This window comes from Oncorhynchus tshawytscha, linkage group LG02 (assembly GCF_018296145.1).
Source record: "Oncorhynchus tshawytscha isolate Ot180627B linkage group LG02, Otsh_v2.0, whole genome shotgun sequence".
Taxonomy (NCBI): domain Eukaryota; kingdom Metazoa; phylum Chordata; class Actinopteri; order Salmoniformes; family Salmonidae; genus Oncorhynchus; species Oncorhynchus tshawytscha.
The window spans coordinates 57,755,938-57,861,590 of NC_056430.1; the positions used below are offsets into that span (position 1 = coordinate 57,755,938).

Sequence of the window (105,653 nt, forward strand, 5' to 3'; positions counted from 1 at the left end):
CAGTGCGACACAAACAACAACACAGAGTTACAAAGGAATAAACAAACGGACAGTCAATAACACAATAGAAAAAGTCGATATACAGTGTGTGCAAATGGCGTAAGGATGTGTAAGGCAATAAATAGGCCATAGTAGCGAAGTAATTACAAGTTAGCAAATTAACACTGGCTTGATAGATGTGCCAATGATGATGTGCAAGTAGAAATACTGGTGTGCAAAAGAGCAAAACAAGTAAATAAAAACAATATGGGAATGAGGTAGGTAGTTGGATGGGCTATTTACAGATGGGATGAGTACAGCTGCAGCGATCGGTAAGCTGCTCAGATAGCTGATGCTTAAAGTTTGTGAGGGAGATATAAGTCTCCAACTTCAGCGATTTTTGCAATTCGTTCCAGTCATTGGCAGCAGAGAACTGGAAGGAAAGGTGCCCAAAGAGGTGTTGGCTTTGGGGATGACCAGTGAGATATACCTGCTGGAGCATGTGCTACGGGTGGGTGTTGTTATGGTGACCAGTGAGCTGAGATAAGGCGGAGCTTTACCTAGCAAAGACTTGTAGATGACCTGGAGCCAGTGGGTCTGGTGACGAATATGTAGCGAGGGCCAGCTGATGACAGCATACAGGTCGTAGTGGTGGGTGGTATATGGGGCTTTGATGACAAAACGGATGGCACTGTGATTAGCAATGCTGTAGACTGATGCTGAAACTGATTCTGAAGTCAAACTTTACTCTACAAAAGTAGGCTCAACTACCATGGTTTTCCATGCAATAAATACAAAATATGGGAAGTAGCCCAAAAACTGATCATAGCGCAAATGTTATAACATTTGTGTGTGTTGCTCAAAATTATTATGGGGTTGGTTATTATTGTGACGTGTGCTCCCTCTCCGGCCTCTAGGTCACCAGGTTGCTTATTATTGCGCAAAGCGTCACGCGCATCAGCGCCCAATGACACTCACCTGGACTCCATCACCTCCTTGATTATTTATAATATTTATGTCACTCCCTTTGGTTCCTTCCCCAGTCATTATTGTTTCTGTTTCAGTTTCATGTCTATGCGTTGTTTGTGTTTCTTGTTTCGTATTATGTTTAGTTTATTTATTACATTTTTTACTCCCTGAACTTGCTTCCCGAATCCCAGCAGAATAACGCCTCACCAAAGGGAAACATCAGGGTGGGTTTTTATGTTGAAGGTAATGTCGGGTCTGGGTGTCAGTACCACAGCTACCGGAAAGGCCTCAGACGGTTTTGTCAGACTCTCATGCCTCAGCTGGCTTGACAGGTTCCCATGCCTCGACGGGTTCGACGGGTTCCCATGCCTCGGCGGGTTTGACGGGATCCCCTGCCTCAGCTGGTTCGACAGGTTTCCATACCTTAGCGGGATCGACAGGCTCCCATGCCTTAGCTGACTCGACAGGCTCCCTTGCCTCAGCGGGTTCGATAGGCTCACATGACTCAGCTGGGTGAACAGGTTCCCGTGCCTCAACCAAAGCAACCGGGGAGGTCTCAGCCGGCTCATCAGGCTTTCACACCTCAGCCGGTTTGTCAGGTTTCTGCGCCTCAGCGGAGATGACCAGTTCGCTCCTGATCCCCGGGATTGTCCCTTTGGTTGGCGTTCTGCTGCTGGACCAGTGTGCCAGCGAGGGGGGTACTGTCACGTATGTTCTCTCTCCGGCGCTCTGGGTTGCCATGCTCCCACGCCTCAGCCGGATTGACAGGTTCCCACACCTCACCAAAGGTGACCGGTCCGCTCCTGATCCCCGGGATCGTCATTTTGGTCGGCGTCGTGAGGGGGAACTGTCACGTGTGCTCCCTCTCTGGCCTCTAGGTCACTAGGCTGCTGATTATTGCACACAGTGTTATGCACATCAGCACTTATTGACACTCACCTGGACTCCATCACCTCCTTGATCATCTGCCCTATATATGTCACTCCCTTTGATTCCTTCCCCAAGCATTATTGTTTCTGTTTCAGTTTCATGTCTGTGCGTTGTTTGTGTTTCTTGTTTCGTATTATGTTTCGTTCATTTATTAAATTATTCACTCCCTGAACTTGCTTCCCGACTCCCAGCACACACGTTACAATTATGGTGCATTCAGTGTGTAGTGTCGTGGTTTCGATGTATATTCTCTTTTTTGACTGAGTTTGCCCCACCAATATTTCCATTAAAAAAAATATGGTATAGATATATTAATTAGTTCACATCATAGAAAAACCTATAAATGTTTTGCAACAAAAGAAAGTAGGTTTTTCTTATTGGACAAGTTGATATAGTACCTCCCCCCCAATTTTCGCCCGTGTGCCTCTGTGTCTAGTGAATACAACCCTGTCCCTGAGATTACACGTGGTAACCCACACACTCGCTGCAGTAGATTCACTTGTCAGTCACAGTCAATTGTCAGTCACTAGCTACAGACTGCTACAGAGCCTAATTGTAACGATATAGACAATTTTGACTTTGGGTCTTTGGTAACTACTGACAACACCCCTCTCCTACCTGCCTGGTTGCCTGCCTCATGAGAGAGTGAACACAAATTTTCCTGGGAAACAAGGTGTGTGTTAATAAAATCAGTTTGGATAATTCTAGATAGCTATATGTTGGTCTTCCTCTAAAACCAACAAAACTACTAATGTTATCTTCAGTTAACATTAGCTAGCTAGATTGATGAGCCGGCAGCTATCAATAATAATTTAGACTCACTGAATATGTGTTTGGCACAGAAAGATTAAACGATCTGCTGCTGCTACCCAAGGCCAAGAGACACAGAAGTTCCTGAAAAGGTTAGTCAACCAGTTTGTTGGTCCAGTAATGTTGTAATTTATTTTATTTCCACTGCTGGTGATTATTCACAAATGTTTCTGGTAACAACAAAAAACCTACAAATTCAACAATAGAAGCGCAATAGAGAACAAAAGAGGAAAGGCTCACCTCCCACTTGTGCCAGATCATGAGGATACCTGGACCTATTGAGATGTGCCTTTTGTTAAGTAAATCAGGTGTTAAATGAGGTGAAAAGAACACTGGAGTAAGACTTAAAATAATGAATAATTACAGAAGAACACTAGGTCAGATTATGAAAGAATAGGTTTTATGAAACATTTAAAAAAAAAACATTGTTACAAAGTCTACTGTGTACAGTGTAAAATACTTTTCTACATTGAAACATGTCTGTCTTTAAAAAAAAGTCAAAGTCACATGCTTAACATTGTTTGTTTATAGAGTGAAATTCATATTTAAAGACATTGTAACCATTCTTTGCATAACGCTCAGCCCTGCTATTGTAGTTCGCTACGCTACAGAGTATGTTGTCCATTGACGTTGAAATGAAAAAGAACAAAGTTTGTGGTAGTTTAAAAGAGTTTGATCCACCTTAGGCCAGGAGTGTTTCCAATTCACATGACCTGAAAATAACCCCCCAGCCTTATAGTCATAGCACTGATGAAAAAGGAAGCTATCTATTATAATAATAATAATAATAATCATATTTTGTCACAGCCTATGAATAGGACCGCAAGTTTGACCTGACCAGGTCATGAGATCAGGAAAAACTCCAGGCCCCAGAAAAGACGCATCAAAATTTGGACACACCACTTTTGAACTTGTGATGCCACCTTTGGCAACCACTCTAATCCTAATCAGTCAACACAAATCTGCTAAACTTTCTTTGAGCATTTTCCACAAACAAATCGCTTGCAATATTTACAAAACAGAATAATAATCCAATCTTTATTGATTTGTCCCTGTAGGGGAACTTGTTTTGGTGCTAAGTAGAACCCTTTTGAAGACCCATAAGAGGAGTATTTGATTTGCGCAGCAAACCCAGAGCTTCAATCACAAGAAAGATGCAAATGTGGCCAATCTTTGCGAATTAAAAAAAATGTTTTTAACAGAAAATAAAAGTTGCACACCCTCAAAACCCCTGCCTGCCCTATTTGTTATTATGGACGATGCGATGGATGCAGATTGGGTCGTAAGTGGCAGTCCCTCACAGTCCAGACCCGACATGGTGGTAGAGTGTTGGTCTGTGATCCATTTCAAACTTTCAATGCATAAATCATGAATCAAAATTGTGTCTATTGCAAGAAAATATTGTAATTTCACATAACTATACCACAAGGTCGTGAAAACTCTACCTGCTTAATTCACGAGGAGAAAACTAACTGGAACTAGCAACCTAGCCAAGTTACTAGTTAGTTAGCTATTTCTTAGCTAGGCTACCAGTTAGCTTTTTCCCCTTATCAAGCCTAGCTAGCTAGCCCTACTGGCTACTGAACAAATTAGCTAACATTTCTGATTGTAGGTACTGAGATTAGGGATGTTAATTTGCATAATTTAGTGAAATGAAATTGCCCTGTGTGTATTTTCTTTAGCATACACAGCCTATATTGAGGAGCGGAAAAGCCTATCAACTGTCAGAGAGCACAAGAGCAGCTTCTCAAAAAGCTGGTACTGGAGTGAAAGCATGTGTTTTTGTAAGCCCAGTTAGGGCTGGCCCTGGACGTTCTCATGCCTTAGGTGAGACAAAAACAACTGCTGTCCCCGGGGTTGGCAATAGGTTTGGCCTTGGCCAATTTTTTTCTCAGCTAAAAGTTGGAGGAACAGAACGGAATAGCAGCCCAATTCATTGGCCTACACTACAAATTAAACACAATGATTAACACACCTGGTTAGTAGGCTATATAATATGTTCAATACCATAGCCAATCTGATTTCATTGATAAAATCACCAATGTCTCTTAAAATTGTTTTTTAAATAATTCTTTGTGCATTGATTGGGGGAAAACACCTTGCGAGCAAGAGAAAATGTTGCACTTTGTACTGCACTTTCCTTAAATGCTCCTTCATGATTCAATCAAAGATACCCAGCATTTCCCCAAGCTTCAGAAAGTTCTCATTATTTTGCTCATTCAGCCTGTCGGTGGTCCCACGTAGCGCAATGTTCTGGGTGGCCATTACGCGAATCAGGGCTATGAGCCCTCCGCAGCACCTGCTGCCTGTGGAGAGCCTCTCGGCCAATAGCCCGATGGACTTGGGCATCGATAGTTTCCTTGGACACCAGCCTGATCTCCAGCTCCTTCCACCTCTAGAAACTATCTAGGTGGTCATGCGACTTATCATGTCAGCTGAGGAGATGGCTCAGATTTCTTCCAGTCACTGGTTCCATCCGTGACCAGTGCAGATTTGCACTCATGTGAAAAAAGTTTGCAGCAAAAACAGAAGGCTGCATCATTTTGCTTGGAATAGATTTGGTCATGGTCTCTCCTCTCTCTCCCCGTTCGACAACCTCCTATTGTATTGGTCCACTGAAAATGTTTGTTGCCCCTAATTGTTTGAATGTTAAATGACGAGACAGAGGCATTGATGCGAGTAACCAGTCTTGTTCAGTACATCACAATTACATCCGGGTATCTCTAGCACACCGGTAAGACACATGAGTTGCAGTAATGAACATTTACCAACAGATGGCATCACTGTGCCATCTTACACCCATAACATCTTCCCTTTAATAAAATAGGATAGGTTGAGTCAATTCAGTAACAAAACACACCTAGTAATAATTTCCAACATGAACAGTTTAGTTGTTTTTTTTTCTCAGGAAAGGTTTCACATTTTGATATTCTCTTCACTCTTATCTCTGACAATCCCTGATGGGAAACCTACAGATTAAGTCTTTTTGGTGGCTGGGACAGATGCCCGCAGCGTGAAAAGACAGGGGGTTTGTCTGTGAGGACTGCGGGTTTCAGCACAGGCGTGTCACCTGACTGTCTAAGGGGAGTATTGATGGGTGAGGGAGCGACCAACCTGTGATCCCATGGCTCTTCGCCCAGTGCCTCAGGCCCCATGTGACTTTCTGGTGTTCCGTCTTTTGTCATGCGACCCCTTTGACCATCAGGGTTCTGAGTAGGTGCTGGCTCAGCAATCCGAAGGTCAACCCTGTTACAACGGTACAGTGATCCATTCACTTCGACCAAGTAGGAGCGTGGTGCCACTTTCTGTACACAGGATCTGAGTCTCCAGAGGCCTGTCCGGTCCCCTGGTAGTGGCTTCATTTGCACCGTTTCACCCACCCTGAGCTCAGGTAAGTCTTTTGCTGATTTGTCGTAGATGAACTTGGAGACCTGTCTTCTGTGACGTAGCTTCACCAGCACGTCTGTCACCACACATGGCTCCAGGAGAGTGCTGGCTACTGTCAGAGCTGCTTTAAAGCGCCGTGCCATGAGGCGCTGGGCCGGGCTGCTATCCATGCCTTCTGTCGGGGTATTGCGCCACTGCAGGATTGCTTTCCAGGCATCTTTGCCCTCTCGCAGAGCTATTTTGCAGAGGTTCTTTGCGATTTTTACTGCGGACTCCGCCTTCCCATTAGCTTATGGGTGTCATGGTGATGAAGTGACTTGCTCGAATTCCCATCCTGCAGCACATTTTCGGAACTCAACTCCGGAGAATTGGGGTCCATTGTATGAAATTACCCTACCTGGCTGGCCATAGCGGGCAAACTGAGCCTTGCAGCGTTTGATTGTTGTTTCTGCTGAGAGGTCGGGGAGGAGGTCGATCTACCAAAAGTCTGAGTAATGATCGACTACCAGCAGAAAGTCTTTGCCATTGTGCTGGAAGAGATCTAGACTTACTATCTGCCAGGGGCGCATCGGTAGCTCGTGGGACATCATTGTCTCTCTCTGTTGCTCAATGGCATATTCATTGCAGATTGTGCATTTACTGACATAGTCTTTGAATTCACTCTGCATTCCTGGCCAATACAGTGTGTCACGTGCTTGTCTGTAACATGCCTCACCTCCTATGTGACTTGAGTGCACGAGTGCCAACATCTCAGGGCGCAGAGACCGGGGAATAACGACTCCCTGACATTTGAATATTACTCAGTTTTGAACACTGGCCAATATTCTCTGACGGCTAAAGCAGTTTCTTCCTTGCAGTCGGGCCAGCCCATCAGAATCACAGACCTCAATGCCTGGAGTTGCTCATCCCTGTCTGTGTGCTGTCTGATTTGTATAAGGCGTTGGTCCGTAATTGAGGTAGTCAGTCTGGTTGATGTGTTCAACATCCACTTGCTCTGTTTGTAAGCTGCACACTGCGCGTTGTTCATGCATGGAGCGTGTGAGTGCCTGATGCAGTAGCCCTGTTGAGTGTGTCACTCACATACATCTCTGGCCCTGGCTTATACACCACCTTGAGGTTGTAGTTTTGTAGGGCCAGTAGCATGCTCTGCAGTCGTTTTGGGGAATTCAGAAGAGGCTTACTGAATATAGCAATAAGGGGCTTTTGATGTACAGGTAGTGGTGGAAGCGTTGGCATGCAAACACAATGCTGAGGCACTCCTTCTCTATCTGGGAATAGTTCTGCTCTGTTGGGGTGAGTGCCCTAGAGGTGAATGCCACAGGCTGGCCCTCCTGCATGAGGCAACAGCCAAGTCCATACTGGCTTGAGTCACTCTGAATCGTGACAGGTTTTGACACATTGTAGTATGGCAGTACAGGTGTCTGGATGAGCAGTTGTTTTATTTCCCTCACCGCTGAGTCATGTTTTGGGAGCCAATGCCAGATAGTGTCATTGAGCCTCCTTAGTGGCTCACACACTTCAGAGAGCCGCGGTAGGAATTTGGCCAGGTAGGTGACGAATCCGATGAAGCGCTGCACTCCTTTCACGTCAGATGGGTGGGGCATTTCCAAGACAGCCTTCACTTTTTCAGGATCCACCTTCAATCCGGTGGAGGACAAGATGTGCCCATGAAAGCGGACCTCTGGCACTTTAAACTGAAGCTTTTTTATGCTTAGCCTTAGCTTGACCTGTCTGCATCTGACCATCAGGGCCAACAGCTTGGTGTCATGGTCACATTCTGCCTCCTCATCACTGTCCCCACAGCCCACTACGAGAATGTCATCTGCTATGGGTTCCACACCACTGGGTCCCATCAACAGCTCATGCTTTTTCCGCTGATACACCTCTGGAGCCACGGAGATACCAAACGGAAGCTTCAACCACCTCTTCCTGCCCCAGGGTGTCCAAAAGGTGGTCATGCTGGGCTCATCGAGCTTGCACTGCAGGAAGGCATCTCTGGCATCCACAAGAGTGAAGCCTCTGGCCTTTGGGAGCTTGTAAAGAACATCCTCCAACGTGGGCATAATGTAATGTGAACGTCGCAGAGCCCCCGGTTGAGGTGTTTAGGATCATTGCATATCCGTAGCTTGTCTGGTTTCTTGACGATAACCATATTACTTATCCAGTCTGTAGGCTCGGTGACGGATATGATGTGGCCATCTGCTTCGTATTTGTCAAGCTGAGCCTTCGTAGCTGCTTTCATGGCCACTGGTACATTGCGGGGTGCACACTGGACAGGCTGGATTGCTGCGTCCAACTCAAAGTGGACTTCCCCGGGAACTGACTCGACCGGTGCGTTGAAGACATCATGGTACTTGCTTAGGAGTGTCTCCTTGCTCAGGGGCCCAGCCTGGACTTTGTCTATAATTTTAAGATCAGCTGGGATGGTGAAGTTAATAAGCCCAAGGCGCTCGCATGTAGAACCTGACAGTAATAGCTGTTGACTAGCTTCAACTATTTCAAACTCAAGGGTGTGTTTTTGGCCACGTAAAACACACTCTGTCACAAACAGGCCTAAAGAGGTCATGAACTGGCCTGAATACAGTTTCAGATTGGTGTTAGTCTGTGTGAGTTTGTCTCTGGGCGCGAGCCTTCTTTTGTCTTTAAGGCTCATAACGTTGCATGTGCCCCCTGAATCTAGCTGGCATTGCTGTGGTTTATTATTAAGTAGCAGAGTGACAAACCACTCTTTGTCCTTTTGCCCTCACTGCCCATATGCACTCGCTAGCATATACATCCTCTGTGCTGTCGTTTCCTTCATCTGTGTTTGTTTCCATTGAGTGCACTTTATCCTCCTTTCTCTTGCTTTTCATGCAGACCCTTGCGAAGTGATTAGCTGTACCACAGGATTTACATATTTTTCCATAGGCTGGGCAGTGTTCTTTTCCTCGTCCATAAGAAATACCACAATATCGGCATGTATTGGTGTTGTCTAATGCAGAGTTGGCTGTAGTATTAGCATTAGCTGTGGCAAAGGGGAATTTCTTTACTGGCTGCCTGACTGTAGCATTGACATTGTCCATATGTTGCCTTTCTAGCTCCATGGACCTTATCCGTATATCAGTAAGCTCTGCTGCACGGCATGTCTCCACTGCCAAGACCAGCGTCAGGTCACGTTCTCTCTGCAAACGTCTGCGGGTGCCCTGATCAGTTATACCAAGCACAATCTGATCTCTGATCAGTTCATCTCTTAAAGCACCCTAGTCACATGTAGCTGCCTTTTCCCTTAACCTAGTGACAAAGCTGTCAATGGACTCCCCGTCCTCCTGTTTGCAACGACTGAAAACATAACGCTCGTAGATGACATTCTTTGCTGGCTTAAAGTAATGTTCAAGAGCATCAAGAATAGCTATAGCGTTACCTTGCTGAGCTGCTGTTAGGTTCAGGTTGTGTTTGTATACGTGTTGGCATGCAGTTCCCATTATAGTCCTCAAGGTGGCAGCCACTACCTCATCTTCCTTTTCCAGAAGTCCCGTTGCTAGCGCATAGTCCTCCCATTCACCTCTAAACGTATCCCAGTTCGTGCTCCAATCCCCGCTGAGATTCATAATGGCGGGAGGGGGAATTTTCGCTGCCTTGTCTAACCGGTGCTAACAACACTGAAGCTAACTAGCAAACTCACTCTAGCTAATGCCAATTCCAGCAAAATTTTACTCAAATAAGCATTTGTTTGGTAGACCAGAACAGGTGACTCTAATTTGCGGAAAGCATGGTTAGTTATCCGACTCTGACACCATGTTTGAATGTTAAATGACGAGACAGAGGCATTGATGCGAGTAACCAGTCTTGTTCAGTACATCACAATACATCCGGGTATCTCAAGCACACCGCTGCTAGTACCAGCTAACAGGGACTCGTCCATCTTGGCAAATGAACGGCCTGTCCTCTGGGGGTTGTCGTTCTCCACACTGGCTGATGGACATTGCTGCACGCTGATAAATTTCAGCAGTGATTTTCTTTGGCTTAGAGATTGTGCCTCTTTTCTAATTTCTTAAATTTGTCATATTAGCTTCATTTTTTGTCTCTTAGACATGGTAGCACATTTTGTTGCAAATCTCTATAGTTTACTTTTAGCTGAAATAATTTTCACTTGTAACTTGCTAACATAAACAGGCTAGGTTAAGCTACTGCATTAATCACTGACCGTCGTCGTCACAGACAAACAGAAAAAACAATACAATAATTGAATTGTCAGAATCATTTTTATTAATGCCAATCCCATAGAAACACACACATCACCATAGCTACCAATGATAGTGGGAGTGAACTTCTAGAGAAAGTCAGCAATGGCTATGAGCTGGTGGCTGGGGCGCCTTCGGCTGGTATAGTAGACGGGTCAAGGGGCGCCGAAATGCACACCCCCACCCCAAAAAATTGAGAAAAAAATATGAAAAAAATATATATACATTTACAAAATAACATGGGTAACTATTTACACAATTTCAATATTTGGAAGACCATCAGTCCTCTATCAAATCAAATGTATTTATATAGCCCTTCGTACATCAGCTAATATCTCAAAGTGCTGTACAGAAACCCATCCTAAAACCCCAAAACAGCAAGCAATGCAGGTGTAGAAGCACGGTGGCTAGGAAAAACTCCCTAGAAAGGCCAAAACCTAGGAAGAAACCTAGAGAGGAACCAGGCTATGAGGGGTGGCCAGTCCTCTTCTGGCTGTGCCGGGTGGAGATTATAACAGAACATATCCGAGATTTTCAAACGTTCATAGATGACCAGCAGGGTCAAATAATAATAATCACAGTAGTTGTAGAGGATGCAACAGGACAGCACCTCAAGAGTAAATATGAACAGGTTAGGGTTCCATAGCCGCAGGCAGAACAGTTGAAACTGGAACAGCAGCAAGGCCAGGTGGACTGGGGACAGCAAGGAGTCATATTTATATATATATATATATATAACAAATATTATTTTAAATTACCCTTATATCTACTATTCTTATTGTTGTTTTCGCTGTTCATATTTGATCTCTTGGCAACATTGACCTTGTCATTCATGCCATTAAAGCATATAAAATGAGAGGGAGAGACAGATGGAGAGACAGGATTAGAGGAGGAGGAATTTTAAAAAGCACACAGCAGGAAAAAAGGAGAAGTTAATGAGACGCAGAGCAGGGAGTCACTCACCACTACGCAGGTGCCTTACTGGAGAAGGCATCCTTAATGGAACCATGGAAAACCACAGGTGTCAATTCAGCAAATCATAAATCAAGTGGCCACCTCTACTGCGCTGTGTAGATTATAAATCTGAAGTGAGTTGGCAATGTAAGTAAAAGTTATGTGAAATTAAATCACTGAATGATCCATCCACCTTGCGTCTCATGACAAAGCTTAACACTTTGGAGAAGTCAATGGGTTCTCAAACCAAAAATTCTCAAGCGAGAGACCACAATTGAGATCCACTAGTTGCACATTTCATTCATCTACACATTTTTAAATAATAATGCAAATATAAAAAATACTGAATGATGCTGTGACGCCAAAATGCTTAAAATAAATTGAACTAATCAATAAACAAGTAGGCTACTTTCAAACATCAAAGATTGTTGTTCTCTATAATATATAAGGGGGTTAGGGTATAGGCCTGCATGAGGGGATTTGATGGAGGAAGACATTTCTTCAATAATAGGGAGATCTGGACTAGGATTAATATACTGTAGCAATTTTACGAAATAGGCTTGAATTACAAACTGACCCAGCATAGCATGCATGCAGCCACCACTTCAAATGAATGAATTAAATCATACAAATAATTGAGGGTTGTTATCTACAAGTAAATAGAAGACTATCAGAAAAAGAGCAGTACGGCAATGATCAAACATTAATTCACGAGACTAGTGTTATACGGATTATTGTAAGCAAGTGAAACCTTAATCGAACCTAGCATGCGCTCACTGTCAAGGCTCAGAACGATTTGAATCTTAAGCATTGTTAAATATCCAAGCTGTGTCCCAAAACTATCATTACTGAAGTTGCACTTGAAAACTCGTTATTTACCGACTGCCTCAGACCACTCGTAGAATATCTTAATTGCATTGTTAGATGCGTTTTTTTCTGACAACTTCACAACCATTAAACTATGTAATTGTTTTCAAGTCACTATTGGCCTCATGGTGAAATCCCTGAGTGGTTTCCTTCCTTTCCGGCAACTGAGTTAGGAAGAACGCCTATATCTTTGTAGTGACTGGGTTTATTGATACACCATCTGAAATCTAATTAATAACTTCACTTCAATATGCTCAAAGGGATATTCAATGCCTGCTTTTTTTTTGCCTGTCTACCAATAGGTGCCCTTCTTTGTGAGGCATTGGAAAACCTCCCTGATCTTAGTGGTTGAATCTGTTTGAAATTCACTGCTCGACTGAGGGACCTTACAGATAATTCATTGTCTGTGTGGGGTACATAGAGATGAGGTAGTCATTAAAAAATCATGTTAAATACTATTATTCCACACAGAGTGAGTCTATGCAATTTATTATGTGACTTCCTAAGCACAGATTGTTGAAATAAAGCCTTTGAATACAAAAGCATTTGAACTGCCATGAATCGGAACGATAGTGCCACCGACGAAGAAGAACAGCCTTAGCGTAATATTATTTTCCTCACAATGACGGGCTCCATGAACTTGTGAGTTCTCGGGTAAAACAGATGCCTGTCATTAAGAAGTTAGATTTTTTTTAAATGACAAACCCTATCTACACATTTGGCAATGGGCTCGTCCACCAGCTGATTTCCTAGTATACCACAATGGATCAGTTTTTCCTGTTACGACTAATCTAATGAGCTAACTCTCTTGGCTACTTGTGCTCGTGGGACAAAAATGAATGGCAGGAAAGTGGCCATGTGATTCATTTTCCCAGCAAATTGGGCTGAAATAAAGACATCCAGATTGTGACTTTAAATGAGAGCCTAAAACCTAACTTGATATATTTATGCACAACTTTGACTTTAATTTAAATCATGTTTTGTTGACATCAATAAGGATTTGGTAAAACAAAGTGAGAAAGAGTGACAGTTGTTGAATGGAATGTTTTAGTGATTGCATGACATGCAGTAGAAGAGTCCCTAGCCGACCTGGTTAAATATTTAAAACAACTTCCAATGTTTGTGTTCAAGGTGCATTTGATTTAACTTGATGCTTGCAATTTTGGGGCTATTCTATTTATTCCATACTAGGTTGATTAAATATAATGTAATGCAAATATTTCAGTCATTAGTCATTATTGAGGTTGTTGTCTTTTTTACCACTCCCATTGAACACAGATCACTTCAGATAAGTCCCTATTGGTCTTTGAACTTCAGCTGTTGAGACATCGCTCGCTGGTGAACATAGTTCTGACAGACGATTGCAAGTAAGTGTTTACACCTTTCCTTTAGTTTATTTACTTTTAGTCAAATGATTTGTCTCACTTAGAGACATAATCTTTCCTCAGTTTGTCATATTTAGAAAGACCACACACTCACCAACACCTATCTTAGAATAACAGTACAAAGTAAAGCACAACTAGACCGTGTAGCTTTTCTCACACCATGTGAACACATTTGTCAGTCCAGCAATGATCAATAATATGGACAATTAGCTCCATTCTGCATGTTTCAGCAACTTTTCCTCTACTGTAGTGTCTTATTGTTTGGTTATGTGTAATTATTGTCACCTGTTATTGTGAGTGACAGTTCACAAGTAAATATACACAGCATACATTGTTGAATATGTTTAACTGCAGCTGACATCTACATGGATTTTTTGTATTAATGATTGCACATTAGTAGACTTTGGCAGAGAGCTAAAGCAAGTATAAAAAATATTGCAACATGTTGTATACAACAAGATAAAGCTCTATCCTTCCTCCATGAATTACATTTTGACAACAATACTTAATAAAACATTTTTTTTAAATTACTTTTGTTTGACCAGGTAGGCCAGTTGAGAACATGTTCTCATTTACAACTACAACTGCAACAAGATTAAGCAAAGCAGTGCGACAAAAATAACATAGAGTTACACATGGGATAAACAATCGTACAGTCAATAACACTTAACACTTAAGACTTGTCTGATCACTCTATAATGACACATATTGTTTTATGACACAATATTGATATAGCGGATGTTTGGGAAGTAAGAGCTTTTAATTAGCTTTTTTACATTTCATTCAAGGGAAGTAAAATAAAGGTTTTCCTGTTTGCACGTTGAAGTCCTTCAGCTATTTCATCCAGGGCAAAAACTCATGGTCAATATCTTTATCAATCCAGTTAATGATTTCCACTCGGAATGCTCATGTGTACTAAATCAAATCAAATCAAATTTTACTTGTCACATACACATGGTTAGCAGATGTTAATGCGAGTGTAGCGAAAGGCTTGTGCTTCTAGTTCCGACAATGCAGAAATAACCAACGAGTAATCTAACCTAACAATTCCACAACTACTACCTTATACAAACAAGTGTAAAGGGATAAAGAATATGTACATAAAGATATATGAATGAGTGATGGTACAGAACGGCATAGGCAAGATGCAGTAGATGGTATCGAGTACAGTATATACATATGAGATGAGTAATGTAGGGTATGTAAACATTATATTATGTGGCATTGTTTAAAGTGGCTAGTGATACATTTTTTACATCAATTTCCATCAATTTCAATTCTTAAAGTGGCTGGAGTTGAGTCACTATGTTGGCAGCAGCCACTCAATGTTAGTGGTGGCTGTTTAACAGTCTGATGGCCTTGAGATAGAAGCTGTTTTTCAGTCTCTCGGTCCCTGCTTTGACGCACCTGAACTGACCTCGCCTTCTGGATGATAGCGAGGTGAACAGGCAGTGGCTCGGGGGTTGTTGTCCATGATGATCTTTATGGCCTTCCTGTGACATCAGGCGGAGTAGGTGTCCTGGAGGGCAGGTAGTTTGCCCCCGGTGATGCATTGTGCTGGCATGCATAGAGCCTTACATAATATTTTGTTACATGTTGAAATACCATCAAATATTCCTTAAAATCAAGTCACACATTTCATTTTAATAGTGATAATTAAAATCTGACTCTCGCTTCTTGTGCACTTCAACAGCAAGAGTATCAGAAAATATTTCACAGCCTGATTATGTAAAAGAAAACTCATAGTAGTTGTAAACTAGGCATGCTAAAAGAAAGTCTCTAGTGTATGCAAACAACACCTTTTTAGCCAGCAATAATATGCATTACATTCTCTCCTATAACTAGTCATTGCAAAATACACTTGTCTCTTTAAGGGGGAAGAAGAAATGTGACATGATCGTGTAAAAACCAACTAGCACAGGAATAATCAATTGCATAATAGAGAAACTGCAGCGCAAGCAACAAGGACTTCTCTAAGAGCTCTTCAGCTCTTGGAGAAGTCCTTGTTGCTTGCTTGCTTGCGCTGTAGTTTCTCTAGGGTATCATTGGTTCGACTAAGGTTGTTCAAAGAGGTATTTCAGAGAAGGGGATACGACTACATGTGTAGTTGTTGAATTGGAAGAGAGAAACAATACAATAACTACATGACTTCAGTGTTTGACCAACAACAGGTGAGATGAGGACAGCACAACTACGGAGTAGCTAAGCTTTGTAAGTAGATACAATCTATGTTTAACAAACCTGCTCATGGATGCAAGGAATAATCCATCTTAATAAAACAGCTCACGTCACATACAGTAAGTCATATTGATTCTGCATCTGAAGATGGCTATGTGCTGTATTTACCACAGTATGGGACTATAATCTTAAACCAGGGCTGTTCTTCCATTATGGAGGGCAAATTTACCATGTCTGATTAACTACACAAATATTTTTTCAGAGTGACAACCATGAATATTGGATTATATGATTCAGTGCAGGAATCTAACAAAAGCCTACACAGGCTGCTGTCTCACAGGCATAAACTAAGTAAAAACTAAAGCTGTCATGAACTAAACCAGGTCTGTTATGATGTTTTTTGATTGTATAAATTCCCATACCCAATGTTGGTTTTTCTGGATGCCTTTTCTATACTGAATGAAAATATAAACAATTTCAAAGATTTTGCTGAGTTACAGTTCATATAAGGAAATCGGTCAATTTAAAACAATTCATTATGCCCTCATTGATGGATTTCACTGGGAATACATATATGCATATGTTGGTCACAGATACCTTAACAAAAGAGGTAGGGGTGTGGATCATTAAACCAGTCAGTATCTGGTGTGATCATCATTTGCCTCGTGCAGCGTGACACATCTCCTTCACATAGAATTGATCAGGCTGTTGATTGTGGCCTGTGGAATGTTGTCCCACTCCTCTTCAATGGCTGTGCGTAGTAAAAACATTTTTTTTTAAAGATTTTAACTTATTTAACTATGAAAGTCAGTTAAAGAACAAATTCTTATTTCCAATGACAGCCTACTCTTGCCAAACCTTCCCATAACCCGGACAGCGCTGGGCCAATTGTATGACGCCCTATGAGACTCCAGATCACGACCGGTTGTGATACAGCCCAGGACCGAACCAGGGTCTGTAGTGATGTCTCTAGCACTGCGATGCAGTGCCTTTAGACCGCTGAGCCACTCGGGAGCTAGTAGTTCCTGAATATTGGCGGGAACTGGAACGCGCCGTTGTACATGTCGCTCCAGGTCATCCCAAACATGCTAAATTGGTGATATGTCTGGTGAGTATGCAGGCCATGGAAGAACTGGGACATTTTCAACTTCCAGGAATTGTGTACAGATCCTTGTGACATGGGGTCGTGCATTATCATGCTGAAACATGAGGTTATGGATGAATGGCATGCCAATGGGATTTAGGACCTCGTCACGGTATCTCTGTGTATTCAAATTGCCATCGATAAAATTGTATTTGTTGTCCATAGCTTATGCCTGCCCATACCATAACCCCACCGCCACCCCGAGGCACTCTTTTCACAACATTGACATCTCAAATCATTCGCCCATACAACGCCATACACGTGGTCTGCGGTTGTGAGGCCGGTTCAACGTACTGTCAAATTCTAGAAAACAACATTGGAGGCGGCTTATGGAACTTAACATACAACTTAACATACAATTCTCTGACAATAGCTCTGATGGACATTCCTGCTGTCAACATGTCAATTGCACACTCCCTCAAAACAAGACATCTGTGGCATTGTGTTGTGTGACAAAACTGCACATTTTAGAGTGGCCTGTTATTGTCCCCAGCACAAGGTGCCCAAATTATAGAGAAATAAGCTTTTCTGGGATTTTTTACATAAGCTCATGAAACATGGGACCAACAACACTTTGCATGTTACATTGAATTTTTTGTTCAGTATAGACTACATTGTGGTGTGATATATTTACAAGGAACTTGGAAACAGTGTGCAAGCCCTCCACACATTACATAGGATAGGTGCTATTTGCAGGTGCTATTTGGCCTTACTGGTTGTTGTTCCTTATCCACTATCCAGGCCTATTTTTTATCATCTTGTTTTAACATGACTGCCACATTATTATTATTATTATTATTATAGTTCTGGATGGCGGTATGAGAGGTTTTATAATAAACACCGTTACAGCGGTTAAATTCATTAATAATTGATTTAAAGGGAAATGGCTCTTAAGAATAAAAAAGTGTTTCAGGCAGTGATAAAACATGATACAGCATATTGTAGAATACTTCCCATAAATGTCATGTGAGCAACCTGGTCTCAGAGCAAAACATATTATTTATTTATTACATACACCAGTTTGATTTGACCGGTTTCTATGATATATTGCATTTGACTCCTTTAATTTGATATATTACGTTTGACCACTTTAGTATGATATATTATGTTTGACTGCTTTAGTATGATATATTACGTTCAACTGTTTTAGTATCATGTGCCATGTTCGATTAGGGGTTAAGGTTAGGAGAAAGGTTAAAGTGTTAAGGTTATAGAGTTAAGGTTATAGAGAAGGGTTAGCTAACATGCTAAGTGGTTGCAAGGTAGCTAAAAAGTAGTCCAAAGTTGCTAATTTGCCAAAATGAGATTCAAACACTGAACTTTTGGGTTGCTAGGCATTTGTGTATGTTTGGTATGACCTACTGTCATACCAAATGTAACATATCATACTAATTTGAGTGTTCCAGATTTACGTATACAAATGTAATGGGCTCAATTTTGCTCACACAAAACAGCACTGAGCTGTGCAACAAATACTGTAAAATGTACTTTACTCTGCAGGGTGATTGATGTTACTATTTTTATAATAGTAAACACTATAATGTCTTAACTATCATAAGAGTACGAGTAGATTTTAAATGGTTTCCATGTTAGCTAGTTTATTAATATAACTTAAATGTTTCCCTCCACTCTGCAATGCAGGTGAAGGGAAAAGCAATACCAATTGTACTTTGGCTGAACATGACTAATTCCCTCTAACAGTAGCGAATTCAAAAGCTCACAGTTGGCAATGTCTGTTACTCACACACATTATATTATGTTTGAAACTACTTTTGTTTCTTGTCAATTGGCCACATTTCATTTCCCCTTTTTGGTGCCCTCTTAGCATGTGATTAAAAGCTCAGCATTTAGCCACTGAAGTTAAAAAAGAGTAGGATGGATATTGTCTGATATGAGTACTTTAGTACATTTTAACTCTGTTTCCTACTTATCTCCTCATAAGTCAAATGATAACATCCAACTTGACAAAAGAAATGTGTCCAGATATGCAGAAGTCAGTGACACATTTCTACAAAAAGGAATGTGCATGTTAAGTGAGGATAAATCAAATCAAATCACATTTATTTATAAAGCCCTTCTTACATCAGCTGATATCTCAAAGTGCTGTACAGAAACCCAGCCTAAAGCCCCAAAACAGCAAGCAATGCAGGTGTAGAAGCATGGAGGCTAGGAAAAACTCCATAGAAAGGCCAGAACCTAGGAAGAAACCTAGAGAGGAACCAGGCTATGAGAGGTGGCCAGTCCTCTTCTGGTTGTGCCAGGTGGAGATTATAACAGAACATGGACAAGATGTTCAAATGTTCATAGATGACCAGCAGGGTCAAATAATAATAATCACAGTGGTTGTCGAGGGTGCAATAGGTCAGCACCTCACAAGTAAATGTCAGTTGGCTTTTCATAGCCAATCATTCAGAGTATCTCTACCGCTCCTGCTGTCTCTAGAGAGTTGAAAACAGCAGGTCTGAGACAGGTAGCACGTCCGGTGAACAGGTCAGGGTTCCATAGCCGCAGGCAGAACAGTTGAAACTGGAGCAGCAGCACGGCCAGGTGGACTTGGGACAGCAAGGAGTCATCAGGCCAGGTAGTCCTGAGGCATGGTCCTAAGGCTCAGGTCCTCAGAGAGAGAGAAAGGAAGAGAGAGAGGGAGAGTTAGAGAGAGCATACTTAAATTCACACAGGACACCGGATAAGACAGGAGAAATACTCCAGATATAACAGACTAACATAAAAATGAAGCTCTATGGGAGAAATCCCTGCCTCCAGCTGTTTGCTTAGAAATTCTAGGGTCTTGTGACCGTAGCGTACGTGTAGGCATGTACGGCAGGACCAAATCGGAAAGATAGGTAGGAGTAACCCCATGTAATGTTTTGTAGGTTAGCAGTAAAACCTTGAAATCAGCCCTTGCCTTAACAGGAGGCCAGTGTAGAGAGGCTAGCACTGGAGTAATATGATCATTTCTTTGGCTAGTCAAGATTCTAGCAGCCGTGTTTAGCACTAACTGAAGTTTATTTAGTGCCTTATCTGGGAGCATTGCAGTAGTCTAACCTAGAAGTGACAAAAGCATGGATACATTTTTCTGCATAATTATTGGACAGAAAGTTTCAGATTTTTGCAACAGTCTTGATATGTTCATCAAAAGAGAGATCAGGGTCCAGAGTAACACTAAAACACCTATACAGAGGAACTGGAGGAACCCTGGACTGGAGGCATGGCTTAGTAGAACCTTGGCTTTCAAATAGATATGTTTAGGTCACCCATGGGAGTAAATGTCCTTCCTGTTCATCTTTTCTGTTGTATTGTCATCACATGTTAAGGTTGAAATCTGGCAGTTTTGTAGATTCAATGAGACTTACTGAGGTGTATAAGTTCCTCAAGATCCTATTCAAAGTTGGAATAGTACCACTTTATTACACTATGCAATCAGCAATGTTAATTATGACTATGATATTAGAATGTGTAATATGCACAAATATTCAAGGAAAATTTACATTTGCAGTGTACCGGTCAAAAGTTTCAGAACACCTACTCATTCAAGGGTTTTTCTTTATTTTTTTTTACAATTTTCTACATTGTAAAATAATAGTGAGGACATCAAAACTATGAAATGTAGTAACCAAAAAAGTGTTAAACAAATCAAAATATATTTTATATTTGAGATTCTTCAAATGGCCACCCTTTGCGTGATGACAGCTTTGCACACTCTTGGCATTGCAGCCCAAATAAATGCTTCACAAGTTCAAGTAACAGACACATCTCAACATCAACTGTTCAGAGAAGACTGTGTGAATCAGGCCTTCATGGTCAACTTGTCCTTCTGTGTGAGAAATAAATATTCTAAACATACTCTGGGACAGTTGTGGGATGTGATAGATCCCAAGTGAATACAGTGTCGTGGAAATTTCCTGTATTACCAAATAATGAGAGAGCAAACCACACACAAGTCAGAGTCATATTATAAAGTCCATCTTTAATTACATGAGCTTCACCATAGTCCTGTGACTCTCAGATCAATTCAGTGTCTATAAATGAATTGATCTGAGAGTGCTTACAAAACAGTTCTTTAGTATCATTTATTGCCAAGACACACCCATCTCAACTCACATGACAAATAACAGATCTTAGGAACATTACACAAAGAACCTTTTACTTGAAAGAGGAGTATCCCATAGCTAGATAGCATTAGATATAAATTATTGTTCAGTTTGGTCTCCTAAACAAAGTTCCTTATCTCGTTCTTGGTACCACTTCGGACCAAAACATTACCTCATCCAATGGCATATATCCATTTTCAATTCTAGATACACCCATCTCAAATACACTCCCTCCTGGACAAGCTCAACGAGACAGTGAGCCTCTTAGGTCATATACTGGATCAAGATAAGGGCAACCTCAGAGGGGATATGTAATAGTTACAGACACATTCCCATAAGAAGACAAGCCTGACCTCTCCCCTCTCTGGGCCCCTAGTGACTAAACCCTAGCAGAGAAGAGATTACTGCAAACTGCCAACAGTATTATCCAAAAGAAGACATTCTAATGACATATCTCACATCTCACATAAGCATTATTTAGTAGTTTTTTTTGGGGGGGAATTGTTAGTTAGATTACTTGCTCGTTATTACTGCATTGTCGGAACTAGAAGCACAAGCATTTCGCTACACTCGCATTAACATCTGCTAACCATGTGTATGTGACAAATAAAATTTGATTTGATTTGAGATATTATGTAAATAAAACATCTTATTTATCAATGTTACCTAAGTAATTCTGATTGAGCCACGACAACAGCCACGACAACAGCCACTTGCATCAAAAAAACATTTTAAAAGCAATGAGGCTGATACAACAGATCAAAATGTTGCTAAACTGTGAGGCTATTTCTTCACATTAGGAAACGCAGTAATGTGCACATGGCAGTAAGCATAAGCGTGAATGTTCCAAAATGCAATCAATTAGTGGGAAAACACCATTCTCAAAGTGACCACAAATGCGATTATGCATGTAATGCTTTATTATAAAAGTGCCTTTTTATGGTAAAAATGATCTTCCCGAAACTCACGCGCCGCCTATGTACAGTATGCCAGTTAGGCTCTACACTGGTTGTAAAGAGGATTAATGTGCTTAATTTTAAGAAGTTATCAAGCCACTTTAGTTGTGATACATGGGCTAGGCTACATGAGGTGGGTGACTATGATTAGAAAAAGTCGACAAAAAAGGTATGTGCTGTTTCTTGCCTTACTACACATGCTGGGCATCATTCACACGTGATAATATTGTCAGACATTAGTCTATTCTTCATTTAGTCTTGTCTTTACATATGCTAAACAATATATGTGTGAAATTGGTTTGGATTTAGAATGGACCATTATCATGCACCTGTCTTGGAACAGGGGCCAAGGGAAAAAATACATGTCATCTATGCACATAAATAGTGAATGGAGGACACTTTCCCCGTGTTTCATTTTCATGCCGGCCAGATAGGCTATACTCCTGTTGTAAAGCAAAGCAATGTGCTTAATATTAGGAAAGTTGAGAAATAAATATAGAAAGCTGATGGGGCCTCCTCTTTTTAATAGAGGCCATCAAAACCCTGTTTTGTCACACAATTTCATAGCCTATAGAGATGTTGCGCAATGAGCTCATGGACTCTCAGGAGTGTTTGATTAGATTTCAATTACATTTGCATTGATGTCATAGTGATTATAGGAATAATAGAGTACTGATTGTCATGCAATTAGCAAGTTTGGTAGGCTACTAATGACTACCAGCAGCATCAGAGCTTGGAGAAGCCTAGTTACCATGACTAAATGGTCATGTGGAATTTGACTGCGGTCATGACTTGTGACCGCTGGTGTGGCGTTAACAGCCCTAGTCACACCAGATAGTGACTGGTTTTCTGATCAACCTTTTCTTCCTTTTTTTAAAGGTATCTGTGACCAACAGCTGAATATCTGTATTCCCAGTCATGTGAAATCCATAGGTTAGGCCCTAATGAATTCATTTCAATTGACTAAATTCCTTATCTCAACTGTAACTAAGTAAAATCTTTGAAATTATTGCATGTTGCATTTATATTTTTGTGCAGTGTACATTTGTGATTTTATTTTCGAATTATCTGTTGCTCGGTGAACATGCGAGAATAAATAATAATAGCAATATGGATGGTGTAAAGAGATAGATGGTAGGGGTTGAATGGAGCTGAAGGGTGGGACTATATAGGTTCAGAACTTTTGTGAAAGAGCACAGTTAGAAATATATTGCAAATAGACATCAGAACATCAGAAATAGAGGATAGATTGGGCCCGTAGAATGTATATAGAATGAATAAGCTGTGGAAGCCTAAGTGTTGTTGTTCATTAGTTTACCCAAATAAGAGGAGGAGTGGCAGGGTTTACAGGAAATAATATAGGAAAATATATTTTAAAAAGATATTGTGTGTATATATATATATATATATATATATATATATATATATATATATATATATATATGTGTGTGTGTGTGTGTGTGTGTGTGTGTGTGTGTGTGTGTGTGTGTGTGTGTGTGTGTGTATATATATATATATTCTATAAATATACTACCGCTCAAATGTTTGGGGTCATTTAGAAATGTCTTTGTTTTTGTAAGAAAAGCTAATTTTTGTCCATTAAAATAACATCAAATTGATCAGAAGTACAGTGTAGACATTGTTAATGTTGTAAATGACTATTGTAGCTGGAAATGACAATTTCTGAAATTTTATATGGAAAATCTACATAGGCGTACAGAGGCCCATTATCAGCAACCTGTGTTCCAATGGCACATTGTGTTAGCTAATCCAAGTTGATCATTTTAAAAGGCTAATTGATCATTAGAAAACCCTTTTGCAATTATGTTAGCACAGCAGAAAACTATTGTCCTGATTTAAGAAGCAGTAAAACGGGCCTTCTTTAGACAAGTTGAGTATCTAGAGCATCAGCATTTGTGGGTTCGATTACAGGCTCAAAGTGGCCAGAAACAAAGACTTTCCTCTGAAACTCGTCAGCCTATTCTTGTTCTGAGAAATTTAGGCTATTCCATGTGAGAAATTGCCAAGAAACTGAAGATCTCATACAACGCTGTGTAAGACTCCCTTCACGGAACATTGCAAACTGTCTCTAACCAGAATAGAAAGAGGAGTGGGAGGCCACGCTGCACAACTGTGCAAGAGGACAAGTACATTAGAGTGTCTTGTTTGATAAACAGACGCCTCATAAGCCCTCAACTGGCAGCTTCAGTGAAGAGGCGACTCAGGGAAGCTGGCCTTCTAGGCAGAGTTCCTCTGTCCAGTGTCTGTGTTCTTTTGCCCATTTTAATATTTTTTTTTATTGGCCAGTCTGAGATATTGCTTTTTCTTTGCAACTCTGCCTAGAAGGCCAGCATCTCAGAGTCGCATCTTCACTGTTGACATTGAGACTGGTGTTTTGCGGATACAATTTAAAATGATAAACTTGGATTAGCTAACTTGATAGCCACTTCCAGACACAAATTAGAGAACAGCTCACTCTAACCATTTTACTTGCCCTAGCAGAGCTTGTTAGGCTCTTTTCATGTTATCCAAAGCATTGGTGACTAATTGTGCTGCTGGCAACAATTGAATTACTTTTTTTGCCAACGCTTACTGACACCGGCCATACTCAACGGGTGTTGAGCGTTTTTAAATTTGTCAGTTATTCTGTGAATTTACCAGCTACGTCTATCAACAGCCGTTGCAGTGACATCATGAACATTGTATTGAAATGGTAACTTGCATAGTGGAGTCTTTTGTTTAGACATGTAGCTAGATAGCTAAACAATCGACCATAATCCCAACTCATAAAGTTACTACCCTGCAAGAATCTGCATGTAACTAACACACCAGGTTCAGTGTTTGCTAGCTAACATTAGGCTATAACTAGCAATGCAAATAGCTCTGAAATATGAATAATATTACTACACAGATCATACACGTAATGTTAGCTAGTGAGACAGCCAGCTAAAGTGAGCTAGCTAGCTAAAAGTACACTTTAAATTGAAATGATATTGACTTTCTGACAAAATTAGAAACATGTAATATCTGAAAATGTAGCTAGCTAGACTATCTTATACATGGATGGACACTTCTCTGTCACAGATGCCATGGTTGCCCTTAGTTTGAAGATGTAATCTGGAGACGTGTTTTATTCAACAGCCTTCTGTGTTTTCTCTTTTCGACTCCCTCTGCATATTTTCCGTCAAACGCAACCATTTTCTCCATCTCCTTAGCTATCATACTCTAATTCCACCGGACATTCCACTGATTTCAAAACTCTGTCCTCCAGAAAGTGGAGAGAAACACTTTTGCAGTTCTACTGACCAGCTCATGTTATAGACAGAAGCGTGCTACGTGGCAGACCAATCCAAACTCATCTCTGGAAATGTCCAGCCCACCCATTATCTCAGTCAATCATGGCTAACGGAAAGGTTCCTGTCTTTTTCCATGGCTAAACCAACTAGGCTCGTAACTTAACAATTGTATTCATATTTATTGAATGGCATACAAGTTTGTAATTAAGGCACATGAAAGTTCACATGTTCCAGAAGGCATTTCTGAAAAAAAAAAACATTTTTACATTCAAATGGCTCTCCTGTGAAATAGTGACTCGCGACATATGCATAGTTTCCTGAAACAAGTCACAAATATACTATGTAGGCCTACTGTCAGTATTATTATTTTTTAAATAAGATGTCCACATAAGCTTATGTCTAATGAGTCAATATCCGGCCATACCATGTATGATATCCGGAGGGAATCCACAAATGATTTGTGCATGTAAGAAAAATATGGATTTCACATTGTCAAATTATTGAGCATGTGCTGGAAACTCAGAAATGCACCAGAAAATGTGCTTTCAAAATGTGCTTTCAATATCCGGATATGGACCTCAGCCAAGAGAAGTTTCATATCTTGAATGTGCTGAGAGGACTGTGGGTGAGAGGGAAACGATTCTGAGAAACCGTTGTCGCCACACAATTGACTGTGACTTCATTGTGCCATTGCTAGATATGTTTAAGATATTTTTATTTATTTACCTTGTTTTAACTGTTAATTTGTTTTGCCAATATCTCATTTGTTGTCAGGTTAAGGTTTCTGTTATTTTCAAATATCAGTTCTGTAACGGTTTTCTAGTGGTGATGAAGGAGAGTCGGACCAAACTGCAGCGTGTCGATTGAGATTCATGTTTAATCAAACAAAGAAACACGAACACTACACAAAACAATAAACGTAATCGAAACAGCCTATCTAGTGCAAACTAACCGAGAGTACACATAGGACACTAAGGACAATCACCCACGACAAACTCAAAGAATATGGCTGCCTAAATATGGTTCCCAATCAGAGACAACGATAAGCACCTGCCTCTGATTGAGAACCACTCCAGACAGCCATAGACTTTGCTAGATAACCCACTAAGCTACAATCCCAATACCACCACCAAAACCCTTAGACAAACACACCACAATTACAAAAACCCCATGCCACACCCTGGCCTGACCAAATACATAAAGATAAACACAAAATACTTTGACCAGGGCGTGACAGAACCCCCCCCCCCCCTAAGGTGCGGACTCCCGAACGCACCTCAAAACAATAGGGAGGGTCCGGGTGGGCGTCTGTCCATGGTGGCGGCTCCGGCGCGGGACGTGGACCCCACTCAGTTAATGTCTTAGTCCCCTCTCCCTTCGTCCCTGGATAGTCCACCCTTGCCGCCGACCATGGCCTAGTAGTCCTCACCCAGAACCCCACTGGACTGAGGAGCAGATCGGGACTGAAGGACAGCTCGGGACTGAGGCAGCTCGGGACTGAGAGGAAGCTCGGGAGTGAGAGGAAGCTCAGGAGTGAGAGGAAGCTCAGGAGTGAGAGGAAGCTCAGGCAGGTAGATAGATCTACCAGATCCTGGCTGGCTGGTGGTTTCAGCAGATCCTGGCTGACTGGCAGATCTGGAAGAGTCTGGTTGACTGGCAGATCTGGAAGAGTCTGGTTGACTGGCAGATCTGGAAGAGTCTGGTTGACTGGCAGATCTGGAAGAGTCTGGTTGACTGGCAGATCTGGAAGAGTCTGGTTGACTGGCAGATCTGGAAGAGTCTGGTTGACTGGCAGATCTGGAAGAGTCTGGTTGACTGGCAGATCTGGAAGAGTCTGGTTGACTGGCAGATCTGGAAGAGTCTGGTTGACTGGCAGATCTGGAAGAGTCTGGTTGACTGGCAGATCTGGAAGAGTCTGGCTGACTGGCAGATCTGGCGGCGCTGGGCAGACCGGCGACGCCGAGCAGACCGGTGGCGCCGGGCAGACCGGCGGCGCTGGGCAGACCGGCGACGCTGGGCAGACTGGCGGCGCTGGGCCGACTGGCGGCGCTGGGCCGACTGGCGGCGCTGGGCCGACTGGCGGCGCTGGGCCGACTGGCGACGCTGGGCAGACTGGCGACGCTGGGCAGACTGGGGGCACTGGCGGCGCTGGGCAGACTGGCGGCACTAGCTGCTCCATATAGGCTGACAGCTCTGGCGGCTTCTTACAGACTGACCGCTCTGGCGGCTCCGTGCTGACTGGCAGCTCCTTACAGACTGACAGCTCCGTGCAGACTGACAGCTCCGTGCAGACTGACAGCTCCGTGCAGACTGACAGCTCCTTGCAGACTGACAGCTCCTTGCAGACTGACAGCTCCGTGCAGACTGGCAGCTCCTTGCAGACTGGCAGCTCCTTGCAGACTGGCAGCTCCTTGCAGACTGGCAGCTCCATGCAGACTGGCTGCTCTATGTAGACTGGCTGCTTCATGCAGACTGGCAGCTCTGGCTGCTCCATGCAGACTGACAGCTCTGGCTGCTCCATGCAGACTGGCTGCTTCATGCAGACTGACAGCTCTGGCTGCTTCATGCAGACTGGCAGCTCTGGCTGCGCTGAACAGGCAGGAGACTCCGGCAGCGCTGTAGAGGAGGAAGGCTCTGGCTGCGCTGAACAGGCGGGAGACTCCTGCAGCGCTGTGTCGGAGGAAGGCTCTGGCTGCGCTGAACAGGCGGGAGACTCCGGCAGCGCTGGAGATGAGGAAAGCTCTAACAGCGCTAGATAGGCGGGAGACTCCGGCAGCGCAGGAGAGGAGAAAGGCTCCGACAGCGCTGGAGAGGCGAGGCGCACTGTAGGCCTGATGCGTGGTGCTGGTACTGGTGGTACTGGACCGACAGGAAGCCTGGTGCGGGGAGCTGCTACCGGAGGGCTGGGTTGTGGAGGTGGTACTGGATAGACCGGACCGTGCAGGCGCACTGGAGCTCTTGAGCACCGAGCCTGCCCAACCTTACCTGGTTGAATGCTCTCGGTTGCCCTGCCAGTGCGGCGAGGTGGAATAGCCCGCACTGGGCTATGCAGGCGAACCGGAGACACCGAGCGCAAGGCTGGTGCCATGTAAGCCGGCCCAAGGAGACGCACTGGGGACCAGATGCGTAGAGCTGGCTTCATGGCATTTGGCTCGACGCTCAATCTAGCCCGGCCGATACGCGGAGCTGGAATATACCGAACCGGGCTGTGCACCCGCACTGGAGACACCGTGCGCTCCACAGCATAACACGGTGCCTGCCCGGTCTCTCCAGCCCCCCGGTAAGCACAGGGAGTTTGCGCAGGTCTCCTACCTGGCATAGCCATACTCCCTGTAAGCCCCCCCCCAATAAATTTTTGGGGCTGACTCTCGGGCTTCCATCCGCTCTGCCGTGCTAGCTCCTCATAATGCCGCCTCTCTGCTTTTGCTGCCTCCAGCTCGGCTTTGGGGCGACAATAATCTCCAGGCTGATTCCAGGGTCCTTTACCGTCCAATTCCTCCTCCCATGTCCATTTCTCCAGGTGGTGCAACCTCTCCCACTGTAGCTGCTGCTGCTCCTGCTGCTGCTGCCTCTGTTGCCTCTTCTCCTGTTGCACCTTTGGGCGGCTACACTCCCCTGGTTTAGCCCAGGGTCCTCTCCCGTCGAGGATTTCCTCCCATGTCCAGAAATCCTTATTTAGCATCTCCTTTTTCGGCTTCTTCTGCCTGTTGACACGCCGCTTGGTCCGTTGGTGGTGGGTGATTCTGTAACGGTTTTCTAGTGGTGATGAAGGAGAGTCGGACCAAACTGCAGCGTGTCGATTGAGATTCATGTTTAATCAAACAAAGAAACACGAACACTACACAAAACAATAGACGTAATCGAAACAGCCTATCTAGTGCAAACTAACCGAGAGTACACATAGGACACTAAGGACAATCACCCACGACAAACTCAAAGAATATGGCTGCCTAAATATGGTTCCCAATCAGAGACAACGATAAGCACCTGCCTCTGATTGAGAACCACTCCAGACAGCCATAGACTTTGCTAGATAACCCACTAAGCTACAATCCCAATACCACCACCAAAACCCCAAGACAAACACACCACAATTACAAAAACCCCATGCCACACCCTGGCCTGACCAAATACATAAAGATAAACACAAAATACTTTGACCAGGGCGTGACAAGTTCTGAGTCCATATCAAGAAATGTCCATGTGTGATATTCTGAGTAATATTATATATATCTAAAAGACGCATCTGGATTCAGAATTTGTCATCATATGGTGCATGTCCACAAAACTCAAAATATGCATTGGAAATGGTCTGTATTCTCTAGAACAGTGGTTCCCAAACTGTGGAGCGAGAGTGGTCGGCAGGGGGGCGCAGTGGTCCCCCCCTAAACTTAGTCCGGCTTAAAAGTTCTAATAGTAGAATGCACAAGGTGCAATTTCAAAATTGGGTAGTGCATCATCAGTTTTCCTCTTGTCACGTCAGTCATTGCATACCTTTAGAAAGCTATTCATAGAAATGTCCAGAACAACTAGCCCATGTCAGCTAACATTTTTTTGCACTCGCACATCTGAGCATTCTCTTTGCAGGTGCAAGGCAACAGTTGAACAAGATGAAGGAAAAAGGAAACCGCACACTGCTCTTGGTAGTATCACTGATATTTAATAAGCTTACGTATCGGCCTCACGGCCTGCCTTCGTCAGAGCTTTTGTGAATTTTTTACATTTAGCATCCTTATGTAGACCTAGCCTCTCCCACATCCGTTCCACGCATGGAAAAGGGTTGGAGGCAAAGGTAAAACAAATAAGTGCTACCAAAAGAAATAAGCTTTTTGTCCTGAATACAAATCATTTTGTTTGGGGAAAATCCAACGATACACATCCCTGAGTACCACTCTTCATATTTTCAATCATGGTGGTAACTGCATGGTGTTATGGGTATGCTTGTCATCAGCAATAATAATTAGCCTAACATGACAGTAGCCTAAATTATTCTTCAAAATAACCCCACCTTCTTCAGCTAGAGCTCAGGCTTTGTGGTTCTCATTTGAACCCTCAATCCTATTTTGTAAAGAAGAGTGACAGTGTGTTTCTGCACAATATCTTAATTCAACTGGGTCTAAAAATTGTATGACATATCTGCTGACATATCTGGTAGCCTAAGTTTAAACTGATACAATTACCTCGATGACGAAGAACAGGCCTATACACACAAATGTACATTTACATTTTGGTAATTTAGCAGACGATCTTATTCTGACTTGTTGTTTATTGACTACAGCTCAGCATTCAACACCATAGTGCTAACCCTGGGACTAAACACCTCCATCTGCAACTGGATCCTGGACTTCCTGACGGGCCGCACCCAGGTGGTAAGGGTATGTAACAACAAAACTGCCACGCCGAAACTGAAAACACCTGGGCCCATCAGGGGTGTGTGCTTAGTCCCCTCCTGTACTCCCTGTTTCCCCATGACTGCGTAGCCAAGCACGACTCCAACACCATCATTAAGTTTTCTGATGATATAACGATGTAACAGTCTATAGCGAGGAGGTGAGAGACCAAAACTGGCCAATGCTAAGAACGCAATAACACCTTTGTTGTTAAAGATTAGGCTACTTAATTTATGTACAAAATGAGGCTCTTTATTAAATATTAGGCCTACTTTTTTGTATTAGTCTTTGGATAGGCAAGATCAACCACAATTGCTCATCACTTAAGATTCTCTTAGAGTTATCCTAGCCATGATTAGGCTACTATTCATCTCAGTTTGGATTAAAAAAGAATAGGGGAGCCTCCCTCATGATTTGAGGTTTTCTTTCAAAAAATCTCTACTTACTTTCACAAAAAATTGTACCGCATGTACCTTGTATTCAATAGGGTAAATGTTATTTTGCTTGGTTGTGGCATTCGTCCATCATTGAGCTAACACATTTTGATATTTCACAAGGCCTGCCACGTCTTTGCAAAGCAACCCCTCATACCTATTTATTTCTGATATCACATGGGATCTTATCCAGAGCTAAAATCCTTTAACAAATCAAATGTATTTATATAGCCCTTCTTACATCAGCTGATATATCAAAGTGCTGTACAGAAACCCAGCCTAAAACCCCAAAACAGCAAGCAATGCAGGTGTAGAAGCACGGTGGCTAGGAAAAACTCCCTAGAAAGGCCAAAACCTAGGAAGAAACCTAGAGAGGAACCAGGCTATGAGGGGTGGCCAGTACTCTTCTGGCTGTGTCAGGTGGAGATTATAACAGAACATGGCCAAGATGTTCAAATTTTCATAAATGACCAGCATGTTCAAATAATGGTAATCACAGTGGTTGTTGAGGGTGCAACAGGTCAGCACCTCAGGAGTCAATGTCAGCTGGCTTTTCATAGCCGATTATTCAGAGTATCTCTACCGCTCCTGCTGTCTCTAGAGAGTTGAAAACAGCAGGTCTGGGACAGGTAGCACGTCCGGTGAACAGGTCAGGGTTCCATAGCCGCAGGCAGAACAGTTGAAACTGGAGCAGCAGCACGGCCAGGTGGACTGGGGACAGCAAGGAGTCATCAGACCAGGTAGTCCTGAAGCATGGTCCTAGGACTCAGGTCCTCAGAAAGAGAGAAAGGAAGAGAGAGCGAATTAGAGAGAGGATACTTTAATTCACACAGGACACCGGATAAGACAGGAGAAATAGTCCAGATATAACAGACTGACTCTAGCCCCCGGACACATGAACTACTGCAGCATATATACTGGAGGCTGAGACAGGAGGGGTCAGGAGACACTGTAGGCCTAACTCCTAGGTCCTGCTTAACATCACACAGCTTTCTCTCAACTCAATATAAGTCACTATAGGCTGCTGAAACGCACACATAGTTGTGCTGGGAGGAGTGAGGGCTTCCCTGATTTTGGGAGGAGTCAACATCTGAGTTCTTAGAATGTCCATTAGCCTACCTCTCAACTTTAAAAAATAAGAAGATCTTGACAACTGTCTGGAAATGGGTAGTTGATGATACTGAGTCTGTTGCTGTAAGTTGTTGATCTCTTATTATCACATTGCATGATGCTCTCTCTGTCTAATGCCTCGATGTTTGGTAATATTACGAATATCAATCTTACATTGTACAGGAGCAAAAACAACTGTAGCCTAGGCTATTAGTCAGTATGCTACTGAATTAATGCAGAGTCAGCAGATCTTCATTTCAGTCATTCAGTTGAAGTTTCAGCACAGTGGAAATGTAGTCTAACCCTAGTTTTCAGATCTCATAGCCCCATATTCATTCAAATATGATTTTTTTATTCCACTAACCCAGTTTAAGTTCCTAAAACCCTCTTTGCATTTTTTCTCTAATGTAGTTGATAAAATAACATGCAATAATATGAGTTTGTTTTCTTGTATTCCTCAACATGACTAAAGAAAAAAAAAATGTTTTTCAATCCAACCCATTTCTTTCAGGTTTGGTGCTGAAGTGTAAAGGGTGATAGTAATCACTGAAGATAAATAATGACCGTCCACGAGCCAAAAGACAAGTGAGTAGCAGCCTCCTTTATGTGTTCAATGTGTATGGTGATCTTCACATTTTGACAATGCACCCTCAGATACAGTATCAAGTTTCTGTGACACACTTGGTTACTTCTCTGCACCAAATGGTAATGTAATCGCTATGTTAGCCTTTGGATTGGAAGTGTGTTACGAGTTCCCCTAAGGGAGTTAACTCTTCGGGGACTGTGGTTAGCGGGCCCACCTTGAGGTCAGTCAGACGTCCAGGGTTCCCCCAGTGGTTGCACATAGTCCTGCAGAAATTACTAGAATTTGCTTAATTGAATCCCCCACATTTTGTATCATAACAGTCAAGTAATTACCGTTCTACCTTAATAATTTCTGTGGGCCTACATAATATGGTATTTTTTGTCAAATTACAAATAACGTCTGTAACCCTAGTTTCCTCTACTCTGTCATCCAACAGAAACAATGGCGTGTGGCTGATCTTTTTCATGCTGGGCTTAGGAACGCTCCTGCCATGGAACTTCTTCATGACAGCCACCATGGTAGAGCACACAATATTTTTTTATCATCTACCTTAAGATTGTGAATAATTAAAGAATATATTTCAACGATACAATGCCAGAGCTTTTAGTGAAATGTCTGTATCAATTTCTAAATATGTCTCAAGTCTTACTTTTCAGATCTTCTTGATAGCCAATGATTATTAACAGAAGTACTGATAACCCCTAATCTACTCATTATTATAATTAATGATGGTTTTAAATTAAATAGCATTTTATAGCATGCTCAATGTGCTTCACATAATTGTATATTTTATACATTATTGTATTTCTTCCACTAAAGATGTATAGCACCCACAAGGGTGATGCATGGCAGACATGTTGTGCCAGAACTATCACCACACATCAGCAATTAACAAAAATTAAGTGGCTGTCCTTGGTCTCTACAGTATTTTAGCAGCCGTCTCAGAGACCCCTCCCAAATGGGCACCAACCTGTCAGGCAATGGGACCGGGGCAGAAGGGAACAACCGTAGCCTTTTGGAGGCCAAGTTCAATAACGTAATGACACTTTGTGCCATGGTGCCTTTACTGGCCTTCACCTGTCTCAACTCAGTCCTGCATCAAAGGTTTGTTCACCACCCCAACCACATCTTTCCTAATGCATTAAAGCACTACTCCAAAAGTTACATCTTGAAGATGCACTACAGCTATCTTTTAACTTTTCCTGTTGAAAAACAATATACCAAGTATAAATGCAGTCATGTACACACACAAGGGCGAGATGGGTCCCGTTATGTCTGGCGAAAACCAAACACTGCATTCCACAGTAAGAACCTCATACCAACAGTCAAGCATGGTGGTGGAAGTGTGATGGTGTGGGGATGCTTTGCTGCCTTAGTACCTGGACGACTTGCCTTAATAGAAGGAACCATGAATTCTGCTCTGTACCAGAGAATTCTTCAGGAGAATGTCAGGCCAGCCGACTGTGAGCTGAAGCTGAAGCGTAGTTTCGGTCGTGCAGCAAGACAATTATCCAAAACACACAATCAAGTCTACGTGAAAATTACTAAAAAGCAACAAATGTGAGGTTTTGGCCCACTCATTGGCTAGAATGGTCCCACCTGATCTCTCCTCCTCCCACCTGCCTTCCATCTTTGAGGACATGTATTTCCATTGTTAGAGCAGTCACTAGAAGTATCTTGCAAATATAATAGACAATCTTTGACTGGAGTAGGACTTTAATCTTTTGCTGGACATCAAATATGATAATGTGTGCATGTATTGAGCAGGCATGTTTAGATTTCCTTTGGGGTTCAACTTAGACAATTGTACCCTTTTTACACTATCTTGCCGACCCAAGCGGCTCTGTACTAGAGCAGATATATTATTTTCACATTGTCCTTTCTAGCACGGTTCCAGCAACTACAGTGGATGCGTAGCCAGGCCATTGCATTTCAGCTTGGCCCTGCCTAGTACACTGTGAAAAGTGTACTAGGCAGGAGAAACACTTGTAATAAGCATAAGATTGACCTCAGATATTTCACTCAAACTCTCTAACTCACAGGATTCCTCAGAAGTTTCGGATCATGGGCAGCCTGGCAGTGATTTTGGTGGTGTTTCTTCTGACAGCCATTTTGGTTAAAATAGAGATGGCACCCCTCCCCTTTTTCACGTTGACCATGATCAAGATTGTCATCATAAACTGTGAGTTTTTCTGACCTTTCTACTGTCCCTTTTTTGCCTCCTTCCTCCCTCTTTTTAACGTGTCAAATCTTTTCCCCTTCAATCCTCTGAATTGTCCTGAAAGTAGAACTAGTCCTCAGCACCCTCAATGTAGTATGTCTTTATTTAAGATTTTACATTTTGTTCATTAGCAGACGATCTTATCAAGGGTGACTTACAGTCAGTGCATTCAACTAAGGTAGATAGAACAACCCCATATCACAGTCATTGCAAAGATTAACATTCCTCACTAAAGCATCTATCAGTAAAATCAGTGCTAGTAAGATAAGACAAGTGTTAGTGCAAGAATGACAAGTAAGGTATTGGTTTTAGGGGGGAATTCACAACGCAGGAGGTTGGTGGCACCCTAATTGGGGAAGTTGGGCTCGTGGTAATGGCTGGAGTGGAATAGGTGGGATTTGTCTTGGAATATTCTAATCAAGTGAGAGAGACTTTGTCACTTCTTCAAACAATCATCTTTATTCAATATCGATTAATTATTGCAATAGTGAGCCTAGTCGACCCCACACCCTTGAGTGTTGTACCGAGTAACCTAACCTTTACACAAATGCAGAATACTATTTTTAGCTGACACTAGAAATGCTTAGTCATGATTGGATCCACACATCCCATGCAGATTGGGGCATCATAAGCCACTCTGGGTTCATCCTGTCGTTATCTGCACGTGGGTTGTTGTCTTAACCCCACCCTGATTTAGTTTCCCAGATGCAAGGATGATTTTGAGACAATGAGGGATTGTTCTACTCCTTAGCTATCTCTAGTAAAACACATTCTTGTCTATGTAATGCAGTCTTTAACTAATTTGTCAGCTCAAGCCATCTCTGGTGACCATATGCCCAGATTAGCGGAGTGGAGACCATAAAAACACAGACACTAGTAGAACACATTTGTTTGATGCCATTCAATTTACTCTGTTCCAGCCATTATTATAAGCCATCCTCCCCTCAGCAGCCTCCACTGATTCACAACTAGTAGGATAACTATAACTGAGTTTAGCTTTATTTCAGTACACAGTATATGGCAGCTAAAAGCTGAATTGCATGTACAGTAAATTCAAGAAAAATAAATCAGGCTAATCATGAAAATAAAGAGGTCTGAAGCGATCATGGACCAGAGAGTTGTTTGGATGTATGAGCGAAGGAAGCATCGATGGTCTGAGTGGAGGGAGCATCTCGATCACAGCTGGTCGGAGTCAGAGACAGACAGGTCAGTAGCTTCAGCTGCGCACCTTGTCATGCTTCTTTGTAGACATTAAGCAGGCTATTTTCAATCGATTAAAGTTTGGCCATGTCACTTGATTACTACCTTTTGTATCTACCTTTCTAATTACTTTTAGAGTTTGGGACTTACAAATGTGTGCTTTTTATGGCAAATCTGCTCTGTGAGAATATCTAAGGGGCTTTTATATAATTATAATGCAGGGTTGTTAATAATATTAATAATCATTGGATAACAGATCGCCTCTCGGAACTCATTAAGAGCCGGCTTCTGTCTTCAATATGCATTTAAATGCTTTATTATCCAAATGTTTAGAGTTCGTGTTGGCGACGGAGAGAAACAAAATGGTGCAGTTTGAGGTCATGAGACAGACAGTCAAAAAAATGTTATTAAAGACTATCAGAAAGAATGTTGGTACTTATTTATTTTGATCAACAGCCATGAATGAGTGAGTAACTCATGTGTATGTACAGTAGGTGCAGAGGCTACAGTATATGACTGTCCCATTATTTAGCAGACATCACTTGCTGCTTATATTCAGTCAACACATATATCTGAAGAATCTTCTTAGGGATAGGAGTCCCGCTAGCTAGCAATTCGAATAAATAATCATAAATATTATGGATGTAAAAAATGTATGTACAGTACATGTAAGTGTCTTATATCAGCTGAAAGCTTAAATTATTGTTAATCCAGCTGCACTGTCCGATTTACAGTACCATTACAGCGAAAACATGCCATGCGATTGTTTGAGGACTGCGCCCCACATATATTTTTCCATCGGCACAGGTGTGATACAATCACAAATAACGATTAAATATTCACCTACTATTTGAAAATCTTCCTCTGATTTATCTTCCAAAGGGTCACAGCTATAACATGTAGTGTTGTTCTTGTTAGATAAAATGCTTTTTTATATCCCAAAAAGTCTGTTTAGTTGGCGCCATCGATTTGAGTAATCCACTCGTTCAACTTGCAGAGAAAGGAATCCGAAAATCTACCCCTAAACTTTGTTTCAACAAGTCAAAATATGTCTCTATTTACTCCTCAGATACCTTCAAATGTAATCAAACTATAATATGTATTTCGGAAAGAAGTATGTTCAATAGGAAAATGATTTTAGCAGGTGCGTAATGTCTTCATGGCACACACAAACACAAATTTCCAAGACAGTGTCCCTCTACTAAAACTGATATTTCCTTTTAGTTTTTTGAAGTTACAATCCTGAAACCTTGAACGTAGACTACTGACACCCTGCGGAAGCCATAGGAATTGCATCCAGGGAGCTAATTTTCAATATGACCTTCCTCTTGCAATTCGAAGAGGATGGTCTCTCTTTAAAAAATAATTCCGTTTGGTTTTCCTTTGGATTTTCTCCTACCATATCTGAGAAAAATATCAAGAATATATTAGGGAATCCAAGATGGTGTAGCAGTGGGATGTTTTGATTGTCTTGTCCCGTCCCTTGTATATATCGTTTCTTTCTTCGTATATATTTTTCCATCTACGGACTGAACATACTCTCCTGCAACCCACCTCACCCAATGCGGTATGAATCTGCTATTTTTTATACTTTAGAACCGTAACCCCCTTCAAGCTAGCCAGCTACTAGCTAGTTGTCAGTTAGCCATCATCGTTAACTGTGACATCTGCCAGCTTCCGCCTGGTCAACTCTTGCCAGCCTGCACAGAGCAATATCAACCCAGAGCATATCGGACTGCTTTTCTCCACCATATCTCCGGATTCCTACCACAAGCCTGAACCTTTACTCCGGATCGTGACAGTTAGCTAGCTGCTATCCGAGTGGCTACTCCTGGTTAATGTCTCTGTCCCGAAGCAAGCACCAGTTAGCCTGGAGGTAGCCTCGAATCCAGGCCCATCTCCCGGCTAGCCAAATAGATCTATCAAGCAATTCCCAAGCGCTCTCATTTGTTGACTTCTGTAACCGTAAAAGCATTGGTTTCATGCATGTTAACATCATAAGCCTCCTGCCTAAAATTGTTTTATTCACTGCTTTATAGCACACTCCACCAATCCAGATGTCCTAGCTATGTCTGAATCCTGGCTTAGAAAGGCCACCAAAAATCCTGACATTTCCATCCCTAACTATAACATTTTCCAACAAGATAGAACTGCCAAAGGGGGCAGAGTTGCAATCTACTGCAGAGATAGCCTGCAGAGCTCTGTTTTTACTATCCAGGTCTGTGCCCAAACAATTCAAGCTTCTTCTGTTAAAAATCTACCTTTACAGAAACAAGTCTCTCACCATTGCCGCTTGTTATAGACCCCCTTCAGCCCCCAGCTGTGCCCTGGACACCGTATGTGAATTGATTGCCTCCAATCTATCTTCAGAGTTCATACTGTTAGGTGACCTAAATTGGGATATGCTTAACACCCCAGCCATTTTACAATCTAAGCTAGAATTCCTCAATCTCACACAAATTATCAAGGAACCTACCAGGTACAACGCAAACTCCGTAACCATATGGGCACCCTCTTAGATACATTTTTAATTCGGAAGTTTACATACACTAGGTTGAAGTCATTCAAACAAATTTTTCAACCACTCCACACATTTCTTGTTAACAAACTATGCTTTTGGAAAGTCAGTTAGGACATCTACTTCGTGCATGACACAAGTAATATTTCCAACAATTGTTTACAGACAGATTATTTCACTTATAGTTCACTGTATCACAATTCCAGTGGTTCAGAAGTTTACATACACTAACTTGACTGTGCCTTTAAACAGCTTGGAAAATTCCAGAAAATTATGTCATGACTTTATAAGCTTTTGATAGGCTAATTGACATAATGTGAGTCAATTGGAGGTGTAGCTGTGGATGTATTCCGAGGCATACCTGCAAACTCAGTGCCTCTTTGCTTGATATCATTGGAATATCAAAAGAAATCTGCCAAGACCACAGAAAAAAATTGTAGACCTCCAGAATTCTGATTCATCCTTGGGAGCAATTTCGAAATGCCTGAAGGTACCACGTTTATCTGTACAAACAGTAGTGCGCAAGTATAAACACCATGGGACCACGCAGACGTCATACCGCTCAGGAAGGAGACACGTTCTGTCTCCTAGAGATGACTTTGGTGTGAAAAGTGCAAATCAATCCCAGAACAACAGCAAAGGACCTTGTGAAGATGCTGGAGGAAACAGGTACAAAAGTAGCTATATCCACAGTAAAATGAGTCCTATATCGACATAACCGGAAAGGCCGGTCAGCAAGGAAGAAGCCATTGCTCCAAAATGACCATAAAAAAAGCCAGACTACGATTTGCAACTGCACAGGGGAAAAAAATAATACTTTTTGAAGAAATGTCCTGTGGTCTGATGAAACAAAAGCAGAACTGTTTGGCCATAATGACCATCATTGTGTTTGGAGGAAAAAAGGGGAGACTTGCAAGCTGAAGAACACCATCCCAACCATGAAGCACGGTGGTGGCAGCATTATGTTGTAGGGGTGCTTTGCTGCAGGAGGACTGGTGGACAAAATAGATGGCATCATGAGGAAGGAAAATTATGTGGATATATTGAAGCAACATCTCAAGACATCAGTCAGTAAGTTATAGCTTGGTCGCAATTGGGTCTTCCAAATGAACAATGACCCCAAACATACTTCCAAAGTTGTAGCAAAATGGCTAAAGGACAACAAAGTCAAGGTATTGGAGTGGCCATCACAAATCCTTGACCTCAATCCCATAGAAAATTTGTGGGCAGAACTGAAAAAGCGTGTGAGAGCAAGGAGGTCAACAAATCTGACTCAGTTACACCAGCTCTGTTAGGAGAAATGGGCCAAAATTCACCCAATTTATTCTGGGAAGCTTGTGGAAGGCTACCAGAAATGCTTGACCCAAGTTAAACAATTAAACAAGTTAAACAATTTAAAGGTAATGCTACCAAATACTAATTGAGTGTATATAAACTTCTGACCCACTGGGAATGTGATGAAAGAAATAATAATAATTCTCTCTAGTATTTTTCTGACATTTCACATTCTTAAAATAAAGTGGTGATCCTAACTGACCTAAGATAGGGCATTTTTACTCGGATTAAATGTCAGGAATTCTGAAATACTGAGATTTAATGTATTTGACGAAGGTGTATGTAAACTTCCGTCTTCAACTGTATACACTACGGTTCAAAAGTTTTAGAACACCTACTCATTCAAGGGTGTTTCTTTATTTTTACTATTTTCTACATTGTAGAACAATAGTGAAGACATCAAAACTATGAAATAACACATACAGAATTATGTAGTAAACAAAAAAGTGCCTTGATGATTGCTTTGCACACTTTTGGCATTCTCTCAACCAGCTTCATGAAATGCATTTCAATTAACAGGTGTGCTTTCTTAAACATTTATTTGTGGAATTTCTTTCCTCCTTAATGCATTAGAGCCAATCAGTTGTGTTGTGGCAAGGTAAGCGGGTATACAGAAGATAGCCCTATTTGGTAAAAGACCATATTATGGCAAGAACAGTTAAAATAAGCAAAGAGAAACTACAGTCCATCATTACTTTATGACATGAAGATCAGTCAATACGGAAAATTTCAAGAACTTTGAAAGTTACTTCATGTGCAGTCGCAAATTAAATCTAATGTTATTGGTCACTTATACATGGTTAGCAGATGTTAATGCGACTGTTGTGACATGCTTGTGCTTCTAGTTCTGACAGTGCAGTAATATCTAACAAGTAATATAACAAATTCACAACGACTACCTTATACTCACAATGTAAGTGGATGTAATAAGAATATGTAGATATAAATATATGGATGCGCAACGGCCGTGTGGCATTGGCAAGATGCAATAGATGGTCTAAAATGCAGTATATACATATGAGATGAGTAATGTAGGATATGTAAACAATATTAAAGTGGCATTATTTAAAGTGATACCTTTATTAAATCCATGTATTAATGTGGCCAGTGATTTGTATGTTGATAGCAGCCTCTCTTTGTTAGTGATGGCTGTTTAACAGTCTGATGGCCTTGAGAATCTGTTTTTCAGTCTACTGACCTCCCCTTCTGGATGATAGCGGGGTGAACAGGCTGTGGCTCGGGTGGTTGTTGTCCTTGATGATCTTTTTGGCCTACCTGTGACAGGCCTACCTGTGACATCAGGTGCTGTAGGTGTCCTGGAGGGCAGGTAGTTTGCCCCCGGTGATGTGTTGTGCAGACTGCCATACCAGGCAGTTTCCGTACCAGGCTGTGATACCGTCTGAAAGGATGGTCTCGAATGTGAGGGTTTTAGGTGACAAGCCAAATTTCTTCAGCCTCCTGAGGCAAGTCAGTTAAGAACAAATTCTTATTTACAATGACGGCCTACCAGGGAACAGTGGGTTAACTGCCTTGTTCATGGGCAGAACAACAGATTTTTACCTTGTCAGCTCGGGGATTCGATCCAGCAACCTTTCAGTTACTGACCCAATGCTCTAACCACTAGGCTACCTGTCTGCCCCAATACATAGGTATTCCTCTTGTCCAGATGGGATAGGGCAATGCGATGGCGATTGCATCGTCTGTGGATCTATTGGGGCGGTAAGCAAATTGGAGTGGGTCTAGGGTATCAGGTAGGGTGGAGGTGATATGATCCTTGACTAGTCTCTCAAAGCACTTCATGATGACAGAAGTGAGTGCTACGGGGCGATAGTCATTTCGTTCAGTTACCTTAGCTTTCTTGCGAACAGGAACAATGGAGACCACAGGCTGGGTTAGGGATTGATTGAATATGTCAGGAAACACACCAGCCAGCTGGTCTGTACATGCTCTGAGGATGCGGCTATGAATGCAAGGGTTAACACGTTTAAATGTTTTACTCATGTTGGTCCACAGTCTTTGGTAGCAGGCTGTGTCGGTGGCACTGGTTTGTCCTATAGGCCACATATGTCTCATGATTGAGCCATTGAATTGCGACTCTACTTTGTCTCTATACTGTCGCTTTGCTTGTTTGATTGCCTTGCGGAGTGAATAACACTGTTTGTATTCGGTCATGTTTCCAGTTGCCTTGCCATGATTAAATGCGGTGGTTCGCGCTTTCAGTTTTTTACCATCATTTCTATAAGGCACAACATAATCTGAAACACAACCAAGAAAAACTGCAAATGCATCCAACAAGTTTGTAGAGTCACAAGTTTGATGTAGTCATTGTGTGCCAAGAATATGGAAACGAAATACAAAAATGTTGACTACTTTAATACACTATAAGTGAATTTTTTCAAATACTTATGACAAATACTTCCATTTCTAAATGGCAAAACAGATGTGTATGATAATACCCTCAAATTATAGGTGACAGACATTCTTTACTGTTGCCTCATGAAACATTTGATCTCAAATCCAAAATACTAGAGAACAGAACCAAATTAAAAGATTTTGCTTTACTGTCCAAATAAATATGTTGAGTAGTGTACGAGCAGTAAATGGGGCAGATTGGGATCACTTAATGAGTAGTCATTAATTCATCAAGCGATAATTCCTTGCTGTATGACTGGACTCTGGTCAGAATTATGACTGTTTTTTTTTACAACCTCTTCAGCCTTTGGAGCTATCCTGCAGGGCAGTCTGTTTGGCATGGCAGGCCAGCTGCCTACCAAATACACCACACCCATCATGAGTGGGCAAGGCCTGGCGGGAACTTTCGCTGCCTTCTCCATGATCTGTGCTATCTCAAGTAAGTCTGAGAGATGATACAGGGGTTGGGGGCAACAGTGGCATTCCAAAGTCAACTCTCTCTCTCACTCTCTCTCTCTCCTTCCCCAGGTGGCTCGGAGATAAATGACGCTGCTTTTGGATACTTCATCACAGCCTGTGTAGTGATCTTATTGGCCATAATATCCTATGTGGTCCTCCCTAAACTGGTAATAACTCAACTCTGGATTTTATGTTATTACATCAATTTGGCTGAAAAAGTGTTTAGGAGAGTTTACTCAATGATAATAAGTAATGCAAATAATGCTTTCGGGCAATTTACCGTAATGTATGTTGATAGCAGCCTCTCTTTGTTAGTGATGGCTGTTTAACAGTCTGATGGCCTTGAGAATCTGTTTTTCAGTCTACTGACCTCCCCTTCTGGATGATAGCGGGGTGAACAGGCTGTGGCTCGGGTGGTTGTTGTTTGTTATACTATGAAATCAATGTTTTTTTTTGGTATACATTTTAAGGTGAAAAATGGTTACCCTTTCACAACATTTAATTCACTACTTATTGATTTTCCAGTGTTGTTAAATGACCAAAATGCGTTATACCTCCATTTGATCCATTCCAGTTGATCTCCTCCGTTTAACTACCATCCCCACTGTGAAATAATTTGTCGTTCTGAACCTTACTTTAGGAGTTCTACCAATATTACAAGACCCAAAGTGGAAACAGAATTATTGATGAGGAGAACAAGCTGGATCTACTCAAGAAAGGTAAAACGACAGCCATTTCTGTTTCTTAGATTTGTGAAAATATTAAATGTAGAAATAAGACAAAGACTCGAAATTGAGCTCGGGTGCATCCTGTTTCCTTTGATCATCAATGAGATGTTTCTACAACTTGATTGAAGTGCACCTGTGGTACATTAAATTGATTGGGCATGATTTGGAAAGGCACACACCTGTCTATATAAGGTCTCATTGTTGACAGTGCATGTCAGAGCAAAAACCAAGCCATGAGCTCAAAGGAATTGTTCTTAGAGCTCCGAGACAGGATTGTGTCGTACCACAGATCTGAAGAAGGGTGCAAAAACATTTCTTGCACTCTTTGATTATCCCCAAGAACACAGTAGCCTCCATCATTCTTAAGTGGAAGAAATCTGGAGCCACTAAGACTTGTCCTAGAGCTGGCCGCCAGGCCAAACTGAGCAAACAGGAGAGAAGGGCCTTGGTCAGGGAGGTGGCCAAGAATGAAATGTTCAGTCTGACAGAGCTCCAGAGTTCCTCTGTGGAGATAGGAGAAACTTCCAGATAGACAGCCATCTCTGCAGCACTCCACCAATCAGGCCTTTATGGTAGAGTGCCCAGACGGAAGCCAGTCCTCAGTAAAAGGCACATGACAGCCCGCTTAAAGTTTGCCAAAAGGCACTTGAAGGACTCTCAGACCATGAGAAACAAGTTTCTCCGGTCTGATGAAACCAAGATTGAACTCTTTGGCCAGAATGCCAAGCGTCACATCTGGAGGAAACCTGGCACCATCCCTACGGTGAAACATGGTGGTGGCAGCATCATGCTTTGAGGATGTTTTTCAATGGCAGGGACTGGGAGACTAGTCAAGACCAGGGGAAATATGAACTGAACAAAGTACAGAGAGCTCCTTGATGATAACCTGATCCAGATGGCTCAGGACCTCAGACTGGGGCGAATGTTCACCTTCCAACAGGACAACGCCTCTAAGCACACAGCCAAGACAACACAGAGGTGGCTTCAGGACAAGTCTTTGAATGTCCTTAAATGGCCCAGCCAGAGCCCGGAATTGAACATCTCTGGACATACCTGAAAATAGCTGTGCAGCAATGCTCCCCATCCAACCTGACAGAGCATGAGAGCATCTGCAGAGACGAATGGGAGAAATGGGAAAAACAGCTATCAATTCATGTAGCATTGGATCACATGCAACTGGCTGATGCACATTTTGAGACAAAGCAAAAAACTGTACTTTGAAAAAGTTTCATGTTTGCAAGTACGGCCCCAATCATGCTGTACTCCTGTTTGTTTTATTGTAAACAAACACTCTATAGCCTCAAAACATGGTTAAAACTGTAATGTTAGTATCATTGATGCTCAGTCCTTGCATCCATAGCTCTGTCTATGAATTTGAAAGTGGTTACATTTCTCCAGCCCCATCCCTCAGCTGTTTACTGAAACAGTGGAGGGGGTCTCTGCTTTGCTATTGTTTGAAATGCAGATTGCCCCTTTAATGGATTGCCTTGTTCCTTACCCCCTCAGAAAATGCAGCAGAGACTAAACCCGTTTTCAAGAAAGGAGAAGAGGAGCAAAACGTGTCCATGTTGACCATCTTCAAGAAGGTAAATTAAGGGCTGGATTCAATCTATATTGTTGAAGTTCAACTTTATTGAATGATTGAAATGTAAAGGCAATGTTCCTCATGAAATAGTACCCGCAAAATACCAGTCTCAACGTCAACAGTAAAGAGGCGACTCTGGGATGCTGGCCTACAAAGAAAAGCCATATCTCAGACTAGCCAATAAAAAGAAAACATTGGCAAATGAACACAGACACATGGACAGAGAAACTCTGCCTAGAAGGCCAGATTTATTGCTTCTTTAATCAGCAATGTTTCATTGGAACACAGGAGTGATGATTGCTGATAATGGGCTTCTGTACGCCTATGTAGATATTACATTTAAAAAATCTGCAGTTTCCAGCTACAATAGTCATTTACAACATTAACAATGTCTACATTGAATTTCTGATCAATTTAATGTTATTTTAATGGACAAAATGTGTCTTTATTATATATATTTTATTAAAAATCTTTATTCACATAAATAATCTGATTTATTGAATTCTCCATGTGGTCTACAGTGCATTCGGAAAGTATTCAGACCCCTTGACTTTTTCCACATTTTGTTATGTTACAGCCTTTTTCAATCAACACAATACCCCATAATGACAAAACAAAAACAGGTTTTTAGAACTTTTCGCAAACGTAGAAAAAATATAATATCACATTTGCATAAGTATTCAGACCCTTTACTATGTACTTTGTTGAAGCACCTTTGGCAGTGATTACAGCCTTGAGTCTACTTGGGAATAACGCTACAAGCTTGACACACCTGTATCTGGGGAGTTTCTACCATTCTTATCTGCAGATCCTCTCAAGCTCTGTCGGGTTGGATTGGGAGTGTCGATGCACAGCTATTTTCAGGTCTCTCCAGAGATATTCAATCGGGTTCAAGTCTGGGCTCTGGCTGGGCCTCTCAATGACATTCAGAGACTTGTCCCAAGCCACTCCTGCATTGTCTTGGCTGTGTGCTTAGGGTCGCTGCCCTGTTGGAAGGGGAACCTTTGCCCCAGTCTGAGGTCTGGAGCAGGGTTTCATTAAGCCACTCCTCAGTAAAAGGCACATGACAGTCCACTTGGAGTTTGCCAAAAGGCACCTAAAGGACTCTCTGACCATGAGAAACAAGATTCTCTGGTCTGATGAAACCGATCCTGACTAGTCTCCCAGTCCCTGCCGCTGAAAAGCATCCCCACAGCATGATGCTACCACCACCATGCATCACTATAGGGATGATGCCAGGTTTCTTCCAGACAGGACGCTTGGCATTCAGGCCAAAGAGTTCAATCTTGGTTTCATCAGACCAGAGAATCTTTTTTCTCCATGGTCTGAGAGTTCTTTAGGTGCTTTATGTGAAACTCCAAGCAAGCTGTCATGTGCCTTTTACTGAGGAGTGGCTTCCTCTGGACACTCTACCATAAAGGCCTGATTGGTGGAGTGCTGCAGAGATGTTTGTCCTTCTGTCATGTTCTCCCATCTCCACAGAAGAACTATGGAGCTCTTTCAGAGTGACCATCAGGTTCTTGGTTGTTGACCAAGGCCCTTCTCCCCCTATTGCTCAGTTTGGCCGGGCAGCCAGCTCTAGGAAGAGTCTTGGTGGTTCCAAACTTCTTCCATTTAAGAAAGATTGAGGCTACTGTGTTCTTGGGACCTTCAATGCAGCAGACTTTTTTGGCACCCTTCCCCAGATCTGTGCCTTGACACAATTCTGTCTCGGAGCTCTACGGACTATTCCTTCGACCTCATGGCTTGATTTTTGCTCTGACATGCACTGTCAACTGTGGGACCTTATATAGACAGGTGTGTGCCTTTCCAAATCATGTCCAATTAATCGATTTTACCACACGTGGACCCCAATCAAGTTGTAGAAACAACTCAAGGATGATCAATGGAAACAGTATGCATCTGATCTCAATTTTGAGTCTTATAGCAATAGATCTGAATACTTAGGTAAATAAGGTATTTCTGTTTTTTATATTTAATACATTTACAAACATTTCTAAAAACCTGTTTTCACTTCATCATTATGGTGTATTGTGTGTAGATTGCTGAGGATTTTTTATTTGATTTAATCCATTTCAGAATAAGGCTGTAATGTAACAACATGTTAACGGGTCTGAATACTTTCCAACGGCACTGTATATATTAAAGTGAACATAATTGAATATAACAAGCTTTTAAAATTCAGTATTGGTGCACAGTTTCGACTTACAAAATCAAAGGGGACTCATTTCGTGAAACGGACCAATTATTTTTTAAATGACAGTTTGTTAAGCTCTTTAGCATGTCGAATGACCAGTCACTTTCACAGCAAATGAGTTTTGGAGTTTAAAAAAATATATTTCATAAATTTCAATTCACTTTATGAATTGGAAAATCATGAAAACCAAGACACTCTTTATATAACTCCTTAAAATTGATTAACTTGCCATTTTTCCAAGACTACGAAAGTAGATCCCTAAACCAAAGTGCACCTTCAATCACACTGTTGATGTTCTACAGGAACTAGATTCTGCAGCGGGCTGATTTTTATCTTGAGCAGATAGTCGGGCGGCCGGAAGATACTTACAAATAATTTGTAGACTGCAACTTGACCACAAGAAGCCCAAACAGACATAATGTTTGACTAAAGCATAATAGTTTCAAACCTTGCTCACATTTGTACACGATCACGTCGTGTCTCTCTATTATGTGTGGGAATAATTGGGAGCAGATTTCTTTAACAAAAATCACTTTTTTTTTTGTCTTTTACCTCCAAAAATGAAAATTCCACAAAAAATTATTATAATTTATGTATATATTTTTTCCTCAGACAACTTGGTGGGCCAAATATACCATCGGCGAGTTAGGGAACCTTTTCTACAGCTGATCCACATACAGCTCTCTATCTTTCTCCAGGGTTGAATTAACTGAGGGATGCAAGCACAATAGTGCTTGACAAGGGTACAGTTGAAGTCGAAAGTTTACATACACTTAGATTGGAGTCATTAAAACTAGTTTTTCAACCACTCCACCAATTTCTTGTTAACAGACTATAGCTTTGGCAAGTCGATAGGACATCTACTTTGTGCTTGACACAAGTAATTTTTCCAACAATTGTTTACCGACAGATTATTTCACTTACAATTCACCGTATTAAATGATGTCATGGCTTTAGAAGCTTATGATAGGCTAAATGACATCATTTGAGTCAATTGGAGGTGTAACTGTGGATGTATTTCAAGGCCTACCTTCAAACTCAGGGTCTCTTTGCTTGACATCTTGGGAAAATCCTCAGACCTCAGAAAAAACATTGTAGACCTCCACAAGTCTGGTTCATCCAAACACCTGATGGTACCATGTTCATCTGTACAAAAAATAGTACGCAAGTATAAACACCATGGAACCACGCAGCTGTCATACCGCTCAGAAAGGAGACTCTGTTCTGCGTTCTGTCTCCTGGAGATTAATGTAATTTGGTGCGAAAAGTGCAAATCAATCCCAGAACAACATCAAAGGACCTTGTGAAGATGCTGGAGGAAACAGGTACAAAAGTAGCTATATCCACAGTAAAACAAGTCCTATATCGACATAACGTGAAAGGCCGCTCAGCAAGGAAGAAGACACTGCTCCAAAACCGCCATTAAAAAGCCAGACTACGGTTTGCAACTGCACATGGGGACCAAGATTGTAGTTTTTGGAGAAATATCCTTTGGCCTGATGAAACAAAAATAGAACTGTTTGGCCATAATGACCATCATTATGTTTGGCGGAAAAATGGGGAAGCTAGCAAGCCGAAGAACACCATCCAAACCGTGAAGCACGGGGGTGGCAGCATCATGTTGTGGGGGTGCTTTACTGCAGGAGGGTCTGGTGCACTTCACAAAATAGATTGCATCATGAGGGAGAAAAATTATGTGGATATATTGAAGCAACATCTCAAGATATCAGTCAGGAAGTTAAAGCTTGGTCGCAAATGCGTCTTCCAAATTAACAATGACCCCAAGCATACTTCCAAAGTTGTGGCAAAATGGCTTAAGGACAACAAAGTCAAGGTATTGGAGTGGCCATCACAAAGCCCTGACCTCAATCCTATAGAAAATTTGTGGGCAGAACTGAAAAAGTGTATGCGAGCAAGGAGGCCTACAAACCTGACTCAGTTACACCAGCTCTGTCAGGTGGAATGGGCCAAAATTCACCCAACTTATTGTGGGAAGCTTGTGGAAGGCTACCCGAAATGTTTGACCCAAGTTAAATCATTTTAAAGGCAATGCTACCAAATAGTAATTGAGTGTACGTAAACTTCTGACCCACTGGGAATGTGATGAAAGAAATAAAAGCTTAAATAAATTATTCCCTCTACTATAATTCTGACATTTCACATTCTTAAAATAAAGTGGTGATCCTTTCTGACCTAAGAAAGGGAATTTTTACTAGGATTAAATGTCAGGAATTGTGAAAAACTGAGTTTAAATGCATTTGGCTAAGGTGTATGTTAACTTCTGTCTTCAACTGTATATATGCAGGGGAAAAGGTGTCTGTGGTGGCCTCAGCTGGTCTAATGTGCTTTCTTCTTAAGCTCTGATCCATTTACTCTAGATCTGGGTCCTGGCTCTCTCTGTGTGTTTTGCCTTCACCATCACCATCGGCACCTTCCCGGCAGTCACTGTGGATGTGAAGTCTACCATCGCTGATGGAGGCACCTGGGGTGTGTGTGGGTGTGGGTGGGTGGGTGTGGTACATGTATGCGTGTATCTATCTATGATAAGAGCACAGTTTATGAGTCCATATTAGAGTATATGACTTGTCATTTTGCCAGCATTTACAACATGATCATATTCAGTCATTCACAACCAATGAAACACAATTGAACAGATATGGTGTCTTACTGTACATTGCTCTCTCGTCTCAGAGCTGTACTTCATCCCCGTGTGTTGTTTCCTGCTCTTCAACCTCAGCGACTGGGTTGGGAGAAGCCTTACTGCTGTGTGTATGTGGGTAAGTCACCAAAACAAAACACTTGTAAATAGAGTGAAAGAAATTGGTCGGTTTTAACGGAAAGGCCTGAAACTAACTGATTCGTATTCAAGTTTTTCATATTGTGAACTAAGGATTCCAGTTTACAGGTCTGGATTACATTTAGCTCTCCACACACAATTATGTGATAATGTCCTAGAAGCCTTGGTTTGGAGGATAGCCTATATGTGACCCAACAACTTTATGTGAGATTAAGTCAAATATTGCAATTAAGCTTTTTGGATTTTTGTTGTTGTTGTACAGAATCAGATATTCAAAATGATATGTCATATACACTATAGATGGAGGAAGCAAGGGAAAGCTATGCTGCTTTGAAAGTTGATAAACCTGTAAAACCAGGAGACAAATAGGAGAAAATGCCCTTGAAAGATTTTGTAGAGATTTTCACACCTGCTATAGAGCTCACCCTTGTTTCCACCCATTCAGCATCGTTCACTCCCTCTTAAGCCTTAGCCACGCTCATCTCTTTATATCAGCATTGCATTTTCCTCCAGAAAGTTCTCTCTACTTAAACTTTTGCCCACTGAGCTTTGTCGATAGCACCAGCTACATTCAGGGCAGCAATGTTTTTGAGAGCAGTAGCAACACTTTTGCAGTTGTCCATAGATATATCATTCCAAAAATCGGTGGTAGCAAAGATGATCTAAATAATGGGGAAGCTCCCATTCTGTTATAGACAGAAGCATGTGACATAACGGACCAATAAGAACTCATCTCTCGACATGTCCAACCCCTCAATTGTTTTTCAAATGGTCCTACAGTGTAGTAGGAACCTGTGTTCCCTGGATTCTGTAACCAGACACAGGTGTTAGGCCTGAGATGAAGTCGAGGGCCAGCAAACCTTGCCAATAAATTCTCTATACCACGGCTTCAAAGCTATTATCACTTTTATACAACAGTTACCAACATATTAAAATAATTATGAACATATAATATTTTCATTAAAAATGTTGTTTATTCATATTACTTCCACGAAGATATAGTCCAGAGGTTGCTACCCATGCCCACTGGTAGTTCGTTCGATTTGCATTGTTGCCAGCTATGCCGACTGGTCATTCGTTTGAATGACATCATTGCCAGCCAATCCGACTGGTCGTTAGTTTGATTAGAAGGTTGCTACGTCAAACAATAATGTTTTCTATGGAGGCTCTTCCCCTTTGTTAGCTCGCGAACTACACAGCTAACACAATCACTTCAAACTGAAGCGGGAAAAACCGCAAACTAGCTGCATTTCATTTTGTTTGACATGTTTTTTGTAAATGAAAAGGAATCTCCGCACACTGAGGATCAATGCACAATTTTCAATATATTTAGGCTGAGTTTTCAGTCGTCAAACCTTCATCAGAGCATATACAAACACACTGACAGAGGCCACATATAGACAATATAAACTCTCAAATAAGTCACACTTTTTCTGAGATAATTGATTACTGATGTGCATCCTGGTGTTTGTTGTACACGGGTGTTGCTCATCACATCACAGCCATGCATTAACGCATGTTGCCTATATGTGGCTAGTCATTGTGTGTTTTTCTATCCTCCGATGAAAGTCTGACGACCCAAAGCTAAGCCTAAATACATTTAAAATTGTGGATTGATCTTGAGTGTGCTGAGATTCCTTTTCAATTCAGTTCTACTCTTCATCTCGTGCACCTCAGCAACGGTCGGGTTGTGCATCTCAGCAACGGTCGGGTTGTGACAGATTGTTAAAAAAATTCGACCAGTTTTTCTATTGACATTTATTTGAATATATCCATAAAAATAATGCTGATTCATGATTTCGACTGTCTGAGAAAAGCTGTGTGTTCCATCCCAACACATTTATTCTCTATGGGACCGTCGATATTGCATGTCAAACGAATGTTGCAAATGTCACAGTGGATGGATAGAAATAAAATGTTATTTGTCACATGCTTCATAAACAACAGGTGTAGACTAACAGTGAAATGCTTACTTACGGGTCCTTTTACAATAATACAGAGTTAAAGATACACTTATTTTTTTATAAATATGTACACCAGGAATAAATAGACAGTGAATAACAATAATGAGTAAAAATAACATGGCTATATACAGGGAGTACAAGTACCAAGTTAATTGAGGTAGCTATGTACATATAGGAAGGTGTAAAGTGACTAGGCAACAGGATATATAATAGACAGAGGCAACAGAGTATGTTGTGGGTGTGAAAGTGAGTGTGTGTGTGGGGGGGCATATGTAGTGTATGTGTGTGTTGGGGTGTCAGTATGTGTGAGGATGTGGGTAGAGTCCAGTGTCTGTGCATAGAGTCAGTGCAAACGTTAGTGAAAAAAGGGTCAATGCAGGTGGTCCGGGTAGCCATTTGATTAGCTATTTAGCAGTCTTGTTTAGCAGTCTTATGGCTTTGGGGTAGAAGCTGTTCAAGGTCTTGTTGGTTTTGGACTTGGTGCACTGGTGCCTCTTGCAGTAGCGGAGAAAACAGTCTATTGTTTGGGTGGCTGGAGTCTTTGACAATTGTTTGGCCTTCCTTTGACACCTCCTGGTATAGAGGTCCTTGATGGCAGTGAGCTCGGCCCCAGAGATGTACTGGGCCGTACTCACCACTCTCTGTAGCGCCTTGCAGTAGAATGCCTTGCGGTTGCCGTACCAAGCGGTGATGCAGCCAGTCAACGGTGCAGATGTAGAACTTTTTGAGGATCTGAGGATAAGAAACATAATTTAATAACAGGTGCAGAGGACAATCAGAATTGTGACAAGATCAGGACAGGACCCATGGTCATTAGTATAGAAGGGACTAGACTAACGTACTATTCATCAGCTGCTTACTGCCCCACCCCCCCACAAAAAAAAAGAAATCCCCTGAAGATAAATATACTTGATTTTGCAAACAAAATATGTGATGTTGAAGAATCAGAACAATAAAGGTAACCCATAAGCCTTTACTGACGTGGTAAATTTTCCATCTGAGAAAAAAATACAGGTCAACACTGAACTACCCTGAATTTCAAATAAATAAATATATATAAATAACTACCTTATCTTGTGGTGACCGGCTTAAAACATACACAGCAGCAATGTTTTATTGAACATGCACTTGAGTGCTTTTCATTGAATGTGAATGTGGTGTGTCTGGCATCCCTCTACTTTCAGCCTGGGAAGGACAGCAAACTGGTGCCCATTCTTCTGGTGGCCCGTGTGATCTTCGTGCCGCTCTTCATGCTGTGCAATGTTCAGCCCCGCTACAACCTGCCTATCTTCTTTGAACACGACGCCTGGTTCATCGTCTTCATGATAGTCTTTGCCTTTTCCAATGGATACCTGGCCAGCCTTTGCATGTGCTTTGGGCCCAAGTAAGACCTCTTGCCTGGGCACAAACCCAAATAGATCAACTTCAAGGTACCGGGCAACATTTTACTCTCACAATGACTCACGCTGTGAGCAAACTAACCATTTGCTAACTAAAATTTGACATAAGTTGTATTTTTACTAATCCCATCTTTCTGTAACAGAGAAATCCCATTGAGACCTAGGTACACAAATTATACAAAATATACAAACACAACGTAATAAAAACATAATATTTACAATCAATTTAAGAAAAGCAATCACATTCCTCAACAAGGAGCAGGTAGCCTAGCGGTTAGAGCAGTAACCGAAAGGTCGCTGGTTTGAATACCCAAGCCGACAAGGTCAAAAATATGTTGATATTCCTTTGAGCAAGGCACTCAACCCTTATTTGCTCCAAGGGTGCTGTATTACTATGGCTGACCCTGTAAAACAACACATTTCACTCCACCTATCTGGTGTATGTGACAATAAAACATCTTACTAAATTGAACTGCCCTAGAGGTAACGGAGCACCAGGGTGCAGAGTTCTGCAGATCATTCCATACACAGGGTGCAAAATAACTGAATGCTAATTTACCCAATTCTGTAGAGATCAACGGGACCTCTGGAGTTAGCCATCCCTGTGATCAGGTCTGGTGACTCGTATAATTGAACAGTGAAGTATGGTACGGTGGACGTTTGTGCAAGAAGGCTATATAAACAAAAAGAGAGCAGTGTATCGATCTACGAGACGGCCAGCTTACTTTCTGCAATAGGATGCAATGATGTGTACTGAACCTGTCACCTGTAATAAAGTGAAGTGTGGTGTGGGAAACTGAATTTAATGGTTTCAGTGTAGTGGCACCAGCAGTCGTATAAATGGTGTCAACTGTAGTCTAGCATTTGCAGGAAAGTTGACTGAATGATCTGCTTTCTGCTGTTCAGAAAGAGGCATTATCTATTTTTAAAGAAGAAGCCCATTTTTATTCTCAATTTTATTCTCAACTTATCCATCCATATGCTTTTTAAAAGATTCATTTTTGTCAATCCAGATGCCCAGATATTTATAAGCAGGCACACGCTCAATGTGGGCACCATAAACCAATTACCAGTCACCTGATCCAGGACAATTTCAGACAACCTTTTTGAATGTGTAAAGATCGGTCGACAGTGTTGAACGCTTTAGACAAGTCAATGAATAGAGCAGCACACTGTTTCTTCCTATCCAAACAATTTACTCCATCATGTCAAACCAGTGATGCTGCCGAGAAGGTGCTATGCCCTGGTCTGAAGCCCGACTGATGCACATTTAGAATAGATTTTGAAGTAAAGAAAGATCTTGGCTGAGCATTTAGTCAAGGATTCAAACATTTTAGCTAGGAAAATAAAGTTTAGAAATAGGGTGATAATTATTAAAGTCACAATGTCTGTTAGAAGGACGAGGCATAACACACATGATAAACGCAAAGCAATTCTGTCCTACCAAGCAAAAAGGCATTAACTGCTCATAGCATGGAACTGAGAAAAATGGCTTTCATTTCGTTTTTGGAATTGCTGTCTATTTTAAAATGTTATGGTTAGTTTGCTCACGTTGCAAGTGTCATTACGAGAGAAAAATGTCTCCCAGGTTGACAGAAATGAGGTTGCACCTAAAATCTTACCACACCTGATCGGCTGTCATTCTCTCTCTCCACAGAAAAGTTGCTGCTCATGAAGCGGAGACAGCTGGAGCCATTATGGCCTTCTTCTTGTCCCTGGGTTTGGCTCTGGGAGCATCCCTCTCATTCCTCTTCAGAGGCCTGGTCTAAAATGACACCCTGTAGAGAACATGACCCCCAAACCCCAAATTGACCTATAAAACTTGCATGGTAACAAATTGAAATGTATTTGTCTCTTTTTTAAACAAACGATACTGATTAACCTCAAATCTGGTCTTACAAATAATGGAAGGTAGTAAGCAGCTCAAGACCAGGATTCAATCCGATAGCACTTTGTTGGCTATGCGCTATTTAAAGGTAATTTTCCGATTGTACCGACATATACAGTGTTTACCGTGAATGCTGTCTCCGTGAACACAGGAACTTTACCTTTAACAGCCAGTAGTGTGAGGATTCTTTTGTTTGAAAGCTACCAAACTAACCAAAACTGAATTAAGTAGAGCATTTGTGAAATTAGGCATCTGCAGGTTCCTACTATCCATGGGAGATCACATGCAATTCAGTGCTCCCCTTTTGATTCTGTAGTATTCCAATTTGAATTCTTATGAAGCCATGAATCCTTATGAAGCCATGGGGTGGCAGGGAGCCTAGTGGTTAGAGCATTGGACTAGTAACCGAAACGTTGCAAGATTGAATCCCCGAGCTGGCAAGGTAAAAATCTGTAATTCTGCCCCTGAACAAGGCATTTAACTCACTGTTCCTAGGCCCTCATTGAAAATAAGAATTTGTTCCTAATTAAATTAAATAAAGTTGAAATTTAAAAAAAAAATACAATACAAAGCAAACACAATTTATGGCTATATTAACTGTCATTTATTGGCAAATATATTTCATCAGTATGAGTGCAATATACAGTGTAATCAAATCAAATTTTATTTGTCACATACACATGGTTAGCAGATGTTAATGCGAGTGTAGCTGTCAAGGATTTCCTCCTCTTCATCTGAAGAGGAGAGGCGAGAAGGATCGGAGGACCAATATGCGGCGTGGTAAGTGTCCATGGTTCTTTTAATATGTAAATGTACACATGAACACTACAAAACAATAAACATGGACTGTGTGAAACCCTAAACAGTCCTATCTGGTGCAGAGACAGGAACAAACACCCACAAACACAGTGAAACCCAGGCTACCTAAGTATGATTCTCAATCAGAGACAACTAATGACACCTGCCTCTGATTGAGAACCATACTTGGCCGAAACATAGAAATACCCAAATTATAGAAAAACAAACATAGACTGCCCACCCAACTCACGCCCTGACCATACTAAATAAATACAAAACAAAGGAAATAAAGGTCAGAACGTGACAGTACCCCCAAAGGTGCGGACTCCGGCCGCAAAACCTTGACCTATAGGGGAGGGTCTGGGTGGGCGTCTGTCCGCGGTGGCGGGTCTGGCGCGGGACGCGGACCCCACTTAACCATTGTCTTAGTCCGCCTCATTGTCCGCCTCCGTGGCTTTCTACCCATGGCCACCCCTCTCAATGACCCCACTGGACAGAGGAGCAGCTCGGGACAGAGGTGCGGAAGCTCTGGACAGAGGGGCAGAAGCTCTGGCGCCTCTGGGCTGAGGGGCTCCGGCAGCGGCGCCGGACAGGCGGGAGGCTCCGGCAGCGGCGCCGGACAGGCGGGAGGAAACGGGGGTTTTGTGAGTTTGTGCTTTGATATGGGACACATATGTGGCTCTCTGCAAAATCACCGGATGTTTTTGGAACTACTGAACATAACGTGCCAATGTATACTGAGATTTTTTTATATAAATATGAACTTTATCGAATAAAACATACATGTACTGTGTAAAATGAAGTCCTATGAGTGTCATCTGATGAAGATCATCAAAGGTTAGTGATTAATTCTATCTCTATTTCTGATTTTTGTGACTCCACTCTTTGGCTGGAAAAATGGCTGTGTTTTTCTGTGACTTGGCTCTGACCTAACATAATCGTTTGTGGTGCTTTCGCTGTAAAGCCTATTTGAAATCGGACACTGTGGTGGGATTAACAACAATATTACCTTTAAAATGTTAGAAGATACTTGTATGTTTGAGGAATTGTAATTATGAGATTTCTGTTGTTTGAATTTGGCGCCCTGCACGTTCACTGGCTGCTGTCATATTGATTCCGTTAATGGGATCTCAGCCCTAAGAAGTTTTTAATGGCTGGGTGAAGAACACAAGAGAAGGAACAGTGTTTGGCCAGTTACAGTTAATGTTTGTAAAGGAATCAATGGAACGGAGTCTAACCAGCCTCCTCTGCTGATCACATCTGTAAAATAATCAGCTACCTGAGGGCAGGTCTACCTGTTTTTTTGTTCTGTTCTTTACAGAACCCCAATCTGTTGTGAGAACTTTTATATGATACTGCAATGTTGGTTCAATGGAATTTTGCCCTCAGCATCACAACACTCAATATTTGTATTCTACATTACCATTTAAAGACAGTTTGAGTTGTTTGCCACACAAATAGATAACATATTATAAGCCTTATTCTAATCATAAAGGCTCATACATGCTTTTAACAACTAATACCACTTCATAATTGTAAGTAAAGTGTTTAATGATACCTATACTACATGTATCAAGTCAAATTGTATTTTTCACATGCGCAGCATAAACCTTGCTGTGAAATGCTTACTTACAACAATTAGCCAACAATTTTTTTTAAAGTAAGTAAGAAACATTTGCTAAATAAACTAAAGGAAAAACAGTAACACGATAAAATATCAATTACGGCTATATAGAGGCTATATTAAAGGGGTACCGGTACCGAGTCAATGTGCAAGGGTATGGGGTTAGTCGAGGTAATTGAGGTAATACAGTTGAAGTCGGAAGTTTACATTCACCTTAGCCAAATACATTTCAACTCAGTTTTTTCACAATTCCTGACATTTAATCCTAGTAAAAAATCCCTCTTCAGTCAGTGAGGATCACCACTTTATTTTAAGATTGTGAAATATCAGAATAATAGTAGAGAGAATGATTTATTTAAGCTTTTATTTCTTTCATCACATTCCCAGTTTGTCAGAAGTTTACATACACTCAATTAGTATTTGGTAGCATTGCCTTTAAATTGTTTAACTTGGGTCAAACTTTTGGGTAGCCTTCCACAAGCTTCCCACAATAAGTTGGGTGAATTTTGACCCATTCCTTCTTACAGAGCTGGTGTAATGAGTCAGGTTTGTAGGCCTCCTTGCTCGCACTTTTTCAGTTCTGCCCACAAATTTCCTATAGGATTGAGGTCAGGACCTAAGCCCCTTTGGCACAACTTTGGAAGTATGCTTGGGGTCATTGTCTTGAGATGTTGCTTCAATATATCCACATAAATTTCCTCCCTCATGAAGCCATCTATCTTGTGAAGTGCACCAGTCCCTCCTGCAGCATAGTACCTCCAGAACATAATGCTGCCACCCCCGAGTCTGAAGGTAGGCCTTGAAATACATCCACAGGTACACCTCCAATTGACTGAAATGATGTCGATTAGCCTATCAGAAGCTTCTAAAGCCATGACATAATTTTCTGGGATTTTCCAAGCTGTTTAAAGGCACAGTCAACTTAGTGTATGTAAACGTCTGACCCACTGGAATTGCGATACAGTGAATAATAAGTGAAATAATCTGTCTGTAAACAATTGTTTAAAATACGTCATTTCAACTTTCACTAAGAACCAAAAAGATACTTTATTTCATACTCCATCATTTGGCTAACTGGGTGGGTAAATGACCTTTCTAAAACCTCCACCTAATCACTCTCAATAGCTGATTATAATGAGATCTTAGGAATTGTCTTTTGAACTTTGATAATTCACTTATTAGTAATCTGTCAATAGTCTGCTATTTTAATTTAAACAAGACTTAAAGCAGGTTAGGGTTTAGCATATTTTGAACTTATCTAGGATGTTTTTTAGTATTTTATTTAGGATCCCCATTAGGGGATTTTGCCGAAGCAGCAGCTACTCTTCCTGGGGTCCACAGACAGTTTCATCCAAATAGTTTGTTATAGTAAGTTTGTTAGCTGGTTCTTTAGCATCCAGCATCTATTCAAAAGCATTTGAACTGCCATGAATCGGCACGATAGTGCCACCGACGAAGAAGAACAGCCTTAGCGTAATATTATTTTCCTCACAATGTCGGACTCCATGAACTTGTGAGTTCTCGGGGAAAACAGATGCCTGTCATTAAGAAGTTGGATTTTTTTTAATGACAAACCCTATCTACACATTTGGCAATGGGCTCGTCCACCAGTTGATCTCCAAGTATACCACAATGCAACAGTTTTTCCTGTTACGACTAATCTAATGAGCTAACTCTCTTGGTTTCTTGAGCTCGTGGGACAAAAATGAATGGCAGGAAAGTGGCCATGTGATTCATTTTCCCAGCAAATTGGGCTGAAACAAAAAAATCCAGATTGTGACTTTAAATGAGAGCCTAAAACCTAACTTGAAATATGGACGCACAACTTTGACTTTAATTTAAATCATTGACATCAATAAGGATTTGGTCAAACAAAGTGAGAAAGAGTGACAGTTGTTGAGTGGAATGTTTTAGTGATTGCATGACATGCAGTAGAAGAGTCCCTAGCCGACCTGGTTAAATATTTAAAACAACTTCCAATGTTTGTGTTCAAGGTGCATTTGATTTAACTTGATGCTTGAAATTTTGGGGCTATTCTATTTATTCCATACTAGGTTGATTAAATATAATGTAATGCAAATATTTCAGTCATTAGTCATTATTGAGGTTGTTGTCTTTTTTACCACTCCCATTGAACACATATCACTTCAGATAAGTCCCTATTGGTCTTTGAACTTCAGCTGTTGAGACATCGCTCGCTGGTGAACATAGTTCTGACAGACGATTGCAAGTAAGTGTTTACACCTTTCCTTTAGTTTATTTACTTTTAGTCAAATGATTTGTATAATTTAGAGACATAATCTTTCCTCAGTTTGTCATATTTAGAAAGTCCACACACTCACCAACACCTATCTTAGAATAACAGTACAAAGTAAAGCACAACTAGACCGTGTAGCTTTTCTCACACCATGTGAACACATTTGTCAGTCCAGCAATGATCAATAATATGGACAATTAGCTCCATTCTGCATGTTTCAGAAACTTTTCCTCTACTGTAGTGTCTTATTGTTTGGTTATGTGTAATTATTGTCACCTGTTATTGTGAGTGACAGTTCACAAGTAAATATACACAGCATACATTGTTGAATATGTTTAACTGCAGCTGACATCTACATGGATTTATTTTTAATAATGATTGCACATTAGTAGACTTTGACAGAGAGCTAAAGCAAGTATAAAAAATATTGCAACATGTTGTATACAACAAGATAAAGCTCTATCCTTCCTGCATGAATTACATTTTGACAACAATACTTAATAAAAAAAATGTTAATCACTTTTGTTTAACCAGGTAGGCCAGTTGAGACCAAGTTTTCATTTACAACCTGGCCAAGATTAAGCAAAGCAGTGCGACAAAAATAACATAGAGTTACACATGGGATAAACAATCGTACAGTCAATAACACTTAACACTTAAGACCTGTCTGATCACTCTATAATGACACATAATTGTTTTATGACACAATATTGATATAGCTGATGTTTGGGAAGTAAGAGCTTTTAATGAGCTTTTTTTACATTTCATTCAAGGGAAGTACAATAAAGGTTTTCCTGTTTGCACGTTGAAGTCCTTCAGCTATTTCATCCAGGGCAAAAACTCATGGTCAATATCTTTATCAATCCAGGTAATGATTTCCACTCGGAATGCCCATGTGTACTAAATCAAATCAAATCCAATTGTATTTGTCACATACACATGGTTAGCAGATGTTAATGCGAGTGTAGTGAAATGCTTGTGCTTCTAGTTCCAACAATGCAGTAATAACCAACGAGTAATCTAACCTAACAATTCCACAACTACTACCTTATACACACAAGTGTAAAGGGATAAAGAATATGTACATAAAGATATATATGAATGAGTGATGGTACTGAACGGCATAGGCAAGAAGCAGTAGATGGTATCGAGTACCGTATATATATATATGAGATGAGTAATGTAGGGTATGTAAACAAAGTGGCATAGTTTAAAGTGGCTAGTGATACATTTTTTCCATCCATTTCCATTATTAAAGTGGCTGGAGTTTAGTCACTATGTTGGCAGGAGCCACTCAATGTTAGTGGTGGCTGTTTAACAGTCTGATGGCCTTGAGATAGAAGCTGTTTTTCAGTCTCTCTGTCCCTGCTTTGACGCACCTGTACTGACCTCGCCTTCTGGATGATAGCGAGGTGAACAGGCAGTGGCTCGGGTGGTTGTTGTCCATGATGATCTTTATGGCCTTCCTGTGACATCGGGTGGAGTAGGTGTCCTGGAGGGCAGGTAGTTTGCCCCCGGTGATGCATTGTGCTGGCATGCATAGAGCCTTACATAATATTTTGTTACATGTTGAAATACCATCAAATATTCCTTAAAATCAAGTCACACATTTCATTTTAACAGTGATAATTAAAATCTGACTCTCGCTTCTTGTGCACTTCAACAGCAAGAGTATCAGAAAATATTTCACAGCCTGATTATGTAAAAGAAAACTCATAGTAGTTGTAAACTAGGCATGCTAAAGGAAAGTCTCTAGTGTATGCAAACAACACCTTTTTAGCCGGCAATAATATGCATTACATTCTCTCCTATAACTAGTCATTGAAAAATACACTTGTCTCTTTAAGGGGGAAGAAGAAATGTGACATGATCATGTAAAATCCAACTAGCACAGGAATAATCAATTGCGTAATAGAGAAACTGAGGCGCATGCAACAAGGACTTCTCTAAGAGCTCTTCAGCTCTTGGAGAAGTCCTTGTTGCTTGCTTGCTTGCGCTGCAGTTTCTCTAGGGTATCATTGGTTCGACTAAGGTTGTTCAAAGAGGTATTTCAGAGAAGGGGATACGACTACATGTGTAGTGGTTGAATTGGAAGAGAGAAACAATACAATAACTACATGACTTCAGTGTTTGACCAACAACAGGTGAGATGAGGACAGCACAACTACGGAGTAGTTAAGCTTTGTAAGTAGATACAATCTATGTTTAACAAACCTGCTCATGGATGCAAGGAATAATCCATCTTAATAAAACAGCTCACGTCACATACAGTAAGTCATATTGATTCTGCATCTGAAGATGGCTATGTGCTGTATTTACCACAGTATGGGACTATAATCTTAAACCAGGGCTGTTCTTCCATTATGAAGGGCAAATTTACCATGTCTGATTAACTACACAAATATTATTTCAGAGTGACAACCATGACTATTGGATTATATGATTCAGTGCAGGAATCTAACAAAAGCCTACAGGCTGCCCTGTCATAACCTAAACCAGGTCTGTTATGGTGTTTTTTGATTGTATAAATTCCCATACCCAATATTGTTTTTTCTGGATGCCTTTTCTATACTGAATGAAAATATAAATGCAAAATGCAACAATTTCAAAGATTTTGCTGAGTTACAGTTCATATAAGAAAATCTGTCAATTTAAATAAATTATTTATGCCCTCATCGATTGATTTCACTGGGAATACATATATGATATGTTGGTCACAGATACCTTAACAAAAGAGGTAGGGGTGTGGATCATTAAACTAGTCAGTATCTGGTGTGATTATCATTTGCCTCGTGCAGCTGTGTTTAGCACTACCTGACGTTTATTTAGTGCCTTATCCAGGAGCGTTGCAGTCGTCTAACCTAGAAGTGACAAAAGCATGGATACATTTTTCTGCATCATTTTTGGACAGAAAGTTTCTGATTTTTGCAATGTTACGTATATGGAAAAAAGCTGTCCTTGAAACAGTCTTGATATGTTCATCAAAAGAGAGATCAGGGTCCAGAGTAACACCAAAACACCTATACAGAGGAACTGGAGGAACCCTGGACTGGAGGCATGGCTTAGTAGAACCTTGGCTTTCAAATAGATATGTTTAGGTCACCCATGGGAGTAAATGTCCTTCCTGTTCATCTTTTCTGTTGTATTGTCATCACATGTTAAGGTTGAAAACTGACAGTTTTGTAGATTCAATGAGACTTACTGAGGTGTATGAGTTCCTCAAGATCCTATGCAGTTGGAATAGTACCACCTTATTTCACTATGCAATCAGCAATGTTAATTATGACTATGATATTAGAATGTGTAATATGCACAAATATTTTAAAAAAAATTACATTTGCAGTGTACAACCATAACATGATGAACATAAGTTATATTTACTCTAACTGGTGGCCAAAAAGAACCCTGTGAAAGCAAAGCCTCCGATCTTCTGATAGGCTGCCACCTCTACAATATATTATTTTAAAAGTTCCAAATTAAACACCTCCCATCACAAAAGGGGGGTCCACGAACAAATACCATTTTTCAGAGGGGTTCCTAAAGAACCTTTTTGATCTTGAAAGGTTCCCAGTGTGACAATTTTTTGAACTCCAAAACGATCTTCCAGGCTCTTTTACTTCTAAAGGCGTCGGCATGCTTCCTAGCCGAAACAGTTTAGAAGAGTTTGTGTACCGGTCAAAAGTTTCAGAACACCCACTCATTCTAGGGTTTTTCTTTATTTTTTACTATTTTCTACATTGTAAATTAATAGTGAAGACATAAAAACTATGAACTGTAGTAACCAAAAAAAGTGTTAAACAAATCAAAATATATTTTTTCTTCGAGATTCTTTAAATGGCCACCTTTTGTGTGATGACAGCTTTCCACACTCTTGGCATTGCAGCCCAAATGAATCATTCACAGAGTTCAAGTAACAGACACATCTCAACATCAACTGTTCAGAGAAGACTGTGTGAATCAGGCCTTCATGGTCAACTTGTCCTTCTGTGTGAGAAATAAATATTATAAACATACTCTGGGACAGTTGTGGTATGTGATAGATCCCAAGTGAATACAGTGTCGTGGAAATTTCCTGTATTACCAAATAATGAGAGAGCAAACCACACACAAGTCAGAGTCATATTATAAAGTCCATCTTTAATTATGAGCTTCACCATAGCCCTGTGACTCTCAGATCAATTCAGTGTCTATAAATGAATTGATCTGAGAGTGCTTACACAACAGTTCTTAGTATAATTTATAGCCAAGACACACCCATCTCAACTCACATGACGAATAACAGATCTTAGGAATATTACACAAAGAACCTTTTACTTGAAAGAGGAGTATCCCATAGCTAGATAGCATTAGCTATAAATTATTGTTCAGTTTGGTCTCCTAAACAAAGTTCCTTATCTCGTTCTTGGTACCACTTAGGACCAAAACATTACCTCATCCAAAGGCATATATTAATTGTAATGCTTTATTATAAAAGTGTATTTTTATGGTGAAAATTATCTTCCCGAAACTCACGAGCCGCCTATGTACAGTAGGCCAGTTAGGCTCTACACTGGTTGTAAAGAGGATTAATGTGCTTAATTTTAAGAAGTTATCATGCCACTTTAGTTGTGATACATGGGCTAGGCTACATGAGGTGGGTAACTATGATTAGAAAAAGTAGACAAAAAAAGGTATGTGCTGTTACTTGCCTTACTACACATGCTGGGCATCATTCACACGTGATAATATTGTCACCCATTAGTCTATTCTTCATTTAGTCTTGTCTTTACATATGCTAAACAATATATGTGTGAAATTGGTTTGGATTTAGAATGGACCATTATCATGCACCTGTCTTGGAACAGAGGCCAAGGGAAGAAATACATGTCATCTATGCACATAAATAGTGAATGGAAGACACTTTCCCCGTGTTTCATTTCCATGCCGGCCAGATAGGCTATACTCCTGTTGCAAAGCAATGTGCTTAATATTAGGAAAGTTGAGAAATAAATGTAGAAAGCTGATGGGGCCTCCTCTTTTTAATAGAGGCCATCAAAACCCTGATTTGTAACACAATTTCATACTCTCAGAACTCTCAGGAGTGTTTGATTAGATTTAAATTACATTTGCATTGATGTCAGAGTGATTATAGGAATAATAGAGTGCTGGTTGCTATGCAGTTAGCAAGTTTGGTAGGCTACTAATGACTACCAGCAGCACCAGAGCTTGGAGAAGCCTAGTTACCGTGACTAAATGGTCATGTGGAATTTGACTGTGGTCATGACTTGTGACCGCTCACACCAGATACTGACTGGTTTTCTGATCAACCTTTTCTTCCTTTTTTAAGGTATCTGTGACCAACAGCTGAGTATCTGTATTCCCAGTCATGTGAAATCCATAGATTAGGTCTTAATTAATTAATTAATTTCAATTGACTCATTTCCTTATCTGAACTGTAACATCTTTGAAATTATTGCATGTTGCATTTATATTTTTGCGCAGTGTACATTTGTGATTTTATTTTCGAATTATCTGTTGCTCTGAACAGGCGAGAATAAATCATAATAATAATAATAATAGCAATATGGATGGTGTAAAGAGATAGATGGGAGGGGTTGAATGGAGCTGAAGGGTGGGATTGTATAGCTTCAGAGCTTTTGTGAAAGAGCACAGTTAGAAATATATGGCAAATAGAAATCAGAACATCAGAAATAGGATAGATTGGGCCCGTAAAATGTATATCGAATGATTAAGCTGTGGAAACCTAAGTGTTGTTGTTCATTAGTTTACCCCAATAAGGGGAGGAGTGGCAGGGTTTACAGGAAATAATACAGGAAAATATATTTTTAAAAGATATTGTGTCTATAAATATATGTATGTGTATGTATATTAGTGTGTGTGTGAAGATCTCATACAACGCTGTGTAAGACTCCCTTCACGGAACATTGCAAACTGTCTCTAAACAGAATAGAAAGAGGAGTGGGAGGCCCCGCTGCACAACTGTGCAAGAGGACAAGTACATGAGAGTGTCTAGTTTGATAAACAGACTTTTCATAAGTCCTCAACTGGCAGCTTCGGTGAAGAGGCGACTCAGGGAAGCTGGCCTTCTAGGCAGAGTTCCTCTGTCCAGTGTCTGTGTTCTTTTGCCCGTTTTAATATTTTTTTTTATTGGCCAGTCTGAGATATTGCTTTTTCTTTGCAACTCCGCCTAGAAGGCCAGCATCCCAGAGTCGCCTATTCACTGTTTACATTGAGACTGGTGTTTTGCGGGTACAATTTAAAATGATAAACTTGGATTAGCTAACTTGCTAGCCACTTCCAGACACAAATGAGAGAACAGCTCACTCTGACCTAGCAGAGCTTGTTAGGCTGTTTTCATGTTATCCAGAGCATTGGTGACTAACTGTGCTGCTGGCAACAATTGAATTACCATTTTTTGCCAACGTTTACTGACACCGGCCATACTCAAACGGGTGTTGAGCGTTTTTAAATTTGTCAGTTATTCTGTGAATTTACCAGCTACGTCTATCAACAGCCGTTGCAGTGACATCATGAACATTGTATTGAAATGGTAACTTGCATAGTGGAGTCTTTTGTTTAGACATGTAGCTAGATAGCTAAACAATCAACCATAATCCCAACTCATAAAGTTACTAACTGTTACGGCTTTCTTCCGTCGAAGGAGAGTCGGACCAAAATGCAGCGTGGTTAAATCGATACATCGTTAATGACGATAAATACAAACAATACAAAAACAACAAACGGAACGTGAAAACCTAATACAGCCTGTCTGGTGACAACTAACACAGAGACAGGAACAATCACCCACAAACACACAGTGAAACCCAGGCTACCTAAATATGGTTCCCAATCAGAGACAACGAGAATCACCTGACTCTGATTGAGAACCTCAGGCAGCCATAGACTATGCTAGACACCCCTACTCAGCCACAATCCCAATACCTACTAAAACCCCCAATACCACAACACAACACAAAATAACCCCATGTCACACCCTGGCCTGACCAAATAATTATATAAACACAAAATACTAAGACCAGGGCGTGACACTAACCTGCATGAATCTGCATGTAACTAACAAACCAGGTTCAATGTTTGCTAGCTAACATTAGGCTATAACTAGCAATGCAAATAGCTCTGAAATATGAATAATATTACTACACAGATCATACACGTTGTGTGTTACATCTTATACTTGGATGGACACTTCTTCTCTGTCACAGATGCCATGGTTGCCCTTAGTTTGAAGATGTAATCTGGATACGTGTTTTATTCAACAGTCTTCTGTGTTTTCTCGTTTCGACTCAATCGACTCAAACACAACCATTTTCTCCATCTCCTTAGCTATCATACTCTAATTCCACCGGACATTCCACTGATTTCAAAACTCGGTTCTCCAGAAAGTGGAGAGAAACACTTTTGCAGTTCTACTTATTGTGATATATTTTTTAAAAATCAGTGTTAGAAAGGATTACCTACACATACTGACCAGCTCATGTTATAGACAGAAGCGCGCTACGTGGCAGACCAATCGAAACTCATCTCTGGACATGTCCAGCCCGCCCATTATCTCAGTCAATCATGGCTAGCAGAAAGGTTCCTGAATTTTTCCATGGCTAAACCAACTAGGCTCGTAACTTAACAATTGTATTCGTATTTATTGATGGCATACAAGTTTGTAATTAAGGCACATGAAAGTTCACATGTTCCAGAAGGCATTTCTGCAAAAAACGCATTTTAACATTCAAATGGCTCTCCTGTGAAGTAGTGACGCGCGACATATGCATAGTTTCCTGAAACGAGTCACAAATATACTATGTAGTATTTTTTTAAATAAATCAGTTGTCCACATAAGCTTATGTCTAATGAGTCAATATCCGGCCATACCATGTATGATATCAGGAGGGAATCCACAAATGATTTGTGCATGTAAGAAAAATATGGATTTCACATTGTCAAATTATTGAGCATGTGCTGGAAACTCAGAAATGCACCAGAAAATGTGCTTTCAAGATCCGGATATGGACCTCCGCCAAGAGAAGTTTCATATCTTGAATGTGCTGAGAGGACTGTGGGTAAGAGGGATACGATTCTGAGAAACCGTTGTCGCCACACAATTGACTGTGACTTCATTGTGCCATTGCTAGATATGTTTATTTATTTTCCTAGTTTTAACTGTTAGTTTGTTTTGCCAATATGTCATTTGTTGTCAGGTTAAGGTTTCTGTTATTTTCAAATATCAGTTCTGAGTCCATATCAAGAAATGTCCATGTGTGATATTCTGAGTAATATTATATATATCTAAATCTAAAACGCATCTGGATTCAGAATTTGTCATCATACAGTGCATGTCCACAAAACTCAAAATATGCATTGGAAATGGTCTGTATTCTTTAGAACAGTGGTTCCCAAACTGTGGAGCGAGAGTGGTCTGCAGGGGGGCATAGTGGTCTCCCCCCCCCTAAACCTAGTCCGGCTTAAAAGTTGTAATAGTAGAATGCACAAGGTGCAATTTCGAAATTGGGTAGTGCATCATCAGTTTTCCTCTTGTCATGTCAGTCATTGCATACCTTTAGAGAGCTATTCATAGAAATGTCCAGAACAACTAGCCCATGTCAGCTAACATTTTCTTGCTAGGTTTTTTAGCCCACATATTTTGTAGTTATTTTCGAGTCACTCAAATATAAAATTCAAAAGGCACTCGCACATCTGAGCAATCTCTTTGCAGGTGCGTGGCAACAGTTGAACAAGATGAAGGAAAAAGGAAACCGCACACTGTTCTTGGTAGTATCACTGATATTTAATAAGCTTACGTATCGGCCTCACGGCCTTCGTCAGAGCTTTTGTGAATTTTTTACATTTAGCATCCTTATGTAGACCTAGCCCCACCCACATCCGTTCCACGCATGGAAAGGGGTTGGAGGCAAAGGAAAAACAGATAAGTGCTACCAAAAGAAATAAGCTTTTTGCCCTGAATACAAATCATTTTGTTTGGGGAATATCCAATGATACACATCCCTGAGTACCACTCTTCATATTTTCAATCATGGTGGTAACTGCATAGTGTTATGGGTATGCTTGTCATCAGCAATAATAATTAGCCTAACATGATAGTAGCCTTTAATTCAAGAGAGTACTGAGTTCATACACATTTTACCACAGGTTATAAACTGAAAATGACGTCAGCGTTTTCTAAATGTTCTGTCTCTTCTTGACACTGGTAGAAAGGCCCTATAGTTCTCAAGCCTTCCCTCCTCGCCTAGAGCCAAGGTCAGTCAGTGTAGATAAGCATTCTAGACAGTCTGGAGATAATCTGTCCCTGCCATATGGAGATAGTTCATTCATTTGTACCAAGGAACAGACCGTCATTGTTCCAAACTCTTGACTACATTATATTCAATATTGGGAGCAAGAGAGAACTTTCATACATGTACAGTAACATAACAGCATTCGGACTAGTCAGTCCTGATTGAAATGTATACATAATTAGTCATCATTGATAAAAATTCCCTTAACACTAGATGACAAAGAACAGGCCTATACACACAAATATACATTTACATTTTGGTAATTTAGCAGACGATCTTATTCTGACTTGTTGTTTATTGACTACAGATCAGCGTTCAACACCATAGTGCTAACCCTGGGACTAAACACCTCCATCTGCAACTGGATCCTGGACTTCCTGACGGGCCGCACCCAGGTGGTAAGGGTAGGTAAACAACAAAACTGCCACGCCGATACTGAAAACACCTAGGCCCCTCAGGAGTGCATGCTTAGTCCCCTCCTGTACTCCCTGTTTCCACATGACTGCGTAGCCAAGCACGACTCCAACACCATCATTAAGTTTTCTGATGATATAACGATGAAACAGTCTATAGCGAGGAGGTCAAATACCAAAACTGGCCAATGCTAAGAACTCAATAACACCTATGTTGTTGAAGATTAGGCTACTTAAATTATGTGAAAAATGAGTCCCTTTATTAAATATTAGGCCTACTTTTATGTATTAGTCTTTGGATAGGCAAGATCAACCACAATTGCTCATCACTTAAGATTCTCTAAGAGTTAGCCTTGCCATGATTAGGCTACTATTCATCTCAGTTTGGATTTAAAAAGATTAGGTGAGCCTCCCTCATGATTTGAGGTTTTCTTTAAAAAAATCTCTACTTACTTTCACAAAATATTGTACTGCATGTACCTTGTATTCAATAGGGCAAATGTTATTTTGCTTGGGTGTGGCATTCGTCAATCGTTGAGCTAACACATTTGGATATTTCACAAGGACTGCCACGTCGTTGGAAATAAACCCCTCATACCTATTTATTTCTGAAATCACATGGGATCTTATCCAAAGTTAATGTCACGTTCTGACCTTCGTTATTTTGTTATGTCGTTGTTTTAGTATGGTCAGGGCGTGAGTTGGGTGGGTAGTCTATGTTTCTATGTTGTGGTTTTGTGTTTGGCCTGGTATGGTTCTCAATCAGAGGCAGGTGTCGTTCATTGCCTCTGATTGAGAATCATACTTAGGTAGCCTTTTCCCACCTGTGTTTTGTGGGTGATTGTTTTCTGTTATGTGTCTGTCACCTTACAGAACCGTTTCGTTCTCTTTTGTTATTTTGTTTAGTGTTCTCTGTTTAATAAATATAATGATGAACACTTACCACGCTGTGCTTTGGTCCTCACCTCATTCCAACGACGAGCGTTACAGTTAAATTCCTTTATCAAATCAAATGTATTTATATAGCCCTTCTTACATCACCTGATATATCAATGTGATGTACAGAAACCCAGACTAAAACCACAAAACAGCAAGCAATGCAGGTGTAGAAGCACGGTGGCTCAGAAAAACTCCCTAGAAAGGCCAAAACCTAGGAAGAAATCTAGAGAGGAACCAGGCTATGAGGGGTGGCCAGTCATCTTCTGGCTGTGCTGGGTGGAGATTATAACAGAACATGGCCAGGATGTTCAAATGTTCATGAATGACCAGCATGGTCAAACAAATAGTAATCACAGTGGTTTTTGAGGGTGCAACAGGTCAGCATCTCAGGAGTAAATGTCAGCAGGCTTTTCATACCCGATCATTCAGAGTATCTCTACCGCTCCTGCTGTCTCTAGAGAGTTGAAAACAGCAGGTCTGGGACAGGTAGCACGTCCGGTGAACAGGTCAGGGTTCCATAGAAACAAACGGAATAGAACAGGCAGAACAGTTGAAACTGGAGCAGCTCCCACGAAACAAGAGGCTCCCACGCTGAGGTCTGTTCAACGCGGGTCTGACCAAGCTGACTCCACACTCCAAGACTGCTTCCATCACGTGGACTGGGAGATGTTTCGTATTGCGTCAGATAACAACATTGACGAATACGCTGATTCGGTGTGCGAGTTCATTAGGACGTGCGTTGAAGATGTCGTTCCCATAGCAACGATTAAAACGTTCCCTAACCAGAAACCGTGGATTGATGGCAGCATTCGTGTGAAACTGAAAGCGCGAACCACTGCTTTTAATCAGGGCAAGGTGTCTGGTAACATGACTGAATACAAACAGTGCAGCTATTCCCTCCGCAAGGCTATTAAACAAGCTAAGCGTCAGGACAGAGACAAAGTAGAACCTCAATTCAACGGCTCAGACACAAGAGGCATGTGGCAGGGTCTACAGTCAATCACGGACTACAGGAAGAAATCCAGCCCAGTCACGGACCAGGATGTCTTGCTCCCAGGCAGACTAAATAACTTTTTGCCCGCTTTGAGGACAATACAGTGCCACTGACACGGCCTGCAATGAAAACATGCGGTCTCTCCTTCACTGCAGCCGAGGTGAGTAAGACATTTAAACGTGTTAACCCTCGCAAGGCTGCAGGCCCAGACGGCATCCCCAGCCGCGCCCTCAGAGCATGCGCAGACCAGCTGGCCGGTGTGTTTACGGACATATTCAATCAATCCCTATACCAGTCTGCTGTTCCCACATGCTTCAAGAGGGCCACCATTGTTCCTGTTCCCAAGAAAGCTAAGGTAACTGAGCTAAACGACTACCGCTCCGTAGCACTCACATCCGTCATCATGAAGTGCTTTGAGAGACTAGTCAAGGACCATATCACCTCCACCCTACCTGACACCCTAGACCCACTCCAATTTGCTTACCGCCCAAATAGGTCCACAGACAATGCAATCTCAACCACACGGCACACTGCCCTAACCCATCTGGACAAGAGGAATACCTATGTGAGAATGCTGTTCATCGACTACAGCTCGGCATTCAACACCATAGTACCCTCCAAGCTCGTCACAAAGGGAGGAGGTGAGGGCCCTCGGAGTGTGGTGTCAGGAAAATAACCTCACACTCAACGTCAACAAAACTAAGGAGATGATTGTGGACTTCAGGAAACAGCAGAGGGAACACCCCCCTATCCACATCGATGGAACAGTAGTGGAGAGGGTAGCAAGTTTTAAGTTCCTCGGCATACACATCGCAGATAAACTGAATTGGTCCACTCACACAGACAGCATCGTGAAGAAGGCGCAGCAGCGCCTCTTCAACCTCAGGAGGCTGAAGAAATTCGGCTTGTCACCAAAAGCACTCACAAACTTCTACAGATGCACAATCGAGAGCATCCTGGCGGGCTGTATCACCGCCTGGTACGGCAACTGCTCCGCCCTCAACCGTAAGGCTCTCCAGAGGGTAGTGAGGTCTGCACAACGCATCACCGGGGGCAAACTACCTGCCCTCCAGGACACCTACACCACCCGATGTTACAGGAAGGCCATAAAGATCATCAAGGACATCAACCACCCGAGCCACTGCCTGTTCACCCCGCTATCATCCAGAAGGCGAGGTCAGTACAGGTGCATCAAAGCTGGGACCGAGAGTCTGAAAAACAGCTTCTATCTCAAGGCCATCAGACTGTTAAACAGCCACCACTAACATTGAGTGGCTGCTGCCAACACACTGACACTGACACTGACTCAACTCCAGCCACTTTAATAATGGGAATTGATGGGAAATGATGTAAATATATCACTAGCCACTTTAAACAATGCTACCTTATATAATGTTTACATACCCTACATTATTCATCTCATATGCATACGTATATACTGTACTCTATATCATCGACTGCATCCTTATGTAATACATGTATCACCAGCCACTTTAACTATGCCACTTTGTTTACATACTCATCTCATATGTATATACTGTACTCGATATCAGCTACTGTATCTTGCCTATGCTGCTCTGTACCATCACTCATTCATATATCCTTATGTACATATTCTTTATCCCCTTACACTGTGTATAAGACAGTAGTTTTGGAATTGTTAGTTAGATTACTTGTTGGTTATTACTGCATTGTCGGAACTAGAAGCACAAGCATTTCGCTACACTCGCATTAACATCTGCTAACCATGTGTATGTGACAAATAAAATTAGATTTGATTTGATTTGAGCAGCACGGCCAGGTGGACTGGGGACAGCAAGGAGTCATCAGTCCGGGTAGTCCGGAAGCATGGTCCTAGGACTCAGGTCCTCAGAGAGAGAGAAGGGAAGAGAGAGCGAATTAGAGAGAGCATACTTAAATTCACACAGGACATCGGATAAGACAGGAGAAATAGTCCAGATATAACAGACTGACTCTAGCCCCCGACACATGAACTACTGCAGCATAAATGCTGGAAGCTGAGACAGGGGGGTCAGGAGACACTGTAGGCCTAACTCCTAGGTCCTGCTTAACCTCACACAGCTTTCACTCAACTCAATCCTGCCAGCAACATCATTCCATGCTGTTGCGTCAAACATGACTACTCCTATTGACTTGAGATAGTTGTATATGTTTGATTTGGAGCTACGGTCTGTGTAAATACAACTGCGCCAGGAAAATGTATGTAGAATTATGCAACATTGATGCCTTGCACGTCATGGTACAGTGTACTGTGTGCTGTAGACCAACAATGCATTTGGATTTTAGTGCACAGTTCATGTGTTTTTAAGAGAGAGCTTTCCTGATTTTGCACAGTGTAGACAAGGCTATACGTAGGCTATTGGTTGACCAAATGGTAGTGGGCTCTATACTCATTTGCTTACAGTGTAATGTTTAGAGGCTTGGAGGGTAGGGTTATTGCATTTATACACCTAAACTATTTGTTTAGATTTTTACATCTGCACCCTGTCTGACTGATCATTATAGCCTAGCCTACTACATGCACAGTACTTTTGTGCAACACATAATTGTCTTGATACATGTGTAGCGTGGCATATGTGAGTGCTCTACTGCTGACGCTCAAGCCCCTTAAGTGCAGGGAGTAGAGCACGTGCTGAGTTGCATTTGCTAACCAGAGGAACACAAGACCTAGGCTAAATTTGAGAAAAGGAGACGGTTTTTAAAGAAAAAAGGTCTGTGAATGTGCATGCCTGGGTGAGGGAGGGACAGAGAGAGAGAGAGGGAGGGACAGAGAGAGAGAAGGGGGACAGAAAGAGAGAGGGAGGGACAGAGAGAGAGTGATAGAGAGAGACAGGGAGGTGTGATTCTCATTGATTTCACCCCAGAGACACAGGGCAATGAAAAAGGTAAAGGAAGGAAGTTATTGATAAGTTTGAATTGCATATTGTTAGAATGATTAACCTAATCAGACCATCCATTCTGACCAGTATTGACCTAAGACTGAACACAGCAGGCTACCTTGTGAGATGCCATAGCCTACAGATCCCAATAGAAAATGTAATGAGGCCCGTACAGTTATTAAGCAGATAGAGAAAAATAATGTAGCTTATTTTAAGTTGTTATTCTTTTGATACATCACAGCTCTCTTCCCCGTAGTGTGGAGAATATGGAAAAGAGTGTCGGGAGGCTGTGGGGCAGAGTAGACATTAAGATAGCGCCAGTGTGGTGGCAAATCGGTTCAAATATGACACAACCAAGAACTTTGTGAAAATCAATATAGACTTTTAATACAAAAGTATCATAAGCCGGAGCGGTCCGCGAAACACACACACTTTTTCAGAGCACTCGCTCTGAGTTATACACATACCACATAAGTCCCTCCCATATGCAAATTAAGTTACATCCCAATCTGTGCATCCTGCTTGTTCAGGCCAGTAACGCCCACATCTGCTTTCCGTCAGATTATAATGATGACAAGACCCTTGCTTTGACCTAAAGATAATATACGTCCCTCTTTCCTGTGGCCTGTGTTTAGACCCTGTAATTAACTCCATGTGTCCCTTTGTACGTGTGTCTTTTATCTAAGATCAAACAGACTTGTGTCTCCCCTGTGATGTGATTGATGTCTGTAATCCATCAGTTGGTCCTTTGGCTGACCCCCTCCTTTGTCTATCCCTCTGATCTTTGTATGTCCAGCTGGTCTAGGCAGCTATGTCACCTTTCCTTCATGTAGTCTGTTTTTAGTGTTCAGCTATTCTATACATCTTATGCATTTGTCTATGTGTTATATTTGCACCCACACCAGTTAGTCACTATAGGCTGCTGAAACGCACACATAGTTGTGCTGGGAGGAGTGAGGGCTTCCCTGATTGTGGGAGGAGTCAACATCTGAGTTCTTAGAATGTCCATTAGCCTACCTCTCAACTTTAAAAAAATAAGAAGATCTTGACAACTGTCTGGAAATGGGTAGTTGATGATACTGAGTCTGTTGCTGTACGTTTTTGATCACTCATTGTCACATTGCATGATGCTCTCTCTGTCTAATGCCTCGATGTTTGGTAATATTACGAATATTAATCTTACATTGTACAGGAGCAAAAACAACTGTAGCCTAGGCTATTAGTCAGTATGCTACTGAATTAATGCAAAGAGTCAGCAGATCTTCATTTCAGTCATTCAATTGAAGTTTCAGCACAGAGGAAATGTAGTCTAACCCTAGTTTTCAGATCTCATAGCCCCATATTCATTAAAATACGATTTTTTATTCCACTAACCCAGTTTAAGTTCCTAAAGCCCTCTTTGCATTTTTTCTCTAATGTAGTTGGTAAAATAACATGCAATAATATGAGTTTGTTTTCTTGTATTCCTCAACATGACTAATGAGAAAAAAAACAATGTTTTTCAATCCAACCCATTTCTTTCAGGTTTGGTGCTGAAGTATAAAGGGTGATAGTAATCACTGAAGATAAATAATGACCGTCCACGAGCCAAAAGACAAGTGAGTAGCAGCCTCCTTTTTATGTGTTCAATGTGTATGGTGATCTTCACATTTTGACAATGCACCCTCAGATACAGTATCAAGTTTCTGTGACACACTTGGTTACTTCTCTGCACCAAATGGTAATGTAATCGCTATGTTAGCCTTTGGATTGGAAGTGTTACGAGTTCCCCTAAGGGAGTTAACTCTTCAGGGACTGTGGTTAGCGGGCCCACCTTGAGGTCAGTCAGACGTCCAGGGTTCCCCCAGTGGTTGCACATAGTCCTGCAGAAATTACTAGAATTTGCTTAATTGAATCCCCCACATTTTGTATCATAACAGTCAAGTGATTACAATTCTACCTTTATCATTTCTGTGGGCCTACATAATATGGTATTTTTTGTCAAATTACAAATAACGTCTGTAACCCTAGTTTCCTCTACTCTGTCATCCAACAGAAACAATGGCGTGTGGCTGATCTTTTTCATGCTGGGCTTAGGAACGCTCCTGCCATGGAACTTCTTCATGACAGCCACCATGGTAGAGCACACAATATTTTTTTATCATCTACCTTAAGATTGTGAATAATTAAAGAATATATTTCAACGATACAATGCCAGAGCTTTTAGTGAAATGTCTGTATCAATTTCTAAATATGTCTCAAGTCTTACTTTTCAGATCTTCTTGATAGCCAATGATTATTAACAGAAGTACTGATAACCCCTAATCTACTCATTATACTAATTAATGATGGTTTTAAATTCAATAGCATTTTATAGCATGCTCAATGTGCTTCACATAATTGTATATTTTATATATTATTGTATTTCTTCCACTAAAGATGTATAGCACCCACAAGGGTGATGCATGGCAGACATGTTGTGCCAGAACTATCACCACACATCAGCAATTAACAAAAATTATGTGGCTGTCCTCTGTCTCTACAGTATTTTAGCAGCCGTCTCAGAGACCCCTCCCAAATGGGCACCAACCTGTCAGGCAATGGGAACGGGGTAGAAGGGAACAACCGTAGCCTTTTGGAGGCCAAGTTCAATAACGTAATGACACTTTGTGCCATGGTGCCTTTACTGGCCTTCACCTGTCTCAACTCAGTCCTGCATCAAAGGTTTGTCCAGCACCCCAACCACATCTTTCCTAATGCATTAAAGCACTACTCCAAAAGTTACATCTTGAAGATGCACTACAGCTATCTTTTCCTTTTCCTGTTGAAAAACAATATACCAAGTATAAATGCAGTCATGTACACACACAAGGGCGAGATGGGTCCCGTTATGTCTGGTGAAAACCAAACACTGCATTCCACAGTAATAACCTCATACCAACAGTCAAGCATGGTGGTGGGAGTGTGATGGTGTGGGTATGCTTTGCTGCCTTAGTACCTGGACGACTTGCCTTAATGGAAGGAACCATGAATTCTGCTCTGTATCAGAGAATTCTTCAGGAGAATGTCAGGCCATCCGTCTGTGAACTGAAGCTGAAGCGTAGTTTCAGTCGTGCAGCAAGACAATTATCCAAAACACACAATCAAGTCTACGTGAACATTGCTAAAAATCAACAAATGTGAGGTTTTGGCCCACTCATTGGCTAGAATGGTCCCACCTGATCTCTCCTCCTCCCACCTGCCTTCCATCTTTGAGGACATGTATTTCCATTGTTAGAGCAGTCACTAGAAGTATCTTGCAAATATAATAGACAATCTTTGACTGGAGTAGGACTTTAATCTTTTGCTGGACATCAAATATGATAATGTGTGCATGTATTGAGCAGGCATGCTTAGATTTCCTTTGGGGTTCAACTTAGACAATTGTACCCTTTTTACACTATCTTGCCGACCCAAGCGGCACTGTACTAGAGCAGATATATTATTTTCACATTGTCCTTTCTAGCACGGTTCCAGCAACTACAGTGGATGCGTAGCCAGGCCATTGCATTTCAGCTTGGCCCTGCCTAGTACACTTTGAAAAGTGTACTAGGCAGGAGAAACACTTGTAATTAAGCATAAGATTGACCTCAGATATTTCACTCAAACTCTCTAACTCACAGGATTCCTCAGAAGTTTCGGATCATGGGCAGCCTGGCAGTGATTTTGGTGGTGTTTCTTCTGACAGCCATTTTGGTTAAAATAGAGATGGCACCCCTCCCCTTTTTCACGTTGACGATGATCAAGATTGTCATCATAAACTGTGAGTTTTTCCGACCTTTCTACTGTCCCTTTTTTGCCTCCTTCCTCCCTCTTTTTAACGTGTCAAATCTTTTCCCCTTCAATCCTCTGAATTGTCCTGAAAGTACAACTAGTCCTCAGCACCCTCAATGTAGTATGTCTTTATTTAAGATTTTACATTTTGTTCATTAGCAGACACTCTTATCAAGGGTGACTTACAGTCAGTGCATTCAACTAAGGTAGATAGAACAACCACATATCACAGTCATTGCAAAGATTAACATTCCTCACTAAAGCATCTATCAGTAAAATCAGTGCTAGTAAGATAAGACAAGTGTTAGTGCAAGAATGACAAGTAAGGTATTGGTTTTAGGGAGGAATTCACAACGAGGGAGGTTGGTGGCACCCTAATTGGGGAAAATGGGCTCGTGGTAATGGCTGGAGTGGAATAGGTGGGATTTGTCTTGGAATATTCTAATTAAGTGAGAGAGACTTTGTCACTTCTTCAAACAATCATCTTTATTCAATATCGATTAATTATTGCAATAGTGAGCCTAGTCGACCCCACACCCTTGAGTGTTGTACCGAGTAACCTAACCTTTACACAAATGCAGAATACTATTTTTAGCTGACACTAGAAATGCTTAGTCATGATTGGATCCACACATCCCTGTCGTTATCTGCACGTGGGTTGTTGTCTTAACCCCACCCTGATTTAGTTTCCCAGATGCAAGGATGATTTTGAGACAATGAGGGATTGTTCTACTCCTTAGCTATCTCTAGTAAAACACATTCTTGTCTATGTAATGCAGTCTTTAACTAATTTGTCAGCTCAAGCCATCTCTGGTGACCATATGCCCAGATTAGCAGAGTGGAGACCATAAAAACACAGACACTAGTAGAACACATTTGTTTGATGCCATTCAATTTACTCTGTTCCAGCCATTATTATAAGCCATCCTCCCCTCAGCAGCCTCCACTGATTCACAACTAGCAGGATAACTATAACTGAGTTTAGCTTTATTTCAGTATACAGTATATGGCAGCTAAAAGCTGAATTGCGTGTACAGGAAATTCAAGAAAAATAAATCAGGCTAATCGTGAAAATAAAGAGGTCTGAAGAGATCATGGACCAGAGAGTTGTTTGGATGTATGAGCGAAGGAAGCATCGATGGTCTGAGTGGAGGGAGCATCTCGATCACAGCTGGTCGAAGTCAGAGACAGACAGGTCAGTAGCTTCAGCTGCGCACCTGCGCACCTTGTCATGCTTCTTTGTAGACATTTAGCAGGCGATTTTCTGTCGATTAAAGTTTGGCCATGTCACTTGATTACTACCTTTTGTATCTACCTTTCTAATTACTTTTAGAGTTTGGGACTTACAAATGTGTGCATTTTATGGCAAATCTGCTCTGTGAGAATATCTAAGGGGCTTTTATATAATTATAATGCAGGGTTGTTAATAATATTAATAATCATTGGATAACAGATCGCCTCTCGGAACTCATTAAGAGCCGGCTTCTGTCTTCGATATGCATTTAAATGCTTTATTATCCAAATGTTTAGAGTGCGTGTTGGCGACGGAGAGAAACAAAATGGTGCAGTTTGAGGTCATGAGACGAACAGTCAAAACATTTTTTTATTAAAGACTATCAGAAAGAATGTTGGTACTTATTTATTTTGATCAACAGCCATGAATGAGTGAGTAACTCATGTGTATGTACAGTAGGTGTAGGTGCTACAGTATATGACTGCCCCATTATTTAGCAGACATCACTTACTGCTTATATTCAGTCAACACATATATCTGAAGAATCTTCTTAGGGATAGGAGTCCCGCTAGCTAGCAATTCAAATAAATAATCATAAATATTATGGATTTTAAAAATGTATGTACAGTACATGTAAGTGTCTTATATCAGCTGAAAGCTTAAATTATTCTTAATCTAACTGCACTGTCCGATTTACGGTACCAATTACAGCGAAAACATGCCATGCGATTGTTTGAGGACTGCGCCCCACATCAAAATATTTTTCAATCGGCACAGGTGTGATACAATCACAAATAACGATTAAATATTCACTTACTATTTGAAAATCTTCCTCTGATTTATCATCCAAAGGGTCCCAGCTATAACATGTAGTGTTGTTTTTGTTAGATAAAATCCTTTTTTATATCGCAAAAAGTCTGTTTAGTTGGCCCCATCGATTTGAGTAATCCACTCGTTCAACTTGCAGAGAAAGGAATCCGAAAATCTACCCCTAAACTTTGTTTCAACAAGTCAAAATATGTCTCTATTTACTCCTCAGATACCTTCAAATGTAATCAAACTATAATATGTATTTCGGAAAGAAGTATGTTCAATAGGAAAATGATTTTAGCAGGTGCGTAATGTCTTCATGGCACACACAAACACAAACTTCCAAGACAGTGTCCCTCTACTAAAACTGATATTTCCTTTTAGTTTTTTGAAGTTACAAGCCTGAAACCTTGAAAGTAGACTGCTGACACCCTGCGGAAGCCATAGGAATTATATCCAGGGAGCTAATTTTCAATATGACCTTCCTCTTGCAATTCGAAGAGGATGGTCTCTCTTAAAAAAATAATTCTGGTTGGTTTTCCTTTGGATTTTCTCCTACCATATCTATTGTGTTATATTATCCTACATTATTTTAACATTTCTACAAACTTTAAAGTGTTTTCTTTCCAATGGTACCAGTTATATGCAGTTATATGCATATCCTGGCTTCAGGGCTTGAGCTACAGGCAGTTAATTTTGGGCATGTCATTCAGATAGGAAGTGGAGAAAAAAGGGGTCTAGCCCTAAGAAAAATAGCACGGGAATATATAGGGAATCCAAGATGGTGTAGCAGTGGGATGTTTTGATTGTCTTATCCCGTCCCTTGTATATATTGTTTCTTTCTTCGTATATATTTTTAATCTCATTTTTCCATCTACGGACTGAACATACTCTCCTGCAACCCACCTCGCCCAATGCTGTATGAATCTGCTATTTTTTATACTTTAGAACCGTAACCACCTTCAAGCCAGCCAGCTACTAGCTAGTTGTCAGTTAGCCATCATCGTTAACTGTGACATCTGCCAGCTTCCGCCCGGTCAACTCTTGCCAGCCTGCACAGCGCAATATCAACCCAGAGCATATCGGACTGCTTTTCTCCACCATTTCTCCGGATTCCTACCACAAGCTCTGAACCTGGATCATGACAGTTGGCTAGATGCTATCCGAGTGGCTACTCCTGGCTAATGTCTCTGTCCTGAAGCAAGCACCAGTTAGCCTGGAGCTAGCCTTGAATCTAGGCCCATCTCCCGGCTAGCCTAGTAGATCTATCAAGCAATTCCTGGGATTCAATTACTTCGCCCATCCATCACGACTGGTCTGCCGACGTAACCGTTCGAGGGGGTTTCAACAGGCTCCCCCGTTGCGACGTCCCCCTGAGGCCCATCTGCTAGCCTGCTGCTAACCCCGGCCTACTAGCTGTCTGAACCTCCGTGCCTCCAACTCGCCTAGCTATTCACTGGACCCTGTGATTACTCAGTTACACATGCCTCTCCCTAATGTAAATATGGCTTCTCTATTGCTGTTTAGGTTAGTAATTTTGGCTTATTTCACTGTAGAGCCTCCAGCCCTGCTCAGTATGCCTTAGCTAGCCCTGTTCTTCCACCCCCCACACATGCAGTGACCGCACCTGGCTTAAATGGTGCTTCTAGAGACAAAACCTCTCTCATCATCACTCAATGCCTAGGCTTACCTCCACTCTACTCACATCCTACCATACACTTGTCTGTACTTTATGCCTTGAATCTATCCTTCCGTGCCCAGAAACCTGCCCCCTTTACTCTCTGTTCCGAACGCATTAGAAAACCAGTTCTTTTAGCCTTTAGCCGTACTCTTATTCTACTCCTCCTCTGTTCCTCTGGTGATGTAGAGGTTAACCCAGGCCCTGCAGCCCCCAACATCAGACCCATTCCCCAAGCGCTCTCATTTCTTGACTTCTGTAACCGTAAAAGCATTGGTTTCATGCATGTTAACATCAGAAGCCTCCTGCCTAAGATTGCTAAAGCAGTGAATAAAACACACTCCACCAATCCAGATGTCCTAGCCATGTCTGAATCCTGACTTAGAAAGGCCACCAAAAATCCTGACATTTCCATCCCTAACTATAACATTTTCCAACAAGATAGAACTGCCAAAGGGGGCAGAGTTGCAATCTACTGCAGAGATGGAGCTCTGTTTTACTATCCAGGTCTGTGCCCAAACAATTCAAGCTTCTTCTGTTAAAAATCCACCTTTACAGAAACAAGTCTCTCACCATTGCCACTTGTTATAGACCCCCTTCAGCCCCCAGCTGTGCCCTGGACACCGTATGTGAATTGATTGCCTCCCATCTATCTTCAGAGTTCATACTGTTAGGTGACCTAAATTGGGATATGCTTAACACCCCAGCCATTTTACAATCTAAGCTAGAAGCCCTCAATCTCACACAAATGATCAAGGAACCTACCAGGTACAACCCAAAATCCGTAACCATATGGGCACCCTCTTAGATACTATATTAATTCGGAAGTTTACATACACTAGGTTGGAGTCATTAAAACAAATTTTTCAACCACTCCACACATTTCTTGTTAACAAACTATGCTTTTGGAAAGTCAGTTAGGACATCTACTTCAGCATGACACAAGTAATATTTCCAACAATTGTTTACAGACAGATTATTTAACTTATAGTCCACTGTATCACAATTCCAGTGGTTCAGAAGTTTACATACACTAACTTGACTGTGCCTTTAAACAGCTTGGAAAATTCCAGAAAATGATGTCATGACTTTTTAAGCTTTTGATAGGCTAATTGACGTAATGTGAGTCAATTGGAGGTGTAGCTGTGGATGTATTTCGAGGCCTACCTTCAAACTCAGTGCCTCTTTGCTTGATATCATTGGAAAATCCAAATAAATCTGCAAAGACCTCAGAAAAAAAATGGTAGACCTCCACAATTCTGGTTCATCCTTGTGAGCAATTTCCAAATGCCTGAAGGTACCACGTTTATCTGTACAAACAGTAGTGGGCAAGTATAAACACCATGGGACCACGCAGACGTCATACCGCTCAGGAAGGAGACACAAAATCAATGCAAATCAATCCCAGAACAACAGCAAAGGACCTTGTGAAGATGCTGGAGGAAACAGGTACAAAAGTAGCTATATCCACAGTAAAACGAGTCCTATATCGACATAACCGGAAGGGTTACTCTTGGCATTCTCTCAACCAGCTTCATGAAATGCATTTCAATTAACAGGTGTGCTTTCTTAAACATTTATTTGTGGAATTTCTTTCCTCCTTAATGCATTAGAGCCAATCAGTTGTGCTGTGGCAAGGTAAGCGGGTATACAGAAGATAGCCCTATTTGGTAAAAGACCATATTATGGCAAGAACAGTTAAAATAAGCAAAGAGAAACTACAGTCCATCATTACTTTATGACATGAAGATCAGTCAATACGGAAAATTTCAAGAACTTTGAAAGTTACTTCATGTGCAGTCGCATATTAAATCTAATGTTATTAGCTTTCTGTTGGTCCTCAGTCTTTGGTAGCGGGCTGTGTCGGTGGCACTGGTTTGTCCTATAGGCCACATACGTCTCATGTTTGAGCCATTGAATTGCGACTCTACTTTGTCTCTATACTGCCGCTTTGCTTGTTTGATTGCCTTGCGGAGTGAATAACACTGTTTGTATTCGGTCATGTTTCCAGTTGCCTTGCCATGATTAAATGCGGTGGTTCGCGCTTTCAGTTTTTTACCATCATTTCTATAAGGCACAACATAATCTGAAACACAACCAAGACAAACTGTAAATGCATCCAACAAGTTTGTAGAGTCACAAGTTTGATGTAGTCATTGTGTGCCAAGAATATGGAAACCAAATACAAAAATGTTGACTACTTTAATACACTATAAGTGAATTTGTTCAAATACTTATGACAAATACTTCCATTTCTAAATGGCAAAACAGATGTGTATGATATTACCTTCAAATTAAAGGTGACAGACAGTCTGTACTGTTGCCTCATGAAACATGTGATCTCAAATCCAAAATACTAGAGAACAGAACCAAATTAAAATACTTTGCTTCACTGTCCAAATAAATATGTAGAGTAGTGTATGAGCAGTAAATGGGGCAGATTGGGATCACTTAATGAGTAGTCATTAATTCATCAAGCGATAATTTCTTGCTGTATGACTGGACTCTGGTCAGAATTATGACTGTTTTCTTTAACAACCTCTTCAGCCTTTGGAGCTATCCTGCAGGGCAGTCTGTTTGGCATGGCAGGCCAGCTGCCTACCAAATACACCACACCCATCATGAGTGGGCAAGGCCTGGCGGGAACTTTCGCTGCCTTCTCCATGATCTGTGCTATCTCAAGTAAGTCTGAGAGATGATACAGGGGTTGGGGGCAACAGTGGCATTCCAAAGTCAACTCTCTCTCTCGCTCTCTCACTCTCTCTCTCTCCTTCCCCAGGTGGCTCGGAGATAAATGACGCTGCTTTTGGATACTTCATCACAGCCTGTGCAGTGATCTTATTGGCCATAATATCCTATGTGGTCCTCCCTAAACTGGTAATAACTCAACTCTGGATTTTATGTTATTACATCAATTTGGCTGAAAAAGTGCTTAGGAGAGTTTACTCAATGATAATAAGTAATGCAAATAATGCTTTCGGGTAATTTACCGTAATAGTTACCAAACTTTGCAACTGCACAGTGTTTACTGTAAATAAATTTTTGTAAAATGCTCTGTATAAATTCTTAAAAGTAGTCCTTGTGCATAGAGTTGTATGGTTTGTTATACATTGAAATCAATGGGGTTTTTTTGGTATACATTTTAAGGTGAAAAATGGTTACCCTTTCACAACATTTAATTCACTACTTATTGATTTTCCAGTGTTGTTAAAGGAACCAAAATGCGTAATACCTCCATTTTATCCATTCCAGTTGATCTCCTACGTTTAACTACCATCCCCACTTTGAGATAATTTGTCGTTCTGAACCTTACTTTAGGAGTTCTACCAATATTACAAGACCCAAAGTGGAAACAGAATTAGTGATGAGGAGAACAAGCTGGATCTACTCAAGAAAGGTAAAACGACAGCCATTTCTGTTTCTTAGATTTGTGAAAATATTAAATGTAGAAATAATACAAAGACTCGAAATTGAGCTCGGGTGCATCCTGTTTCCTTTGATCATCATTGAGATGTTTCTACAACTTGATTGAAGTGCACCTGTGGTACATTAAATTGATTGGGCATGATTTGGAAAGGCACACACCTGTCTATATAAGGTCTCATTGTTGACAGTTCATGTAAAGCAAAAACCAAGCCATGAGCTCAAAGGAATTGTTCTTAGAGCTCCGAGACAGGATTGTGTCGTACCACAGATCTGAAGAAGGGTGTAAAAACATTTCTTGCACTCTTTGATGATCCCCAAGAACACAGTAGCCTCCATCATTCTTAAGTGGAAGAAATCTGGAGCCACTAAGACTTGTCCTAGAGCTGGCCGCCCGGCCAAACTGAGCAAACAGGAGAGAAGGGCCTTGGTCAGGGAGGTGGCCAAGAATGCAATGGTCAGTCTGACAGAGCTCCAGAGTTCCTCTGTGGAGATGGGAGAACCTTCCAGATAGACAGCCATCTCTGTAGCACTCCACCAATCAGCCCTTTATGGTAGAGTGCCCAGACGGAAGCCAGTCCTCAGTAAAATGCACATGACAGCCTGCTTGAAGTTTGCCAAAAGGCACCTGAAGGACTCTCAGACCATGAGAAGCAAGATTCTCTGGTCTGATGAAACCAAGATTGAACTCTTTGGCCAGAATGCCAAGCGTCACATCTGGAGGAAACCTGGCACCCTCCCTACGGTGAAACATGGTGGTGGCAGCGTCATGCTTTGAGGATGTTTTTCAATGGCAGGGACTGGGAGACTAGTCAAGACCAGGGGAAATATGAACTGAACAAAGTACAGAGAGCTCCTTGATGATAACCTGATCCAGATCGCTCAGGACCTCAGACTGGGGCGAAGGTTCACCTTCCAACAGGACAACGCCCCTAAGCACACAGCCAAGACAACACAGAGGTGGCTTCAGGACAAGTCTTTGAATGTCCTTAAATGGCCCAGCCAGAGCCCGGAATTGAACATCTCTGGACATACCTGAAAATAGCTGTGCAGTAATGCTCCCCATCCAACCTGACAGAGCTTGAGAGCATCTGCAGAGACGAATGGGAGAAACTCTCCAAAAACAGGAGTGCCAAGCTTGTGGCGTTATACCCAAGAAGACGCATGGCTGTAAACGCGGCCAAAGGTGCTTCAACAAAGTACTGAGTAAAGGGTCTGAATACTTACATTATGTAAATGTCAAATTTCAGTTTCTTATGTTTTATAAATTAGCAACATTTTCTAAAAATAGTTTTTGCAATGTGGAGTATTGTGTATAGATTGATTAGAGAAAAAAAAACAGGACATAAAGTCTAAGATCTTTGATTGGCTGATGTGGAATTTGTTAGAGGAAATAATCACCGGACAGGACAGCTGGTCAGGTTAGGGCTAAATGTGCCAGGCTATCTTAAGGGAACAGCTATCAATTCATGTAGCATTGGATCACATGCAACTGACTGACTGCACATTTTGAGACAAAGCAAAAAAATGTACTTTGAAAAAGTTTCATGTTTGCAAGTATGGCCCCAATCATGCTGTACTCCTGTTTGTTTTATTGTAAACAAACACTCTATAGCCTCAAAACATGGTTAAAACTGTAATGTTAGTATCATTGATGCTCAGTCCTTGCATCCATAGCTCTGTCTATGAATTTGAAAGTGGTTACATTTCTCCAGCCCCATCCCTCAGCTGTTTACTGAAACAGTGGAGGGGGTCTCTGCTTTGCTATTTTTTGAACTGCAGATTTCCCCTTTAATGGATTGCTTTGTTCCTTAACCCCTCAGAAAATGCAGCAGAGACTAAACCAGTTTTCAAGAAAGGAGAAGAGGAGCAAAACATGTCCATGTTGACCATCTTCAAGAAGGTAAATTAAGGGCTGGATTCAATCTATATTGCTGAAGTTCAACTTTATTGAATGATTGAAATGTAAAGGCAATGTTCCTCATGAAATAGTACCCGCAAAACACCAGTCTCAACGTCAACAGTAAAGAGGCAACTCCGGGATGCTGGCCTTCTAGGCAGAGTTACAAAGAAAAGCCATATCTCAGACTAGCCAATAAAAAGAAAACATCGGCAAAAGAACACAGACACATGGACAGAGAAACTCTGCCTAGAAGGCCAGCATCCCGGAGTCGCCTCTTCACTGTTTTGCGGATAATATTTAATGAAGCTGCCAGTTGAGGACTTGTGAGGCGTCTTTTTCTCAAACTAGAAACTCTAATGTACTTGTCCTCGTGCTCAGTTGTGCACTGGGAACTCACATTTCTGTACCTATTCTGGTTAGAGACAGTTTGCGCTGTTGTGAAGGGAGTAGCACACAGCGTTGTACGAGATTTTCAGTTTCTTCTTCTCAGAACAAGAATAGACTGACAAGTTTCAGAAGAAAGTTCTTTGTTTCTAGCCATTTTGACCCTGTAATAGACCCACAAATGCTGATGCTCCAGATACTCAACTTGCCTAATGAAGGCCAGTTGTATTGCTTCTTTAATCAACAATGTTTCATTGGAACACAGGAATGATTGTTGCTGATAATGGGCCCCTGTACACCTATGTAGATATTCCATTAAAAATCTGCAGTTTCCAGCTACAATAGTCATTTACAACATTAAAAATGTCTCCATTGAATTTCTGATCAATTTGATGTTATTTTAATGAACAAAAAATGTGCTTTTCCTTACAAAACAATGGCATTTCTAAGTGACCCCAATCATTTGAACGGTAGTGTATTTTAAAAGCGTTAGTTTCACCATATCAAATCAAGAGTTCAGTTCCCATAACAGGGTTGACCCTAAAATGAGGGACAGTTTTTTTTTAACCTTAAAATGAATCACATGAAATAAATAATAATCTTCAGAAATGACTTTGTCGAAGCAACAAAATAACTAGGCCTTTACAATCATGGTGAAAACTTGGAGAGGTCTTGGTGTTAAGTGGGTTAAAGTGGTTTCTTAAGTGGGTTCTTCTTGGGTTAAGTGGTTTCTTCTTTGAAGTAATAGAGGGATAATTCAAAAAGCTGAATTTTGCCCTTTAGCAAGTCTTTCTTCATATAATAGTCTGAATAATCTGATGTATTGAATTCTCCATGTGGTCTACAGTGCATTCAGAAAGTATTCAGACCCCTTGACTTTTTCCACATTTTGTTATGTTACAGCCTTATTCTAAAAATAAATGCAATATCACATTTACATAAGTATTCAGACTCTGTACTAGGTACTTTGTTGAATCAGCTTTGGCAGTGATTACAGCCTTGAGTCTTCTTGGGTATAACGCTACAAGCTTGTATCTGGGGAGTTTCTACCATTCTTCACTGCAGATCCTCTCAAGCTCTGTCGAGTTGGATTGGGAGTGTCGATGCACAGCTATTTTCAGGTCTCTCCAGAGATATTCGATCGGGTTCAAGTCTGGGCTCTGGCTGGGCCACTCAAGGACATTCAGAGACTTGTCCCAAGCCACTCCTGCATTGTCTTGGCTGTATGCTTAGGGTCGCTGACCTTCGCCCCAGTCTGAGGTCTGGAGCAGGGTTTCATTAAGCCACTCCTCAGTAAAAGGCACATGACAGCCCACTTGGAGTTTGCCAAAAGGCGCCTAAAGGACTCTCTGACCATGAGAAACAAGATTCTCTGGTCTGATGAAACCGATCCTGACTAGTCTCCCAGTCCCTGCCGCTGAAAAGCATCCCCACAGCTCTAGGAAGAGTCTTGGCAATTCCAAACTTCTTCCATTTAACCTATTGTAACTCCCCATCCCGTGACCTGGATCATTGTCATCATCTGACACTAATTAGCATAACGCAACGGGCATAAATATTACTAGAAAATATTCCTAATCATGAAATCACAAGTGAAATATATTGAAACACAGCTTAGCCTTTTGTTAATCACGCTGTCATCTCAGATTTTGAAAATATGCTTTACAGCCAAAGCAAGACAAGCATTTGTGTAAGTTTATCGATAGCCTAGCATAGCATTATGTCCAGCTAGCAGTAGACAACTTGGTCACGAAAATCAGAAAAGCAATCAAATTAAATAGTTTACCTTTGATGAGCTTTGGATGTTTTCAGTCACGAGACTCCCAGTTAGATAGCAAATGTTACTTTTTCCAAAAATAGTATTTTTGTAGGCGAATTAGCTCCGTTTGTTCTTCACGTTTGGTTGAGAAATCGACCGGAAATTGCAGTCATGAAAACGCCGAAAAATATTCCAAATTAGCTCCATAATATCGACAGAAACATGGCAAAACGTTGTTTATAATCAATCCTCAAGGTGTTTTTGAAATATCTATTCGATAATATATCAACTGGGACAGTTGGCTTTTCTGTAGGACCGAGAGGAGAAATGTCTACCTCTGTATTTTATGCAAGAATCACTCTGAGAGCCATCAGGTGACCACTTACGCAATATAGTCGCTTACGCTCATTCTTCAACATAAATGCGTGAAACTACGTCAAAATGCTGTAGACACCTTGGGGAATATGTAGAAAAAGGAATCTGGTTGATAGCCCATTCACTGCTCAATTGGGATGAATCGGAACGCAGAGATTTCAGAACATGAGTCACTTCCGGTTTGGATTTTTCTCAGCCTTTCGCCTGCAATATCAGTTCTGTTATACTCACAGCCAATATTTTTACAGTTTTGGAAACTTTAGAGTGTGTTCTATCCTAAGCTGTCAATTGTATGCATATTCTAGCATCTTGTCCTGACAAAATAGCCTGTTTACTCTGGGAACGTTATTTTTTCAAAAATGAAAATACTGCCCCCTAGTTACAAGATTAAGAAAGATTGAGGCTACTGTGTTCTTGGGGACCTTCAATGCTGCAGACTTTTTTGGCACCCTTCCCCAGATCTGTGCCTTGACACAATTCTGTCTCGGAGCTCTACGGACAATTCCTTCGACCTCATGGCTTGGTTTTTGCTCTGACATGCACTGTCAACTGTGGGACCTTATATAGACAGGTGTGCTCCTTTCCAAATCATGTCCAATTAATAAATTTTTACCACAGGTGGACCCCAATCAAGTTGTAGAAACAACTCAAGGATGGTCAATGGAAACAGTATGCATCTGATCTCAATTTTGTGTCTTATAGCAATAGATCTGAATACTTAGGTAAATAAGGTATTTCTGTTTTTTATATTTAATACATTTACAAACATTTCTAAAAACATGTTTTCGCTTCATCATTATGGTGCATTGTGTGTAGATTGCTGATGATTTTTTATTTAATTTAATCCATTTCAGAATAAGGCTGTAATGTAACAAAATGTTAATGAGTCTGAATACTTTCCAAAGGCACTGTATATATTAAAGGGAACTTAATTGAATATAACATGCTTTTAAAATTCAGTATTGGTGCACAGTTACGACAAAATCAAAGGGGACTCATTTCATGAAACGGCCCAATAACGTTTTTAAATGACAGTTTGTTAAGCTCTTTAGCATGTCGAATGACCAGTCACTTTCACAGCAAATGAGTTTTGGAGTTTAAAAAAAAATGTATTTCATAAATTTCAATTCACTTTATGAATTGGAAAATCATGAAAACCAAGACACTCTTTATATAACTCCTTAAAATTGATTAACTTGCCGTTTTTCCAAGACTACGAAAGTAGATCCCTAAACCAAAGTGCACCTTCAATCACACTGTTGATGTTCTACAGGAACTAGATTCTGCAGCGGGCTGATTTTTATCTTGAGCAGATAGTCGGGCGGCCGGAAGATACTTACAAATAATTTGTAGACTGCAACTTGACCACAAGAAGCCCAAACAGACATAATGTTTGACTAAAGCATAATAGTTTCAAACCTTGCTCACATTTGTACACGATCACGTCGTGTCTCTCTATTATGTGTGGGAATAATTGGGAGCAGATTTCTTTAACAAAAATGACTTGGAGCTGATTTCCTGGAGTTTTTTTGCAGTATTTTATCTCCAAAAATGAAAATTCCACACAGAATTCTTATAATTGATGTGTATATTTTTTCCTCAGAAAACTTGGGGAGCCAAATAAAACCATCGGCGAGTTAGGGAACCTTGTTCTACAGCTGATCCACATACAGCTCTCTATCTTTCTCCGGGGTTGAATTAACTGAGGGATGCAAGCACAATAGTGCTTGACAAGGGTACAGTTGAAGTCGAAAGTTTACATACACTTAGATTGGAGTCATTAAAACTTATTTTTCAACCACTCCACCAATTTCTTTTTAACAGACTATAGTTTTGGCAAGTCCGTTAGGACATCTACTTTGTGCATGACACAAGTAATTTTTCCAACAATTGTTTACAGACATATTATTTCACTTATGATTCACTGTATTAAATGATGTCATGGCTTTAGAAGCTTCTGATAGCCTAATTGACATCATTTGAGTCAATTGTAGGTGTAACTGTGGATGTATTTCAAGGCATACCGTCAAACTCAGTGCCTCTTTGCTTGACATCATGAGAAAATCAGCCAAGACCTCAGAAAAAACATTGTAGTCCTCCACAAGTCTGGTTCATCCAAACACCTGATGGTACCATGTTCATCTGTACAAACAATAGTACGCAAGTATAAACCATGGGACCACGCAGCTGTCATACCGCTCAGAAAGGAGACGCGTTCTGTCTCCTGGAGATTAATGTAATTTGGTGCGAAAAGTGCAAATCAATCCCAGAACAACAGCAAAGGACCTTGTGAAGATGCTGGAGGAAACAGGTACAAAAGTAGCTATATCCACAGTAAAGCAAGTCCTATATCGACATAATATGAAAGGCCACTCAGCAAGGAAGAAGACACTGCTCCAAAACCGCCATTAAAAAGCCAGACTATGATTTGCAACTGCACATGGGGACCAAGATTGTACTTTTTGGAGAAATATCCTTTGGCCTGATGAAACAAAAATATAACTGTTTGGCCATAATGACCATCATTATGTTTGGGGGAAAAATGTGGAAGCTTGCAAGCCGAAGAACACCATCCAAACCATGAAGCACGGGGGTGGCAGCATCATGTTGTGGGGGTGCTTTGCTGCAGGAGGGTCTGGTGTACGTCACAAAATAGATGGCAACATGAGGAAGGAAAATTATGTAGATATATTGAAGCAACATGTCAAGACATCAGTCAGGAAGTTAAAGCTTGGTCGCAAATGCGTCTTCCAAATGAATAATGACCCCAAGCATACTTCCAAAGTTGTGGCAAAATGGCTTAAGGACAACATAGTCAAGGTATTGGAGTGGCCATCACAAAGCCCTGACCTCAATCCTATAGAAAATTTGTGGGCAGAACTGAAAAAGTGTGTGTGAGCAAGGAGGCCTACAAACCTGACTCAGTTACACCAGCTCTGTCAGGAGGAATGGGCCAAAATTCACCCAACTTATTGTGGGAAGCTTGTGGAAGGCTACCCGAAATGTTTGTCCCAAGTAAAATAATGTTAAAGGCAATGCTACCAAATAGTAATTGAGTGTACGTAGACTTCTGACCCACTGGGAATGTGATGAAAGAAATAAAAGCTTAAATGAATTCTCTCTACTATATTATTCTGACATTTCACATTCTTAAAATAAAGTGGTGATCCTTTCTGACCTAAGAAAGGGAATTTTTACTTGGATTACATTTCAGGAATTATGAAAAACTGAGTTTAAATGTATTTGGCTAAGGTGTATGTTAACTTCTGTCTTCAAATCAAATCAAATCAAATCAAATTTTATTTGTCACATACACATGGTTAGCAGATGTTAATGCGAGTGTAGCGAAATGCTTGTGCTTCTAGTTCCGACAATGCAGTAATAACGAGCAAGTAATCTAACTAACAATTCCAAAAAAAACTACTGTCATACACAGTGTAAGGGGATAAAGAATATGTACATAAGGATATATGAATGAGTGATGGTACAGAGCAGCATAGGCAAGATACAGTAGATGATATCGAGTACAGTATATACATATGAGATAAGTATGTAAACCAAGTGGCATAGTTAAAGTGGCTAGTGATACATGTATTACATAAGGATGCAGTCGATGATATAGAGTACAGTATCAACGTATGCATATGAGATGAACAATGTAGGGTAAGTAACATTATATAAGGTAGCATTGTTTAAAGTGGCTAGTGATATATTTACATCATTTCCCATGATTAAAGTGGCTGGAGTAGAGTCAGTGTCATTGACAGTGTGTTGGCAGTAGCCACTCAATGTTAGTGGTGGCTGTTTAACAGTCTGATGGCCTTGAGATAGAAGCTGTTTTTCAGTCTCTCGGTCCCAGCTTTGATGCACCTGTACTGACCTCGCCTTCTGGATGGCAGCGGGGTGAACAGGCAGTGGCTCGGGTGGTTGATGTCCTTGATGATCTTTATGGCCTTCCTGTAGCATCGGGTGGTGTAGGTGTCCTGGAGGGCAGGTAGTTTGCCCCCGGTGATGCGTTGTGCAGACCTCACTACCCTCTGGAGAGCCTTACGGTTGAGGGCGGTGCAGTTGCCATACCAGGCGGTGATACAGCCCGCCAGGATGCTCTCGATTGTGCATCTGTAGAAGTTTGTGAGTGCTTTTGGTGACAAGCCGAATTTCTTCAGCCTCCTGAGGTTGAAGAGGCGCTGCTGCGCCTTCCTCACGATGCTGTCTGTGTGAGTGGACCAATTCAGTTTGTCTGTGATGTGTATGCCGAGGAACTTAAAACTTGCTACCCTCTCCACTACTGTTCCATCGATGTGGATGGGGGAGTTCCCTCTGCTGTTTCCTGAAGTCCACAATCATCTCCTTAGTTTTGTTGACGTTGAGTGTGAGGTTATTTTCCTGACACCACACTCCGAGGGCCCTCACCTCCTCCCTGTAGGCCGTCTCGTCGTTGTTGGTAATCAAGCCTACCACTGTTGTGTCGTCCGCAAACTTGATGATTGAGTTGGAGGCGTGCATGGCCACGCAGTCGTGGGTGAACAGGGAGTACAGGAGAGGGCTCAGAACGCACCCTTGTGGGGCCCCAGTGTTGAGGATCAGCGGGGAGGAGATGTTGTTGCCTACCCTCACCACCTGGGGGCGGCCCGTCGGGAAGTCCAGTACCCAGTTGCACAGGGCGGGGTCGAGACCCAGGGTCTCGAGCTTGATGACGAGCTTGGAGGGTACTATGGTGTTGAATGCCGAGCTGTAGTCGATGAACAGCATTCTCACATAGGTATTCCTCTTGTCCAGATGGGTTAGGGCAGTGTGCAGTGTGGTTGAGATTGCATCGTCTGTGGACCTATTTGGGCGGTAAGCAAATTGGAGTGGGTCAAGGGTGTCAGGTAGGGTGGAGGTGATATGGTCCTTGACTAGTCTCTCAAAGCACTTCATGATGACGGATGTGAGTGCTACGGGCGGTAGTCGTTTAGCTCAGTTACCTTAGCTTTCTTGGGAACAGGAACAATGGTGGCCCTCTTGAAGCATGTGGGAACAGCAGACTGGTATAGGGATTGATTGAATATGTCCGTAAACACACCGGCCAGCTGGTCTGCGCATGCTCTGAGGGCGCGGCTGGGGATGCCGTCTGGGCCTGCAGCCTTGCGAGGGTTAACACGTTTAAATGTCTTACTCACTTCTTCAACTGTATATCTGCAGGGGAAAAGGTGTCTGTGGTGGCCTCATCTGGTCTAATGTGCTTTCTTCTTAACCTCTGACCCATTTACTCTAGATCTGGGTCCTGGCTCTCTCTGTGTGTTTTGCCTTCACCATCACCATCGGCACCTTCCCGGCAGTCACTGTGGATGTGAAGTCTACCATCGCTGATGGAGGCACCTGGGGTGTGTGTGGGTGTGGGTGGGTGGGTGTGGTACATGTATGCGTGTATCTATCTATGATAAGAGCACGGTTTATGAGTCCATATTAGAGTATATGACTTGTCATTTTGCCAGCATTTACAACATGATCATATTCAGTCATTCACAACCAATGAAACACAAATTAACAGATATGGTGTCTTATTGTACATTGCTCTCTCGTCTCAGAGCTGTACTTCATCCCCGTGTGTTGTTTCCTGCTCTTCAACCTCAGCGACTGGGTTGGGAGAAGCCTTACTGCTGTGTGTATGTGGGTAAGTCACCAAAACAAAACACTTGTAAATAGAGTGAAAGAAATTGGTCGGTTATAACGGAAGGGCCTGAAACTAACTGATTCGCATTCAAGTTTTTCATATTGTGAACTAAGGATTCCAGTTTACAGGTCTGGATTACATTTAGCTCTCCACACACAATTATGTGATCATTTCCTAGAAGCCTTGGTTTGGAGGATAGCCTATATGTGACCCAACAACTTTATGTGAGATTAAGTCAAATATTCCGATTTAGCGTTTTTTTTTTTTGTACAGAATCAGACATTCAAAATGGTATGTCATAAACACTATAGATGGAGGAAACAAGGGAAAGTTATGCTGCTTTGAAAGTTGATAAACCTGTAAAACTAGGAGACATATAGGAGAAAATGCCCTTGAAAGATTTTGCAGATTTTCACACCTGCTATAGAGCTCACCCTTGTTTCCACCCATTCAGCATCGTTCACTCCCTCTTAAGCCTTAGCCACGCTCATCTCTTTATATCAGCATTGCATTTTCCTCCAGAAAGTTGTCTCTCTCTAAACTTTTGCCCACTGAGCTTTGTCGATAGCACCAGCTACATTCAGGGCAGCAATGTTTTGAGAGCAGTAGCAACACTTTTGCAGTTGTCCATAGATATATCGTTCCAAAAATCGGTGGTATCAAAGAAAAAATTATGGGGAAGCACCCATTCTGTTATAGACAGAAGCGTGTGACATAACGGACCAATAAGGACTCATCTCTCGACATGTCCAACCCCTCAATTGTTTTTCAAACAGTCCTACAGTGTAGTAGGAACTAGTGTCAAACGCCTGGATCCTGTAACCAGACACGGATATTAGGCCCGAGATGAAGTCGAGGGCCAGCAAACCTTGCCAATAAATTCTCCATACCACGGCTTCAAAGGTATTATCACTTTTATACAACAGTTACCAACATATTAAAATAATTATTAACATATAATATTTTCATTAAAAATGTTGTTTATTCATATTACTTCCACGAAGATATAGTCCAGAGGTTGCTACCCATGCCCACTGGTAGTTCGTTCGATTTACATTGTTGCCAGCTATGCCCACTGGTAGTTCGTTCGATTTGCATTGTTGCCAGCTATGCCGACTGGTCATTCGTTTGAATGACATCATTGCCAGCCAATCCGACTGGTTGTTAGTTTGATTAGAAGGTTGCTACGTCAAACAATAATGTTTTCTATGGAGGCTCTTCCCCTTTGTTAGCTCGCGAACTACTGAAGCGGGAAAGAACGCAAACTAGCTGCATTTCATTTTGTTTGACATGTTTTTTGTAAATGAAAAGGAATCTCCGCACACTGAGGATCAATGCACAATTGTCAATATATTTAGGCTGAGTTTTCAGTCGTCAAACCTTCATCAGAGCATATACAAACACACTGACAGAGGCCACATATAGACAATATAAACTCTCAAATAAGTCACTTTTTCTGAGATAATTGATTACTGATGTACATCCTGGTGTTTGTTGTACACGGGTGTTGCTCATCACATCTGATTGCATTAACGCACGTTGCCTATATGTGGCCAGTCATTGTGTGTTTTTGTATGCTCCGATGAAAGTCCGACGACCCAAAACTCAGCCTAAATACATTTAAAATTGTGCATTGATCTTGAGGGTGCTGAGATTCCTTTTCAATTCAGTTCTACTCTTCATCTCGTCCACTTCAGCAACAGTCAGGTTGCGACAGATTGTAAAAATTTTTTTTACCAGTTTTTCGATTGACATTTATTTTAATATATCCATAAAAATAATGCTGATTCGTGATTTCGACTGTCTGAGAAAAGCTGCGTGTTCCGTCCCAACACATTCATTCTCTATGGTACCGTGGATATTGCATGACAAATGAATGTTGCAAATGTCACAGTGGATGGATAGAAATAAAGTGTTATATATCACATGCTTCATAAACAACAGGTGTAGACTAACAGTGAAATGCTTACTTACGGGTCCTTTTAACATAATACAGAGTTAAAGATACACTTGTTTTTTTAGATACATATGTACATGAGGAATAAATAGACAGTGAATAACAATAATGAGTAAAAATAACATGGCTATATACAGGGAGAACAAGTACAGAGTTAATTGAGGTATCTATGTACATATAGGAAGGTGTAAAGTGACTAGGCAACAGGATAGATAATAGACAGAGGCAACAGAGTATGTGGTGTGTGTGAAAGTGAGTGTCAGTATGTGTGAGTGTGTAGGTAGAGTCTAGTGTCTGTGCATAGAGTCAGTGCAAAAGTTAGTGCAAAAAGGGTCAATGCAGGTACTCCGGGTAGCCATTTGATTAGCTATTTAGCAGTCTTGTTTAGCAGTCTTATGGCTTTGGGGTAGAAGCTGTTCAAGGTCTTGTTGGTTTTGGACTTGGTGCACTGGGGCCTCTTGCAGTAGCGGAGAAAACAGTCTATTGTTTGGGTGGCTGGAGTCTTTGACAATTGTTTGGCCTTCCTTTGACACCTCCTGGTATAGAGGTCCTTGATGGCAGTGAGCTCGGCCCCAGAGATGTACTGGGCCGTACTCAGCACTCTCTGTAGCGCCTTGCAGTAGAATGCCTTGCGGTTGCCGTACCAAGCAGTGATGCAGCCAGTCAACGGTGCAGATGTAGAACTTTTTGAGGATCTGAGGATAAGAAACGCAATTTAATACCAGGTGCAGACATATTTCGGAAAATATTTACCATCTGAGAAAAAAATACAGGTCAACACTGAACTACCCTGAATTTCAGATAAATAAATAAATATATATAAATAACTACCTTATCTTGTGGTGACCGGCTTAAAACATACACAGCAGCAATGTTTTATTGAACATGCACTTGAGTGCTTTTCATTGAATGTGAATGTGGTGTGTCTGGCATCCCTCTACTTTCAGCCTGGGAAGGACAGCAAACTGGTGCCCATTCTTCTGGTGGCCCGTGTGATCTTCGTGCCGCTCTTCATGCTGTGCAATGTTCAGCCCCGCTACAACCTGCCTATCTTCTTTGAACACGATGCCTGGTTCATCGTCTTCATGATAGTCTTTGCCTTTTCCAATGGATACCTGGCCAGCCTTTGCATGTGCTTTGGGCCCAAGTAAGACCTCTTGCCTGGGCACAAACTCAAATAGATCAACTTTCAAGGTACCGGGCAACATTTTACTCTCACAATGACTCACACTGTGAGCAAACTAACCATTTGACTAAATTTGACAGATGGGATTAGTAAAAATACAACTTTTCTTTAACAGAGAAATCCCATTGAGACCTAGGTACACAAATTATACAAAATATACAAACACAACATAATAAAAACATAATATTTACAATCAATTTAAGAAAAGCAATCACATTCCTCAACAAGGAGCAGGTAGCCTAGCGGTTAGAGCAGTAACCGAAAGGTCGCTGGTTTGAATACCCGAATCGACAAGGTCAAAAATATGTCGATATTCCTTTGAGCAAGGCACTCAACCCTTATTTGCTCCAGGGGTGCTGTATTACTATGGCTGACCCTGTAAAACAACACATTTCACTCCACCTATCTGGTGTATGTGACAATAAAACATCTTACTAAATTGAACTGCCCTAGAGGTAACGGAGCACCAGGGTGCAGAGTTCTGCAGATCATTCCATACACAGGGTGCAAAATAACTGAATGCTAATTTCCCCAGTTCTGTAGAGATCAACGGGACCTCTGGAGTTAGCCATCCCTGTGATCAGGTCTGGTGACTCGTATAATTGAACAGTGAAGTATGGTACGGTGGACGTTTGTGCAAGAAGGCTATATAAACAAAAAGAGAGCAGTGTATCGATCTACGAGACGGCCAGCTTACTTTCTGAAATAGAATGCAATGATGTGTACTGAACCTGTCACCTGTAATAAAGTGAAGTGTGGTGTGGTAAACTGAATTTAATGGTTTCAGTGTAGTGGCACCTGCAGTCGTATAAATGGTGTCACTGTAGTCTAGCAATTGCAGGAAAGTTGACTGAATGATCTGCTTTCTGCTGTTCAGAAAGAGGCATTATCTATTTCTAAAGAAGAAGCCCATTTTTATTCTCAACTCATCCATATGCTTTTTAAGATTCATTTTTGTCAATCCAGATGCCCAGATATTTATAAGCAGGGACACGATCAATGTGGGCACCATAAACCAATTACCAGTCACCTGATCCAGGACAATTTCAGACAACCTTTTTGAATGTGTAAAGATCGGTCGACAGTGTCGAACGCTTTAGACAAGTCAATGAATAGAGCAGCACACTGTTTCTTCCTATCCAAACAATTTACTCCATCATTTAAAACCAGTGATGCTGCCGAGAAGGTGCTATGCCCTGGTCTGAAGCCCGACTGATGCACATTTAGAATAGATTTTGAAGTAAAGAGAGATCTTGGCAGAGCATTAGTCAAGGATTCAAACATTTTAGCTAGGCAAATAAAATTTAGAAATAGGGTGATAAATATTGAAGTCATAATCACTGTTAGAAGGACAAGGCATAACACACATGGTAATTCTGTCCTACCAAGCAAAAAGGCATTAACTGCTCATAGCGTGGAACTGAGAAAAATGGCTGTTATTTAGTTTTTGGAACTCCTGTCTATTTAAAATGTTATGGTTAGTTTACTCACGTTGCAAGGGTCATTGCGAGAGAAAAATGTCTCCCAGGTTGACAGAAATGAGGTTGCACCTAAAATCTTACCACACCTGATCGGCTGTCATTCTCTCTCTCCACAGAAAAGTTGCTGCTCATGAAGCGGAGACAGCTGGAGCCATTATGGCCTTCTTCATGTCCCTGGGTTTGGCTCTGGGAGCATCCCTCTCATTCCTCTTCAGAGGCCTGGTCTAAAATGGCGCCCTGTAGAGAACATGACCCCAAAACCCCAAATTGACCTATAAAACTTGCATTGTAACAAATTGTCTGAAATGTATTTGTTTATTTTTTAAACAAACGATACTGATTCACCTCAAATCTGGTCTTACAAATAATGGAAGGTGGTAAGCAGCTCAAGGCCAGGATTCAATCCGATAGCACTTTGTTGGCTATGCGCTATTTAAAGGTCATTTTCCGATTGTACCGACATATACAGCGTTTACCGTGAATGCTGTCTCCGTGAACACAGGAACTTTACCTTTAACAGCCAGTAGTGTGAGGATTCTTTTGTTTGAAAGCTACCAAACTAACCAAAACTGAATTAAGTAGAGCATTTGTGAAATTAGGCATCTACAGGTTCCTACTATCCATGGGAGATCACATGCAATTCAGTGCTTCCTTTTTTGATTCTGTAGTATTCCAATTTGAATCCTTATGAAGCCATGAATCCTGAAGAAGACATGGGGTGGCAGCGAGCCTAGTGGTTAGAGCATTCGACTAGTAACCGAAACATTGCAAGATTGAATCCCTGAGCTGGCAAGGTAAAAATCTGTCATTCTGCCCCTGAACAAAGCAGTTAACTCACTGTTCCTTGGCCCTCATTGAAAATAAGAATTTGTTCTTTAACTGACTTGCCTAGTTAAATAAATGTGAAATTTTAAAGAATTAGCTCAATACGAAGCAAACACAATTTATGGCTATATTAACTGCCATTTATTGGCAAATATATTTAATCAGTATGAGTGCAATATACAGTGTAATCATGAATAACACAATCCCTACAAGAAAGTGAAGTGCAGTGAGATCGACTCAGCGAGATAACATTGCAACGAGCAGCACGGCAGATATTGAGATGAGCATGAATCTGCCAGTGGGAGGACCTATAGGAGGACGGGCTCATTGTAATGGCTGGAATGGAATAGATGGGAGTCAAACATGTGGTTGGATACCGTTTCATCCCGTCCTACTATAGCTCCTCTCACAGCCTTCTCTGGTATCTGCGCATGTGCATGGGGGCACATCACGCTGCCACAATGGGACCAAAACAGCTGCGGGGTCAAAACAAAATAATTTTAGCCTTGTCCATCAACACTCTTAGTTGTTGTGTTAATGTACCTGATATAGTGTTTACTTTGGGCATGCGACGTCATCTCACTGAGTCTACCTTTAGTCATGTGCCCTAACGAGCTGACAAAAACATGGACAAAGCCAAATCAGCTCCAGGCCATGGTCATTTTGACAGCCTCCATTTTTATTAAGAAATTACACAAAGAGCTTTGTTACAATGACTGTCGTTGCAAACTGCCATATCGCCATGATTTTTTAAAACGTTGCTTACGGTAGTGTATTGTTAATGTCTTAATGGTGTGTCACAAAAACAGTATGGTTTTACTTTAAATTATGACAGTATGATTAGCAGCCTTTAAAAGCCTACTTTACAGTAGCAGGAGATGAGGAACAATATCTTGAAACTATACCTAGTGGGGTATCACTTAAATGCTATGTCCTAATGTACATACAGTCATGTGAAAAAGTAAGTACATCCCCTGGAAAGTAGTATTGTTTTTGTAAATATTTGGACAGATGGATATGTAATCTTCACTTCAACACTATTGGCAGATAAAGGTAACTTAAATGAAACTCAAAGATTATATTTTGCAATCATTTATTCATTAAAAAAAAATACTTTGTTAAATTAAAAATGGAACCATGTGTATTTTTCCAGGTTTTTAATATGTGAAGAGTCTTTAATAAAACTTTAATGCAGATGGCACAGAAATATTAGTATAAATATTATTGAATGCTCTAGGAAAGTGTGTACTAATAAATATGGAATCAGAAAAGACTATATCATCCACTGGCTATCAACATATTAAGTGGCTTCATGTGGGATGTGGTCTCAGAGGCATAGAATTGGTACGTTCATCAGAGGGATAAGCCTTGGATGCACATTTCTAATTCACAACATATTTAATTAGTTCACAACATAGTTCAATGTTTGCTCCAATGCTACTTTTTCACTGTACTCTTTCTGTCTGCAAATAGAAACATCAATATTCCCCTATGCAGATTACCTACTTCAGAGTACATGATGAATTTCTGCTATTGCTCACAGTCATGATCCTCTTGACATCTTAACCCTGAGAAATACCTCAGGATTTCCCAATCACCAATTAAACTGTCTGTTGAGTGCATATTTCATGAGCAGTATTTATGTGGAGATGCACGATAAGGATGTCAATCAGGGGTTCAGTCAGTGTTTTTCATTACTTACGTAGTTTTGTAAGCTGAGTTGTAGGCTGAACACTTGGCAACATTGCTCAAGACCTCAAACCCTGCTCCCTATACCTGACACTTCAGAAGATCTGTAAGAGTTATTTGTGTATGTGAAATGCAAGCTCCACGCGTCTTATAATGACCAGATTTACAGTGCACCATTGCCTATGAGTTTATATAGAATTGGGCATCACATTTCTGGCAATTTACAGATGTTGGATCTTAATTCGACCCTTTTCGTCATAGGAGGAAAATAATTCTGCAGTAGGAGGATTTGAATGACTGAAGAAATATTTAGAATTGCCGCAATGGAGCAGCTGGAAGCAGTGTTTGTATACAATACAGTTGAAAATAAAAGAGAGCCACACACTCTAGGAGCTCAGATGCAAAAATGTCATACCAACGTTTCGACAGCCAAGCTGTCTTCATCAGGGTATAATCACAAACACTGCGGGATGACTTGTTTATATAGTGTCAAAAGACACAGGTGTCTGTAATCATGGCCAAGAGTGGCCTAATATCATTGGTTAATAATCAAATATTAAAATGTCATACAAAGAACAGCATATAAACAACAAATGGATAGCATACGATCATAGATTAATTTGACTACACAAGTTTACAAACAATTACAATCGCAAAGTCACAATAATCACAAGAATGGCTTAAGATCAAAGTCTAGTTGAGACCGAAGGGCGCAAGGGTCTTTAAATTAAAGATCCAGGCAGCCTCTCGTTTTAACAATGAATTATCAAGGTCACCCCTCTCCTAGGGACTCGTAACCCATACAAATGAATGGAAGTACAGAGGTCATTTTTGGCAACAAAAATAAGGGGTTAAATATCTGTAAAAAAATATATACAGTACCAGTCAAAAGTTTGGACACACCTTTTTCTATATTTGTAGAATAATAGTGAAGACTTCAAAAATATGAAATAACACATATGGAAACACATAGTAGCCAAAAAAGTGTTAAACAAATCAAACTATATTTATATTTGAGATTCTTCATAGTAGTCACCATTTGCCTTGATGACAGCGTTGCACACTATTGGCATTCTCTCAACCAGCTTCAGGTAGTCACTTGGAATGCATTTCAATTAACAAGTGTGCATTGTTAAAAGTTAATTTGTGGAATTTATTTCCTTCTTAATGCGTTTGAGCCAATCAGTTGTGTTGTGACAAGGTAGAAGTGGTATACAGAAGATAACCCTATATGTTAAAGACTAAGTACAAATTATGTCAAGAACAGCTCAAATAAGCAAAGATAAACAACACTCCATCATTACTTTAAGACATGAAGGTCAGTCAATACAGAAAATGAAGAACTTTGAAATGTGAAATGTGGTCGCAAAAAAACATCAAGCCCTATGATGAAACTGTCTCTCATGAGGACCGCCACAGGAAAGGAAGACCCAGAGTTACCTCTGCTGCAGAGGATAAGTTCATTAGAATTACCAGCCTTGGAAATTGCAGCCAAAATAAATCATTTACAGAGTTCAAGTAACAGACACATCTCAACATCAACTGTTCAGGAGTATGCGTGAATCAGGCCTTCATGGTCGAATTGCTGCAAAGACATCACTACTAAAGCACACCACTGAGAAGAAGAGACTTGCTTGGGCCAAGAAACACAAGCAATGGATATTAGACAGGTGGAAAGCTGTCCTTTGGTCTGATGAGTAAAATTTTGAGATTTTTGGTTCCAATCGGCGTGTCTTTGTGAAACGCAGAGTAGGTGAACGGATGATCTCCGCATGTATGGTTCCCACCGTGAACTATGGAGGTATGGGGATGCTTTGCTGGTGACACTGTGGTTTATTTAGAATTCAAGGGACACTTAACCAGCATGGCTACCTCAGAATTCTGCATTGATATGTCATCCGTCTGGTTTGCATTTAGTGGAACTATCATTTGTTTTTCAACAGGACAATGACCCAACACAACTTCAGGCTGTGTGAGCTATTTGACTTAGAAGGATAGTGATGTAGTGCTGCATCAGATGACCTCTCCTCCACAATCACCCAACCTCAACCCAATTGAGATGGTTTGGGATGAGTTGGACCACAGAGTGAAGGAAAAGCAGCCAACAAGTGCTCCGCATGTGGGAACTCCTTCAAGACCGTTGGAAAAGCATTCCATGTGAAGCTGGTTGACAGAATACCAAGAGTATGCAAAGCTGTCATCAAGATTAAGGGTGGCTACTTTGAAGAATACAAAATCAGAAGTAGATTTGGATTTGTTTAACACTTTTTTGATTACTACATGATTCCATGTGTGTTACTTCATAGTTTTGATGTGTTCACTATTATTCTACAATGTAGAAAATAGTTCAAATAAAGAAAAAGCCTTGAATGAGTAGATGTCCAAACTTTTGGCTCGTACTGTATATATTTCCTGAGCTTTCTTGCATCTCCTAGATAACAGACATCTCATAACTTTATTCCTTTTGATTAAATTTTTTACTGTCTTTTTAATGTGTTATTCAATGCTTTTCTACAGGCTGTAGTAGTAAAGGCCAAATGAAATATTTTATCAAATATCTGATAAAATGGTTTAGACGTTTAAGAAATAACCAACACATGTAATGTACAGTAGTTGCTTTGGTTATCAGAACGTGCCGTTGGACTTCTGTTAAATAACCTGTTAGTTCATCTGCCCTATGCCCGTGATATGTATGCCTAAAGGCCGAATAAATTCAACCACACCTTTGTTTCATCACAAAACCAGAGAGCAAGCTCTGTACAGTAAAGTCCACGACGCTTATAAGCAAGTTAATGTTTCCAACATTTTCAGACCACTAAACAGCTATTGATTAAGAACCACGTAGAGGTACCGCAAGTCACAAAGAAAACAGGAGCTG

The 105,653-nt window shown here is 41.2% G+C and overlaps 2 protein-coding genes across 2 annotated transcripts; both read left to right on the plus strand.

The window, feature by feature from the left end:
• Positions 1–30,484: 30,484 nt before the first annotated feature.
• On the plus strand, positions 30,485–55,339 carry LOC121840064 (equilibrative nucleoside transporter 1-like). Its single transcript, XM_042301448.1, has 13 exons — positions 30,485–30,541; positions 32,612–32,685; positions 33,123–33,204; positions 33,612–33,790; positions 34,729–34,868; positions 42,677–42,811; positions 42,901–42,998; positions 43,472–43,550; positions 45,066–45,145; positions 49,720–49,828; positions 50,033–50,118; positions 53,287–53,486; positions 55,160–55,339. Exons 2-13 carry the CDS (start codon positions 32,660–32,662, stop codon positions 55,269–55,271), a joined length of 1,326 nt encoding a protein of 441 aa, XP_042157382.1. The 5' UTR covers positions 30,485–30,541; positions 32,612–32,659; the 3' UTR covers positions 55,272–55,339.
• Positions 55,340–69,732: 14,393 nt separating this feature from the next.
• On the plus strand, positions 69,733–102,295 carry LOC112222564 (equilibrative nucleoside transporter 1-like). The gene is made up of 13 exons (XM_042301458.1): positions 69,733–69,781; positions 76,148–76,221; positions 76,659–76,740; positions 77,148–77,326; positions 78,265–78,404; positions 84,685–84,819; positions 84,917–85,014; positions 85,456–85,534; positions 87,384–87,463; positions 95,239–95,347; positions 95,552–95,637; positions 98,542–98,741; positions 100,378–102,295. The coding sequence occupies exons 2-13, from the start codon at positions 76,196–76,198 to the stop codon at positions 100,487–100,489; spliced, it is 1,326 nt and encodes a 441-aa protein (XP_042157392.1). The 5' UTR covers positions 69,733–69,781; positions 76,148–76,195; the 3' UTR covers positions 100,490–102,295.
• Positions 102,296–105,653: the final 3,358 nt, after the last annotated feature.

Bases quoted from the DNA above. Each gene is read 5' to 3' on its own strand.
- LOC121840064 (XM_042301448.1), top strand. From the start codon at position 32,660: ATGACCGTCCACGAGCCAAAAGACAA. The intron at 33,791-34,728 runs GTTTGTTCACCA...TCTAACTCACAG, and splicing joins AACTCAGTCCTGCATCAAAG to GATTCCTCAGAAGTTTCGGA. The intron at 43,551-45,065 runs GTAAAACGACAG...TTACCCCCTCAG, and splicing joins GCTGGATCTACTCAAGAAAG to AAAATGCAGCAGAGACTAAA.
- LOC112222564 (XM_042301458.1), top strand. From the start codon at position 76,196: ATGACCGTCCACGAGCCAAAAGACAA. The intron at 95,638-98,541 runs GTAAGTCACCAA...CTCTACTTTCAG, and splicing joins TTACTGCTGTGTGTATGTGG to CCTGGGAAGGACAGCAAACT. The intron at 98,742-100,377 runs GTAAGACCTCTT...CTCTCTCCACAG, and splicing joins TGCATGTGCTTTGGGCCCAA to AAAAGTTGCTGCTCATGAAG.